The following is a 144,179-nucleotide window of genomic DNA, read 5'->3' on the forward strand; positions in this document are numbered from 1 at the left end:
TAGCACACTAGCAGCTGGGCAAGCGAGCTTCTGTAATGCATATTCTGCCAATTCAGGCAAGGTGTCTATTTTAGATGCCCAGTAATCAAAGGAGAATGATGTGTGAGGGAGAACATCGATAAGGGAGGAAAAATAGTTCGTAACCATACTGGACAATTGCTGTCTCCTGTCACTTTGAATCGATGCAGCAGTACCTGTCGTGTCTGCGGTCATTGCGAAATCACTCCACAACCTGGTTATAAAACCCCTCTGTCCAAAGCCACTTCTGATTTGTGCACCTCTAACACCTCTGCCATGTCGCCCCCTACAGCTCGTGTGAGAACCATCACCGCCGCTGTGTGCTGGGAATGCCTGAACCAAACGGTCTACAAGAGTTGCTTGTTTGGTAGCCAATATTTGCTCAAGGTTCTCATGTGGCATGATATTTTGTAATTTCCCTTTATATCGTGGATCCAGGAGGCAGGCCAACCAGTAATCGTCATCGATCATCATTTTTATAATGCGGGGGTGCCTTTTTAGGATACGCAAGGCATAATCAGCCATGTGGGCCAATGTTCCAGGTGTCAATTCACTGCTTGTGCTGGGTTGAGGAGCACTTTCTTGCAAATCAACATCACTTGTCTCCCGCAAAAATCTTGTACCTGACCTTGCAACGCCACCAGTTTCTATTGCCCCCTGAGAAGCATCCTCCTCCCATAAATATTCATCCCCATCATCCTCCTCCTCCTCTTCGTCTGCCACCTCGTCCAGGAGATTTCCCTGAGCAGACAATGGCTGACTGTCATCAAGGCTTCCCTCCTCCTCGGCCGCAGACGCCTGCTCCTTAATGTCAAACTTTGCATCAGCAGACGCATAAGTGGGATGCTCATGCTTATGATGGCGTCGAATGCACTTACCAGCCATGTGCATTCCTCAAAACACTGAAGGACTTGACAGAGGTCTTGTAGCTTCGACCACTGCACACCAGACAACTCCATGTCTGCCATCCAACTGCCTGCCCGTGTATGTGTATCCTCCCACAAATACATTACAGCACGCCTCTGTTTGTACAGCCTCTCAAGCATGTGCAGTGTGGAGTTCCACCTTGTTGCAACGTCGATTATTAGGCGGTGCTGGGGAAGCTTCAGTGATCGCTGATGGTTCAGCATACGGCTGGAGTGTACGGGCGACCGGCGGATGTGCGAGCAAAGTCTTCGCACCTTCAGGAGCAGGGCTGGTAACCCCGGATAATTTTTCAGGAAGCACTGCACCACCAGGTTCAAGGTGTGAGCCAGGCAAGGTATGTGTTTCAGTTCTGAAATGGCTATGGCAGCCATAAAATTCCTTCCATTATCACTGACTACCTTGCCTGCCTCAAGATGTACACTGCCCAGCCATGACTGAGTTTCTTGCTGCAAGTACTTGGACAGTACTTCCGCGGTGTGTCTGTTACATAGTTACATAGTTATTAAGGTTGAAGGAAGACTGTAAGTCCATCTAGTTCAACCCATAGCCTAACCTAACATGCCCTAACATGTTGATCCAGGGGAAGGCAAAAAAACCCCATGTGGCAAAGAGTAACTCCACCATGGGGAAAAAAATTCCTTCCCGACTCCACATACGGCAATCAGACTAGTTCCCTGGATCAACGCCTTATCAAGGAATCTAGTGTATATACCCTGTAACATTATACTTTTCCAGAAAGGTATCCAGTCCCCTCTTAAATTTAAGTAATGAATCACTCATTACAACATCATACGGCAGAGAGTTCCATAGTCTCACTGCTCTTACAGTAAAGAATCCGCGTCTGTTATTATGCTTAAACCTTCTTTCCTCCAGACGTAGAGGATGCCCCCTTGTCCCTGTCTCAGGTCTATGATTAAAAAGATCATCAGAAAGGTCTTTGTACTGTCCCCTCATATATTTATACATTAACATAAGATCACCCCTTAGTCTTCGTTTTTCCAAACTAAATAGCCCCAAGTGTAATAACCTATCTTGGTATTGCAGACCCCTCAGTCCTCTAATAACCTTGGTCGCTCTTCTCTGCACCCGCTCCAGTTCAGCTATGTCTTTCTTATACACCGGAGACCAGAACTGTGCACAGTATTCTAAGTGTGGTCGAACTAGTGACTTGTATAGAGGTAAAATTATGTTCTCCTCATGAGCATCTATGCCTCTTTTAATACATCCCATTATTTTATTTGCCTTTGTAGCAGCTGCCTGACACTGGCCACTGAACATGAGTTTGTCATCCACCCATACACCCAGGTCTTTTTCATTGACGGTTTTGCCCAGAGTTTTAGAATTAAGCACATAGTTATACATCTTATTACTTCTACCCAAGTGCATGACCTTACATTTATCCCCATTAAAGCTCATTTGCCATTTATCAGCCCAAGCTTCTAGTTTACATAAATCATCCTGTAATATAAAATTGTCCTCCCCTGTATTGATTACCCTGCAGAGTTTAGTGTCATCTGCAAATATTGAAATTCTACTCTGAATGCCCCCTACAAGGTCATTAATAAATATGTTAAAAAGAAGAGGGCCCAATACTGACCCCTGTGGTACCCCACTGCTAACCGTGACCCAGTCCGAGTGTGCTCCATTAATAACCACCCTTTGTTTCCTATCCCTGAGCCAGCTCTCAACCCACTTACACATATTTTCCCCTATCCCCATTACTCTCATTTTATGTAACAACCTTTTGTGTGGCACCGTATCAAAAGCTTTGGAAAAGTCCATATATACTACGTCCACTGGGTTCCCTTGGTCCAGTCCGGAACTTACCTCTTCATAGAAGCTGATCAAATTAGTCTGACATGAACGGTCCCTAGTAAACCCGTGCTGATACTGGGTCATGAGGTTATTCCTCTTCAGATACTCCAGCATAGCATCCCTTGTAATGCCCTCCAGGATTTTACCCACAGTAGAGGTTAAACTTACTGGCCTATAATTACCGAGTTCAGTTTTTGCCCCTTTTTTGAATATTGGCACCACATTTGCTATACGCCAGTCCTGTGGTACAGACCCTGTTATTATGGAGTCTTTAAAGATTAAAAATAATGGTCTATCAATGACTGTACTTAGTTCCTGCAGTACTCGGGGGTGTATCCCATCCGGGCCCGGAGATTTGTCAATTTTAGTTATTTTTAGACGCCGCTGTACTTCCTACTGGGTTAAGCAGGTGACATTTAATGGGGAATTTTTATCACTAGTCATTTTGTCTGCCATGGGATTTTCTTTTGTAAATACTGATGAAAAAAAGTCATTTAGCATATTGGCTTTTTCCTCATCCTCATCCACCATTTCACCCAGACTATTTTTAAGGGGGCCAACACTGTCATTTTTTAGTTTCTTACTATTTATATAGTTAAAGAATATTTTGGGATTATTTTTACTCTCTCTGGCAATGAGTCTCTCTGTCTCAATCTTTGCTGCCTTGATTTGCTTTTTACAGAATGTATTTAATTTTCTGTATTTATTTAATGCCTCCTCACTACCTACTTCCTTTAATTCTCTAAATGCTTTCTTTTTGTCCCTTATTGCGCCCCTTACAGCTCTATTTAGCCATATTGGTTTCCTCTTATTTCTAGTATGTTTATTCCCATACGGTATATACTGTGCACAGGTCCTATCCAGGATGCTAATAAATGTCTCCCATTTTCTTTGTGTATTTTTGTGTCTCAGGATATCGTCCCAGTTAATTGCACCAAGATCCTCTCTCATCCGTTGGAAATTTGCCCTCCTGAAGTTTAGTGTCCTTGTCACCCCCCTACTACCCATCTTATTAAAGGTTACATGAAAACTTATTATTTTGTGATCACTATTCCCCAAGTGACCCCCAACCCATATATTTGATATGCGGTCTGGCCTGTTGGTTAATATTAGGTCTAGCAGTGCCCCCCTCCTTGTTGGGTCCTGAACCAGTTGTGAAAGGTAATTGTCTCTCATAGTTGTCAAAAACCGATTACCTTTGCTGGAACTGCAGGTTTCTGTTCCCCAATCTATTTCAGGGTAGTTGAAGTCCCCCATAATAATGACTTCTCCTTGAGTCGCAGCTTCATCTATTTGCTTTACGAGGATATTCTCCATTGCTTCCATTAGTTTTGGAGATTTATAACAAACCCCTATCAGTAATTTATTATTTTTTCCCCCTCCCCTTATCTCCACCCACAGAGACTCTACATTTTCATTAGATTCACCTATATTATCACGCAGGATGGGTTTTAAGGTCGATTTTACATACAGACACACCCCACCCCCTCGCTTATCTGTACGGTCATTTCTGAAAAGGCTATAGCCCTGCAAGTTAACAGCCCAGTCATGGCTCTCATCCAGCCACGTCTCAGATATCCCCGCCATGTCATAATTATGCTCCAACAACATTAGTTCTAATTCATCCATTTTGTTGGCGAGGCTTCTGGCATTAGTATACATGCACTTGATGTTACTCTCTGTACCTCTATTCTTTCTTAAATTACTAACTGTTCTAACCCCACCCCCCATGCCACCGCCACCCCCAACTTCCTTATTTGTGCCCAGGTCTCTATCTGCACTATCTTCCCCTCCTATAAAATGAATACCCTCCCCCCCAATCCCTAGTTTAAACACTCCTCCAACCTTCTAACCATTTTCTCCCCCAGCACAGCTGCACCTTCCCCATTGAGGTGCAGCCCGTCCCTAGCGTAGAGCCTGTAGCCAACTGAGAAGTCGGCCCAGTTCTGCAGGAACCCAAACCCCTCCTTCCTACACCAATTCTTGAGCCACTTATTAACCTCCCTAATCTCCCGTTGCCTCTCTGGCGTGGCACGTGGTACAGGCAGTATTTCGGAAAATACCACGTTGGAGGTCCTTGCTTTCAGCTTGCAGCCTAATTCCCTGAAATCATCTTTAAGGACCTTCCACCTACCTCTAACTTTGTCATTTGTGCCAATGTGCACCATGACCGCTGGGTCCTCACCAGCCCCTCCCAGTAATCTGTCCACCCGATCAGCGATGTGTCGGACTCGAGCGCCAGGTAGGCAGCACACCGTCCGACGATCCCTGTTGTCGCCCCAAACACTTCAGTTCCAATACAGCCTGCTGACACTTACCACTAGCTGTTCCATAATGTGACACCTCGTGTGCAACACTGGCAGCTGCGGATGGAGTGGTAGGGCGACTGTGCTATGTGGACGAGCTTTTGCTTCTGGAGGAGGAGGAGAAGGGGTGTCGAACGCCTACTGCCAACTGTTTCCTAGACCGTGGGCTAGGCAGAACTGTCCCACTATGGCTGTCCCCTGTGGACCCTGCATCCACCACATTAACCCAGTGCGCCGTGATGGACACGTAATGTCCCTGGCCATGCCTACTGGTCCATGCATCTGTTGTGAGGTGCACCTTTCTACTGACTGATTGCCTGAGTGCATGGACAATGCAGTCTTTGACATGCTGGTGGAGGGCTGGGATGGCTTTTCTCGCAAAGAAGTGTCGACTGGGTAGGTCATAGCGTGGTACTGCGTAGGCCATAAGGGCTTTGAAAGCTTCGCTTTCAACCAACCGGTAGGGCATCATCTCTAACGAGATTAGTCTAGCAATGTGGGCAAACCCTGTGTACGCGGATGAGAGGATGAGTACTTCCTTTTCCTAACGAGAGTCTCTTGTAGGGTGAGCTGGACTGGAGAGCTGCATATGGTGGAACTAGCGGGGGTGGTGGTGGACATGGCAGATTGAGAGAGGGTTGGTGATGGTATTCTTGATGTTGGCCTACATACAGTGTTTCCTACCAAGAACCTTGTAATTCCCTGACTGCTTTGGCCTTGCGATGATACCTCCACATTTGCTGCTGGTGGTGTCCTAATCGGTGGGCTTACAGTGAGGAAAGCAATGTAGCGTTGCTGACTACCTTGACTTGAGCGGGTGCACCAACGGTACGAGACATTTGGTAGTTAGTCCAGGCTTGCAAGTGCATTCTGGTTAAATGTCTACGCATGCACTTCGTATTTAAATTTTGGACATTCTTCCCTCTGCTAAAGGTCTTTGAGCATTTCTTACAGATAACTTTGTACTGATCATTCGGATCTTGGTTAAAAAATTCCCACACTGCACTCTTCCTACTATCGAATACCTTTTCAGGCATTGCACGCTGTGCTACTTTCACTGGATGGCCATGCTGTCCTATAAGTGTTTTTGGTTTTGTCAAACGTTTTTGGCCAGATATGGGCCTGCCAGATGAAAGCTGTTGTGATGTAGATGCCTGCTGTGGATCATCCTCCTCCGCTTCAGAGCTACTGCCAGCGGCACCCTGTTCCCCCAATGGCTGCCAATCTGGGTCAACAACTGGGTCATCTATCACCTCCTCTTCAATGTCATGTGCACCTTCCTCTGTGTCACCGTGTAAGGTGCTATAGCATTCGGAACGGGGCACCATAGTGTCATCAGGGTCAGATTCTGGCTCAGTACACTGCGAGGGCAATGTAGTGATCTGAGTCAATGGAACAGCATAATAATCTAGCTGTGGCTGTGCATCTGTGCACTCCATGTCCGATTCATCTTGTAATGGGCTGTTAACTATTTCCCTTTCTAACCCTGGCACGGTATGTGTAAAGAGCTCCATGGAGTAAACTGTAGTGTCGCCTGCCGCATCCTTCACTTTTGCTTGGGTGAAGGACACAAGGAAGCGACTTGTTCCTGACCGGGAGCATCCACTGACGACTCGCTGCTTTTATATTTCGAACTTTCTGAAGAAGAGGCGAAAGAGCTAGAGGCTGAGTCAGCAATGAAAGCCAAAACTTTTTCCTGCTGCTCCGGCTTTAAAAGCGGTTTTCCTACTCCCAGATAAGGGAGCCTTCGAGGCCTTGTGTAGCCAGACGATGACGCTGGCTCAACAACTCGAGCCTTAGGTGCTATTTTGCTTTTCCCACTACCACCAGGTGCTCCACCACCACCACCACCACCATCATTACCAGCTGGCAACGACCGCCCACTGCCTCTTCCACCAGACTTCCTCATTTTTGGGAAAATGTAACCAAACTAACAACCGTTATATGGTACTGTAAAACAAGGTAGAGGGTGTATATAAACTTGTTGAGAATTTAAATCTCCCTTTTTTGAGGGGGGAGACTGCAACAAAAAACAGGCCCAGTGTATTACACTACACAATGTAAGTGGCAGAACGTGGCTGGCAGATATACGACAAACAAAACTGACGTATATAAACTTGTTGGCAATTTAAATCTCCCTTTTTTGTTGGGGAGACTGCAGCAAAAAACAGGCCCTGGGTATTACACTATACAATGTAAAAGGCAGAACGTGGCTGGCAGATATACGACAAACAGAACTGACGTATATAAACTTAGTGGCAATTTAAATCTCCTTTTTTGGGGGGGAGACTGCAGCAAAAAACAGGCCCTGTGTATTACACTATACAATGTAAAAGGCAGAACGTGGCTGGCAGATATACAACAAACAGAACTGACGTATATAAACTTGTTGGCAATTTAAATCTCCCTTTTTTTGGGGGGGGAGACTGCAGCAAAAAACAGGCCCTGGGTATTACACTATACAATGTAAGCGGCAGAACGTGGCTGGAAGATATATAAAAAAATACAAGGACTGTACTACAATTTCAATCTCCCTACAATGATCTCAGGACAAGTATGGCAGCCAGCAATAAAAAGGACTGCTGCACACAAAAGTGTGGACAAATAAACAAGATAACTGTGCAGAAAGCAGCAACAGGATTTTTGCTTTTAAAAAGCAGTTGGTTTGCACAGTGGCGTACAAACAGCAATGCAGCTATCAGGGAGCCTTATAAGGCAGCCTAATAGGCTACAGAGCTGATGCACAAAAATCTAGCCTCCACTGTCCCTGCAAAACAAAGGTGGTGTTGGACAGTGGAAATCGCTACAGCACAAGCGGTTTGGGGGTTAATCTTCCCTCCCTAACGATATCCCTGCTTCTGATGAAGCTGCAGCAACCTCTCCCTATGCTGAGATCGGCAGAAGTAAGATGGCGGTCGGCGTGCATGCCCCTTTATAGCCCCTGTGACGCTGCAGAAAGCAAGCCAATCACTGTCATGCCCTTCTCTAAGATGGTGGGGACCGAGACCTATGTCATCACACTGCCCACACTCTGCGTCCTCCTTCATTGGCTGAAAAATGGCACTGAAAGCGTCATACGAAACGCGACTTTGGCGCGAAGATCGCCGACCTCATGGCCGATCCCACACTGGGATCGGGTCTGGTTTCATGAAACCTGACTTTGCCGAAAGTCGGCGATTTTGGAATTTGACCGATCCGTTTTGCTCAACCCTAGAGGGGAACCATTGGGTGATTCCCAGGCAGAGGCATTTTGCATTCCTCCAGATGTGAAATTCAATTGTTCTCCAAACTGGCTTCCTGCATTCAGTTATACTAGTGTCTTTCAGTGTCAGGGAACATTATGAGGCAGTATAGTGTGAAGCAACAGTATGGGGGGGCAAAGTGTGGGGGACAGTATGAGGCAGAAGTGTGAGAAAACAGTTTTTGAGGAAAAGTCTTAGGGGGCAAAATGGTGGTGATTGTGAAGGGACAGTATAAAGTAAAAAGTGTGAGGGGACAGTATGGGGAGAATAGCATGAGGTGACAGTTTGGTGGGGGAAGTGTGAAGGGACAGTATGAGGCTAGAAAAATGTGAAGGAACAGTATGGGGTAAAAGTGTGAGGGGACAACTGTGTACCAATAACAGGATCTCTTTAATATTGTTAAGGACATACTGGCAGTTGTAGGTTCATATGATACAATTGTATATGGGGCTGCAACTGGTTGCAGTACCAAGTTTGGTGATGTATTCATGTATTAATTAAAGTTGTGGTGATGAATTTACTGCACTGGTGGTAGTTCTAGTGATGCATTTATGTACTTTTGGTGGTTCTTGTTATGTATTCCTGTACAGATGGTGCTTATGGTGTTATATTTATGTACTCTTGTAGTTATGTACTGACAGTAGTTGTGATGTTGTATTTCTGTGCTGGTGGTGGTTCTGGTGTTGTATTTATGTATTGATAATGCTGTATTACTGTACTGTTGATGTTTCTGGTAATGCATTCAACTATTGTTATTGGTTCTGTACAGATGAAGCAATATATAACTTGTCAGATAATGGTTACATTGGCATGAAACTGTTTGGGCACCTGAGGTCCAAACTACTGTTATTGTAAACAGTTAAGCATGTTGAAGATTAAATGATCTCTAAAAAGGCCTAAAGATAAAGAGAATACATTTCCTTTGTATTTTAAAAATTGCAAAAATGAAAATGGACAGGTGCAAGAGTTTGGGCACTCTTAGGTATTTGTGTGTTCAGATAACTTTGACCAAGGTTTCAGACCTTAATTAGCCTGTTAGTGTTATGGTCACTATTATCGTTAGGAAAGGCCAGGTGATGCAAATTTCCTAGTTATTGTCAGTTTTTTTCATTTTAAAAATTACAAAAAGGAAAATGGGCTGATGCAAATGTTTTGGCACCCCTGGAAAAGTGTGCGCTCAGATAACTTTGACCAAGGTTTCAGACCTTAAATAGGGTTATAGCTTGTTTACTAACTTTCCAAAACCATAAAAAACTTGGCACTCTGAAGGAAATTTTGGCGTGCAATGAAAATGTTTAATGTTTATTGATGTGCATCCATAAAGGCAAGTTGTTGAACGTTTTCAGTCCACATCCGGACCTTCATCAGAAGAAATATACTGGTATTGAGAGAAACATGTATCCTGTCTCTATCAGTTCCAAATGACGTATTGGGATAGCCTGGATGCAGCCGGGAATTCTTTATGAGTCAGCACATGGGGAGAGCGACGGAAGTCGCTTTAGGAGTCGCGCTGTCAAAATTTCCTTCAGAGTGCCAAGTTTTTATGGTTTCGGACTGTTTTGGGTTGGATACCCTACTTGATCATCTATCTCACACATTACGAGTGCCGTAGTGCTCCATTTCAACATTGTTTACTAGCTTTGTTAGGAAAGGCCAGGTGAAGCAAATTTACCAGCTTTATAGAAACACAGCTTCCTCTAACCTTGTGCCAAAAAACAGCAGCAATATGTTGTTCAAAGTAGCTGCCTAACGCTCTGAAAATGAAAATGACCAGAAAGCAGGAGAAGGCTATAAGAAAATAGGAAAGCGTTTTCAAGTTGCCCTTTTCTCAGTTCGAAATGTAATTAAGAAATGGCATTTAAGGGGAACAGTGGCGCTCGAGATAAGGTCTGGAAAACCAAGCAACATTTCAGTGAGAGCTGCGCATAGAATTGCTAGAGAGGCAAATCAGAAACCCAACTGCTAGGTGTCAAGTTCCCGCCACTGCGGTCTCTTCTCCAGCCGCAGTGGAGCCTGCTGAGCAGAGACGTCGGTCCCAGCGTCTGGCTCAGGCAGATACTGTGCGCTTGGTTACTGTTGCCCTTCCAGGCTCAGCCATTGTAGCCAGCAATGTTCAGCGGCGAGCAGACGCTCCTGGGACTAAGTCCTGCATTTCCTCTACTGAGCATGCCCAAGGGAAGACCTCTCATCGGAGGTCAGGGCTCACATGCTCAGGTCCTGTAGCAGCTCCTATTGGACCACTAAGAAGGTCCCGGAGAGCTTCCTCTATAAAAGGTTCGCATGGCCGCACGGCCATGCGCTAGTATAAACTTGATAACGTGTGTGTGTAGATGAATGACTGTCGATGGATGAAAGCTCCTTAATCATTCCCATTCCTAGTGTTGGCTGCTTGCGAATGGTGGAAGCTATCTAGCGCCTGACAGTGCTACCTGCACACCTAGCACACGTTACAGTGCCATTTGCAGTGCCCGCTTATATGGCACCGTGCGCAATCAGTGCTCTGCTCTTTCCTGACAGTCCGTCAGTGTAGGGTGGGAATTCCCGCTTGGACTCTGCATCTGACTCAGGGCGTCCTCGGGCGCGGGCTCAAAAGCCACCAAGGGTCAGAGCGAGTCCAATCACCAGATTAGTGGGGGTGATTCATAGAGATCCCACTAGTGTCTTGCAACTGCACCCTGTGTCTGTTAACAGGGTGCATCATAATTTGGCGGCTCTGTGAAGCAACAGAGTTCGCTACTATTCACACGAGGTGAAGTCTAACCCACATGTGAACGAGTGTACATCCGCCATTACTCAGCAGCAGGTACCATCTCTGCACGGTGGACCCCAGGCAGCGAACGCACCTCATATCTACCTCTTTTATTATCTGGTGCATTCTGCTAGCCCTAACACTAGCTTGACTGCAAAAGACTTTCAGACTGGAGTTGTTGTACATTGTTCTACTGTTCAGAGACACCTGCACAAATATGGCCTTCATGGAAGAGTCATCAGAAATAAACCTGTCCTGTATCCTCACCATAAAATTCAGCATCAGAAGTATGCAAAAGTACATATAAACAAGTCTGATGTACTTTGCAAACAAGCCCTGTTGACCGATGAGATTAAAATAGAACTCTTTGGTCACAATGATCAAAGATATGTTTGGAGAAAAAAGGGCACAGAATTTTAGGAAAATAACATATTGTCAGCCATTAAGCATGGTGGATCAATCATACTTTGGGGTTGTGCTGCAGCCCATGGCACAGGGAACATTTCATGGGTAGAGGGAAGAATGGATTCAATGAAATCTCAACAAAATCTTGATGCAAACATAACACCATCTGAAAAAAAAAGCTGAAGTTGAAAAGAGGATGGCTTCTACAAATGGACAATGATCCTAAACACACATCAAAATCCACAATAGCCTACCTCAAAAGGTGCTAGCTGAAGGTTTTACAATGGCCCTCACTGTCGCCTGATCTAAACATCATTGAAAATCTGTGGCTAGACCTCAAATTAGCAGTGCATGCAAGACGACTCAGGAATCTCACAGAACTGGAAGAATTTTCCAAGGAAGAATGGATGAAAATCCCTCAAAAAGAATTTAAAGACTCTTGTCTGGTTTCAAAAAGCATTTACAAGCTGTGATACTTTCAAATGGGGGTGCTACTAGGTACTAACCATGCAGAGACCTGAAACTTTTGCATTGGACCATTTTCTTTTTTGGAATTTTTAAAACGTAAAAGATGAAAATATTTATATATATTTTTTGCCTAAAGTACAAAGAAAATGTCACCTTTAACTTTAGGCCTTTTAGAGATCATTTCATCTATAATTTGCCTAAATGTTCACAATAACAGTAATTTTAACTGGGTGTGCCCAAACTTTTACATGCCACTGCAATAAATATATTGTTTGTTGTCATTTTATCAACAAACGAACATTTAGTTGCTCTATATCAGGAAGATTATGTGCACATACATGATGATTGTTGCCCCACTCTGCCATCTAGTGATCTTATATCAGCCTTCAGAAATTCTATGCATTTCAAGAGATGCCCTTGAACAGAGCTGGAGTAGACTGCTGTATTTTCTTGTGCATTTTAGGACCTTACCCTGCATTGTGTGTGAGAATGTAATATACTTTTTAAGTATGTTAATAACTATGCACTTTCATTGCAAGTCAAGCTAAAAATCTCTACAACCTACATAACAAACTGTATACATGTTTATATAAAATGTTGCATTACATGTTATGTTCCATTTAGTAAACAATGTTTTTGCATTGTAGGGGTTCACTCTCTCTGGCAGGCATTATTAGATAGCGTTCACAAAGGCCTTGCAGTTTGAGACCAAAATTTAAATTTGTACTACTTTCCACATGTTGCACAGCACCAAAAAAACAAACATAAACCTCTAGTCTCATCCAAGGGGTAAGGTTTCTCTTTGCCGAGAGTGACATGTCGAGCCTGACATGCCAAGGTGAGGAGACTTTTAAGCCTTGCAATGCTCCTCTGTGAAATATGCAAATTGTCTTGCTACTTCCTATAGGTAACTATTGCAAAACAATGGGGAGACAAAGAGCGCAATAGGGTCTTATCCACGTTACACAGAGGAGAATATACACCAAATTTGCTCACCTGGTTAGGATGAGATTAGAGCATATAGATAGTGGCTGCTGCAGATCCACAGGTCTTCACTGACCAGAGAAAATAATGTCTTCAAAGGGAGATTTGTAGTTAAAATTCTGTGCTGCTGCTAAGATGAATTTCAGGAGAGTATAGTTGATTCACAGTGGTTTTATTCAACGCGTTTCAGGGGTCTCATGTCCCCTTCATCAGGAAATACCACACCTGTGATGCCTGTATATTCTGTGTGGTATTTCTTGATGAAGGGGGCATGAGACCCTGAAACGCGTTGAATAAAACCACTGTGAATCAACTATACTCTCCTGAAATTCATCTTAGCGGCAGCGCAGAATTTTAACTACAAATCTCCCTTTGAAGACATTACTTCCTATAGGTGGCACTAGAGTTGTAGTTCTTTTCCTCTCTGAAGAAATAATTTGCCTAGTCTTGTGCTACAGCATGTAAGGATCCAGAGATTTCTATTTTATAGAGATGATATAAGTACAACTAACATGATAAGTTTAGGTAAATCCTATTCCTTAGACTGGGGTCACACAAGTGTAGATTCTCTTATGTAAGAGAATCATCTTGATTACGCAAATGACACTTGGCTCAAACTCAGAGTTTGAGGCAAGTGTGAATTTACTATGATCTAGATTCGGATGAGAGAATTGTATCACAGGTACGGAGAAGACAGAATACTTAATTTCTCCATTGTCTGTGTCAGTGACATTTTACACGCACCCATAGACTTGAATGGGTGTATGTGGTCCGATTAGCACATCCACTCGCAGAAAGCTGTGATGCCGAATCAGCATGAGAAAAAAATCGCTGATATGCAGTGCCCCATATTATAACACTGGTCCGAGTGCTATGCGATTAAATATCAGATAGCACTCGTTTGATTTATACTTTCGTGTGAGTAAATCCTTAATCCCATGAGTCAGATTCCTAAAGTGGTTGTGCCATCGCTGAAGTTCTTTCTACTGGTTTCTGTTTATTTCCCTGCAGCTGATCATGTGCCGTATATGTACGTGACCAATGTATACAGTTATAGATCTCAGAAGCAGATGGCAAAAAGGAGACTGTCCGACTAGTCTCCTGGGCGGCTTAGCGATTAAAACAATGCAGCATTTCAAAGTCAAACATATGGTATATGGCTTAAATTATGACTAGTGTTGAGCGATACCTTCCGATATCGGAAAGTATCGGTATCGGAAAGTATCGGCCGATACCGTCAAAGTATCGGATCTAATCCGATACCGATACCCGATCCCAATGCAAGTCAATGGGACGAAAATATCGGAATTAAAATAAACCCTTTATACACTTGTAGGTTCATTCTACATGAAGGAAAACAACTAAGAATAATGTAGGATGTATTGGGGGACGTGGCGGAGATATTAAAGGCACAGAGGTTTAGCCCAATGTAATAGAATAGCAGGATTTTGCGTTTTTTTTTATGACGTTCGGCGTTAGAAAGAATTTGACTATGTTAATTTTTTTTTTAATGTCAGATATTGATGTTTCACTGCTTCCACGCCCTTCACCTTTTTTTTTACTTCTCCCACGCTTTCTTCTTAATTATCCTCATCATCAGCTTCTTTGACATCAACTTCTTCACCTTATTCATCTTCTTCTTCATCTTCTACCTATTATTTTTTGGGTTACATTGTTCATATTGTTTTTAGTTTACTATTATCTTCATCATATTCTACTTCTTCATCATATTCTTATTTGTGACAGGCATTCCCGTAGTTGTTATCTATAAAAGTTTGAAGATTACACCTTCCGTTCTGCCTGTCACAAAACAGTTACATTTGTCCGCGTTCAGTTTGGCCTGCAGCATCAGGCTTTATCCAGGGGCACCACGAGGAGGAACGGACTCACCCCCATACACTGCTTAGTCTTCTTCTGCTTATAATTTACATAATATTTTTTGCTCTGATATTTTGTGTTATGCTTAATGTCCTTCTGCTCTTTGTTCTGCAGCCTCTTGTTCTTCTGCTTCTCGGTCTTCCAGGTCGTCGTCGTCTCCAGGGTCGTCGTCTCCGGGGTCGTCGTCATCGGGGTGGTCTCCGGGGTCGTCGTCATCGGGGTGGTCTTCAGGGTCATCGTCTCCAGGGTCGTCGTCATCACGGTGGTTGTCGTCTCTGGTGTCGTCGTCATCTTAGGGGTGGTCTTCCGGGTCATCGTGTTTAGTCTCTTGAACTTGGAAATGTAGCAGAAGGTACAAGAAGGCTGAGAAAATGCCGAGAACCAGCTGATGGAACTGGAACTCGGATGGCTACCCGAAGGTCCAAGAGCCAATGGAACGACCGAGGACCAGCTGACGTTACTGGAACCCGGTTACTAAGCAGGAGGTACCTGTGCTGAAAGCACTACCAAGGACCACCTGACGTTGGTGGAACTCAGATACCCAGAGGGAGGCCCCTAAGCCAAAGGCTCTGCCCGGAACCAGCTGACGGTACTGGAACCAGGATGGGGAGCAGAAGGTACAAGAGCAAAAGACACTGCCGAGAACCAGCTGACGGTGCTGGAACCCGGATGGGTAGCCGAAGGTCCAAGAGCCAATGGAACTACCGAGGACCAGCTGACGTTACTGGAACCCGGTTACTAAGCAGGAGGTACCCGTGCCTGAAAGCACTACCAAGGACCACCTGACGTTGGTGGAACTCGGATACCAAAGGGAGGCACCTAAGCCAAAGGCTCTGCCCGGAACCAGCTGACAGTACTGGAACCAGGATGGGGAGCAGAAGGTCCAAGAGCAAGTGTCTGCGTGGCTTTTGCAGGACACGTTGCCGGCTGCACAGCAGGGGAACAGCTGGCGGTGCTGGACCCCACTGACACATTGGCGAGGTGTTTGGCTCTGTGCAGCCAGCACTTCCGGACAGCAACTAGCGGTGTTGGAGCCCGGGCTCTGCAGGGGGAGCAGAGTGTAGGCCGAAGCCTACTTGAACCAATTTCAAAGGTAACCTTTAACCCCCCCTCAGGGGTTAGAAAGTAGAAGAGCCACAGCTTATGCAGCAGTAGTGCTGCACAAGTCAAAGGTTGCTCTTTTAATTTCGCTCCTTGCACACGCTGAATGAAACACGTATAACATTTAGCCCTTTATACAGTCAAACTGTGTTGGAGGCGCGAGTTCCCTTTGTAATGAGACGCAGCACAGATGTCAAGAATCCCACCTTGGTGCTGGGTGCAGCCTCCTGAGCGTTGTTATTTGCTGTACAGGAGTCTGCGCTGTCGTGTTATCCCCTGGCCTAGCGCTGTTAGCGCTGCCCATCTTCTGACCTCATTTAATGTTGGCTGGTGCGGTTCGCGATGCCCATGAATCACAGCCCCGCAGTGTATTGACATAGTTAAAACACTGCGGGGCTGGGATTCATGGCCTGGCGCAGTACATATGTTCGCCTCTCGCTTGGGTTCTTACACCTGCTTCAGACTATGTGGCGTCAGCTGATCCCTTATCGCATGCCACGGCCATGAAGCCGCACAGTCTGAAGAAGGCGGAAGGAGATGAGGGACAGGCGAACTGATGCACTGCTCATGCCCATCAAACACACCCTCGCAGTCCCAATAAATAAGACACCGAGGGGCGTTGTGTGGGTCAGGGCGGCCGCAGAGGCGCAGGCAGCCAAACAATGATGCCAGAAGACGGGCAGCGCTACCAAGGGGGTTGCAGCGTGTCATTACAAAGGAAAGTCACACCACCGGGACGGTTAAATGGTCACACAGAGGACACATTGCAGACGTGTTTTCAGTTCCACATGTGCGAGGAGAATACGTTTCTGAGCCACCTTGCACACATGCAGCATTACCGCTGTACAAGGTGGCTGGATAACGTAAAAACGCCTGGGGGAGGGAGGACAGGTTCCCTTCAATTTCAGTTCTTGTGTCTGCGTGGCTTTTGCAGGACACGTTGCCGGCTGCACAGCAGGGGAACAGCTGGCGGTGCTGGACCCCACTGACACATTGGCTGGTGTTTTTCTCTGTGCAGCTAGCACATCTGGGCCCCAACTGGCGGTTTGTTAGAGCCCAGGGTCAGCAGGAGGAGGAGGAGCAGGAGCAGGGGGAGGGGAGTGTAGGCCGAAGCCTGCACTGGCGGCAGCTTTGGGTCTGTTGTGTCTGCGTGGCGGTCGCAGGACACGATGCCGGCTGCACAGCAGGGGAACAGCTGGCGGTGCTGAACCCCACTGACACATTGGCGAGGTGTTTTTCTCTGTGCAGCTAGCAGTACCGGGCCCCAACTGGCGGTGTTGGAGCCCAGGGCTCTGCAGGGGGAGCAGAGTGTAGGCCGAAGCCTAATTGAACCAATTTCAAAGGTAACCTTTAACCCCCCCTCAGGGGTTACAAAGTAGAAGAGCCACAGCTTATGCAGCAGTAGTGCTGCACAAGTCAAAGGTTGCTCTTTTAATTTCGCTCCTTGCACACGCTGAATGAAACACGTATAACATTTAGCCCTTTAAACAGTCAAACTGTGTTGGAGGCGCGAGTTCCCTTTGTAATGAGACGCAGCACAGATGTCAAGAATCCCACCTTGGTGCTGGGTGCAGCCTCCTGAGCGTTGTTATTTGCTGTACAGGAGTCTGCGCTGTCGTGTTATCCCCTGGCCTAGCGCTGTTAGCGCTGCCCATCTTCTGACCTCATTTAATGTTGGCTGGTGCGGTTCGCGATGCCCATGAATCACAGCCCCGCAGTGTATTGACATAGTTAAAACACTGCGGGGCTGGGATTCATGGCCTGGCGCAGTACATATGTTCGCCTCTCGCTTGGGTTCTTACACCTGCTTCAGACTATGTGGCGTCAGCTGATCCCTTATCGCATGCCACGGCCATGAAGCCGCACAGTCTGAAGAAGGCGGAAGGAGATGAGGGACAGGCGAACTGATGCACTGCTCATGCCCATCAAACACACCCTCGCAGTCCCAATAAATAAGACACCGAGGGGCGTTGTGTGGGTCAGGGCGGCCGCAGAGGCGCAGGCAGCCAAACAATGATGCCAGAAGACGGGCAGCGCTACCAAGGGGGTTGCAGCGTGTCATTACAAAGGAAAGTCACACCACCGGGACGGTTAAATGGTCACACAGAGGACACATTGCAGACGTGTTTTCAGTTCCACATGTGCGAGGAGAATACGTTTCTGAGCCACCTTGCACACATGCAGCATTACCGCTGTACAAGGTGGCTGGATAACGTAAAAACGCCTGGGGGAGGGGGGACAGGTTCCCTTCAATTTCAGTTCTTGTGTCTGCGTGGCTTTTGCAGGACACGTTGCCGGCTGCACAGCAGGGGAACAGCTGGCGGTGCTGGACCCCACTGACACATTGGCTGGTGTTTTTCTCTGTGCAGCTAGCACATCTGGGCCCCAACTGGCGGTTTGTTAGAGCCCAGGGTCAGCAGGAGGAGGAGGAGCAGGAGCAGGGGGAGGGGAGTGTAGGCCGAAGCCTGCACTGGCGGCAGCTTTGGGTCTGTTGTGTCTGCGTGGCGGTCGCAGGACACGATGCCGGCTGCACAGCAGGGGAACAGCTGGCGGTGCTGAACCCCACTGACACATTGGCGAGGTGTTTTTCTCTGTGCAGCTAGCAGTACCGGGCCCCAACTGGCGGTGTTGGAGCCCAGGGCTCTGCAGGGGGAGCAGAGTGTAGGCCGAAGCCTAATTGAACCAATTTCAAAGGTAACCTTTAACCCCCCCTCAGGGGTTACAAAGTAGAAGAGCCACAGCTTATGCAGCAGTAGTGCTGCACAAGTCAAAGGTTGCTCTTTTAATTTCGCTTCTTGCACACGCTGAATGAAACACGTATAACATTTAGCCCTTTAAACAGTCAAACTGTGTTGGAGGCGCGAGTTCCCTTTGTAATGAGACGCAGCACAGATGTCAAGAATCCCACCTTGGTGCTGGGTGCAGCCTCCTGAGCGTTGTTATTTGCTGTACAGGAGTCTGCGCTGTCGTGTTATCCCCTGGCCTAGCGCTGTTAGCGCTGCCCATCTTCTGACCTCATTTAATGTTGGCTGGTGCGGTTCGCGATGCCCATGAATCACAGCCCCGCAGTGTATTGACATAGTTAAAACACTGCGGGGCTGGGATTCATGGCCTGGCGCAGTACATATGTTCGCCTCTCGCTTGGGTTCTTACACCTGCTTCAGACTATGTGGCGTCAGCTGATCCCTTATCGCATGCCACGGCCATGAAGCCGCACAGTCTGAAGAAGGCGGAAGGAGATGAGGGACAGGCGAACTGATGCACTGCTCATGCCCATCAAACACACCCTCGCAGTCCCAATAAATAAGACACCGAGGGGCGTTGTGTGGGTCAGGGCGGCCGCAGAGGCGCAGGCAGCCAAACAATGATGCCAGAAGACGGGCAGCGCTACCAAGGGGGTTGCAGCGTGTCATTACAAAGGAAAGTCACACCACCGGGACGGTTAAATGGTCACACAGAGGACACATTGCAGACGTGTTTTCAGTTCCACATGTGCGAGGAGAATACGTTTCTGAGCCACCTTGCACACATGCAGCATTACCGCTGTACAAGGTGGCTGGATAACGTAAAAACGCCTGGGGGAGGGGGGACAGGTTCCCTTCAATTTCAGTTCTTGTGTCTGCGTGGCTTTTGCAGGACACGTTGCCGGCTGCACAGCAGGGGAACAGCTGGCGGTGCTGGACCCCACTGACACATTGGCTGGTGTTTTTCTCTGTGCAGCTAGCACATCTGGGCCCCAACTGGCGGTTTGTTAGAGCCCAGGGTCAGCAGGAGGAGGAGGAGCAGGAGCAGGGGGAGGGGAGTGTAGGCCGAAGCCTGCACTGGCGGCAGCTTTGGGTCTGTTGTGTCTGCGTGGCGGTCGCAGGACACGATGCCGGCTGCACAGCAGGGGAACAGCTGGCGGTGCTGAACCCCACTGACACATTGGCGAGGTGTTTTTCTCTGTGCAGCTAGCAGTACCGGGCCCCAACTGGCGGTGTTAGAGCCCAGGGTCAGCAGGAGGAGCAGGGGGAGCGGAGTGTAGGCCGAAGCCTGCACTCGAGCAAGTTGAAAGGAAACCTTTAACCCCCCCCCCCCCCAGGCGTTTGTAGCTGAAAGAGCCATTGTGTACAGCACTAATGCTGGAAAAGGTAAACTTAGCTCTTTTAATTATGGTCCTTGCACATGCGGAACCTAACAGTTATGAAATGTGTCCCCTCACAGCGTTAAACCGTCCGGTAGGTGGAACTTTCCTTTGTCGTGTGACGCAGCACAGCCATCATTTTTACCCCCTTGGCGCCGTGCGCCGCCTCCTCAGCGTTGTTTGAATCTGTCCCGGAGCCTGCGCTGTTAGGTTAGCCCTTGGCCATGCACACATTTTGCGCTGCCCGTCTTCTGACATCATTTGGTGTCAGGCTGGCTGCGCCTGTGCGGGTGCGCTGGCCGAGATCCCGCCTCGCAGTGTCGTCTAATGTAATCCCACCGCGGGCCTGTGATCCGTGCCCGTGCGCAGTGCATATCCTCGCCTCTCACTCCCCTCCCTACGGCTTTTTCAGACTGTGCGGTGTCACGGCCGTGGCATGCTATTAGGGACCAGCTGACATTGCACAGTCTGAAGAAGCCGTAGGGAGGGGAGTGAGAGGCGAGGATATGCACTGCGCACGGGCACGGATCACAGGCCCGCGGTGGGATTACATTAGACGACACTGCGAGGCGGGATCTCGGCCAGCGCACCCGCACAGGCGCAGCCAGCCTGACACCAAATGATGTCAGAAGACGGGCAGCGCAAAATGTGTGCATGGCCAAGGGCTAACCTAACAGCGCAGGCTCCGGGACAGATTCAAACAACGCTGAGGAGGCGGCGCACGGCGCCAAGGGGGTAAAAATGATGGCTGTGCTGCGTCACACGACAAAGGAAAGTTCCACCTACCGGACGGTTTAACGCTGTGAGGGGACACATTTCATAACTGTTAGGTTCCGCATGTGCAAGGAGCACCACGAAAAGAGGCACTTTTTCCCTTTGCATCATTACTGCTGCACAAGGTGGCTCCTTCAGTAACAAACGCCTGGGGGGGGGGGGGACAGGTTCCCTTAAAGTAAACTTGTTGTGACTGCGTGGCGGTCGCAGTACACGTTGCCGTATACACAGCAGGGGAACAGCTGGCGGTGCTGAACCCCACTAACACATTGGCGAGGTGTTTGGCTCTGTGCGTACAGCACTTCTGGACGGCAACTGGCGGTGTTGGAGCCCAGGGACAGGTGGAGGAGGAGGAGGTTGGAGGAGGTTGGAGGAGGTAGGAGGGATTGCCACACACACAGCAGGGGAACAGCTGACGTTACTGAACCCCAATAACAGAGGAGGGACTGTTGACTGTGCGTACAGCACTTCTGGACGGCAACTGGCGGTGTTGGAGCCCAGGGACAGGTGGAGGAGGAGGAGGTTGGAGGAGGTAGGAGGGATTGCCACACACACAGCAGGGGAACAGCTGATGTTACTGAACCCCAATAACAGAGGAGCGACTGTTGACTGTGCGTACAGCACTTCTGGACGGCAACTGGCGGTGTTGGAGCCCAGGGACAGGTGGAGGAGGAGGAGGTAGGAGGGATTGCCACACACACAGCAGGGGAACAGCTGACGTTACTGAACCCCAATAACAGAGGAGGGACTGTTGACTGTGCGTACAGCACTTCTGGACGGCAACTGGCGGTGTTGGAGCCCAGGGACAGGTGGAGGAGGAGGAGGTAGGAGGGATTGCCACACACACAGCAGGGGAACAGCTGACGTTACTGAACCCCAATAACAGAGGAGGGACTGTTGACTGTGCGTACAGCACTTCTGGACGGCAACTGGCGGTGTTGGAGCCCAGGGACAGGTGGAGGAGGAGGAGGTTGGAGGAGGTAGGAGGGATTGCCACACACACAGCAGGGGAACAGCTGACGTTACTGAACCCCAATAACAGAGGAGGGACTGTTGACTGTGCGTACAGCACTTCTGGACGGCAACTGGCGGTGTTGGAGCCCAGGGACAGGTGGAGGAGGAGGAGGTTGGAGGAGGTAGGAGGGATTGCCACACACACAGCAGGGGAACAGCTGACGTTACTGAACCCCAATAACAGAGGAGGGACTGTTGACTGTGCGTACAGCACTTCTGGACGGCAACTGGCGGTGTTGGAGCCCAGGGACAGGTGGAGGAGGAGGAGGTTGGAGGAGGTTGGAGGAGGTAGGAGGGATTGCCACACACACAGCAGGGGAACAGCTGACGTTACTGAACCCCAATAACAGAGGAGGGACTGTTGACTGTGCGTACAGCACTTCTGGACGGCAACTGGCGGTGTTGGAGCCCAGGGACAGGTGGAGGAGGAGGAGGAGGTTGGAGGAGGTAGGAGGGATTGCCACACACACAGCAGGGGAACAGCTGACGTTACTGAACCCCAATAACAGAGGAGGGACTGTTGACTGTGCGTACAGCACTTCTGGACGGCAACTGGCGGTGTTGGAGCCCAGGGACAGGTGGAGGAGGAGGAGGAGGTTGGAGGAGGTTGGAGGAGGTAGGAGGGATTGCCACACACACAGCAGGGGAACAGCTGACGTTACTGAACCCCAATAACAGAGGAGGGACTGTTGACTGTGCGTACAGCACTTCTGGACGGCAACTGGCGGTGTTGGAGCCCAGGGACAGGTGGAGGAGGAGGAGGTTGGAGGAGGTTGGAGGAGGTAGGAGGGATTGCCACACACACAGCAGGGGAACAGCTGACGTTACTGAACCCCAATAACAGAGGAGGGACTGTTGACTGTGCGTACAGCACTTCTGGACGGCAACTGGCGGTGTTGGAGCCCAGGGACAGGTGGAGGAGGAGGAGGAGGTTGGAGGAGGTAGGAGGGATTGCCACACACACAGCAGGGGAACAGCTGACGTTACTGAACCCCAATAACAGAGGAGGGACTGTTGACTGTGCGTACAGCACTTCTGGACGGCAACTGGCGGTGTTGGAGCCCAGGGACAGGTGGAGGAGGAGGAGGAGGTTGGAGGAGGTTGGAGGAGGTAGGAGGGATTGCCACACACACAGCAGGGGAACAGCTGACGTTACTGAACCCCAATAACAGAGGAGGGACTGTTGACTGTGCGTACAGCACTTCTGGACGGCAACTGGCGGTGTTGGAGCCCAGGGACAGGTGGAGGAGGAGGAGGTTGGAGGAGGTAGGAGGGATTGCCACACACACAGCAGGGGAACAGCTGACGTTACTGAACCCCAATAACAGAGGAGGGACTGTTGACTGTGCGTACAGCACTTCTGGACGGCAACTGGCGGTGTTGGAGCCCAGGGACAGGTGGAAAAGCAGAGGAACACAATGTAGGCCGAAGCCTGAGAAAGTCGAAAGGGAACCTTTAACCCCCCCCCAAGGCGTTTGTAGCTGAAAGAGCCAGCTTGTGCAGCACAAAAGATGCAAAAGGAAAAGGTGGCTCTTTTCATCATGCTCCTTGCACACGCAGAACTAAACACTTATAAAATGTGTCCCCTGAAACCGTGAAACCGTCCCGGAGGTGGGACTTTCCTTCGTAATATGACGCAGCACAACCGTCATTCCTACCCCCCCGGCGCCGCGCCCCGGCTCCTCAGCGTTGTTTGATTCCGTCCCGGAGCCTGCGCTGTTATGTTATCCCGTGGCCAGGCACACTTAGCGCTGCCCATCTTCTGACATCATTTGGTGTCAGGCTGGCTGCGCCTGTGCGGCCGCGCTGGCAGAGAGCCCGCCTCGCAGTGTCTTCTGATTTAATCCCACTGGGGGCCTGGGATCCATGGACATGCGCAGTGCATATCCTCGCCTCTCACTCCCCTCCCTACGGCTTCTTAAGACTGTGCGGTGTCACGGCCGTGGCATGCTATTAGGGACCAGCTGACACCGAACAGTCTGAAGAAGCCATAGGGAAATGAGTGAGAGGTGGAGGTTCAGATATGCACTGCGCATGTCCATGGATCCCAGGCCCCCAGTGGGATTAAATCAGAAGACACTGCGAGGCGGGCTCTCTGCCAGCGCGGCCGCACAGGCGCAGCCATCCTGACACCAAATGATGCCAGAAGACGGGCAGCGCTAAGTGTGCCTGGCCACGGGATAACATAACAGCGCAGGCTCCGGGACGGAATAAAACAACGCTGAGGAGCCGGTGCGCGGCGCCGGGGGGGTAGGAATGACGGCTGTGCTGCGTCACATTACGAAGGAAAGTCCCACCTCCGGGACGGTTTTACGGTTGCAGGGGACACATTTTATAAGTGTTAAGTTCTGCGTGTGCAAGGAGCTAAACAAAAATAGCTACCTTTTCCTTGTGCAGCATTACTGCTGCACAAGGTGGCTCTTTCAGTAACAAACGCCTTGGGGGGGGGGACAGATTCCCTTACATTTCAGTTGTTGTGTCAGCGTGGCGGTCGCATGACACATTGCCGGCTACACAGCTGGGGATCAGCTGACGTTACTGAAACCCAATAACACTGGGTCGTATGTTTTGACTGTGCAGACGGCACTTCTGAGCCTCAACTGGCGGTGTTGGAGCCCAGGAATTAAAGTTCAGGTGGTAGAAAGATGAACACAACAGGAGACCTGGATAACGTATACAGTGACCTAATTATTTAATCAGGAGGAGGAGTGGCAAATTCCTGCGAGATCCAGGCCTTGTTCATTTTCAGGAAAGTAAGCCGGTCAACGTTATCGGAGGATAGTCGCATGCGACGGTCAGTTAGTACACCACCTGCAGCACTAAAGACACGTTCCGATAATACACTGGCCGCAGGGCAAGACAGCACCTCCAATGCATACTGGCTTAGCTCTGGCCATGTATCCAGCTTTGAGACCCAAAACTTGAAAGGGGAAGAGCCGTCTGGGAGTACAGCAAGAGGGCAAGACATGTAGTCTGTCACCATCTGACGGAACCGTTGCCTCCTGCTGACTGGAGCCGTCTGTGATGGTGTAGACTTTTGTGGGGGGCACAGAATACTGTGCCACAGTTGGGCCATACTGGTCTTGCCTTGGGCAGAGGCACTGCTTCTGCTCCCTCTTTGTGCAGAGCCTCCACCACTGCCTGGACGCACTGAGCTGCTTTGGAATGCACTAGCAGCACTTCTCTCAGTTGGAATGGAGAAGATGATGGAATTGACCAGTGTGTCTTGGTACTCCCGCATTTTTCGCTCACGGTTCAACGGTGTGATGAGGCTTTCTACGTTGTCCCGGTAGCGAGGATCGAGGAGGGTGAACACCCAATAATCAGACATGTTGAGAATGTGGGCGATGCGGCGGTCGTTTCTCAGGCACTGCAGCATGTAATCCACCATGTGCTGCAGACTGCCAACTGCCCAAGAAACGCTGTCCCCTGCTGGAGGCGTGATCTCTGCCCGCTCGTCATCACCCCACCCTCGCTGTACACACTGAGTACTGGACAATTCGGTAACTCCCTCCTCTGGACGGACGTCTTCCTCCTCCATTGACTCCTCCTCATCCTCCTCACAAACTGTCCCCTGCCTACGCGTTTGTGAGGAACCACGTGGCGCTGACTGTCCAGAAGATGATGGAAATGGTGAATCCTCATCCTCCACCTCTTCCACAACATCATCCCTTAGCGCTTGCAGTGATTTTTCAAGCAGGCAGATAAGGGGGACAGTCATGCTGACTAGTGCATCATCTGCACTCGCCATCCGCGTGGAATAATCAAAGGGACGCAAAACCTGGCAGACGTCATTCATAGTGGCCCACTCTGTGGTTGTGAAGTCTGTACGGCGCTGAGTGCGACTTCTTTGCGCCTGAAGCAGCTGGTACTCCATTACAGCTTGCTGCTGCTCACACAACCGCTCCAACATATGTAACGTGGAATTCCACCTGGTAGGTAGGTCACATATGATGCGATGTTCCGGCAGGCGGTGTCGGCGCTGCAGAGCCGCAATGCGCGCTTTTGCCGTGCTGGAACGCCGCAAGTGAGCACACTCTAGGCGGACCTTGTGCAGCAGTGCATCAAGATCCGGATAGTCCCTCAAAAAGCTCTGCACGACCAAATTGAGCACATGTGCCAGACATGGGATGTGAGTGAGGTTGCCGAGGCCCAGAGCTGCCACCAGATTTCGGCCATTATCACACACTACCATGCCTGGCTGGAGATTCGCTGGCACAAACCACACATCGCTCTCCTGCTTGATGGCATTCCAGAGCTCCTGCGCTGTGTGGCTACGATTCCCCAAAAAAATTAATTTCAACACGGCCTGTTGACGTTTGGCCACGGCTGTGCTCATGTCGGTCGTAACAGGTACACGTTCATCACGGGTCCATGTGGAGGTGGACTGTGACGGCTCCTGCAGCGATGATTCTGAGGAACTGGTGTAAGAGGAGGAGTCAATGCGTACAGAATGGATTCCTGCAATCCTTGGAGTGGGCAGGACACGTCCTGCGCCACTCGCACGGTCTGTACCCGGCTCAATGACATTAACCCAATGGGCAGTGAGGGAAAGGTATCGCCCCTGTCCATGTTGACTGGTCCACGCATCGGTGGTGAGGTGGACCTTGCTACTGACGGCGTTCAGTAGCGCGTGTTTTATGTGTCCCTCCACATGCTTGTGCAGGGCAGGGACGGCTTGCCTGCTGAAGTAAAAGCGGCTGGGCACATTGTACTGTGGGACTGCCAATGACATCAAGTCACGGAAGCTGTCAGTCTCCACCAGCCTGAATGACAGCATTTCCAGTGACAGAAGTTTGGCAATGCCTGCAGTCAGAGCCTGTGCTCGTGGGTGGTTTGACGAGAAAGGCCGCCTTTTCTCCCATGCCTGTACTACCGATGGCTGTAGACTGGGCTGGGAGTGTGTGGATGACTGGGAAAGTGGTGCTGCGGGTGGAATTACAGCGGGTCTCTGGACAACAGGGCCAGAGGTTCTTCCACGGCGATCCTGGGAGGAAGCCGAACCAGCTGCGTGTGAGCTAGAGGAAGAGGCAACACGAGCTGAAGAGGTGGTAGCTGCCGCTGTTGGTTGGCCTACCTCTTCAGTGTGTTTTTCTAACAACGCCGGGTGCCTGGTGCGCACATGTTTCCACATGTTGGAGGTATTGAGGCTGCTGACATTTCGACCTCTTTTGACTTTGTGATGACACACGTTGCATCTGACATAGCAAATGTCATCTGCAACTGTGTCAAAAAAGGACCAGGCACTGCAAGTCTTGGGAGCGCCCTTTTTGGCTTTTGGAAGAGACATGCTCCTAACGGGTGCCAAAGCGGAGGCTGCAGGATCCGCAGTCTTCCCCCTCCCTCTCCCTCTTTGGGCCGTACGGGGAATCTCTTCCTCAGAGCTGCTCCCACCACCTTCCTGTCCCTCACGCCAAGATGGGTCGAGGACCTCATCATCTACACTACCCTCTGCCCCCAACTGCTCCTCCTGGGTAGTCTCAGCAGCAGAGCACGCACCAGTAAGTGGCACCTGAGTGTCATCATCAGCTGATGCGGCCTGCGATGTGGTGACCGGAGCCACTGGCCCACCCGCCTCTTCAGAGGAAGACAGAAAAAGCTGTTGGGCATCACTGCACCCTGCCTCTTCTTCCATTTCTCCAATGCTGCTTGGCTGGCCCCCTGTTTCCAAGCCAAGAGATTCAGAGAACAGAAGTAGAGACGGCTCCTGTCCTGGGCTCTCTGTCTGCCTGGGCAATTTGGCAGGTGGTGAAGAGACAGATGGCTGCTCTCCAGTGCTCTGTGTCTGAGAGGATGTGGCACTAATGGAAGTTGATGCATTAGCTGCCATCCATCCGACAACGGCTTCAATTTGGTCTTCACGCAGCAGCGGTGTACGGCGCTCTGACACAAAGCTGCGCATGAACGACTGTTGCCTGGTGAAAGTGGGTGCTGATGAGTCACCGGTGCCCGCAGCAGGCACAGAATCCCCACGTCCCCTCCCTGCTCCGCGCCCACGCCCACGTGCCTTACTCACTGCCTTCTTCATCTTGGTTGACTGATAAAGATAAGCAGAAAAGTACTAACGGATTTGTGTGCTTATTCCTGAGCAACTCCTCCTAACAGGTATAAGAAACACTAATTTTCTAAAGTGTGGACTAGACTTTAATATGAGCTAATGTGGCCTACACAAATGTAAAGTGGTGTAACTGGTGTGTTTGGTGAACTTTATTATTTATTTCTTTTTTGGGGGCTGAACTGACAACAGATAGAGCTGCAGTCACACAGAGACCGTGCAGACAGACGTAAACGGCGCTGCAAGGCCCAAAAATCCTCCTCTACTTTATCCTATGTAGTGTTTTTCAACAAATTAGCTGGAGACGGGTGGAAAGACACTAATAGGAATTTTTTAAATTAATTAGCAGCAGACTACACTACTTGAAAAAAAATTAAAATTGATTTGGCGGTATGACGCAGTGAACAACCCTGAGCTGGAGACAACCAGGCTACGGCTGCTCACAGACTACAGGGCGAGCTGCAGTCACACGGAGACCGTGCAGACAGCCGTAAACGGCGCTGCAAGGCCCAAAAACCCTCCTCTACTTTATCCTATGTAGTGTTTTTCCACAAATTAGCTGGAGACGGGTGGAAAGACACTAATAGGATTTTTTAAAATTAATTAGCAGCAGACTACACTACTTGAAAAAAAATTAAAATTGATTTGGCGGTATGACGCAGTGAACAACCCTGAGCTGCAGACAACCAGGCTACGGCTGCTCACAGACTACAGGGCGAGCTGCAGTCACACGGAGACCGTGCAGACAGCCGTAAACGGCGCTGCAAGGCCCAAAAACCCTCCTCTACTTTATCCTATGTAGTGTTTTTCCACAAATTAGCTGGAGACGGGTGGAAAGACACTAATAGGATTTTTTAAAATTAATTAGCAGCAGACTACACTACTTGAAAAAAAATAAAAATTGATTTGGCGGTATGACGCAGTGAACAACCCTGAGCTGCAGACAACCAGGCTACGGCTGCTCACAGACTACAGGGCGAGCTGCAGTCACACGGAGACCGTGCAGACAGCCGTAAACGGCGCTGCAAGGCCCAAAAACCCTCCTCTACTTTATCCTATGTAGTGTTTTTCCACAAATTAGCTGGAGACGGGTGGAAAGACACTAATAGGATTTTTTTGAATAAATTAGCAGCAGACTACACTACTTGAAAAAAAAAAAAAAAAAAAAAGAACAGTATGAGGCAATGAACCACCCTCCCTGAACTGAATACAACCAGCTATGGATGGCCTATGTGGCTGCACTCAGACTAGAGAGTGGGCTGCACTCACACACACACACACACACACAGACCTTGCAGATCGCTGTGAAAACAGCGCTACAAGGCAAAAGCAAGGTGAATAGTAGGTGAACACAGCGGTTGCTAAATTAGCCTTTGGAAAGCACAAAGAAGCAAATCGCTATCTCTAAACTGTCCCTCAGTCAGCAAACAGCGTCCTGTCACTAACTGAATTCACAGCAGAGTGATCGGAAAATGGCGCCAGCGACTTTTAAACTGCATCATGACATCATTTCAGCAGCCAATCACAGCCTTGCCAGTAGTTTCATGCCCTCCATGCTAAACAGGATGTGCCCACACTTGGAATCATTCTCATTGGCTGAATTTCTGAATTTTGAATCTTGGAACTTCCGATTCCGGTATCCGATACGCGGCAAGTATCGGAATACCGGTATCGGAATTCCGATACCGCAAGTATCGGCCGATACCCGATACTTGCGGTATCGGAATGCTCAACACTAATTATGACGTCTTGCACTCTTGAATATTGGTAGAGGTAAATAGTAGCTGCCCAACTTAAAGGGACTCTGTCATCACAGAATGACTGTTCAAACCAAGTACAGGTGCTCAGTGGTTCATGGTGATGCCAATCCTTTAACTACACCTTTCCACGTACTTGGTTTCTATCTATCTCCAACCTTCTCTGGCTCTATGAAGCCAGAACTGTAAATCAAATTAGAGAGGGGGTGAAGATAGAGGGAAACAAGTAGGTGGGAAAGTGTATTTGAATGATTGTCCCCGTCATGATGCACCGAGTGCCCGTACTTGGTTTAAACAGTCATTCTGTGGTGACAGTCCCATTAAGGTGGCTTCTCAAAAGCCCAGTGGGTGTCTTGGAGATGAACAGTACATTATGGTTAATCAGTCATTTATCAACATAAGTGTAATATAAAGGTTAATTAAAAGATATGTAAAAACACCAGGAAAAAGACAGAGACGCTTACCTGCCCAGGCCTCAAAACAAATGCACTAACAGGGCGCAGTGGACCCATTTAAAGATGGCGGCTACACAGGTGCAGTAAACTGTGGCCTCTGTTCACACAGGATGCATTTTAGTTAGCACTGGGCAGCCCGCCTGACCTAAGGGCATCATTAATAGGCTGTGAGCCAGATGCTCTGCATTTTCTGTGTGAACATTGCCACATACAGACTATGTTTTTTGTGCACTGGTGTTCCAAACGGCCAATCCCCTTATTGTAGGCTGGCTGTCTTATCGGTATTACTGCACCTGTGTAGCCGCCATCTTTAAATGGGTCCACTGTGCCCTGTTAGTGCATTTGTTTTGAGGCCTGGGCAGGTAAGCGTCTCTGCCTTTTTCCTGGTGTTTTTTTTTACAGATTTTTGGAGGATTCTCACGTCCTCTTTTTGTGGTTTTGATGTTAGAGTAGAACTCACAAGCGTGAGGACCCGTGACGTGGGTTCTGAGCTTCCGCATTTTGGCCAGAATATCAACTAATACCTCACATATATTGCTATGTGTTTTTTGCACTTCTTATCTTTTCAGGGTGCAGTTGGGCACAGATGGCTCTGTAAACTGGGGCCTCTGTTCACACAGGAAGCATTTTAGTTAGCACTGGGCAGCTCGCCTCACCTAAGGCGTCATTAATAGGCTGTGAGCCAGATGCTCTTCATTTTCTGTGTGAACATTGCCACATACAGACTGTATTTTTTGTGCACTGGTGTTCCAAACGGCCAATCCCGATTGTAGGCTGGCTGTCTTATCGGTATTACTGCACCTATGTAGCTGCCATCTTTAAATGGGTCCACTGTACCCTGTTAGTGCATTTGTTTTGAGGCCTGGGCAGGTAAGCGTCTCTGCCTTTTTCCTGGTGTTTTTTTTTACAGATTTTTGGAGGATTCTCACGTCCTCTTTTTGTGGTTTTGATGTTAGAGTAGGACTCACAAGCGTGAGAACCCATGACGTGGGTTGTGAGCTTCCGCATTTTGGCCAGAATATCAACTAATACCTCACATATATTGCTATGTGTTTTTTGCACTTCTTATCTTTTCAGGGTGCAGTTGGGCCCAGATGGCTCTGTAAACTGTGGCCTCTGTTCACACAGGAAGCATTTTAGTTAGCACTGGGCAGCTCGCCTCACCTAAGGCGTCATTAATAGGCTGTGAGCCAGATGCTCTACATTTTCTGTGTGAACATTGCCACATACAGACTGTATTTTTTGTGCACTGGTGTTCCAAACGGCCAATCCCCTGATTGTAGGCTGGCTGTCTTATCGGTATTACTGCACCTGTGTAGCCGCCATCTTTAAATGGGTCCACTGCACCCTGTTAGTGCATTTGTTTTGAGGCCTGGGCAGGTAAGCGTCTCTGCCTTTTTCCTGGTGTTTTTTACAGATTTTTGGAGGATTCTCACGTCCGCTTTTTATGGTTTTGAGATTAATTAAAAGATAATAGCCAATATGGCCCCAATTCTTGTTTCCGCTTGTTCAAGAACTTTTCTTTTAGATTTTTTTTTCAGAATACGTCAACAATTCAGGGCACATAAAAATTACAGAGCTACATCGCTGGAAAAAAATAAAATAAATGCTATTCTAACAAATTGTCAGTACTTCCAGACACTAACATTCAATTCATTATAGACAAGATATATTATTTTTATAAATTAACGATAGCACAGTATGGCTGGTTGGGACAAGAAGAAAAGTAGAAAATACTATACTACACCCTGTAATTCCTTCATCATCTTCATTAGAGTCACTGACTTGGTCAATTATCATTTCCCTCTGGTTTGTACTGATATGATGATATTATCATCTATCTTTATTATGTACATACTCTATTGTCTTATCTCAAATACACTAATTAATCATCACTTATGTGCTTTCAGGAAGGCATAGTTCCAATGAGAATATTAGTTGGATGGCTTTCTACAATGCTGTGTTTTTTTATTACAAAAACATTTTAATAAAACTCTGAGTAAATAAAAAAAATCTTTATAAAAAAAGTTTATTTTAACCCCTTCATGACCTTGGGATTTTTTGTTTTTCCGTGTTCGTTTTTCGCTCCCCTCCTTCCCAGAGCCATAACTTTTTTATTTTTCCGTCAATTTGGCCATGTGAGGGCTTATTTCTTGCGGGACGAGTTGTACTTTTGAACGACATCATTGGTTTTAGTATTTCGTGTACTAGAAAGCGGGAAAAAAATTCCAAGTGCGGTGAAATTGCAAAAAAGGTGCAGTCCCACACTTGTTTTTTGTTTGGCTTTTTTGCAAGGTTCACTAAATGCTAAAACTGACCTGCTATTATGATTCTCCAGGTCAGTACGAGTTCATAGACACCTAACATGACTAGGTTATTTTTTACCTAAGTGGTGAAAAAAAATTCCAAACTTTGCTAAAAAAAAAAAACATTTGCCATTTTCCGATACTCGTAGCGTCTCCATTGTTCATGATCCGGGGTTGGTTGAGGGCTTATTTTTTGCGTGCCGAGCTGACGTTTTTAGTGATAGCATTTTGGTGCAGATACGTTCTTTTGATCGCCCGTTATTGCATTTTAATGCAATGTCGCAGCGACCAAAAAACGTAATTCTGGCGTTTCTAATTTTTTTCTCGCTACGCCGTTTAGCGATCAGGTTAATGCTTTTTTTTATTGATAGATTGGGCAATTCTGAACGCGGCGATACCAAATATGTGTAGGTTTGATTTTTTTATTGATTTATTTTGATTGGGTCAAAAGGGGGGTGATTTAAACTTTTATGTTTTTTTTTATTTTTTTTCACATTTTTTTTTACTTTTTTTTTTTACTTTTGCCATGCTTCAATAGCCTCCATGGGAGGCTAGAAGCAGGCACAGCACGATCGCCTCTGCTACATAGCAGCGATCTGCTGTTCGCTGCTATGTAGCAGAAAATGAGGTGTGCTGTGAGCGCCGACCACAGGGTGGCGCTCACAGCTACCGTGGATCAGTAACCATAGAGGTCTCAAGGACCTCTATGGTTACAATACTGAAGCATCGCCGACCTCCGATCATATGACGGGGGTCGGCGATGCCATCATTTCCGGCCGCCCGGACGGATGCGGTAGTTAAATGCCGCTGTCTGCGTTTGACAGCGGCATTTAACTAGTTAATAGGCGCGGGCAGATCGCGATTCTGCCTGCGCCTATTACGGGCACATGTCAGCTGTTCAAAACAGCTGACATGTCCCGGCTTTGATGCGGGCTCACCGCCGGAGCCCGCATCAAAGCGGGGCTTCTGACCTCGGACGGGATAGTACGTCCGAGGTCAGAATGGGGTTAAGAGTGATTGGTAAAGATGTTACCAAGTATTGATATTTCTTTGTGCTAGCATACAAATTACTGTTAGTGATGAGCGAATAGTGAAATATTCGGATTTGGGAAAATAATTTCTAATATCCGTGTATTCATACCGAATAAAGAATCCAATGCAAGTCAATGGGAAAGCTGAATATTTTTCTGCTGAACCCAATAAACAGGTCTGGGGGCATGGGAAAAAAGCTAAAATGGATTGGAAAGAGCTAAAACTAAATGAGAACAGCAGGGAGAAGATGGCTACATGCCTTTCTGACTCACATAAGGTATCTGGGATTAATGTTGTCAGACTATTGCGCCGGTTTTACAAATATTTTAAAAGACCTACCAAACTAAAAAAAAATGTTAAAGGGAAAAATGCTAAGAAACCTTATTTCCTTTTGTATATAATGCAAAACAAAAATATAAAAAAAATTATACCTCTCCTTTAGCATATGTTCACACGGAGCGTTTTGGCTTTATTTTGTACTTTAAAATTTGTGAGGGCTCTCTCTTACTCTTAGATTTGGGAGGACCCTCACTCATACCAAATAGTTAGCCAGATAGTGGAATACATATTCCCATCCCTTTACAATGCCATTTCAAACATGCCCATTTGAATTTTGGGCTTTGCCCGCAACCACCACCATGTCCACCACCATGGGTGTTGCGAAATCTGACTTTTGTGAGCTCCACAGTTCATTTTTGCCACCAGATCTGAATGGAACAACTGTCATTGTGGGTGAAGCCGCTGTAAGGTGAAAACACCATAAACATTAGAATTAAATTCTTACTACAGTATATGCAAGCGAGGGCCTGTATTGTGGTCAGTCTGTGAGGTCTGAAACCCATGTCAGGAACATGTACAAGCCTCATTTTACTTGCAAGCAGCCTCCTCAAGGGAAAGAGACAGGAGTGCCATTGACCAATCTGCACATGCCTACACATTTTCTATTGGTTTAATAAATAGCGTATCTTTAGCAGTTGTGCGACTGGTGCAAAGCCTGCAGAGATACACAAACATGACTATTTATCTCTAATTTTTGTGAGTCTGCTGTTGCCATGTATAATAAAGCTGATATCTTTTAAAAAAAAATTGCCACACATTGCTAGATATATTGAATTTGTGTGCTTGTCAAAAATAAAGCCAGGAATTTTTTATTCAGAAGAATAAAGCATTCAATTTGAGAAAGGGTGACGTTAAGGGATGTGGTGGTGCATGCCAAGGCCGTGTTACAGATCAGAAGGTGACTGGATCTCGTTCTAGCTTCCTGTCAAAATGTGGTCAGCGCGGTACACCACTGATGAACCCAGACAATTGCCAGGATGTTGTGGGTTGGATAACAGCTAAAGACTTCAATATGTTGACAAGCAGCACCACGAAGTCTTCCACATGGTCCAGTCTCAGTAGCCAAGAGTTTGGGCCTCTAAATCCTCAACCTTGTGCCATGTCGGACGCTGTTCAGACTAGGTCGTCCGACAGACAGCGGTAATTCTGCTGTTGACCACTATTTGCTCATTGGCGTCTGCTAGATTTTGTCTAGCTGTTCTGGGGTTAATTTACCTGATCCTCGGATTGGAAGCTGGGCCATTCCCATGGCCTTTAAATAGTTCTCCTGTTCATTGGGCGTCGCCGATTATAGATTCTCTCTTGTGCGTTGTTATCTCGGTCTGGAGTGGAGAGCTGGTTTGGAGATTCGTTGCTGGTGGTGTATTTTCCTCTGTCTTATTTACTCCTTCCTATATTTGTATTTATTTTGCCCTGCACATTTATAGTATATTCCTGAGTGACTGCGGCGTGGTGTATATTTTCCTTTATCCTTGTCTGTTCTTTCTGTGGGTATTGGAATATTACCTCTTCACTGGGTGGAGGGCGGAGGTATCAGCCTAGGGTTATTACAGGAGTTAGGGTGAGGTTCGAGGCCTGGACATGCACACCATCAGTGTAAACTCCAGGTAGAAGGTCAGTCAGGATTTCCCTAGTCTGAGGGAAACTGCAGGGGCCCGGGTATTTAGCTCTCGCTCACCGAGTTTTCCCCTGACATTATAATCGGCCCAACAACAACAAAAAAAAGGGGGTTTCTTTTTTTTTGTCTTGTCATGGATCCCATGACTTCCATAACCCGCCAGTTGGAGGCGCTGTCCCTACAGGTCACTGAGTTGAGGGGGGCAGTGCAGCAACAGGGACTAGCAGTAGCTAATGTGCAGGCTGGAGCGACAGGAAGAGTTGCTGAGCCTAAATTTCCTTTGCCTGAAAGATTTACTGGGGAATGCAGTAAATTTGTTTCTTTTCTTGAAGCTTGCAAACTATATTTCCGCATGCGCCCGATCTCCTCGGGTAATGAGGCTCAGCAGGTGGGTCTGGTGTTGTCTTTGTTAAGCGGGGATCCCCAAGCGTGGGCGTTTTCTTTGCCATCTGATTCTGTTGCATTTGACTCTGTGGAGAGTTTTTTTTCTTCTCTTGGGACAGTCTACGATGAACCTGACAGAATGGCTCTAGCAGAATCTAAGATACGCACTATTCGCCAGGTGGAGCGAGTTGCAGAGGATTACTGTTCTGAATTTCGTCGCTGGGCGATCGATACACAGTGGAATGATCCAGCATTGCGGAGTCAGTTTATACATGGGATTTCTGGAAGGGTTAAAAAAGCCCTTCTGATGTACGAGACTCCTGCATCTCTAGATTCTTCCATGAGTCTGGTTGTCCGCATAGATCGTCGTTTGCGGCAGGGGGAGCATGAGATGCCGCCTGTGGGAGAAGGTTTAGGTTCACGTGAGGTTGCTGCAGGTGAGCCCACGGAACCTATGCAAATCGCAGGGGTGTCACATGTCAAGCGTCAAGCTCCTGAGCTCAGGAAGCTTGGAGCCTGTTTTTACTGTGGTAAAACTGGTCATTTTATTAACATCTGTCCTCTGCTGTCTAAGAAAAACGCAACGGCGGAAAACTGCTAGGCTCAGAGGGTGTGGAGGAGTCCAATCTGAGCTTATGTATATCCTCCATGGTGGTTTCTCAATGCATGCTCCCTGCTAAGGTTTTTATTGCTGGCAGTGAGCTGCCAATTACTGTTTTTGTGGATAGTGGTTCAGCCACAAATCTCATTGATGAGGAGTTTGCGCGCACAGCAGGTTTTAGGATTGAAAGACTGTCTCATCCTATCTGCGTGGTCACCATCAATGCTGCTCCTTTCTCTCAGGGGGAGATAACTGAATTTGTGGCTGAGGTGAAACTCCACATAGGAGTTATACATTCCGAGCGGGTTACGTGTAAGGTGCTCAGGAATCTTCCTGCTCAGGTGGTTTTGGGTTTTCCTTGGTTGTCTATGCACAACCCGGTAATTGACTGGAAAACTCAGGACATAATTCGGTGGAGTGAGTTCTGCCAGGAGAATTGCCTGGCCACACGTGTGGCTGTGGTGACTTCAAGCGTTCCGGAGTCACTTCTGGATTTTGTGGATGTGTTCTCGGAGAAGGGTTGTTCAGAGTTGCCGCCACATCGTCCTTATGACTGTTCTATCAGGTTTACACCAGGGGCCAAATTGCCTAAAGCAAGGATGTTTAACATCTCCGGTCCGGAGAGACAAGCGTTAAAAGATTACATTGCTGAAAGCTTGAGCAAAGGGCACATCAGGCCGTCATCCTCGCCGGTGGCAGCAGGGTTCTTCTTCGTGAAGAAGAAAGATGGCGGATTACGCCCGTGTTTGGATTTCAGGGAGTTGAACCAGATTACGGTTCGTGATCCATACCCTATGCCTCTGATACCAGATTTGTTCAACCAGGTGGCAGGTGCTAAGTAGTTTACCAAGCTTGACCTCAGGGGGGCGTACAACTTCATAAGAGTCTGTCAAGGTGATGAGTGGAAGACGGCTTTTAATACCCCTGAGGGTCATTTTGAAAATTTGGTGATGCCGTTTGGGTTGACTAACGCACCTGCAGTGTTCCAACATTTCATCAATGATGTGTTCTCGCATGTTTTGGGGAAATTTGTTATCGTGTATCTAGATGACATTCTCATATATTCTTGCGACCGTGATGCTCATTTAGATCATGTCAGGCAGGTGTTACAGCTTCTCAGAGAGAATAAGCTGTATGCTAAACTTGAGAAATGTGTGTTTTCTGTTCAAGAGTTGCCTTTCTTGGGTTATATTGTGTCTGCTTCTGGGTTTAAAATGGACGCCGCTAAGGTGCAGGCGGTGTTGCATTGGGAACGTCCTGATAACCTGAAAGCACTTCAGCGGTTCCTTGGGTTTTCTAATTACTATAGGAAATTTATCAAGGATTTTTCCATCATTGCTAAACCGCTAACTGACATGACTAAAAAGGGTACCAATTTCTCCGTTTGGCCTGAGGCTGCTGTACGCGCATTTGAATTTCTTAAGAACAGTTTTGTTTCAGCCCCCATTCTTGTGCAGCCAGACGTATCTAAACCCTTTGTTGTGGAAGTCGATGCGTCTGAGGTTGGTGTGGGGGCAGTACTATCTCAAGGCTCATCTTTGAGTGGTTTACGTCCGTGCGCCTATTTCTCCAAGAAACTGTCCACGGTTTATTGGTCCATTTAGGGTCACCGCCGTCATTAACCCAGTAGCGTACCGATTGGAGCTCCCTACGGTGTATAAGATACACAACTTGCTCCACAGGTCTCTTCTAAAGAAGGTGGTGGGTTCTGTGGACGCGGCGCCTATGCCACCTCCAGTCTTGGTGGATGGTAATTTGGAGTTTGAAGTCTCCAAGGTGGTTGACTCTCGTGTAGTGCGTCGCACTTTACAGTACTTGGTACACTGGCGTGGTTATGGGCCTGAGGAGAGGTCCTGGGTACCAGCCTCGGACATTCATGCGGATCGGCTGGTCAGGTTTTTTCATCGTCGGCATCCAGACAAGCCAGGTCCTATAAGCCGTGAGGGCCCTGGGTCCCTCATAGAAGGCGGGGTACTGTCATGTCGGACGCTGTTCAGACTAGGTCGTCCGACAGACAGCGGTAATTCCGCTGTTGACCACTATTTGCTCATTGGCGTCTGCTAGATTTTGTCTAGCTGTTCCGGGGTTAATTTACCTGATCCTCGGATTGGAAGCTGGGCCATTCCCATGGCCTTTAAATAGTTCTCCTGTTCATTGGGCGTCGCCGATTATAGCTTCTCTCTTGTGCGTTGTTATCTCGGTCTGGAGTGGAGAGCTGGTTTGGAGATTCGTTGCTGGTGGTGTATTTTCCTCTGTCTTATTTACTCCTTCCTATATTTGTATTTATTTTGCCCTTCACATTTATAGTGTATTCCTGAGTGACTGCGGCGTGGTGTATATTTTCCTTTATCCTTGTCTGTTCTTTCTGTGGGTATTGGAATATTACCTCTTCACTGGGTGGAGGGCGGAGGTATCAGCCTAGGGTTATTACAGGAGTTAGGGTGAGGTTCGAGGCCTGGACATGCACACCATCAGTGTAAACTCCAGGTAGAGGGTCAGTCAGGATTTCCCTAGTCTGAGGGAAACTGCAGGGGCCCGGGTATTTAGCTCTCGCTCACCTAGTTTTCCCCTGACACCTTGTCCTCCTCCCTCCCACCATCAAGAGTCCAAGGAGACATATGACCCTAAAGCTGGCCACTGTGAGGAACTGTTTCCCTTGTAATTTGTCAGGCCTCTCAACGTGCACCATTAAAGAGGGTCATGAGGAGGTGGTGTGCAGTGATGACCTAATATTTGATCGCCCACGACCAAGAGAAAGCCATGTTGGGGAAGGTCAATTCATGTCTGAAGAGGTGGAGGATAATCATGATGCAGAGTTGCTATGAGGTCAGCCTAAAATTGCAACTCATAGGGAGAATCAGATTAAGGAATTGGAAGATAATGTGGTCAATGATGAGGCCACAGATCCAACCTGGCACGGAGGCATGCCTAGCAAGCATAGCAGTGCAAAAAGGGATGGATCCATAGCACAAAAATAGGCAAGAAGAGGTAGTGGTTTGACCAGAGGGAGAACTTGGTCAACTGTTCCACAGAGCCTTCTCCCGGCACTCGGCTAGATAACAGGCCAAGGGTAAGTTGTTCCCCTTATGGCAGTTTTTTATTGAAATTCCTTCAGACAAAACAACTGTAATTTGCATCATCTGCCAAACCAAACTAAGAAGAGGCAAGAACACTGCTAACCTGAGCACCACCAGCATGCAAAAGCACATGGCAGCCAAGCACCCCAGTAGGTGGGCGAAACGCCTGGGTACAAAATCTTTGTCTAATGGTGAAACCACTGACCCCCCTTCCCCTGTGTTATGGCCTTCCAAATCTGCTGTCCATGAAGCAGGCACTGATGCCTCCTGCCCACAACCTGCAGTTGCACAGACACAACTATCAGCAAGCACATACAGTTCGCTGTCCCAGCACAACGTTCACTTGTCCCTGCCCCAGATGTTTAACAGAAAGCAGAACTATAAACCCACCCACCGGCAAAAAATATAAATACCTACATTGGCAGATTGGTAGCCCTGGAAATGTTGCCATTTCTGTGACCTTTTGGAGGTGGCAGCACCACAGTACTAAATTCCCATCCAACACTATTTTTAACGGTGTGCCTTCAACGCGTTACATAAACAAGCACGTGTTACACAATATCAGCCGTTCTGTGTTCAATGTAGTCACAGGGAAGGTCTACTTTACCACAGACACATGGACAAGTTCTTGTGGACAGGGATGCTACATTTCCCTTATGGCACACTGGCTGAACCTGGTGGAGTTTGGGACAGAGTCAGAGGCTGGAACATCACACATCTTACCCACACCAAGAATAGCGGTCCCAACTTCTATCAGGGTTTCTCCTCGCATTACAGTTCCTGTCTCTCCTACTCACTGAAAGTAGCCTCCCCATCACTCCCCAGTTGGGAGGTCTGCAGCACTGCCTTGGCGAAGCAGCAGCACGCTCTGCTGAAGCTCATCTGTCTAGGTAATAAAGCTCATAACGCAGCAGGGTTGTTGAAGGTGATAAAAGAACAGACCGATCAGCAGCTCTCCCCGCTTAACCTCCAACCAGGTCTGGTTGTGTGTGATATTGGGTGTAAATTGGTGCTCTGTCTATTAAAATGTTTGCAGCAGAATCTCAAAGAGGAAACTTTGAATGCTGAGCAGGTGGCTATAGAGCAACATTTTACAGTGGCTGATACCACACAACCCAGCCTCACACAATATTCTCAAGCCACATTGGGTGATGAGGAGGAGAAGGAAGAGGGTGAGGACAGGAGTTTTTGGTCTGCGCTACAGAGGGGACTCCCAGTCCCAGCTTCATGCCTGTCCAGCATGGATGGTCTGAGAAGGAGGAGGAGGCTATGCATCATGAGGATGAGAGGATGGTTAGTGTTCTTCCTGGCAAGGACACTGAACATTTTACTCTTTGTAGTCTGCCACACATGGCAGAGTTCATATCCAGATGCCTTTCCTGAGACCCTTGCGTGAAAGACATTTTGTCCACCATGAAATACTGGCTTCTCTCATGTCAGAGGCAGACGTCACATTTTCAGTGCATGCATGCCAGAGGACAGTTGTGGAAGACTTGCTAAAAAGATTACCCTCAGACCATGCTGTTGGCAGAGGTATTGGCTCTTTTCACCCACAAGGATTACAGGGGAAGGCAACACTCACCAGGTGCATCTGGGGGGGGATGTTGTCATGAATCCCCAATGGCTAGGGATAGCACAGGATAAGCAAAGTATAATAAATATCGGACGAGCTCTAGGGTGATGGAACCTGGGCTGACCGCTGCCCTACGCCTGACAAACGCAACTAGAGATAGCCAGGGAGCGTGCCTACGTTGGTTCTAGACGCCACGCACCAGCCTAAGAGCTAACTAGTACTGCAGAGAAAACAAAGACCTCACTTGCCTCCAGAGGAATTAACCCCAAAGGTATAGTTGCCCCCCACATGTATTGACGGTGAAATGAGAGGAAGGCACACACATAGAGATGATGTATATAGCTTTAGCAAATAGAGGCCCGCTGAAAACTAGAAAGCAGAATGACACAAAAGGGGACTGAGCGGTCAGCAAAAAACCCTAATCAAAAAAACCATCCTGAGATTACAAGAACCCATGTGCCAACTCATGGCACATGGGGAGAACCTCAGTCCACTAGAGCAACCAGCTAACAAAGAGACATTCTAAGCAAGCTGGACAAAAAACCAAACAACTGAAAATCAGCACTTAGCTTATCCTGAAAGATCTGGGAGCAGGTAGGCAGGAACCAAACAGAGCACATCTGAACACATTGATAGCCGGCAAGGGAAATGACAGAAAGGCCAGGTAAAATAGGAAACACCCAGCCTCTGATGGACAGATGGAAACCAAAGGCCGCAACCCACCAAAGTCACCCAGTACCAGCAGTAACCACCAGAGGGAGCCCGCAAACAGAATCCACAACAGTACCCCCCCCCCTTGAGGAGGGGTCACCGAACCCTCACGAGAACCCCCAGGGCGATCAGGGTGAGCTCTATGGAAGGCGCGAACCAAATCAGTCGCATGAACATCGGAGGCGACCACCCAGGAATTGTCCTCCTGACCATAACCCTTCCACTTAACCAAATACTGGAGTTTGCGTCTGGAAACACGAGAATCCAAGATCTTTTCAACAACATACTCCAACTCTCCCTCCACCAGCACCGGAGCAGGAGGCTCGACCGAAGGAACAACAGGCACCTCATACCTCCGCAACAACGACCGATGGAACACATTATGAATAGCGAACGATGCTGGGAGATCCAAACGGAAAGATACAGGGTTAAGAATTTCCGAGATCCTATAAGGACCGATGAACCGAGGCTTGAACTTAGGAGAAGAGACCTTCATAGGGACAAAACGAGAAGACAACCACACCAAGTCCCCAACAAGAAGTCGGGGACCCACGCGGCGACGGCGATTAGCAAACTGCTGAGTCTTCTCCTGAGATAACTTCAAATTGTCCACCACCTGATTCCAAATGTGATGTAGCCTGTCCACCACCACGTCCACTCCAGGACAATCTGAAGACTCCACCTGACCAGAGGAAAAACGAGGATGAAACCCCGAATTACAAAAAAAAGGAGAGACCAACGTGGCCGAACTAGCCCGATTATTAAGAGCAAACTCGGCCAGTGGCAAAAAAGCAACCCAGTCATCCTGATCAGCAGAAACAAAACACCTCAAATAAGTTTCCAAGGTCTGATTAGTTCGCTCCGTCTGGCCATTCGTCTGAGGGTGGAATGCAGACGAGAAAGACAAATCAATGCCCATCTTGGCACAAAACGTCCGCCAAAATCTAGACACAAACTGGGATCCCCTGTCAGAAACGATATTCTCCGGAATCCCATGCAAACGAACCACGTTCTGAAAAAACAAAGGAACCAACTCAGAGGAGGAGGGCAACTTAGGCAAGGGCACCAAATGAACCATCTTAGAAAAGCGGTCACACACAACCCAGATAACGGACATTTTCTGTGAAACCGGGAGATCAGAAATAAAATCCATGGAAATGTGCGTCCAAGGCCTCTTCGGGATGGGCAAGGACAACAACAACCCACTAGCCCGTAAACAGCAAGGCTTAGCTCGAGCACACACTTCACAAGACTGCACAAAGGTACGCACATCCCTAGACAAGGAAGGCCACCAAAAAGACCTGGCCACCAAGTCTCTTGTACCAAATATTCCAGGATGACCAGCCAACACAGAAGAATGGACCTCGGAGATGACTCTACTGGTCCAATCATCCGGAACAAACAGTCTTTCTGGTGGACATCGATCCGGTTTATCCACCTGAAACTCCTGCAATGCGCGTCGCAAGTCTGGGGATACGGCGGACAATATTACCCCATCCCTAAGGATACCAGCAGGCCCAGTGTCTCCAGGAGAGTCAGGCACAAAACTCCTGGAAAGAGCATCTGCCTTCACATTCTTTGAACCTGGCAGGTATGAAACCACGAAATTGAAACGAGAAAAAAATAACGACCAACGAGCCTGTCTAGGATTCAAACGCCTGGCAGACTCAAGGTAAATGAGATTCTTGTGATCAGTCAAGACCACCACGCGATGTTTAGCACCCTCAAGCCAATGACGCCACTCCTCAAATGCCCACTTCATGGCCAAAAGCTCCCGATTACCCACATCATAATTGCGCTCGGCGGGCGAGAATTTTCTAGAGAAGAAAGCACATGGCTTCATCACCGAGCCATTAGAACTTCTCTGTGACAAAACCGCCCCCGCTCCAATCTCGGAAGCATCAACCTCCACCTGAAAAGGAAGTGAAACATCTGGTTGACACAACACAGGAGCAGAAGAAAACCGGCACTTAAGTTCCCGAAAGGCCTCCACGGCCGCAGGAGACCAATCAGCAACATCAGCACCCTTTTTAGTCAAATCAGTCAAAGGTTTAACAATACTGGAAAAATTGGCAATGAACCGACGATAAAAATTAGCAAACCCCAAGAACTTCTGAAGGCTCTTAACAGATGTAGGTTGTGTCCAGTCACAAATAGCCTGAACCTTAACGGGATCCATCTCAATAGTAGAAGGAGAAAAAATGTACCCCAAAAAAGAAATCTTCTGGACTCCGAAGAGACACTTTGAGCCCTTCACAAACAGAGAATTGGCCCGCAAAACCTGAAACACCTTCCTGACCTGTAGAACATGAGACTCCCAGTCATCAGAAAACACCAAAATATCATCCAAATACACAATCATAAACTTATCCAGATATTCACGGAAAATATTGTGCATAAAGGACTGAAAGACTGACGGAGCATTGGAGAGTCCAAAAGGCATTACCAAATACTCAAAATGGCCCTCAGGCGTATTAAATGCGGTTTTCCACTCATCACCCTGTTTTATCCGCACCAGATTATACGCACCACGAAGATCTATTTTAGTGAACCACCTAGCCCCCTTAATGCGAGCAAACAAATCAGTAAATAATGGCAATGGATACTGGTATTTGACTGTAATCTTATTCAGAAGGCGATAATCTATACAAGGCCTCAGGGAACCATCTTTCTTTGCCACGAAAAAAAAACCTGCTCCCAGAGGGGACGAAGATGGACGAATATGTCCCTTTTCCAAGGACTCCTTAATATAATTCCGCATAGCAGTATGCTCTGGCAGTGACAGATTAAATAAACGACCCTTAGGGAACTTACTGCCAGGGATCAATTCTATAGCACAGTCACACTCTCTATGAGGAGGGAGCGAATTGAGCTTAGGCTCCTCAAAAACATCTCTATAATCCGACAAAAACGCAGGGATCTCCGAAGGAGTAGATGAAGCAATAGAAATCGGAGGTGCATCATCATGAACCCCCTGACATCCCCAGCTTAGCACAGACATTGTTTTCCAGTCCAGGACAGGATTATGAGTTTGTAACCATGGCAGACCAAGCACTAGTACATCATGTAAATTATACAGTACAAGGAAGCGAATCACCTCCTGATGAACGGGAGTCATGCGCATGGTCACTTGTGTCCAATACTGCGGTTTATTCATAGCCAATGGTGTAGAATCAATTCCCTTCAGAGGAATAGGAACTTCCAGAGGCTCTAGACTAAAACCGCAGCGTTTAGCAAATGACCAATCCATAAGACTCAGGGCAGCGCCTGAATCCACATAGGCATCGACGGAAATGGAAGACAGTGAAAAAATCAGAGTCACAGACAAAATGAACTTAGACTGCAGAGTATCAATGGCAAAGGATTTATCAACCCTTTTTGTGCGTTTAGAGCATGCTGATATAACATGAGCTGAATCACCACAATAAAAACACAAACCATTTTTCCGCCTATAATTTTGCCGTTCACTTCTGGACTGAATTCTATCACATTGCATAGTCTCAGGTGCCTGTTCAGAAGACACCGCCAACTGGTGCACGGGTTTGCGCTCCCGTAAACGCCGATCAATCTGAATGGCCATAGCCATAGACTCATTCAGACCTGTAGGCGCAGGGAACCCCACCATAATATCCTTAATGGCCTCAGAAAGACCATTTCTGAAGTTTGCAGCCAGGGCGCACTCATTCCACTGAGTAAGCACCGACCATTTCCGAAATTTCTGACAATATATTTCCGCTTCAGCCCAAACAATTAACACTTTGTGGGCCGGCTATACTGTCATGAATCCCCAATGGCTAGGGATAGCACAGGATAAGCAAAGTATAATAAATATCGGACGAACTCTAGGGTGATGGAACCTGGGCTGACCGCTGCCCTACGCCTGACAAACGCAACTAGAGATAGCCAGGGAGCGTGCCTACGTTGGTTCTAGACGCCACGCACCAGCCTAAGAGCTAACTAGTACTGCAGAGAAAACAAAGACCTCACTTGCCTCCAGAGGAATTAACCCCAAAGGTATAGTTGCCCCCCACATGTATTGACGGTGAAATGAGAGGAAGGCACACACATAGAGATGATGTATATAGCTTTAGCAAATAGAGGCCCGCTGAAAACTAGAAAGCAGAATGACACAAAAGGGGACTGAGCGGTCAGCAAAAAACCCTAATCAAAAAAAACATCCTGAGATTACAAGAACCCATGTGCCAACTCATGGCACATGGGGAGAACCTCAGTCCACTAGAGCAACCAGCTAACAAAGAGACATTCTAAGCAAGCTGGACAAAAAACCAAACAACTGAAAATCAGCACTTAGCTTATCCTGAAAGATCTGGGAGCAGGTAGGCAGGAACCAAACAGAGCACATCTGAACACATTGATAGCCGGCAAGGGAAATGACAGAAAGGCCAGGTAAAATAGGAAACACCCAGCCTCTGATGGACAGATGGAAACCAAAGGCCGCAACCCACCAAAGTCACCCAGTACCAGCAGTAACCACCAGAGGGAGCCCGCAAACAGAATCCACAACAGGATGTCCACCAACTGGGCCATTTTCATGAGACCATCACATCAGCAAGGTTTATCTGTGGGTGTAACTATGACGAGGAGGGAGAAGTTGACAAAGATGGTGAAGGACTACTTAAGTTACCATATCAGTGTCCTTCCTTATCCTTCAGTGCCCTTTAACTATTGGCTGTCCAAGCTCCACATTTGGCCCAACCTCTCCTTCTGCACCTTGGAGGTGCTGCCATGCCCTGCTGCAAGTGTATTGTCTGAGCGGGTTTTTAGTTCAGCAGTTGCAATCATAATGGATAGGCGCACACGCCTGTCAACAGAAAATGCAGACAGGCTGACTCTTCTAAAATTGTACAAGGACTGGATTTACTGCGACTTTGTAAGCCCTTTGGATGACAGCAACGCAATGTAAAAGCAGACGAAATTTTTTGGGGGGAAGTTGTCTTAACATCCATCCCTTACCATCCAAACCCATTTTGTTCATGAAATCACCTCCTCTTCCTCCTGTCTCTGCAACAAGTTCTTAGTGGTCATATATGTACACCCCACGTGACTAATGTTTTGTACTTTGTGAAAACTTGGCACATTGTGCAATGGTGAAACTTGTACTCCCTATTGATTGCCTTGCTGACACACTCCAACAGCGGAGTAATGAAGATTATTGCCCCCTCTGAATTGTCCCGTAAAATTATCTCTACCCAGACTGCGCCAGTCGCACAACCGCTAGATAAAGAAATGCAGTTTTTTTAAAACAATAGAAATTATGAAGTTTTTTGCAATCGCCTCGCTGATACTCTCCAAATGTTGTGTAATGAAGATTATTTCCCCGCTAAATTGTCACATAAGATTATCTCTACCCAGATTGCGCCAGTCACACAACTGTTGGAAAAAGAAACAAAGAAACGCTATTTTTTAAACAAATATGTTTTTTCAGGGAATTTTTTAAAGAAGACTCAGGGGAATTATTGGGAAATAGTGATGTTTCCATAGCTGAAGAGGTGTTGCACCAGTCGTACAACTGCTAGACAAATATTACGTATTTAAGCAATAGTCAAGGAATACTATTTAGCAATTAGATCAAAGAATGGATGTTACTATATGCTGGCAATGAAGAGTATTATTTTGCTTAAAAAAAGAAAATATAGGCTGCTAGACTGGCATATTATGTAGCTCACAAAAAATTGCTTTGTATATGCTGTTACTACCTAATATTTATTTCCCTCTACAAATAGCTGATTTGTATATTATGGTAGTGGATGAAACCCTCCCTATTTCACCCTAATCCCACAGTCTGTTCCTAATAATGACTACTATATAACACAGTGGAAAATAGCAGAGATCTGCAGCATGTACTTGCAATGATGAGAACACCCCCTCAAATGCTTGCCTTTCACCCACCCTCCCTCCCATTAAATCTCTCAGTACTACTGAAATCCCCACCTAACAAGCAAGTAATCTAATCTCTTCACAATCTTCAGCTCTTAAAAGAGCTTTTTGAAATGAATAAACACTCAGTATAAACTCCTATCACTCTCCCTACACTATTTTTACTGTCCCTATGCTCAAACTATGCTCTCCCTATGCTGTTTCCGGCTGCAATGCACGCAAAATGGCACTGTCAGTCTTTAAATATTCCCTATGACGCTATAAGGCCAGACAATCACAGTAATGCCACACCAAAGATGGAGCCGGCATTACTGTGATTGGCAAGCCAGCCCAGCATGTTCATTGGCTGCAAATAAAGCGCCAAACATGCTGGGCAGGTCACTGGGCATACCAAGGCGAATACCTAATTACTTACTGAGTAACGAATAGCCCAAATACCGTACTATTCATGCGAGTAACGAATAGTGCCGACAGTATTCACTCATCAATAATTACTGTCTTTTTTGTCCTTTGTCAACATACAGTAAATCAGCACTATTAGGTCTTTTACTATGTGCTTCAGTTATTTTATCCAAATATTTCCATCATATGATTGTAATATATTATCAACAATAACATTCATACTGAGTTTGGACACAAGCATGAGCCCCAATGTGTCACTATGCTACATTGTAAAACAGGTACATACCAGGCCTGGAAGCAAACCAAAAACAAACTCAACAAACAGTCCAATGCATTTCCATGTGTAATTCTTGGAAATAATGAGCATTCTTTTTATTTACTTAGGTGATATTTTCAGTCCGCAGACAAAAATCTATGCTTTTCCAGAAAGGGAAGAAAGAGTCTAAGGGAGTCCATATATATTAGATTAAAGTTTAATTGAATTTCCACTTTCAATCATAACAAATGATTCTTCAGCTTGACCCATGACCAACCAACAAATGTTCATAGTAATAGGGCGTGTTAGTGAGAGCGATCTAAATAAATAATTTTTTTTAAAAATGGGTTCCCCTATATTTTTGATAACCAGCCAATGCGGGCTGCATTTTTTTAAAATTACGTAAATAAATATGTAAATATATAAATAAAAAAAAAGTGTGAGGTTGACCCCATTTTTGTCAAAATTCATTGCTAAAGCAGACAGCTGGGGGCTGGTATTCTCAGGCTGGTAAGAGGCCATGCTGAACATAGCAGCCCGCAGCGGCCCAGAAAAGGTGCATCTATTGGCGCTTTATTGGCACTTTTCCCGGCTCTTCCCACTTGCCCTGCTGCGCTGGCAAGTGGGGTTCATATTTGTGGGGCTTATGTCACCTTTGTATAGTCCAGTGACATCAAGCCCACAGCTTAGTAATGGAGGGGCGGCCTATCAATTACTACTCCTATAGTTGTATTGTAAATAAACACACAGTCAGAATAAAGACTTTTATTTGAAATCACAAAAACACACTTTTACTTTTTAATTTAAAAATAACAAACAAACACAGTTATACTCTCACCTAACACCCATTCCACTGAAGCAATGGTCTTCTGTAAAAAAAAACAAAAAAAAAAAAACACAAAACAACCATATCCCTTTATCTTGGCACCATCCAGGTTGGGACAGAAAGACAGACAGGTGAGGGATATGGTTGTTTTTTTTATTGTTTTTTTTTTTACAGGAGGCATTGGTTTTAGTGGAATTGGGTGTTAGATGATTATTTTCGTTGTTTATTATTTTATGATTTTTACAGGAGACGAGGGCTTCAGAGGAATGTGTGTTAGGTGAGTATAACTGTGTTTGTTATTTTTAAATCAAAAAGTAAAAGTGTGTTTTTTTGTTTTATTCAAATAAGTGACTTTATTCTGCATGTGTTTATTGTTTACAGACTCCTCTCCATTACTAAGCCATGAGCTTGATGTCACCAGACAATACAAAGGTAACATCACCCTCATAAATATGAACCCCACTTGCCACCACCAGAGAGCAAGTGGGAATAACCGGCAAAGCACCAGAATTAGTGCATATAATACATGCGCATTTTCTGGTCAGCTGCAGGATGCTATTTTTAGGCTGGGGGGAAAATCCATGGCTCCTTACCAGCCTTAGAATACCAGCCTCCAGCTGTTTGCTTTAGCTTGGCTGGTTGTCAAAAATAGGGTAGACCCTACACCATTTTTTAAACTATTTAAATAATTTCAAAGAAACAGCATGGGGACCCCTATATTCTTGTTAACCAGCCTTGCTAATACTGACAGATGAGGGTTGCAGCCTGCAGATGCCAGTTTTGTCAGGCTGGTTATAAAAAATAAAGGGGAACACACTCCATTTTTTAAAAAAATTATTATATATTTAGAGCGACCCACAAAGCATGAGAAAGCATTTTAAAGTTGACAGTGTGAGCCTGCAGCTGCGATCAAAGGTAAAAAGTTTTCCTCCAGTCACAGGCATTGGCTGATGAAACTACTACTCCCATCAGCCGCACCTGCGCTCGTTATTAGTGACAGCAGGCATAGGCTGATGGGAGTAGTAGTCCCATCAGCCAATGCCAGTGACCAGAGGTAAACTTTTTACCTTTGATTGCAGCTGCGGGCTCATACTGTCAACTTGAAAATGCTTTGCTATCTTCTTATAGCTTTCTCGTGCTTTGTGGGTCGCCACAATTTTCAGAGTGCTATGCAGCTGCTTAGAAGAAACCATGGTTGCTGTCTTTTGGCACAAGATTGTTTCTATAAAGCAGGTAAAGCTGGTAAATTTGCATGACCTGGCCTTTCCTAACAAAGATAGAGAACAAGCCATAACCCTATTTTAGGTCTGAAACCTTGCTCAAAGTTACCTGAGCACACACATTTCCAGGGGTGCCCAAACTTTTGCATCAGCCCATTTTCCTTTTTGTAATTTTTAAAATGAAAAACCTGACTATATATATATATATATATATATATATATATATATATATATATATATATATATATATATATATACAGTATACAGTCATGGCCAAAAGTATTCACACCCCTGCAATTCTGTCAGATAATACTTAGTTTCTTCCTGAAAATGATTGCAAACACAAATTCTTTGGTATTATTATCTTCATTTAATTTGTCTTAAATGAAAAAAACACAAAAAGAATTGTTCTAAAGCCAAATTGGATATAGTTCCACACCAAACATAAAAAGGGGGTGGACAAAAGTATTGGCATTGTTCGAAAAATCATGTGATGCTTCTCTAATTTGTGTAATTAACAGCACCTGTAACTTACCTGTGGCACCTAACAGGTGTTGGCAATAACTAAATCACACTTGCAGCCAGTTGACTCAACCTCTGTCCTGTGTCCTTGTGTGTACCACATTGAGCATGGAGAAAAGAAAGAAAACCAAAGAATTGTCTGAGGACTTGAGAAACCAAATTGTGAGGAAGCATGAGCAATCTCAAGGCTACAAGTCCATCTCCAAAGACCTGAATGTTCCTGTGTCTACCGTGCGCAGTGTCATCAAGAAGTTTAAAGCCCATGGCACTGTGGCTAACCTCCCTAGATGTGGACGGAAAAGAAAAATTGACAAGAGATTTCCACGCAAGATTGTGCGTATGTTGGATAAAGAACCTCGACTAACATCCAAACAAGTTCAAGCTGCCCTGCAGTCCGAGGGTACAACAGTGTCAACCCTTACTATCCGTCGGCATCTGAATGAAAAGGGACTGTATGGTAGGAGACCCAGGAAGACCCCACTTCTTACCACGAGACATAAAAAAAGCCAGGCTGGAGTTTGCCAAAACTTACCTGAAAAAGCCTAAAACGTTTTGGAAGAATGTTCTCTGGTCAGATGAGACAAAAGTAGAGCTTTTTGGGCAAAGGCATCAACATAGAGTTTACAGGAGAAAAAAAGAGGCTGTCAAAGAAAAGAACACGGTCCCTACAGTCAAACATGGCGGAGGTTCCCTGATGTTTTGGGGTTGCTTTGCTGCCTCTGGCACTGGACTGCTTGACCGTGTGCATGGCATTATGAAGTCTGAAGACTACCAACAAATTTTGCAGCATAATGTAGGGCCTAGTGTGAGAAAGCTGGGTCTCCCTCAGAGGTCATGGGTCTTCCAGCAGGACAATGACCCAAAACACACTTCAAAAAGCACTAGAAAATGGTTTGAGAGAAAGCACTGGAGACTTCTAAGGTGGCCAGCAATGAATCCAGACCTGAATCCCATAGAACACCTGTGGAGAGATCTAAAAATGGCAGTTTGGAGAAGGCACCCTTCAAATATCAGGGACCTGGAGCAGTTTGCCAAAGAAGAATGGTCTAAAATTCCAGCAGAGCATTGTAAGAAACTCATTGATGGTTACCTGTCATGTCGGACGCTGTTCACACTAGGGCGTCCGACAGACAGCGGTAATTCCTCATTCGTCCACTATATGCTCAGTGGCGCCGGCTAGATTGATTCAGATTGTCCGAGGTTAATCTGGCTGGTATTCGGGTTGGAGGCTTAGTCACGCCCATTGCCTTTAAATAGTTTTGCTGGGCTTTAGGCGTTGCCGATTATAGCTTGTGTCTTGTGCCTGGTGATCTCGGTCTGGAGTGGTGGTCTAGGAGAGGAAATATCGTATCTGGTGGTGTATTATCCTTCGTTATATTTCTCCTTCCTATATTTGTATTGTTTTGCCCTGTGCATATTATAGTGTTTTCCTGTGTGTCTGCGGCATGGTGCGTTTTTTAGTTTTCCCTGTCTGTGCTTTCTGTAGGGGTTGGTGAGAGGTCTTATCACTGGGTGGCGGGTGCAGGTTTCAGCTTAGTACTGAAACAGGACTCAGGGTCAGGCCTGGCAGCCCAGACATGCGCACCTTCAGTGTAAACTCTGGGAGAGGGACAGACAGGGTTTCCCTAGTTTGAGGGATATTGCAGGGGCCCGGGTAATCAGCTGTAGTCTACCCAGTACCCCCGTGACATTATAATCGGCCATATTTTTTGTATTCCATGGATCCCATGACTTCCATAACTCGCCAGTTGGAGGCGCTGTCCCTGCAGGTCACTGAGCTGAAGGGGACAGTTCAGCAACAGGGTCTAGTAGTATCTAATGTGCAAGCTGAATCTGCAGGCATAGTTGCTGAGCCAAAGTTTCCTTTACCTGAAAGGTTTGCTGGGGAACGCAGTAAATTTGTTACTTTTCGTGAATCTTGTAAACTATATTTTCGTATGCGCCCGATCTCCTCAGGTAATGAGGCTCAGCGTGTGGGCCTGGTGTTGTCATTACTGAACGGGGATCCTCAAGCATGGGCGTTTTCTTTACAATCTGAGTCTGCTGCATATAACTCAGTGGAGAATTTTTTTTCTGCTCTTGGACTCATTTATGAGGATCCTGACAGAATGGGTCTAGCAGAATCTAAAATTCACGCTATCCGCCAGGGGGAGCATATGGCGGAGGATTACTGTTCTGAATTTCACCGCTGGGCGGTAGATACACAGTGGAATGATCCCGCGCTGTGGAGTCAGTTTGTTCATGGGGTTTTAGGAAAGGTTAAAAAAGCCCTTCTGATATACGAGACTCCTGCTTCTCTAGAATCCGCTATGAGTCTTGTTATCCGCATTGATCGCCGTCTGCGTCAGAGGGTGCAAGAGACGCCGCCTATGGGAGAGAGCGTAGGTACACGTGAGGTTGCTGCAGGTGAGCCCACGGAGCCTATGCAAATCGCAGGGGTGTCACATGTGAAGCATCGTGCCCCTTTGCTCAGGAAGCAGAGAGCCTGTTTTTGCTGTGGTAAAACTGGTCATTATGTTAATACTTGTCCTCTGCTATCTAAGAAAAGCGCAACGGCGGAAAAACTACTAAGCTCAGAGGGTGTGGAGGAGGCCAATCTGAACTTATGCATATCCTCCATTGTGGTTTCTCAATGCATGCTCCCTGCCAAAGTTATGGTTGCTGGCAGAGAACTGCCAATCACTGTGTTTGTGGATAGTGGTTCTGCCACTAATCTTATTGATGAGGAGTTTGCGCGCACAGCCGGTTTCAGGATCAAAAAACTGCCTCATCCTATCCGGGTGGTCACCATCAATGCCGCTCCTCTCCCACAGGGAGAGATTACTGAGTTTGTGGCTGAGGTTAAACTCCACATTAGGGTCCTACATTTGGAGCAAGTTACATGTAGGGTGCTCAGTAATCTGCCTGCACAAATGGTTCTGGGTTTTCCATGGTTGGCTATGCACAACCCGGTGATTGACTGGAAAACCCAGGACATCATCCAGTGGAGCGGATTCTGCCAGGAGAATTGCCTGGCCACGTGTGTGTCCGCTGTGACTCCTAGTATTCCTGAGTCTCTCCTGGATTTCGCAGATGTGTTTTCTGAGAAGGGTTGTTCAGAATTGCCACCACATCGTCCCTATGACTGCACTATTAGGTTAAAACCAGGGGCCAAATTGCCGAAAGCTAGGATGTTTAACATCTCTGGTCCTGAGAGGCAAGCCTTAAAAGACTACATCGCTGAGAGTCTGAGCAAAGGGCACATCAAGCCTTCGTCCTCGCCTGTGGCAGCAGGGTTATTCTTCGTTAAGAAAGATGGCGGTTTACACCCGTGTCTGGATTTCAGGGAGTTAAATCAGATTACGGTTCGTGACCCATACCCTATGCCGCTGATACCCGATCTGTTCAATCAGGTGGCTGGTGCTAGGTGGTTCTCTAAGCTTGACCTCAGGGGGCGTACAACCTCATAAGAGTCCGTCAAGGGGATGAGTGGAAAACGGCTTTTAATACTCCTGAGGGTCATTTTGAAAATCTGGTGATGCCATTTGGTTTGACAAACGCACCTGCTGTATTTCAATATTTCATAAACGATGTGTTCTCTCATGTCCTGGGAAAATAAGTTATTGTGTACCTTGATGACATTCTCATCTATTCATGCGACCGTGATACTCATTTAGAGCATGTTAGGCAGGTGTTAGAGCTACTCAGAGAGAATAAGCTCTATGCTAAATTGGAGAAATGTGTATTTTCGGTTCAGGAGTTGCCTTTCTTGGGTTATATTGTGTCCGCTTCTGCGTTTAAAATGGACGCCGCTAAGGTGCAAGCAGTGCTGCGTTGGGAACGGCCTGATAACCTGAAAGCGCTCCAGCGGTTCCTTGGGTTTTCTAACTATTATAGAAAGTTTATCAAAAACGTTTCTACCATTGCTAAACCGCTCACTGACATGACAAAAAAAGGTACAGATTTCTCCGCCTGGTCTGAGCCTGCTGTGCGCGCATTCGAGTTTCTGAAGAACAGTTTTGCTTCAGCTCCCATTCTGGTGCAACGGGATGTATCGAAACCATTTACCGTGGAAGTCAATGCGTCTGAGGTTGGAGTGGGGGCAGTGCTGTCTCAAGGCTCATCCTTGAGCGAGTTGCGTCCAAGCGCCTATTTCTCCAAGAAACTGTCGCCCGCCGAACGTAACTACGATATCGGCAACAGGGAGTTGTTGGCTATCAAGTTGGCTTTTGAGGAATGGCGACACTTTTTGGAGGGGTCAGTTCACCAGGTTACTGTTATTACTGACCATAAGAATTTGCTTTATTTGGAGTCAGCCAAGCGTCTGTCCCCCAGGCAGGCTCGCTGGGCATTGTTTTTTACGCGGTTCAACCTTTTTGTTACTTACTGACCTGGGTCTAAAAACACTAAGGCGGATGCTTTGTCCAGGTGTTTTCCAGGGGGAGAACCTCGGGAAGAAACGGTACCCATCCTCCAAAAAGGTGTAGTGGTCTCGGCTCTCACGACAGAGGTTGAGGCTGAGATTGCCGAGGCTCAGGAGGAAGTACCACCAGAACTTCCCGTTAACAAATCATTTGTACCGCTCCATCTTCGCCTACAGATATTGGCAGAGCATCATGATGCTGTCCTAGCTGGTCACCCAGGGGTTAGAGGTACTTTGGAGTTGGTGTCGCGTCGGTTTTGGTGGCCCAAAATCCAACAGGATGTGGTCTCATACGTGTCAGCATACACCACGTGCGCTAGGGCTAAGACGCCCCGCTCCCGTCCTGCTGGCACACTACTTCCTCTCGAGGTACCCAGTAGGTCATGGACAGAGATCTCCATGGATTTTATCACGGACTTGCCCTCCTCAGCTGGGAACACGGTCATCTTGGTGACTGTTGATCGGTTCTCAAAAATGTCGCACTTTGTGTCTTTGCCTTCGTTGCCTAACGCTAAGACTCTGGCTCAGGTATTTGAGGTCCCGTCTGACATCGTGTCTGATAGGGGTACTCAGTTTGTGGCAAAATTTTGGAAAGCATTTTGCTCACGGCTGGGGATCAAGTTGTCGCATTCTTCGGCATTTCATCCTCAGTCAAATAGTCAGACCGAGTGTATGAACCAAAATTTGGAGCAGTACTTACGCTATTTTGTTTCTGACAACCAGGAGGAGTGGTCGACGTTCCTTCCTTTGGCTGAGTTTGCCATAAATAATCACCGCCAGGAATCTTCTGGTGAGTCTCCGTTCTTTTGTGTTTACGGGCACCATCCTCAATTTTGTACTTTGAGTCAGGGGGGCTCTTCCGGCATCCCGGAGGAGGACCTGTTAGGAGCACAACTGTCTTCCATCTGGAGGAAAGTGAAACAGCGCCTGTTGAGCATGGGTGCAAGGTACAAACGTGTGGCTGACAGTAGACGTATGCCAGGTCCGGACCTGAGTGTGGGTGACTGGGTGTGGTTGTCCACAAAAAACATAAGACTCAAAATACCATCCCTTAAATTGGGTCCTAGGTTTATTGGTCCGTTTAGGGTCGCCGCCATCATTAACCCGGTTGCCTACCGATTGGAGCTCCCTACGGTATATAAGATTCAGAATGTGTTCCACAGATCGTTATTAAAAAAGGTGGTGGGTTCTGTGGACGCTGCGCCGATGCCTCCTCCAGTCTTGGTGGATGGCAGTTTAGAGTTTGAATTCTCCAAGGTGGTTGACTCTCGAGTGGTGCGCTGCACGTTACAGTACCTGGTACACTGGCGTGGTTATGGGCTTGAGGAGAGGTCTTGGGTACCAGCCTCGGATATACATGTGGACCGGCTGGTCAGTATGTTTCACCGCCGCCATCCGGACAAGCCGGGTCCTATAAGTCGTGAGGGCCCTGGGGTCCCTCGGAGAAGGCGGGGTACTGTCATGTCGGACGCTGTTCACACTAGGGCGTCTGACAGACAGCGGTAATTCCTCATTCGTCCACTATATGCTCAGTGGTGCCGGCTAGATTGATCCAGATTGTCCGGGGTTAATCTGGCTGGTACTCGGGTTGGAGGCTTAGTCACGTCCATTGCCTTTAAATAGTTTTGCTGGGCTTTGGGCGTCGCCGATTATAGCTTGTGTCTTGTGCCTGGTGATCTCGGTCTGGAGTGGTGGTCTAGGAGAGGAAATATCGTATCTGGTGGTGTATTATCCTTCGTTATAGTTCTCCTTCCTATATTTGTATTGTTTTGCCCTGTGCACATTATAGTGTTTTCCTGTGTGTCTGCGGCATGGTGCGTTTTTTAGTTTTCCCTGTCTGTGCTTTCTGTAGGGGTTGGTGAGAGGTCTTATCACTGGGTGGAGGGTGGAGGTTTCAGCTTAGTACTGAAACAGGACTCAGGGTCAGGCCTGGCGGCCCAGACATGCACACCTTCAGTGTAAACTCTGGGAGAGGGACAGACAGGGTTTCCCTAGTTTGAGGGATATTGCAGGGGCCCGGGTAATCAGCTGTAGTCTACCCAGTACCCCCGTGACATTACCGGAAGCAGTTGGTCGCAGTTATTTTGGCTAAAGGTTGTGCAACCAAGTATTAGGCTGAGGGTGCCAATACTTTTGTCTGGCCCATTTTTTTAAGTTTTGTGTGAAATGATCAATGTTTTGCTTTTTGCTTCATTCTCTTTTGTGGTTTTTCATTTAAGACAAAGTAAATGAAGATAATAATACCAAAGAATTTGTGTTTGCAATCATTTTCAGGAAGAAACTGAGTATTTTCTGACAGAATTGCAGGGGTGTGAATACTTTTGGCCATGGCCCAGGAAGAAGCTACGTTGCGAAACGCGCGTCGGGGTTTCCCTGTCCATAGCAATCCATCTCCCAGCAGGTATTTATGCGCTAGAAGTCTTGCTGCTATGCCATACCCTTATAGGTCCTTGCACTGGTTTATTTGACTCTTTAATCTGCACATGCACAGACACTTTACTTTCTCTAGGAGCCTGACTGATTAATTCTTTATCTAATCCCAGTCCTATATATGCAGTGACACTTTACATTTATTTATTGTAGCGATTATTGCACTGACACTTTTTTCATAAATCATACTTTTGTGACTCATCTACTTTGATATTACTATGTAAACTGTAGCGACACCTGCTGGTGTGCACAATGTATTTACTTTGAAATATAACCTTTGTTCAAGTGTTGGATTGCTTTGGTTTACTTTGCCTTGCCCTCTTGTTTATGAGTATCATACATTTTATTATTATTTTTGTTCTCTCTTTTAAACAATATACTAATAAAGTATTTAACATTTTATGCATTTGAGTAGTACTTCCCTTTTTTCGGATATATATATATATATATATATATATATATATATATATATATACATATATATATATATATATATATATATATATATATATATATACAGTACAGACCAAAAGTTTGGACACACCTTCTCATTTAAAGATTTTTCTGCATTTTCATGGCTATGAAAATTGTACATTCACACTGAAGGCATCAAAACTATGAATTAACACATGTGGAATTATATACTTAAAAAAAAAGTGTGAAACAACTGAAATTATGTCTTATATTCTAGGTTCTTCAAAGTAGCCACCTTTGCACACTCTTGGCATTCTCTTGATGAGCTTCAAGAGGTAGTCATCGGGAATGGTCTTCCAACAATCTTGAAGGAGTTCCCAGAGATGCTTAGCACTTGTTGGCCCTTTTGCCTTTAATCTGCAGTCCAGCTCACCCCAAACCATCTCGATTGGGTTCAGGTCTGGTAACTGTGGAGGCCAGGTCATCTGGCGTAGCACCCATCACTCTTCTTCTTGGTCAAATAGCCCTTACACAGCCTGGAGGTGTCATTGTCCTGTTGAAAAATAAATGATGGTCCAACTAAACACAAACCGGATGGAATAGCATGCCGCTGCAAGATGCTGTGGTAGCCATGCTTTTTCAGTATGCCTTCAATTTTGAATAAATCCCCAACAGTGTCACCAGCAAAGCACCCCCACACCATCACACCTCCTCCTCCGTGCTTCACGGTGAGAACCAGGCATGTAGAGTCCATCCTTTCACCTTTTCTGCGTCGCACAAAGACACGGTGGTTGGAACCAAAGATCTCAAATTTGGACTCATCAGACCAAAGCACAGATTTCCACTGGTCTAATGTCCATTCCTTGTGTTCTTTAGCCCAAACAAGTTTCTTCTGCTTGTTGCCTGTCCTTAGCAGTGGTTTCCTAGCAGTGGTTTCTAGTCTGCTGCTAGAACTCAGTGTGGCATTGACCTGGTCTCTAATCTAAGCTGCTGTTAACCTGCGATTTCTGAGGCTGGTGACTCGGATAAACTTATCCTCAGAAACAGAGGTGACTCTTGGTCTTCCTTTCCTGGGGCGGTCCTCATGTGAGCCAGTTTCTTTGTAGCGCTTTTGATGGTTTTTGCCACTGCACTTGGGGACACTTTCAAAGTTTTCCCAATTTTTCAGACTGACTGACCTTCATTTCTTAACCCCTTCGCGACATGCGCCGTACTAGTACTGCGCTGCCGGCACTGCATTTGTGCCAGCAGCAGTACTAGTACGGCGCATCGATCACCGCGGTCTCTCGCTGAGCGCCGCGGTGATCGGGTGCGGGTGTCAGCTGTATATGACAGCTGACACCCCGCAGCAATGCCCACGATCGGCGCTATCACCGATTGCGGGCATTTAACCCCTCTGATGCCGCTGTCAATAGTGACAGCGGCATAGAGGGGGATCGCGCAGGGACGGGGGCTCCCTACGCTCTCCCACCGGAGCAACGCGATGAGATCGCGCTGCTCCGGTGACCTGGAAGGAGTCCCCAGATCCAAGATGGCCGCGGGACTCCTTCCGGGTCATGAGATAACCTAGCTTGCCGGCACCTGCTGAGAGTTCCTAATAGCAGGCGCCGGCAAGCCTCTGCCCTTGCCTGTCACATCGGTGATCTGACAGAGTGCTGTGCACACTGTCAGATCACCGAACTATGATGTCCCCCCCTGGGACAAAGTAAAAAAGTAAAAAAAAAAATGTCCACATGTGTAAAAAAAAATAAAATAAAAATTCCTATATAAAGAAAAAAAAAAAATATTCCCATAAATACATTTCTTTATCTAAATAAAAAAAAATCACACAATAAAAGTACACATATTTAGTATCGCCGCGTCCGGAACGACCCCACCTATATCACTAGTTAACCCCTTCAGTGAACACCGTAAAAAAAAAAAAAAAAAACGAGGCAAAAAACAACGCTTTATTCTCATACCGCCAAACAAAAAGTGGAATAACACGCGATCAAAAAGACGGATATAAATAACCATAGTACCGCTGAAAACGTCATCTTGTCCCGCAAAAAAAAAGCTGCCATACAGCATCATCAGCAGAAAAATAAAAAAAGTTATAGCTCTCAGAATAAAGCGATGCAAAAACAATTATTTTTTTATATAAAATAGTTTTTATTGTGTAAAAGCGCCAAAACATAAAAAAATTACATAAATGAGGTATCGCTGTAATCGTACGGACCTGAAGAATAAAACTGCTTTATCAATTTTACCACACGTGGAATGGTATAAACACCCCCCCTAAAAGAATTTCAGGAATTGCTGGTTTTTGTTCATTCCGCCTCCCAAAAATCGGAATAAAAAGCGATCAAAAAATCTCATGTGCCCGAAAATGGTACCATTAAAAACGTCAACTCGTCCCGCAAAAAACAAGATCTCTCATGACTCTGTGGGCCAAAATATGGATAAATTATAGCTCTCAAAATGTGGTGATGCAAAAACTATTTTTTGCAATAAAAAGCGTCTTTTAGTGTGTGATGGCTGCCAACCATAAAAATCCGCCCAAAAAACGCTATAAAAGTAAATCAAATCCCCCTTCATCACCCCCTTAGTTAGAGAAAAATAATAAAATTTTAAAAAATATATTTATTTCCATTTTCCGGTTAGGCTACTTTCACACTAGCGTCGGTACGGGGCCGTCGCGCTGCGTCGGCCCGACGTACCGACGCATACTGTGCAAGCGCCCCACAACGGGGGCAGCGGATGCTGTTTTTCCATGCATCCGCTGCCCCATTGTGAGGTGCGGGGAGGTGGGGGCGGAGTTCCAGACGCGCATGCGCGGTCGGAAATGGTGGACCGTCGGCACAAAAAAAGTTACATGTAATGTTTTTTGCTGCCGGCGGTCCGCCACAACACGACAGAACCGTCGCACGACGGTTGCGACGTGTGTCAATACGTCGCAATGCGTCACTAATGTTAGTCTATGGGGAAAAAACGCATCCAGCAGATGACTTTGCAGGATGCGTTTTTTCGCCAAAACGACGCATTGCGACGCATGCAAAAAAATGCTAGTGTGAAAGTAGCGCTAGGGTTAGGGTTGGGGTTAGGGCTAGGGTTAGGGCTGGGGTTAGGGTTGGGGTTAGGGTTTCAGTTAGAATTGGGGAGTTTTCACTGTTTAGGCACATCAGGGGCTCTCCAAACGCGACATGGCATCCGATCTCAATTCCAGCCAATTCTGCTTTGAAAAACTAAAACAGTGCTCCTTCCCTTCCGAGTTCTCCTGTGCGCCCAAACAGTGGTTTCCCCCAACATATGGGGTATCAGCGTTCTCAGGACAAGTTGGACAACAACTTTTGGGGTCCAATTTGTCCTGTTACCCTTGGGAAAATAAAAACGTGGGGGCTAAAATATCATTTTTGTGGAAAAAAATATATTTTTTATTTTCACGGCTCTGCGTGATAAACTGTAGTGAAACACTTGTTGGTTCAAAGTTCTCACAACACATCTAGATAAGTTCCTTGGGGGGTCTAGTTTCCAATATGGGGTCACTTGTGGGGGTTTTCTACTGTTTAGGTACATCAGGGGCTCTGCAAATGCAACATGACACCTGCAGACCAATCCATCTAAGTCTGCAATTCAAACGGCGCTCCTTCCCTTCCGAGCTCTGCTGTGCGCCCAAACAGTGGTTCCCCCCCATATATGGGGTATCAGCATACTCAGGACAAATTGGACAATAACTTTTGTGGTCCAATTTCTCCTGTTACCCTTGGGAAAAAAAATTGCGGGCTAAAACATCATTTTGTGGAAAGAAAAAAATGATTTTTTAATTTTCACAGCGCTACATTCTAAACTTTAGTGAAACAATTGGGGGTTAAAAGTGCTCACCACACATCTAGATTAGTTCCTTAGGGGGTCTTCTTTCCAAAATGGTGTCACTTGTGGGGGTTTCCACTGTTTAGGCATGTCAGGGGCTCTCCAAACACGACATGGGTTCCGATCTCAATTCCAGCCAATTTTGCATTGAAAAGTCAAATGGCGCTCCTTCCCTTCCGCGCTCTGCCATGCACTCAAACAGTGGTTTATCCCCATATATGAAGTATCAGCGTACTCAGGACAAATTGCACAACAACTTTTGGGGTCCAATTTATCCTGTTACCCTTGGGAAAATAAAAAATTTGGGGCAAAAAGATCATTTTTTGTGAAAATTAATATGAATTTTTTTTTACGGCTCTACATTATAAACTTCTGTGAAGCACTTGGAGGTTCAAAGTGCTCACCACACATCTAGATTAGTTCCTTAGAGGGTCTACTTTCCAAAATGGTGTCACTTGTGGGGGTTTCCACTGTTTAGGCACGTCAGGGGCTCTCCAAACACGACATGGGTTCCGATCTCAATTCCAGCCAATTTTGCATTGAAAAGTCAAATGGCGCTCCTTCCCTTCCGAGCTCTGCCATGTGCCCAATCAATGGTTTACCCCAACATGTGGGGTATCGGCGTACTCAGGACAAATTGTACAATGACTTTTTTGGTCCAATTTCTCCTGTTACCCTTGGTAAAATAAAACAAATTGGATCTGAAGTAAAAATTTTGTGAAAAAAAAAGTTAAATGTTCAATTTTTTTTAAACATTCCAAAAATTCCTGTGAAGCACCTGAAGGGTTAATAAACTTTTTGAATGTGGTTTTGAGTACCTTGAGGGGTGCAGTTTTTAGAATGGTGTCACTTTTGGGCATTTTCTGTCATATAGACCCCTCAAAGTCACTTCAAGTGTGAGGTTTTGCAAATTTTGTTGCAAAAATGAGAAATCGCTGGTCAACTTTTAACCCTTATAACTCTCTAACAAAAAAAAATTATGTTTACAAAATTGTGCTGATGTAAAGCAGACATGTGGGAAATGTTGTTTATTAACTATATTATGAGATATAACTCTAATTTAAGGGCATAAAAGCTAAAAGTTTGAAAATTGCTAAATTTTCATAATTTTCAACAAATTTTTGTTTTTTTCACAAATAAATGCAAGTCATATCGAAGAAGTTTTACCACTATCAACTATCAACAATGTCAGAATCGCCAGGATCCGTTGAAGCGTTTTAGAGTTATGACCTCATAAAGTGACAGTGGTCAGAAATTGGCCCTGTCACTTAGGTGAAAACAGGCTTCGGGGTGAAGGGGTTAAAGTAATGATGGCCACTCGTTTTTTCTTTACTTAGCTGCTTTTTTCTTGCCATAATACAAATTCTAACAGTCTATTCAAAAGGACTATCAGGTGTGTATCCATCAGACTTCTGCACAACACAGCTGATGGTCCCAACCCCATTTATAAGGCAAGAAATCCCACTTATTAAACCTGAGAGGGCACGCCTGTAAAGTGAAAACCATTCCTGGTGACTACCACTTGAAGCTCATCAAGAGAATGCCAAGAGTGTGCAAAGCAGTCATCAAAGCAAAAGGTGGCTACTTTGAAGAACCTAGAATATAATTTCAGTTGTTTCACACTTTTTTGTTAAGTATATAATTCCACATGTGTTAATTCATAGTTTTGATGCCTTCAGTGTGAATGTACAATTTTCATAGTCATGAAAATACAGAAAAATCTTTAAATGAGAAGATGTGTCCAAACTTTTGGTCTATACTGTATGTATATATACCTAAAACATAAAGGAATTGTGTCATTTTTAACTTTAGGCCTTTTAGAGATCATTTCACCTTTAACTTGCTTAACTGTTCACAATAACCGTAATTTTGACCATTAACATTTACATGCCACTGTAGACTTTTTCGGCCCTTGATCTGCATTGGCTGCAACATTAGCCAAAAAAATTCAATGTAGACAGAAATGTATTTGAGTCCATAAGTTCAGCCCATTTTCATCTAATGCATATCATGGTCTTTCATTTTCCCTTCAGGAAAATGAATTGTATACCCCTGATATACACCATTCAGTCACATCATTAACTCTTTCATGACCTTGGGTTTTTCCATTTTTTGCTCCCCTTCTTCTCAGAGCCATAACTTTTTTATTTCTCCATCAATATAGCCGTGTGCGTGTCATGGTTGTGTCAGATGCTAAAGATAGTCACTCTGCATCGGGCTGCAGAAGGTCTCTGCATTTAGCATTGAAGACGCCTTCTTAATCCTTCTGACTTTTGGACCCAGTGGCAACCACCCTCTGTCTCTAATTGACACACCTGGACCTGGGTGTTTATAGACTCTCAATCTGCTTTAATGAGTCGCCGGTGATATTCACATTTTCCCTTGTGAAGGCTTGGAACTATAGCACTAGGCTTAGTGCTGTTGGAGGACGTTTGGTGTAACCTCTCTGAACCTGCTCAAGCTAAGTTGCTTCCCCCTTGTTTGTCTCCCTTCTTCTTCTTAGTGTACAGTGGGGACTGACCAGGTCTCATCCCCCTAACCTATTCAGGGCCTAGCTGTAGGTATATAGAGGGCTTAGCTTCCTGCTTGGCAATTGATGAGGAATAAAACAGGGATGGTAGGGGAGGCAGGATGCTATTAGATCTGCCTAGGGGTCTCCACTCCCCCTTTTCCTAGCATTTGGGCTTCCCTCCCCTAGTGTCTCACTTTGTCTCCCACACTGTGTGTGACAGTGAGGGCTTGTTTTTTTGCAGGACAAGTTGTACTTTTGAACAACACCATTTGTTTTACGCAGGTGTGGGGATTTGAACATATTATTCAAGCACTCCTAAGTTACTCGGTTAGCAACCAAGCATGCTCAGATAACATCTTATCCAAGCCTCACTAATAATAAAACACACACTGATTACTTTAGTAATTCTCTAATAATATTTTCCATTCACTGACTATCGGCTTCCACTGTTACAGTACATATCTATATGATGCAAAAATTATAGTATGAAAAAGTAATAAACCAGAGCAAATTCTGAACTGAGTAGGCCAAAATTGGCATATCTCTTTCTCTCTGATAATGACAGCGTACAATTATCCTGGAAATTGCTTTACTGATGCTTATATTCACAAACCAATCCCACCGATTGGTACAAGACAGCACTCCAGTGTATGATCTTAATAATTAATTTCAAGTGCAAGAAAGTCAGAATTGGCCAGCTTGAGAAAGGACTGGACTACAACCCAAAATGTCACTAATCTGGTGTATGTATCTCTTGAAATATCAAGAACTATTAAGATCACACACTTGTTTGATGTCCTCTAATTGTTTGTATTGGATAGAAAATATAACACTTGGCTGAAGAAGGGTCTGGACGTCTGGCATTAACTTCTGCAACATTAGATAAATGTCAAGAAACAGGCATAAAATAACTGCCTGAGATGGCAGTTTTTAGTTTAAAGCCTTTATTTCTTCTGTATAAATGTTCCATCATGTAAAATGTGTTTAGTAGCTTAGCAGAGTTAAATGTCTCACTTTGAAGAAAAAAAATAAAAAAACACCATAACAATTATCATTGAGGAGATGCTTCTAACAGCCTTTATTAGGATCTAATCAGAAGCTCAAGGCATGCTGCAGTTGTGTCAAAATTGCCATGATTAGGCCTTAGCTGTCTGTGAAGCCGTTTCTACAAAGTCACAATTTAGCAAGGCCTATAAGAAGTCCTTGTACATCAATATTTCTCAACTGTTAGACTTTGTAATGAGCTATGTAATCAGGCTGAGAAAGACAGAGCGGGAATGTTTGTGGAGGAAAAACATTATTGTAGGTTTCAGATGATTGGTTGTTCCTCTAAATTTCATTTCAATCTGCTCTAAAGTTCGGAAGAAAACATTTATTTTTTGTAAATACTTTCAAAATTGACATAGCTGTTGTCTAGCATTAGGTTGAGATTACGGTATATGGGCACTGTGCAGCTCCATTTTATAAGTGCTGGTGTTTTACATACGTAGAGAGGTATTTGACTTGACTCATGAATTTTGTCCTTGCTTTTTTAGTAAGGTTGAAAACAGACATATGTTCTTATGGTTCCATGCACAACCCGGTAGCAGTAATCCAAAAGGAAGGCAAAGCGTTTCACTTTAGGGAAAGGATCAGAACTGTACCCTAACAGAGCATGCAATACAGGCTTTGGGGCCGATTCATCATTTGTGTGGGGAGTTTAAGTCACTTTTAAGTTTTGAGGTATTCATTGACATTTTTGTAGTCAAATTCTTCACAATGGTGCACGACGTTCATGAATTTTGTGCAAAATAAAAAAATGTTTTGTCTTTAAAAGGGTTATCTGGGACTTTTATTATTTTGGCGTATGGAACTAAGTATTAGCAGTTTATTTTTATGAAGTAACAAAATGCAAAGTGAGTGAAGAAAATTTAAATCTAACGCAAATCAATATTTGTTGTAACCACCCTTTGCCATCAAAACAGCATCAATTTTTCTTGGTACACTTGCACACGGGTTTTGGATGAACTGAGATGGGAGGTTGTTCCAAACATCTTGGAGAACTAACAAGATCTTCTGTGGATATAGGCTTGTACAAATCTTTCTGTATCTTCATGTAATCTCAGACCGATTTGATGATCTTGAGATCAGGGCTTTGTGGAGGGCCATGTAATCACTTACAATGCTCTTAGTTCTTCACAGTGAAGATAGTTCTTAATGATATTGGCTGTATATTTGGGGTCATTGTCCTGATACAGAATAAATTTGGAGCCAATTAGATGCACCTAGATGGTATTGGATGATGGATAAATATCTGCCTGTATTTCTCAGCATCAAGGACATCATTAATCCTGACCAAATCCCAAATTCCATTTGCTGAAATGCAGCCCCTAACATTCAAGGATTCTCCACCATGCTTCACTATTGCCCACAGACACTTATTATTGTACCATTCTCAATCCCCTCCATGAACAAAGTTCCTGCTATTTTTCTGTGCCCAATTTCCTATGTTTTCATGCATAGCTGAGTTGCTTGGCCTTATTTCCATGTCAAAGATGAGTCTTTTCAGGTGCAATTTTTAAATGAAGACCACTTCTGTCCAGACTTCTCTGAATAGTACATGAGTATAGCTGGGTCCAATTGGTTGACAGTTCTGAGTTGATGGCACTGCTCGATATCTTCCGATTTTGCACTAAGTTTCCTCGGCCAACTACTATGTCTTTTGTCCTCATCTTAGTCCATTTCTTGGTGCTTCTTCAAAAGAGTTTGAACAGCACATCTTGAAACCCCAGTCTGCTTTGAAATCTTTGCTTGGGAGAGACTTTGCTGATGCAGCATAAGTAATGTGCATTGTTGTGCACAGTCTTTGTGCACAGTCTTGCCGTGGTGAAATGAAACGGTCTTCTGTAACCTTACCATTGAGGTTGTCGGTTTCTCATCCTGTTTGAAACCTCCCACACATCTGTTACTGTATAAGCTATTAACAGCATTTTCTTGGTTTTTGTATGGCGAAATGTACTTTTTATAGATACTGTTTTGCGGTACATACAACTTTTTGATCATTTTGTGATGCAATTTTTGTGGGAGGTGTGTGACCAAAAAACTGCAGTTTTTTCCTTTTTTTTTTTATAAACATAAATTTTAGTTTATTTCGCTCTGTTATGGGACTTGAACCTTTAATCATATGATTACTTTTCCTGTGTAGTGGAATATCACTGTATTGTAGCATATAATTAAAATCACAGTCTTCTATAAAGCAGGAATACTAACTATGAAACGGGAATACTGGCGATCATCTCTCAGAGATTGACAGCAGCGTATAACTCCTCAGGCAGATGTTGACTATTTAACACAGCTTCTGTAGCCACTCCCGACATACATTTATGGCAGATGTCAGGAAAGGGTTAATAAAATAAATGCCGTTTACAAGATTTATGATATTTATAGAATTTATGCATAGACATTATACAATGTACAGTATTACAAAGAGCAGTATCTCTACTAATATAACTAGGTATTATACTTTATAAAGTAACATGCCGATTAACTGCATATTAGTACTGTTAGGACTATAAGGGTATGTGCACACAATCAGTAAACACTGCAGGTTGGACGCTGCATACTTGCAGCAGCCAGATGTTACATCATAGGGGATGAGATTTCAAAAAATCCCATGCCCACTATGCGTCCAAAGACAATGGCGGCTCACCAGCGGAGACGGAAATACGGCGCGGCTTTCCAGACCGCAGATATTTTATCCGCAAGATAAATTTCACTTATACAATGTATTGGATGTGGTGAATCCACAAGGTTCTATGAACACATGCGGATTTACCTGCTTTCAGTAGCCGGCAGCGGTTTGGACGCAGCGGACATGTGCTGCTTCCAAAGCTCTGCCAATTCCTGAGTGTGATGAGTGTGTGCACATACCCTTACAATAATAGGTAAATTATGTATACTATATTATTTTACAGCTTTTGACTTCACCTGTTGTGAACTACAAATCTCACTATGCTTGGGAAAATTATCCTTTTGTTTGGGACCCCAATCTCCCAGATCCCCTAACTGTCGAATTGCCTCCAATGTATTAGCGATTGTTTTCCCAGTCTGATTTACCATTACCGTCATCATGACATGTTTATAAGCTGGAGGGGCATAATACGATTTCTAACAGATACACTTACAACAACTTGCATATAATCATCAAAGGTATTTGCTGAAATAGCATTTTTCATGACCTCCTCCTTCAACCTCTGGGCACAATCTTTCAATGTAAACCATGGTTTTTCATTGGGTGGCCAGTCCACCTCTGATGAGTATTTATGCTGCAATGCCATAGCCACAACCTCAAGCATACTACACACATGTGGTTGCCGAATTATCAAGGTACAGAATGCCTCCTTCACTACAGGCTCATGACTGAGTTGGACAAAGTTTGGGCCATCCACAGCATCCACCTGTACTCCATGAGCCCCCGTCTCCCATAATCTGACTGCCCAAGCTACCAGAGGTTCATTTGGCTTTTGAGAAAAAATGATCATGAAGGTCATTAAGCTCCTTCTGACTGTAATCCCCTACCGCATTCTCATTCTGTTTACCTGTAGCTGTCTCTACAATCCGTCTCTGATATATAGAATGAACTTTCACTGGGTCAAGAGAAGGAGAAATGTCCCTCTTACTATGGAAATGTTCATCCTCAGACTCGGGATCAGTGATGTTTTCGGAGTCAGTTGAATTCCAAACATCACCATCCCACTGATCAGGGTTCCACTTTATCCCTGCTTTGGCTATGGCCAAAGCTACTTTTGTTTTATTCACCTTCACTCGCCTCCTTCTGTACTTTTACTCTGGTACAGGTACAGCAGCCTTTTCTGCAACATGCTGATATCCATTACATCTGTCCATTAATAACTTATTCTGACATTTGCTATAATCAATGCATTCTGGACCTCACACAACTGTTTTTCCAACTTCTTTACTTTTGTTAATATAAGTATTCTTTCCTCATGCTGTTTTCCATATGCAGACAACAATATCCATCCGTGCCTACCAACAGTACCCAACTCTTTACCTTTCTCCACTTTCACTTTCTGTAAGCATGCAACCACATGAGCAGGTTCAGCATCCTTCAAACATTTGTCCCGTGCTTCACCCAAACCAGCACCGTATGACCAGTTGGTTGCCAAAATATGATAGGGAGCCTGTTCTCAACCTGGAATCTCAATAGACTCACAGCCACCTTTTCTTAAAGAGAGGCATGTTTTACGAAATATCACACTATCACATAGAGTCCTGTTAATATTAATAAAAAAAACTTCTGCGCCTTCTGCGTATCCTGTTGACTATGCCAAATCATGTATTGCCAAGTTTTAACACTATGGTTTAGATATGGCTTTAAAGAAGGCTACTACTTGCGATATAGCACAATTTTATTTTAAAGTGCAAAATTAAAGGAATAGTATTATTGAATAGTATGATTGTGTACACTTTTGTATATTTTAACATACAAAGGTTAAGTACATATAAAGATTAAATACATATAAAGATTAACTACATACACTCACATCATCATCAAGATGCTTTTAAACATCATCTGTCTGGAATATCAGAGAAGCAACACCAAGACAGGGTGTCCCCACTTATGCAGGTATCACAACACTGTACACATGTACAGGTACCCAAGTTTCTGCTTCTATCTCAGTCATGTTTCTCTGGCCTTATATAGTGATTTACACTCTGTAACTCTGGTTTCATCCTACCTGTCCAGTGGCCAGCTTTCAAGATAAGATGAAACAGAGACACGAAGCAAACATCAAATGATGAGAAAAACCCACAAGGATTAGATATAACCACCACAGACAGAGGTTAAATAAACCTTCATGTTTTACAATAACAACCAACAAATATAGAGAAATATAGAACTGTTTGTGAAGTGAAAGCTTTCAGACAATAAGTAAACAGTTCTCAAGATTGTGTCACTGTGAACATTGTCTGTCTGTAAATGTTTGACCAGCAATGCTGCTCTGTCATGGTCTGCACGCATTCTGTATATTTCAATACGGACTCAAAATATCCATTTTTATACTCACACTACACCCACTCCATTCAGGGAAGCCAGCATACCCATCGGCCCGGCCTGATCCCCAGTATGCTCCTTGCTTCTATGTGTTGAACTTTTCGGTAGGGCGCCTAGTACTCCCAAAGAGGCTCTTAAAGGGGCAACATGGGCACATAGCAAAATGCACCCAGCCAATGGGTAGGAGGCGTTTAGTATAAAAGGCACCCTTTCAAATAGGGAGGTGCCTAAGCAATAAGTATCATTTGTATAATTTGTACGTTAGTAGTGCAACTACTGAGTTTTTAGGCCCCAGTCCAGGTGTGGTCAGTGTACTGAAACTGTGTCCTTGATCCTTGCATAGCTAGTCCTAAACTCGTAGTCTCTAGTCCTCATGTGGCTAGTCCTGAACCCATAGTCCCTGGCCCTAGTGCGGCCAGCACTTGAACCTCGTCCCCTGGTCCGTGTGCAGCTAGTGTGTGAAACCTGATCCTTGTGAAGCCAGTGCCTGAACCTTGCCCCTCGGTTCATGGGTGGCCAGTACGAAAATGAGTATCAGAGACCCGTGTGTCTGAACATTTGCCTATCTGAGTATTCCTTGTATCCAGATTGTCCTATCAGTCTCCGAATCAGCCCTGAACCTAGTAGTCTGAAAGGAGCCCAAGCCTGTGTCTGTAACCGTACTGCAGGGGATCCAAAACCTAGTAGTGTGAATAAAGCCTGAGTCTTATCCGTGTCTGCATACTTGACCCCTGGGGACTCCACCTCCAGGAGCTCCAGTAAACACAAGACACCAACTTAGCTATGCCCTTCCTAGGTAAGCCTGGCCCCGTGGCACAGTGAGTCCACAAACCACATGCGCCACCTGCATGCGTAACAAGTTCAATATAATTCTAAACAATAAATGCCTGAATGCTTTTTTCCCAGTGTGTATACACTGGGCACATAATTAGGCCAACTAAAACTGTTTGCATATAGACGATTTAATAAGTGCACAAAACTACAGCTCTGGCAAAAATCAAGAGACCACCACATCAAAATTCTGTCATGGGCTGTCCAATCTCCAGACCTGAACCCCATTGAAAACCCGTGGAATGTAATCAAGAGGCTGATGGATAGTCACAAGCCATCAAACAAAGAAGAACTGCTTAAATTTTTGCGCCAGAAGCAGTGTGAAAGACTGGTGGAAAGCATGCCAAGATGCAGGAAAGCTGTGATTAAAAATCATGATTATTCCACAAAATATTTTTGAACTCTTCCTGAGTTAAAACATTAGTATTGTTGTTTCTAAATGATTATGAACTTGTTTTCTTTGCAATATTTGAGGTCTGAAAGCACTGCTTTTTTTAAATTTTGAACATTTCTCCTTTTCAGAAAAAAAATATAACATTTATTGCTTGGAAATTCGGAGACATGTTGTCAGAAGTTTATAGACTAAAAAAACAATTTACATTTTACTCAAAAATATACCTATAAAGAGAAAATCTGACAAACTGAAAATGTTGCAGTGGTCTCTTAATTTTTGCCAGCGCTGTATAATAATGACGCCATAACCCAAATAATAGACACCAATAGTTATACCAGATACAGGTGCTTCTCACGAAATTAGAATATCATCAAAAAGTTAATTTATTTCAGTTCTTCAATACAAAAAGTGAAATTCATATATTATATAGAGTTATTACAAACAGAGTGATTTATTTCAATTGTTTATTTCTGTTAATGTTGATGATTATGGCTTACAGCCAATGAAAACCCAAAAGTCATTATTTTAGTAAATTAGAATTATTAACAGAAAACATCTGCAAAGGCTTCCTAAGCATTTAAAAAGGTCACTTATTCTGTTTTAGTAGGCTCAACAATCATGGGGAAGACTGCTGACTTGAAAGATGTCCAGAAGGTAGTCATTGACACACTCCACAAGGAGGGTAAACTGTTGTGAACTATACTTCTTGGCTCCCTCTTGTGGTCACTAGTGATTTGGCACTTGGATTGTCTTTTACCAGGTTTGTACTCACCTGCTTCGTTAGGCCTGGGGTGTTGCTATTTAAACTTCCTGGATTCTCAGTCCAGTGCCTGGCATCGTTGTAATCAGTTCATTTCTGTTTGCTCCTGTCTTCAGGTCCTGGTTCTTTGCAAGATAAGCTAAGTCCTGCTTTCTTACTTTTGTTTATTTGCATTGTTCTTATTTTTGTCCAGCTTGTACAAAATGTGATTCCTGATTTCGCTGGAAGCTCTAGGGGGCTGATATTCTCCCCTCTCACCGTTAGTCGGTTTGGGGGTTCTTGGATATTCGGCGTGGATATTTTGCAGGGTTTTTTGCTGACCATATAAGTCATCTTACTATCTTCTGCTATTTAGTCAGTGGGCCTCTCTTTGCTAAAATCTAGTTCATTCTTACGTTTGTCTTTTCTTCTTGCCTCACCGTTATTATTTGTTGGGGGCTTGTATTTCTTTGGGGTCTTTTCTCTGGAGGCAAGAGAGGTCTTATTTTCCCTGATAGGGTTAGTTAGTTCTCCGGCTGGCGCGAGACGTCTAGGATCAACGTAGGCACGTTCCCCGGCTACTGTTAGTGTTTGTGCTAGGATCAGCTATATGGTCAGCCTAGTTACCACTTCGCTATGAGCTGGTATTTATGTTTGCAGACTTTGCTTAATCTCTGTGATCCCTTGCCATTGAGATCATAACAGTATGCCAGGCCTAAATAGTTAATGCATTGCAGAAGTGGGATTAAAAGAAAAGGAGTTCTGAGTTTTTTTTTTTTTTTCTCCTCTTTCTTCCTTCCCCTTTTTCTCAGAGTGGCTGTGAGCTTGCTGCAGACATGAATGTTCAGACCTTGATTACTAGTGTGGATCAGCTTGCTGCACGAGTGCAGAGCATTCAGGATTTTGTTGTTAGCAGTCCTATGTCTGAGCCTAAGATACCTATTCCTGAGCTGTTCTCTGGAGATCGATTTAAATTTGGGAATTTTAGGAATAATTGTAAATTGTTTCTATCTTTGAAACCTCGTTCGTCTGGAGATTCAGCTCAGCAAGTTAAAATTGTTATCTCCTTTTTGCGTGGCGACCCTCAGGATTGGGCTTTCTCGTTGGCGCCAGGAGATCCGGCATTGGCGGATGTTGATGCGTTTTTTCTGGCGCTCGGATTGCTTTATGAGGAGCCTAATCTTGAAATTCAGGCAGAAAAAGCTCTACTGGCTATCTCTCAGGGCCAGGATGAAGCTGAGGTGTACTGCCAAAAATTTCGGAAATGGTCCGTGCTTACTCAATGGAATGAATGTGCTCTGGCCGCAAATTTCAGAAATGGCCTTTCTGAAGCCATTAAGAATGTGATGGTGGGTTTTCCAATTCCTACAAGTCTGAATGATTCTATGGCGCTGGCTATTCAGATTGATCGGCATTTGCGGGAGCACAAATCCGCTAATCCTCTCGCGGTGTTGTCTGAACGGACACCTGTCTCAATGCAATGCGACAGAATCCTGACTAGAACCGAACGACAAAATCATAGACGTCAGAATGGGTTGTGTTTTTACTGTGGTGATTCTACACATGTTATATCAGCATGCTCTAAACGCCTAACCAAGGTTATCAGTCCTGTCACCATTGGTAATTTGCAGCCTAAATTTATTTTGTCTGTGACTTTAATTTGTTCATTGTCTTCCTACCCTGTTATGGCATTTGTGGATTCAGGTGCTGCCCTGAGTCTTATGGACTTGTCGTTTGCCAAGCGCTGCAGTTTTGTCCTGGAGCCTTTAAAAATTCCTATTCCTCTCAGAGGAATTGATGCTACGCCACTGGCGGAAAATAAACCGCAGTTTTGGACACAAGTGACCATGTGCATGACTCCTGAACATCGGGAGGTGATTCGTTTTCTTTTTCTGCATAAAATGAATGATTTGGTCGTGTTAGGTCTGCCATGGTTACAGACCCATAATCCTGTTTTGGATTGGAAGGCTATGTCTGTGTCGAGTTGGGGCTGTCAGGGAATTCATTACGATTCTCCGCCGGTGTCTATTGCTACTTCTACTCCTTCAGAGGTTCCTGAGTATTTGTGTGACTATCAGGATGTATTCAGTGAGTCCAGGTCCAGTGATCTTCCTCCTCATAGGGACTGTGACTGCGCTATAGATTAGATTCCTGGCAGTAAATTTCCTAAGGGACGATTATTTAATTTGTCTGTACCCGAGCATGCCGCGATGCGTTCTTATGTCAAGGAGTCTTTGGAGAAGGGGCATATTCGCCCATCCTCTTCCCCTCTTGGTGCGGGATTCTTTTTTGTGGCCAAGAAAGACGGGTCTTTGAGACCTTGTATAGACTATCGGCTTCTGAATAAAATCACTGTTAAGTTTCAGTATCCTTTGCCACTATTGTCAGACTTGTTTGCTCGGATTAAGGGTGCCAAGTGGTTCACCAAGATAGATCTTCGTGGTGCGTACAACCTTGTGCGCATTAGGCAGGGAGATGAATGGAAAACTGCATTCAATACGCCCGAAGGTCATTTTGAATACTTGGTGATGCCCTTTGGGCTCTCTAATGCTCCTTCAGTGTTTCAGTCCTTTATGCATGATATCTTCCGGAAGTATCTGGATAAATTTATGATTGTTTATCTGGATGATATTCTGGTTTTCTCAGATGATTGGGATTCTCATGTAAAGCAGGTCAGGATGGTGTTTCAGGTTTTGCGTGATAATGCTTTGTTTGTGAAGGGCTCAAAGTGTCTCTTTGGAGTGCAGAAGGTTTCCTTTTTGGGTTTTATTTTCTCCCCTTCTGCTGTGGAGATGGACCCAGTCAAGGTCCGAGCTATTCATGATTGGACTCAGCCCACGTCTGTTAAGAGTCTTCAGAAGTTCTTGGGGTTTGCTAATTTCTACCGTCGCTTTATCGCTAATTTTTCTAGCGTTGTTAAACCTTTGACGGATATGACCAAGAAAGGTTCTGATGTGGCTAATTGGGCCCCTGCAGCCGTGGAGGCCTTCCAGGAGCTGAAGCGTCGGTTTACTTCGGCGCCTGTTTTGTGCCAGCCTGATGTCTCACTTCCCTTTCAGGTTGAAGTGGATGCTTCTGAGATCGGTGCTGGGGCTGTTTTGTCGCAGAGAGGCTCTGGTTGCTCTGTGATGAGACCATGTGCCTTTTTCTCTAGGAAGTTTTCGCCTGCTGAGCGGAACTATGATGTTGGTAATCGGGAGTTGTTGGCCATGAAGTGGGCGTTTGAGGAGTGGCGTCATTGGCTCGAGGGTGCTAAGCATCGTGTGGTGGTCTTGACTGATCACAAAAATCTGATGTATCTCGAGTCTGCTAAGCGCCTGAATCCTAGACAGGCTCGTTGGTCATTGTTTTTCTCTCGTTTTGACTTTGTGGTCTCGTACCTGCCTGGTTCGAAGAATGTTAAGGCTGATGCTCTTTCTAGGAGCTTTGTGCCTGACTCTCCTGGAGTCTCGGAGCCAGCTGGTATTCTTAAAGAGGGAGTAATCGTGTCGGCCATATCTCCTGATTTGCGACGTGTGTTGCAGAGATTTCAGGCTGGTAGACCTGACTCTTGTCCACCCGACAGACTGTTTGTTCCTGATAAATGGACCAGCAAAGTCATTTCCGAGGTTCATTCCTCGGTGTTGGCAGGGCATCCGGGAATTTTTGGTACCCGAGATTTGGTGGCTAGGTCCTTTTGGTGGCCTTCCTTGTCACGGGATGTGCGGTCATTTGTGCAGTCCTGTGGGACTTGTGCTCGGGCTGCCTTGTTGTTCTCGTGCTAGCGGGTTGCTTCTGCCCTTGCCCGTCCCGAAGAGGCCTTGGACACACATTTCCATGGATTTAATTTCTGATCTTCCGGTGTCTCAAGGAATGTCTGTCATCTGGGTGGTGTGTGATCGTTTTTCCAAGATGGTCCATTTGGTACCCTTGCCTAAGTTGCCTTCCTCTTCCGATCTGGTTCCTTTGTTTTTTCAGAATGTGGTTCGTTTACACGGCATTCCGGAGAATATCGTGTCCGACAGAGGATCCCAGTTTGTGTCCAGATTCTGGCGATCTTTTTGTGCTAAAATGGGCATTGATTTGTCGTTTTCATCTGCCTTCCATCCTCAGACTAATGGTCAAACGGAGCGAACTAATCAGACACTGGAGGCTTATTTGAGATGTTTTGTTTCTGCGGACCAGGATGATTGGGTGACCTTCTTGCCATTGGCGGAGTTTGCCCTTAATAATCGGGCTAGTTCCGCTACTTTGGTTTCGCCATTCTTCTGCAACTCTGGTTTTCATCCTCGTTTCTCCTTGGGTCATGTTGAGTCTTCTGACTGTCCTGGGGTGGATTCCGTGGTGGATAGGTTGCAGCGGATTTGGAATCATGTGGTGGACAACTTGAAGTTGTCACAGGAGAAGGCTCAGCGTTTTGCCAACCGCCGCCGCGGTGTGGGCCCCCGACTTCGTGTTGGGGATTTGGTTTGGTTGTCTTCTCGGTATGTCCCTCTGAAGGTTTCCTCTCCTAAGTTTAAGCCTCGCTTTATTGGTCCTTATAAAATTTTGGAAGTTCTTAACCCGGTTTCTTTTCGTTTGGATCTTCCGGTGTCGTTTGCCATTCACAACGTGTTCCATAGGTCTTTGTTGCGGCGGTACGTTGTGCCTGTGGTTCCTGCTGTTGAGCCTCCTGCTCCGGTGTTGGTTGAGGGCGAGTTGGAGTACGCGGTAGAGAAGATCTTGGATTCTCGTCTCTCTAGATGGAGGCTTCAGTATTTGGTCAAATGGAAGGGCTATGGTCAGGAGGATAATTCCTGGGTGGCCGCCTCTGATGTTCATGCGGCCGATTTGGTTCGTGCCTTCCACGCTGCTCATCCTGGTCGCCCTGGTGGTCTTGGTGAGGGTTCGGTGACCCCTCCTTAAAGGGGGGGTACTGTTGTGAACTATACTTCTTGGCTCCCTCTTGTGGTCACTAGTGATTTGGCACTTGGATTGTCTTTTACCAGGTTTGTACTCACCTGCTTCGTTAGGCCTGGGGTGTTGCAATTTAAACTTCCTGGATTCTCAGTCCAGTGCCTGGCATCGTTGTAATCAGTTCATTTCTGTTTGCTCCTGTCTTCAGGTCCTGGTTCTTTGCAAGATAAGCTAAGTCCTGCTTTCTTACTTTTGTTTATTTGCATTGTTCTTATTTTTGTCCAGCTTGTACAAAATGTGATTCCTGATTTCGCTGGAAGCTCTAGGGGGCTGATATTCTCCCCCCTCACCGTTAGTCAGTTTGGGGGTTCTTGGATATTCGGCGTGGATATTTTGCAGGGTTTTTTGCTGACCATATAAGTCATCTTACTATCTTCTGCTATTTAGTCAGTGGGCCTCTCTTTGCTAAAATCTAGTTCATTCTTACGTTTGTCTTTTCTTCTTGCCTCACCGTTATTATTTGTTGGGGACTTGTATTTCTTTGGGGTCTTTTCTCTGGAGGCAAGAGAGGTCTTATTTTCCCTGATAGGGTTAGTTAGTTCTCCGGCTGGTGCGAGACGTCTAGGATCAACGTAGGCACGTTCCCCGGCTACTGTTAGTGTTTGTGCTAGGATCAGCTATATGGTCAGCCTAGTTACCACTTCCCCATGAGCTGGTATTTATGTTTGCAGACTTTGCTTAATCTCTGTGATCCCTTGCCATTGAGATCATAACAGTAAACCACAAAAGGTCATTACTAAAGAAACTGGCTGTACACAGAGTGCTGTATCCAAGCATAATAATTGAAAGTTAACCCCTTCCCGACCCATGACGCCTATGTGGCGTCATGGAATGATCGCATCCCTGCAGATCGGGTGAAAGGGTTAATTCCTATTTTACCCGATCTGCAGGGAGAGGGGGAGTTGTACTTCAGCCTAGGGGGGGTGGCTTTGCCCCCACGTGGCTACGATCGCTCTGATTGGCTGTTGAAAGTGCAACAGCCAATCAGAGCAATTTGCAATATTTCACCTATGAAAATGGTGAAATATTGCAATCCAGCCATGGCCGATGCTGCAATAGCATCTGCCATGGCTGGAAATCATGTTCTGGTCCCCCCCACCGCCCCCGATCTCCTCCCCAGTCCTCCGTTCTGTCCGGTACCCCCCTCCGTCCCCCTGTCCGCTCCCCCCCTGCTCCTGTCCGCTCCCCCCCTGCTCCTGTCCGCTCCCCCCCCTGTCCTCCGATCCCCCCCCTGTGCTCCGATCCACCCCCCCACCACCCCCTCATACTTACCGATCCTCCCGAAGTCGGTCCGTCTTCTCCCTGGGCGCCGCCATCTTCCAAGATGGCGGGCGCATGCTCAGTGCGCCCGCCGAATCTGCCGGCTTGCAGATTCGTTACAAGTACATTTTGATCGCTGTGGTAGGTTCTACCACAGCGATCAAAATAAAAAAATAATAAATAAACCCCCCTGTCATGATTCTCAATGGCGAGAGAACATAGCCCAGCATATATGAGAACTAGCTCTTGGAAGATGGAAACTATACTGACCATGAACTAAACCTGCCGCACAACTAGAAGTGGCCGGGTAGCATGCCTACGTTTTTTTATCCCTAGATGCCCAGCGCCAGCCGGAGAACTACCTAATCCTAGCAGAGGAAAAGACAGTCCTGGCTCACCTCTAGAGAAATTTTCCCAAAAGGCAGACAGAGGCCCCCACATATATTGGCGGTGATTTTAGATGAAATGACAAACGTAGTATGAAAATAGGTTTAGCAAAAATCGAGGTCCGCTTACTAGATAGCAAGAAGACAGAAAGGGCACTTTCATGGTCAGCAGAAAACCCTATCAAAACACCATCCAGAAATTACTTTAAGACTCTAGCATTAACTCATAACACCAGAGTGGCAATTTCCGCTCACAAGAGCTTTCCAGACACAGTAACGAAACAGCAGCTGTGAACAGGAACAAAATGCAAAAACACACAAGGACAAAAGTCCAACTTAGCTGGGAGTTGTCTAGTAGCAGGAACATGCACAGAAAGGCTTCTGATTACATTGTTGACCGGCATGAAACTGACAGAGGAGCAAGGTTATATAGCGACTCCCACATCCTGATAGGAGCAGGTGAACAGAGGGGATGATGCACACAAGTACAATTCCACAAGTGGCCACCGGGGGAGCCCAGAATCCAATTTCACAACAGTACCCCCCCCTCAAGGAGGGGGCACCGAACCCTCACCAGAACCACCAGGGCGATCAGGACGAGCCCTATGAAAGGCACGGACAAGATCGGAGGCATGAACATCAGAGGCAGTGACCCAAGAATTATCCTCCTGACCGTATCCCTTCCATTTGACCAGATACTGGAGTTTCCGTCTGGAAACACGAGAGTCCAAGATCTTTTCCACAACGTACTCCAACTCACCCTCAACCAACACCGGAGCAGGAGGCTCAACGGAAGGCACAGCCGGTACCTCATACCTGCGCAACAATGACCGATGAAAAACATTATGAATCGAAAAGGATGCAGGGAGGTCCAAACGGAAGGACACAGGGTTAAGAATCTCCAATATCTTGTACGGGCCGATGAACCGAGGCTTAAACTTAGGAGAAGAAACCCTCATAGGGACAAAACGAGAAGACAACCACACCAAGTCCCCAACACAAAGCCGAGGACCAACACGACGACGGCGGTTGGCAAAAAGCTGAGTCTTCTCCTGGGACAACTTCAAATTGTCCACCACCTGCCCCCAAATCTGATGCAACCTCTCCACCACAGCATCCACTCCAGGACAATCCGAAGATTCCACTTGACCGGAGGAAAATCGAGGATGAAACCCCGAATTACAGAAAAACGGGGACACCAAGGTGGCAGAGCTGGCCCGATTATTGAGGGCGAACTCCGCCAAAGGCAAAAAAGCAACCCAATCATCCTGATCCGCAGACACAAAACACCTCAAATATGTCTCCAAGGTCTGATTAGTCCGCTCGGTCTGGCCATTAGTCTGAGGATGGAAAGCAGACGAAAAAGACAAATCTATGCCCATCCTAGCACAGAATGCCCGCCAAAATCTAGACACGAATTGGGTCCCTCTGTCAGAAACGATATTCTCCGGAATACCATGCAAACGAACAACATTTTGAAAAAACAGAGGAACCAACTCGGAAGAAGAAGGCAACTTAGGCAAGGGAACCAGATGGACCATCTTAGAGAAACGGTCACACACCACCCAGATGACAGACATCTTATGAGAAACAGGCAGATCCGAAATAAAATCCATCGAGATGTGCGTCCAAGGCCTCTTCGGGATAGGCAAGGGTAACAACAATCCACTAGCCCGAGAACAACAAGGCTTGGCCCGAGCACAAACGTCACAAGACTGCACAAAGCCTCGCACATCTCGTGACAGGGAAGGCCACCAGAAGGACCTTGCCACCAAATCCCTGGTACCAAAGATTCCAGGATGACCTGCCAACGCAGAAGAATGAACCTCAGAGATGACTCTACTGGTCCAATCATCAGGAACAAACAGTCTACCAGGTGGGCAACGATCAGGTCTATCCGCCTGAAACTCCTGCAAGGCCCGCCGCAGGTCTGGAGAAACGGCAGACAATATCACTCCATCTTTAAGGATACCTGTGGGCCCAGAATTACCAGGGGAGTCAGGCTCAAAACTCCTAGAAAGGGCATCCGCCTTAACATTCTTAGAACCCGGTAGGTAAGACACCACAAAATTAAACCGAGAGAAAAACAACGACCAGCGCGCCTGTCTAGGATTCAGGCGCCTGGCAGACTCAAGGTAAATTAAATTTTTGTGGTCAGTCAATACCACCACCTGATGTCTGGCCCCCTCAAGCCAGTGACGCCACTCCTCAAAAGCCCACTTCATGGCCAAAAGCTCCCGATTCCCAATATCATAATTCCGCTCGGCGGGCGAAAATTTACGGGAAAAAAAAGCACAAGGTCTCATCACGGAGCAGTCGGAACTTCTCTGCGACAACACCGCCCCAGCTCCGATTTCAGAAGCGTCGACCTCAACCTGAAAAGGAAGAGCAACATCAGGCTGACGCAACACTGGGGCGGAAGAAAAGCGGCGCTTGAGCTCCCGAAAGGCCTCCACAGCATCAGGGGACCAATCAGCAACATCAGCACCCTTCTTAGTCAAATCAGTCAATGGTTTTACAACATCAGAAAAACCAGCAATAAATCGACGATAAAAGTTAGCAAAGCCCAAAAATTTCTGAAGACTCTTAAGAGAAGAGGGTTGCGTCCAATCACCAATAGCCTGAACCTTGACAGGATCCATCTCGATGGAAGAGGGGGAAAAAATGTATCCCAAGAAGGAAATCTTTTGAACCCCAAAAACACACTTAGAACCCTTCACACACAAGGAATTAGACCGCAAAACCTGAAAAACCCTCCTGACCTGCTGGACATGAGAGTCCCAGTCATCCGAAAAAATCAGAATATCATCCAGATACACAATCATAAATTTGTCCAAATAATCGCGGAAAATGTCATGCATAAAGGACTGGAAGACTGAAGGGGCATTTGAAAGACCAAAAGGCATCACCAAATACTCAAAATGGCCCTCGGGCGTATTAAATGCGGTTTTCCACTCATCCCCCTGCTTGATTCGCACCAAATTATACGCCCCACGGAGATCAATCTTAGAGAACCACTTGGCCCCCTTTATACGAGCAAACAAATCAGTAAGCAGTGGTAACGGATATTGATATTTAACCGTGATTTTATTCAAAAGTCGATAATCAATACACGGCCTCAAAGAGCCGTCTTTCTTAGACACAAAGAAAAAACCGGCTCCTAAGGGAGATGACGAAGGACGAATATGTCCCTTTTCCAAGGACTCCTTTATATATTCTCGCATAGCCGCGTGTTCAGGCACAGACAGATTAAATAAACGACCCTTAGGGTATTTACTACCCGGGATCAAGTCTATGGCACAATCGCACTCCCGGTGCGGAGGTAGTGAACCAACCTTGGGTTCTTCAAAAACGTCACGAAAGTCAGACAAGAATTCAGGAATCTCAGAGGGAATAGATGATGAAATGGAAACCAAAGGTACGTCCCCATGAGTTCCTTTACATCCCCAGCTTAACACAGACATAGCTCTCCAGTCGAGGACTGGGTTATGAGATTGCAGCCATGGCAATCCCAGCACCAAAACATCATGTAGATTATACAGCACCAGAAAGCGAATAACCTCCTGGTGATCCGGATTAACACGCATAGTCACTTGTGTCCAGTATTGTGGTTTATTACTAGCCAATGGGGTGGAGTCAATCCCTTTCAGAGGTATCGGAGCCTCCAATGGCTCCAAATCATACCCACAGCGTTTGGCAAAGGACCAATCCATAAGACTCAAAGCAGCGCCAGAGTCGACATAGGCGTCCGCGGTAATAGATGACAAAGAACAAATCAGGGTCACAGATAGAATAAACTTAGACTGTAAAGTGCTAATTGAAACAGACTTGTCAGGCTTCTTAGTACGCTTAAAGCATGCTGATATAACATGAGTTGAATCACCACAATAGAAACACAACCCATTTTTTCGTCTAAAATTCTGCCGCTCGCTTCTGGACAGAATTCTATCACATTGCATATTTTCTGGCGTTTTCTCAGTAGACACCGCCAAATGGTGCACAGGTTTGCGCTCCCGCAGACGCCTATCGATCTGAATAGCCATCGTCATGGACTCATTCAGACTCGCAGGCACAGGGAACCCCACCATAACATCCTTAATGGCATCAGAGAGACCTTCTCTGAAAATCGCCGCCAGGGCGCACTCATTCCACTGAGTAAGCACAGACCATTTGCGGAATTTCTGGCAGTATATTTCAGCTTCATCTTGCCCCTGAGACAAGGACATCAAGGCCTTTTCCGCCTGAAGCTCTAAATGAGGTTCCTCATAAAGCAACCCCAAGGCCAGAAAAAACGCATCCACATTGAGCAACGCAGGATCCCCTGGTGCCAATGCAAAAGCCCAGTCTTGAGGGTCGCCCCGGAGCAAGGAAATTACAATCCTGACCTGCTGTGCAGGGTCTCCGGCAGAGCGAGACTTCAGGGACAAAAACAATTTGCAATTATTTTTAAAATTTTGAAAGTGAGATCTATTCCCCGAGAAGAATTCAGGCAAAGGAATTCTAGGCTCAGACATAGGTGCATGAACAACAAAATCTTGCAAATTTTGTACCTTTGTGGCGAGATTATTCAAACCTGTAGCTACACTCTGAAGATCCATTTGAAACAGGTGAACACAGAGCCATTCAAGGATAAGAAGGAGAGAAAGAGAGGAAGGCTGCAGTATAGGCAGACTAGCAAGTGATTAATTAAGAGCACACTCAGAACTAGAGGGAAAAAAAAAAAAAATTGTAGCAGACTTCTTTTTTCTCTCCTTTCTCAGCCAGTAATTTAACCCTTTTTTTTGGGCCGGTCAAACTGTCATGATTCTCAATGGCGAGAGAACATAGCCCAGCATATATGAGAACTAGCTCTTGGAAGATGGAAACTATACTGACCATGAACTAAACCTGCCGCACAACTAGAAGTGGCCGGGTAGCATGCCTACGTTTTTTTATCCCTAGATGCCCAGCGCCAGCCGGAGAACTACCTAATCCTAGCAGAGGAAAAGACAGTCCTGGCTCACCTCTAGAGAAATTTTCCCAAAAGGCAGACAGAGGCCCCCACATATATTGGCGGTGATTTTAGATGAAATGACAAACGTAGTATGAAAATAGGTTTAGCAAAAATCGAGGTCCGCTTACTAGATAGCAAGAAGACAGAAAGGGCACTTTCATGGTCAGCAGAAAACCCTATCAAAACACCATCCAGAAATTACTTTAAGACTCTAGCATTAACTCATAACACCAGAGTGGCAATTTCCGCTCACAAGAGCTTTCCAGACACAGTAACGAAACAGCAGCTGTGAACAGGAACAAAATGCAAAAACACACAAGGACAAAAGTCCAACTTAGCTGGGAGTTGTCTAGTAGCAGGAACATGCACAGAAAGGCTTCTGATTACATTGTTGACCGGCATGAAACTGACAGAGGAGCAAGGTTATATAGCGACTCCCACATCCTGATAGGAGCAGGTGAACAGAGGGGATGATGCACACAAGTACAATTCCACAAGTGGCCACCGGGGGAGCCCAGAATCCAATTTCACAACACCCCCCCCCCTTTATCACCCCCATAGGTAGGGACAATAATAAAATAAAGAAAATATTTTTTTTTCTTTTTCCACTAGGGTTAGGGTTAGAACTAGGGTTAGAACTAGGGGTAGGGTTAGGGGTAGGGTTAGGGTTACGGGTAGGGTTAGGGTTAGGGGTAGGGTTATGGCATGTGCACACAAAGCGGATCGGCCGCGGATCCGCAGCGGATCGGCAGCGGATCCGCAGCGGATCGGCAGCGGATCGGCCGCGGATCCGCAGCGGATCGGCCGCGGATCCGCAGCGGATTGGCCGCGGATCCGCAGCGGATTGGCCGCTGCGAATTCGAAGCAGTTTTCCATCAGGTTTACAGTACCATGTACACCTAAGGAAAACCAAATCCGCTGTGCCCATGGTGCGGAAAATTCCGTGCAGAAACGCTGCATTGTATTTTCCGCAGCATGTCAATTCTTTGTGCGGATTCCGCAGCGTTTTACACCTGTTCCTCAATAGGAATCCGCAGGTGAAATCCGCACAAAAAAACACTGGAAATCTGCTGTAAATCCGCAGGCAAAACGCAGTGCCTTTTACCTGCAGATTTTTCAAAAATCGTGCGGAAAAATCTCACACGAATCCGCAACGTGGGCACATAGCCTTAGGGTTAGGGTTGGAATTAGAGTTAGGGTTGGAATTAGGGCTAGGGTTTGAAATAGGGTTAAGATTAGGCTTGTGGTTAGGGTTACGGATAGGGTTAGGGGTGTGTTGGGGTTACAGTTGTGGTTAGGGTTGGGATTAGGGTTACGGTTGGGATTAGGGTTAGGATTAGGGTTGGAATTAGGGTTACGGTTGTGTTGCGGTTAGGGTTGTGGTTAGGGGTGTGTTGGGGTTAGGGTTGTGATTAGGGTTATGGCTACAGTTGGGATTAGGATTAGGGGTGTGTTGGGGTTAGTGTTGAAGTTAGAATTGAGGGGTTTCCACTGTTTAGGCACATCAGGGGTCTCCAAACGCAACATGGCGCCACCATTGATTCCAGCCAATCTTGCGTTCAAAAAGTCAAATGGTGTTCCCGCCCTTCCAAGCCCCGACGTGCGCCCAAACAGTGGTTTACCCCCACATTTGGGGTACCAGCGTACTCAGGACAAACTGGGCAACAACTGTTGGGGTCCAATTTCTCCTGTTACCCTTGCAAAAATAAAAAATTACTTGCTAAAACATAATTTTTGAGGAAAGAACAATAATTTTTTATTTTCACGGCTCTGCGTTATAAACTTCTGTGAAGCACTTGGGGGTTGAAAGTGCTCACCACACATCTAGATAAGTTCCTTCGGGGGTCTAGTTTCCAAAATGGGGTCACTTGTGGGGTGTTTCTACTGTTTAGGCACATCAGGGGCTCTGCAAATGCAATGTGACGCCCGCAGACCATTCCATCAAAGTCTGCATTTCAAATGTCACTACTTCCCTTCCGAGCCCTGACGTGTGCCCAAACAGTGGTTTACCCCACATATGGGGTATCAGCATACTCACAACAAACTGGGCAACAAATATTGCGGTCCAAATTCTCCTGTTACCCTTGTGAAAATAAAAAATTGCTTGCTAAAACATCTTTTTTGAGGAAAGAAAAATGATTTTTTATTTTCACGGCTCTGCGTTGTAAACTTCTGTGAAGCACTTGGGGGTTGAACGTGCTCACCACACATCTAGATAAGTTCCCTTGGGGGTCTAGTTTCAAAAATGGAGTCACTTGTGGGGAGTTCCTACTGTTTAGGCACATCAGGGACTCTGCAAACGCAACCTGATGCCCGCAGAGCATTCCATCAAAGTCTGCATTTCAAAACGTCACTACTTCCCTTCCGAACCCCGACGTGTGCCAAAACAGTGGTTTACTCCCACATATGGGGTATCAGCGTACTCAGGAGAAACTGGACAACAACTTTTGGGGTCCAATTTCTCCTGTTACCCTTGGGAAAATAAAAAATTGTGGGCTAAAAAATCATTTTTGAGAAAAGAAAAATTATTTTTTATTTTCATGGCTCTGCGTTATAAACTTCTGTGAAGCACTTGGGGGTTCAAAGTGCTCACCACACATCTAGATTAGTTCCTTGGGAGGTCTAGTTTCCAAAATGGGGTCACTTGTAGGGGAGCTCCAATGTTTAGGCACACAGGGGCTCTCCAAACGCGACATGGTGTCCGCTAACGATTGGAGCTAATTTTCCATTCAAAAAGTCAAATGGCACGCCTCCCCTTCCGAGCCTTGCCGTGCACCCAAACAGTGGTTTACCCCCACATATGAGGTATCGGCATACTCAGGAGAAATTGCCCAACAAATTTTAGGATCCATTTTATCCTGTTGCCCATGTGAAAATGAAAGAATTGAGGCTAAAAGAAATTTTGTGTGAAAAAAAAGTACTTTTTCATTTTTGCGGATCAATTTGTGAAGCACCTGGGGGTTTAAAGTGCTCACTATGCCTCTAGATGAGTTCCTTGGGGGGTCTAGTTTCCAAAATGGGGTCACTTGTGGAGGAGCTCCAATGTTTAGGCACACAGGGGCTTTCCAAACGCGACATGGTGTCCACTAACGAGGGAGATAATTTTTCATTCAAAAAGTCAAATGGCGCTCCTTCCCTTCCGAGCCTTACCATGTGCCCAAACAGTGGTTTACCCCCACATGTGAGGTATTGGTGTACTCAGGAGAAATTGCCCAACAAAATTTAGGATCCATTTTATCCTGTTGCCCATGTGAAAATGAAAAAATTGAGGCTAAAATAATTTTTTTGTGAAAAAAAAGTACTTTTTCATTTTTACGGATCAATTTGTGAAGCACCTGGGGGTTTAAAGTGCTCACTATGCTTCTAGATAAGTTCCTTGGGGGGTCTAGTTTCCAAAATGTGGTCACTTGTGGGGGAGCTCCAATGTTTAGGCACACGGGGGCTCTCCAAACGCGACATGGTGTCCGCTAAAGATTGGAGCCTGTCATGGTTCCCAATGGCAAGGGAACGTAAGAAACATAAATAACGAACGAGCTCTCGGGTGATGGAAACTCGAGTTGACCGTGAGCTAAATCTACCACACAACTAATAGTAGCCAGGGAGCATACCTACGGCTTCCTAAATGCCACGCGCCAGCCGGAGGACTAACTAAGCCTGGTAGAGGAAGAAACAGACCTGGCTTACCTCTAGGGAAATACCCCAAAAGATGATAGCAGCCCCCCACATGTAATAACGGTGAAATAAGAGGAAAAGACATACACAGTATGAAAGTAGATTTAGCAAAGAGAGGTCCACTTACTAGATAGCAGAAGGATACAAAAGAGGACTTCACGGTCAACTGAAAACCCTTTCAAAAAACCATCCTGAAATTACTTTAAGACTCCTGTGTCAACTCATGACACAGGAGTGGCAATTTCAGCCCGCAAGAGCTTCCAGCTACAGAGAATTACAAAAACTGCAAACTGGACTAAAGATACAAAACAAAAGGACAAAGTCCACTTAGCTGATCAGCAGACTAGTAGCAGGAACATGCAACCGAAGGCTCTGGTTACAATGATGACCGGCAAGGAAATGACTGGAGAGCAAAGCTAAATAGGAAACTCCCAAACGCTGATGGAAGCAGGTGAACAGAAGCAGCAAAGTGCAAACAAGTCACCAGTACCACCAGCAACCACCAGGGGAGCCCAAAAAGCGGATACACAACAGTACCCTCCCTGTTGTGAAATTGGATTCTGGGCTCCCCCGGTGGCCACTTGTGGAATTGTACTTGTGTGCATCATCCCCTCTGTTCACCTGCTCCTATCAGGATGTGGGAGTCGCTATATAACCTTGCTCCTCTGTCAGTTTCATGCCGGTCAACAATGTAATCAGAAGCCTTTCTGTGCATGTTCCTGCTACTAGACAACTCCCAGCTAAGTTGGACTTTTGTCCTTGTGTGTTTTTGCATTTTGTTCCTGTTCACAGCTGCTGTTTCGTTACTGTGTCTGGAAAGCTCTTGTGAGCGGAAATTGCCACTCTGGTGTTATGAGTTAATGCTAGAGTCTTAAAGTAATTTCTGGATGGTGTTTTGATAGGGTTTTCTGCTGACCATGAAAGTGCCCTTTCTGTCTTCTTGCTATCTAGTAAGCGGACCTCGATTTTTGCTAAACCTATTTTCATACTACGTTTGTCATTTCATCTAAAATCACCGCCAATATATGTGGGGGCCTCTGTCTGCCTTTTGGGAAAATTTCTCTAGAGGTGAGCCAGGACTGTCTTTTCCTCTGCTAGGATTAGGTAGTTCTCCGGCTGGCGCTGGGCATCTAGGGATAAAAAAACGTAGGCATGCTACCCGGCCACTTCTAGTTGTGCGGCAGGTTTAGTTCATGGTCAGTATAGTTTCCATCTTCCAAGAGCTAGTTCTCATATATGCTGGGCTATGTTCTCTCGCCATTGAGAATCATGACACCTCCCCTTAAGGAGGGGGCACCGAACCCTCACAAGAACCGCCAGGGCGATCTGGATGAGCCCTATGAAAGGCACGAACCAAATCTGAGGCATGAACATCAGAGGCAGTTACCCAAGAATTATCTTCCTGACCATAGCCCTTCCATTTAACCAGATATTGAAGTCTCCGTCTGGAAATACGGGAGTCCAAGATCTTTTCTACCACGTACTCCAATTCACCCTCCACCAGCACAGGAGCAGGAGGTTCAGTAGAAGGAACCACCGGTACCTCATATCTCCGCAACAGCGACCGATGGAACACATTATGGATAGCGAAAGATGCCGGGAGGTCCAAACGAAAGGAGACAGGGTTAAGAATCTCCAAAATCCTATAAGGACCGATGAACCGAGGCTTAAATTTAGGAGAAGAAACCCTCATAGGGACAAAACGGGAAGACAACCACACCAAGTCCCCAACACGAAGGTGGGGGCCAACACGACGACGGCGGTTAGCAAACTGCTGAGTCCTCTCCTGGGACAATTCCAAATTATCCACCACTTGTCCCCAAATCTGATGCAACCGATCCACTACCGCATCCACTCCAGGACAATCCGAAGATTCAACCTGACCAGATGAAAAACGCGGATGAAACCCTGAATTGCAAAAGAAAGGAGAAACCAAAGTGGCAGAACTAGCCCGATTATTAAGAGCAAACTCCGCCAACGGCAGAAAGGCAACCCAATCATCCTGATCCGCAGACACAAAACACCTCAAATAAGTCTCCAAAGTTTGATTAGTTCGTTCCGTCTGGCCATTGGTCTGAGGATGGAATGCAGACGAAAAAGACAAATCAATGCCCAACCTGGCACAGACTGCCCGCCAAAATCTAGACACGAACTGGGTACCCCTGTCAGAAACGATGTTTTCCGGAATACCATGCAGGCGAACCACATTTTGAAAAAACAGAGGGACCAACTCAGATGAGGAAGGCAACTTAGGCAATGGCACCAAATGAACCATTTTAGAAAAACGGTCACACACCACCCAGATGACAGACATCTTCTGAGAAACAGGGAGGTCCGAGATAAAGTCCATAGAGATGTGCGTCCAAGGCCTCTTCGGAATAGGCAAGGGCAACAACAACCCACTAGCCCTAGAACAACAAGGCTTGGCCCGAGCACACACATCGCAAGACTGCACAAAAACACGCACATCTCGAGACAGGGAAGGCCACCAGAAGGATCTAGCCACCAAATCTCTGGTGCGAAAAATTCCCGGATGACCTGCCAGAGTAGAAGAATGAACTTCCGAGATGACTCTAGTGGTCCACTCGTCAGGAACAAACAGTCTACCAGACGGACAACGATCAGGTCTATCCGCCTGAAATTCTTGCAAAGCACGTCGCAAATCAGGAGAGACAGCAGACAAAACCACTCCATCCTTAAGGACACCAGCAGGTTCAGAATTCCCAGGAGAGTCAGGCTCAAAACTCCTAGAAAGAGCATCTGCCTTCACATTCCTAGAACCCGGTAAGTACGAGACCACAAAATTAAACCGGGAAAAGAACAATGACCAACGTGCCTGTCTAGGATTCAGGCGCCTGGCAGACTCCAAATAAATTAAATTCTTGTGATCAGTCAAAACTACCACCTGATGTTTGGCACCCTCAAGCCAATGACGCCACTCCTCAAATGCCCACTTCATGGCCAAAAGCTCCCGATTACCAACATCATAGTTTCGCTCGGCGGCCGAAAATTTTCGCGAAAAGAACGCACAAGGTCTCATCACTGAGCAGTCGGGACTTTTCTGCGACAAAACCGCCCCCGCTCCAATCTCGGAAGCATCGACCTCAACCTGAAAGGGAAGGGAAACATCAGGCTGGCGCAACACAGGGGCAGACAAAAAGCGGCGCTTAAGCTCCCGAAAGGCCTCCACGGCAGCAGGGGACCAATTGGCAACATCAGCACCCTTTTTAGTCAAATCCGTCAGAGGTTTAGCAACGCCAGAAAAACCAGCTATAAATCGACAATAAAAATTAGCAAAGCCCAAGAATTTCTGGAGACTCTTCAGAGAAGTAGGCTGCGTCCAGTCGTAAATAGCCCGAACCTTGACAGGGTCCATCTCAATAGAAGAAGGGGAAAAAATGTACCCCAAAAAGGAAATTTTTTGAACCCCAAAAACACACTTTGAACCCTTTACACACAAAGAATTCTCCCGCAAAACCTGAAAAACCCTCCTGACCTGCTGAACATGAGACTCCCAGTCATCAGAAAAAATCAAAATATCATCCAAGTACACTATCATAAATTTATCCAAATATTCACGGAAAATATCATGCATTAAGGACTGAAAGACAGAAGGTGCATTAGAAAGGCCGAAAGGCATTACCAAATACTCAAAATGGCCCTCAGGCGTATTAAATGCGGTTTTCCACTCATCCCCCTGCTTAATTCGCACCAAATTATACGCCCCACGAAGATCAATCTTAGAGAACCACTTAGCCCCCCTTATGCGAGCAAACAAATCAGTCAGCAAAGGCAACGGATACTGATATTTGACTGTAATTTTATTCAGGAGTCGATAATCAATACAAGGCCTCAGAGAGCCATCCTTTTTAGAGACAAAGAAAAAACCGGCTCCTAAAGGTGATGAAGAAGGACGAATATGTCCCTTTTCCAGGGACTCCTTAATATACTCGCGCATAGCAGCATGTTGAGGTACAGATAGGTTAAACAAACGACCCTTTGGAAATTTACTGCCAGGAATCAGATCTATGGCGCAATCACAATCCCTGTGAGGAGGGAGTGAACCAATCTTAGGCTCTTCAAAAATATCACGATAATCAGACAAAAATGCCGGAATCTCAGATGGAATAGATGACGAAATGGGCACCATAGGAGTGTCCCCATGAGCCCCCCGACATCCCCAGCTTAACACAGACATAGCTTTCCAGTCAAGGACTGGGTTATGAGACTGTAACCATGGTAATCCAAGCACCAAAACATCATGTAAATTGTACAACACAAGGAAGCGAATCACCTCCTGATGGTCTGGAGTCATACGCATAGTCACTTGCGTCCAGAACTGTGGTTTATTACAAGCCAAAGGTGTAGAATCAATACCCTTCAGAGGTATAGGGACTTCCAGAGGCTCTAAATCAAACCCACAGCGCCTGGCAAAGGACCAGTCCATAAGACTCAGAGCGGCGCCAGAGTCCACATAGGCATCCACGGTAATAACTGATAATGAACAAATCAAGGTTACAGACAAAATAAATTTGGACTGTAAAGTGCCAATTGAAATAGACTTGTCAACCTTCCTAGTACATTTAGAGCATGCCGATATAACATGAGCAGAATCACCACAATAGAAGCATAACCCATTTTTACGCCTATAATTCTGCCGCTCGCTTCTGGACATAATTCTGTCACATTGCATTTTCTCTGGCGTCTCTTCAGAAGATACCGCCAAATGGTGCACGGGTTTGCGCTCCCGCAAACGCCGATCAATCTGAATTGCCATTGTCATGGACTCATTCAGACCTGTAGGCGCAGGGAACCCAACCATAACATCTTTAACGGCATCAGAAAGGCCCTCTCTGAAATTTGCCGCTAAGGCGCACTCATTCCACTGAGTAAGCACAGACCATTTACGAAATTTTTGGCAGTATATCTCAGCTTCATCTTGCCCTTGAGATAGGGCTATCAAAGCTTTTTCAGCTTGAATCTCCAAATTAGGTTCCTCATAAAGCAACCCTAAAGCCAGGAAAAACGCATCCACATTGAGCAACGCAGGATCCCCTGGTGCCAATGAAAATGCCCAATTTTGAGGGTCACCTCGCAGCAAAGAAATTACAATCTTAACCTGCTGGACAGGATCTCCTGAGGAGTGAGGTCTGAGAGAAAGGAATAATTTACAATTATATTTGAAATTCAGAAACCGAGATCTATCTCCGGAAAACACCTCTGGTGTAGGGATTTTAGGTTCAGAAATAGGAGTATGCATAACAAAATCTTGTAAATTTTGAACCTTCGTAGCAAGATTATTTAAACCTGCAGCCAAACTCTGAGGATCCATCTTTAAACAGGTGAGCTCAGAGCCATTCAAGGATTATAAGGAGAGAAAGGCAAAGGCAGTAATTAGAGCTGAAATACAACTGATCCAACTATGGAGCAAGCATAGGGAAAAAGAAAAAAAAAATTTTTTACAGACTTCCTTTTTCTCTCCTTTCTTCTGCCAATAAGTTTAACACATGGCCGGTCATACTGTCATGGTTCCCAATGGCAAGGGAACGTAAGAAACAAATAACGAACGAGCTCTCGGGTGATGGAAACTCGAGTTGACCGTGAGCTAAATCTACCACACAACTAATAGTAGCCAGGGAGCATACCTACGGCTTCCTAAATGCCACGCGCCAGCCGGAGGACTAACTAAGCCTGGTAGAGGAAGAAACAGACCTGGCTTACCTCTAGGGAAATACCCCAAAAGATGATAGCAGCCCCCCACATGTAATAACGGTGAAATAAGAGGAAAAGACATACACAGTATGAAAGTAGATTTAGCAAAGAGAGGTCCACTTACTAGATAGCAGAAGGATACAAAAGAGGACTTCACGGTCAACTGAAAACCCTTTCAAAAAACCATCCTGAAATTACTTTAAGACTCCTGTGTCAACTCATGACACAGGAGTGGCAATTTCAGCCCGCAAGAGCTTCCAGCTACAGAGAATTACAAAAACTGCAAACTGGACTAAAGATACAAAACAAAAGGACAAAGTCCACTTAGCTGATCAGCAGACTAGTAGCAGGAACATGCAACCGAAGGCTCTGGTTACAATGATGACTGGCAAGGAAATGACTGGAGAGCAAAGCTAAATAGGAAACTCCCAAACGCTGATGGAAGCAGGTGAACAGAAGCAGCAAAGTGCAAACAAGTCACCAGTACCACCAGCAACCACCAGGGGAGCCCAAAAAGCGGATACACAACAGGAGCCAATTTTTCATTCAAAAAGTCAAATGGCGCTCCTTCCCTTCCGAGCCCTGCCGTGCGCCCAAACAGTGGTTTACCCCCACATATGAGGTATCAGCGTACTCAGGACAAATTGGACAACAACGTTCGTGGTCCAGTTTCTCCTTTTACCCTTGGGAAAATAAAAAATTGTTGCTAAAAGATCATTTTTGTGACTAAAAAGTTAAATGTTCATTTTTTCCTTCCATGTTGCTTCTGCTGCTGTGAAACACCTGAAGGGTTAATAAACTTCTTGAATGTGGTTTTGAGCACCTTGAGGGGTGCAGTTTTTAGAATGGTGTCACTTTGGGGTATTTTCAGCCATATAGAACCCTCAAACTGACTTCAAATGTGAGGTGGTCCCTAAAAAAAATGGTTTTGTAAATTTTGTTGTAAAAATGAGAAATCACTGGTCAAATTTTAACCCTTATAACTTCCTAGCAAAAAAAAAATTTGTTTCCAAAATTGTGCTGATGTAAAGTAGACATGTGGGAAATGTTATTTATTAACTATTTTGTGTCACATAACTCTCTGGTTTAACAGAATAAAAATTCAAAATGTGAAAATTGCGAAATTTTCAAAATTTTTGCCAAATTTCCGTTTTTTTCACAAATAAACTCAGAAATTATCGACCTAAATTTACCACTAACATGAAGCCCAATATGTCACGAAAAAACAATCTCAGAATCGCTAGGATCCGTTGAAGAGTTCCTGAGTTATTACCTCATAAAGGGACACTGGTCAGAATTGCAAAAAACGGCAAGGTCATGAAGGGGTTAAGTGGAAGGAAAAAGTGTGGTGGAAAAATGTGCACAAACAATTGGGCTAACTGCAGTCTTGAAAGGTTTGTTACAAAAAGGCCATTCAAAAATTTGGGGGAGATTCACAAGGAGTGCACTGCTGCTGGAGTCATTGCTTCAAGAACCACCACACTCAGACATATCCAGGACATGTTATTCAAAGAAACTAAGAAAATAAAAATTATAACGCTTTATTAATAATTATAAAAACATGATTCCACAAAAAAAAGAAAAAAAAATATTCTAAAATAATATACACGTACAGGAAAAAATTTGTCACGCCATTCTGTCTGTATTTGGTTTTCGGCGTGACAATGCATGTCTTTGCTTTAACCCTTTGCTCCTTTCCCCCTAATTGAGCTGGGATACTGTTGGCTGTTACCTGTGTCAGGATCACACTCAGTCGAAGCAGCCTTTGGAAGTGGGGAATCACCAGAAATAATACACAAGACACGTCTCGTATAGTGTATCACTGGGAAGTCTCTGAAGCACGCCTGCCTTCAAGGTGCTATCCCTTCTTTATATAGTTGTATCGGTAGGTTCAGTGGTTATACAAGTTTTGCATGTTTAAACAAAGAGACAAAACAGGAAAGAAAGAAAAAAACAGTTTCGTGGGCGGCAGTTTCACAACAAACAGTACAAAGGCAATTCCACAGACAAGAAAAACAGGATTTCATACTATAGCTAAAATGTCCTTGAATGGACAGGTCAATATTTATCACAAATTCTTTTTAAAATGGTTCATTGAGGTAACCATTTTTGTTCTGCTCTTCACAATCCCCCCTTTGACATATTCCATTCAAAACCTTGTCATATAGACGATCATTTTAGTCATTCTTTTTGTGATATTACAAAAAAAAACAAAAAACTTTATATTCTCGCATCCATTACACAAAATTTATTTGTGCATACCGAGATACCCTTGAGTACAACCTTGAATAATACATATATAATTACAATAACCATAACTGTATGTATTAGGCTTTGCATAATCCCGGTAACCCACCCACCGATCCCTCTGAACCAATTGGCCGGGTTAAGAAAAGAAAAGGTATCTGACCACCAGCTATCCTTATTTTGGTCATTGTCTTTGTCATACTGATCCCTGAGTCGTTGTACGTCTTCTAATTTAAATCTCATACTCATAGTACTATTTGGGTCTATATAATGACAGCAGGTGGGTCCGATGATTTGACACATACCCCCTTGTGAGGCAGTTAGGTAATCCAATACCAGGGTATGTTGGTTAGTGATTATTATAAGCTGATTCTGTACAGCTATACTAGTATTTAATATGTCCTATATATCCCAAATCTGATCATCTAGATAATCCGTGGCTCTAACTAATTTATCCCACATCTGTGTTAACATAGGATAAATAAAAATGGTACTAGCAATTTTGTTGGGAATTCCCATTTGTACTATATGTGGCCTCCCCGAGGGACGTGGTGAGTTATCTGCAGCTCTTTTATACAATGTGTGCTTGGGCACGGCTTGCATATTCACTTGTTTATTTGAAATTATGAAAGTAGCCGGGGTTAGGCGTCCTAATGTACAAGTACCCTTTATACCTACGGGAAGCCATTTATATGCTCCTTCTCCGCATATCCAAAATGTACCCTCAGGCAGATCCCACAAAGCTGAGTGCTGCAATACCAATCTGTGAGCCAAATCCACAAAACTAGATACATTCTGAAGCATACACCAAGAGGGTTTTTGTCCCAAGGGGCTACAGTACCCGGCTGCGGGATTCCCACATACATGCATTCCGTTGACATACTCATTGGATTCATTACAAACCAGGTTCCCCGGCTTACTTGTACAACTGTTTGCATCACCTTGGGGGAACAACTCAGAATGTTCCCATTTTCTATTATGTATGTATCTTTCCAATACTGTAGGTTTGAAAGCATCAGAGGAAGGGGTGGTTGTACTGAAACTGAGCTGTAGATTTTCAGTGGGGACCTGTCCTAAATCAGTTAATCCAGTCTTATTCCTAGGTACCCATTTTCCTCCCTTGAATGCTAAATATTGTAAGTTGCCTATTTTTCCTGTAAGATTGCTCTGCCACCAAGGAAATTCTACCCATCCCACAACTGGTATGGCGATTGTAGTATTCCATAGTCTAGTATTGCCAGGTTGGTTGTTGGCCAGGTTGTCTGAACAATTAGGCCAAGCGAATATTTCTTCAGCTGACACGGGAACTGCTAGAAAAGGTATACTTGTGGCTGATACTGGTGAATGGGTACAGATCCAACAATCTGCCAGGGGTTGCGTATTATTTAACAAGTCATGCACTAATTTTCTATGATGTTGTACGAATCTATTGTTCAAAGGGGCTAGAGAATTCAGTCTTTCCCATGCCTCCGTTGAGGTTAACATTATTAACATCAATATCATGAGTCTTATACTGCTTTTTTGCAATGGCTTGCATGTATCCATGATGCCTTTCCTTCAAGCTTGACTGCTGTCGGAGTTGTTAACAGGACTTGGAAAGGTCCGTCAAACCTCGGTTCCAGAGTCTTTCTGGTGTGTCTTTTCACGTAGACTTGATCACCAGGTTCCAACTTGTGGCCTCCTTCGAGATTTTCTGGATCTGGAAGGGAAGCAAAAACTTGCGAATGCACTTTAGTTAAACGTTTTTGTAATTCTTGTACATAAGCAGTTAAAGTCTCAGTATTCAACATCAGTTGTTGTGGAAAATAACAACCCAAATTTGCTGCTCTACCAAAAAGAATCTCATGTGGTGACAGCTTAGCCTTCCCCCTTGGGGCGTTTCGGATGGAGTACAGGGCAAGTGGTAGACACTCGGTCCAAGGCTTTCCTGTTTCTGCCATGGCCTTCTGGATTTTTAATTTTATTGTTCCATTTAATCTTTCCACTTTACCTGAACTCTGTGGGTGATACGGAGTGTGAAACTGGTTTTCTACTCCCAACATTTTCATAACATTCTGGAATATTTCCCCAGTAAAATGGGTACCCCTATCTGACTCGATCACCTCAGGCATGCCGTAACGGGGTATCAGTTCATGTGCTATTTTAATGGCAGTAGTTTTTGCTGAGGCTTTATGAACTGGATAAGCCTCTGGCCACCCTGAGAACATGTCCACACACACAAGCACATATTCGTATCCATTGTACCTAGGAAGTTGGATGTAGTCGATCTGGAGTCTTTGAAAGGGATACAGTGGTCTTACATGATGCTTGGTTGGGGTTTTAATGGTCTCACCTGGATTGTGTGCCAGGCATATAGCGCATGCAGCACACATGTTCCGAGCAAAATTACCAAAGCCTGGAGCCAACCACCTTTCTTTTACCTTGAGCGTCATACCATTTGCCGACACATGCGTGGGTAGGTGGAGGTCACTTGCCACTGCGGGGTACCAGGCTCTGGGTAAACACAACAAAGTTCCTTTTTTCCATAATCCTTGCTGATCTTCTGCCCCTTTTTTCTGCCACTGCCCTCGTTCTTCGTCGTCTACCTGTTTCTGAGCTTCCTTCAATCTCTCCTCATCATCTTCAGAGCTATCTAGTGTGTGGGCATGATGTAAGGGTTTACGTGCTGCCTGTTTTGCTGCCTTGTCGGCTTTATCGTTACCCCTGGCTTCCTCGGTGTCGAGTCTCACATGTGCAGCTACCTTTATCACCGCTATTTCTTTAGTTTCTTGTGCTGCCTCCAGAATCTGTCTAATGAGGGAGGCATGTTTAACAGGTTGGCCTGAAGCAGTCATATAACCTCTGGCTCTCCATATTACGCCAAAATCGAAAATAATGCCATGTGCATATCTAGAATCAGTGTATATGTTTGCTGTCTGATCTTTGGCTATTTTTAGAGCTTCAACCAATGCCGTAAGTGCTGCTTCTTGTGCAGACTGATTAGCAGGGAGAGGTTCTGCTTTCAGCACTTCATGCTGAGTTACTACCGCATAACCTGTATGAAATTGTCCATTCATATCTGCATATCTACTGCCATCTATGAAAAGTTCAAATGTAGCATTACAGAGTGGCTTGTCACGTACATTACATAAGCCCTGAGTCTCTTGTTCCATTAATTGTACACAATCATGCATTGACTTTGATGGGTCAAAGGAGTTGGAGAGTGCAGTTTCCTCAGGTATGGTACCCCCCTCAGACTCTAAAGGGAGCAAAGACGCGAGATTAAGAGTCTGAATCCTGGCAAAGGAAATGTTGGGCGGCAGTAGTAGGGAACATTGGAGACGGAGGTGTCTGGCCATTGAAATATGTTTAGGTTGGACCTGGTTAAGAATGCCATGTACATCATGAGTGGTCTGAACTAGAAGTGGGTGATCAAGAACAATCTCAGAAGCTTTATCTAATAACAGTGAAATTGCGGCTACTACTCTTACACAAGAAGGTGCGGCTCTAGCTACAGGGTCCAGATGAGCTGATATGTATGCCACCGGTCTCTGTTTGTTTCCATGTTTTTGTGTGAGCACCCCTGTAGCATGTGAGGATATCTCAGCTGCCATCAATTGAAAAGGTTTAGTGTAGTCTGGGAGTCCCAAAGCCGGAGCTGATACCAGTGCTGTTTTCAAAGAGGAAAATGACTGTTTAGCCTCTTCACTGAGTGAATATGGTGTGTTGGCAATACAGTCATATAAAGGCTGCATGAGTTGACTTGCATGTATGATCCACTGTCTACAGTGTGAAACAATACCTAGGAAAGCACGCAGCTGTTTGTGATTCCTGGGTTCAAGCATGTTACGTATGGCTTCCGTACGTTGAGGTGTGAGGTGTCTGATGCCCTGTGATATGCAGTGACCTAAGAACACGACTGTTTGTTGACAAGCCTGGAGTTTCTGTCTATTTACTTTACAGCCTTCTTGCGCTAGGAAAATTAAGAAATTAACAGTTGAGGTAACTGCCGTCTGCTCATCAGGGCAACAAATAAGTAAATCATCTACATACTGTAGAATGACTACTCCTGGTTCTGGGATGAAATTTTTTAGCACGGTCTGCATTGCTTCAGAGTACAAAGTTGGTGAGTGTACCATACCTTGTGGCAATCTTGTCCATGCTAATTGTTTACCCTTGAATGTAAAGGCAAACAAATGCCAACAGTTCTTATGTAGTGGCACAGAAAAAAATGCGTTTGATAAGTCAATTACCGTAAAATATGCAGCAGTGCTGGGAATTTGAGACAGTAAGGTATGAGGATTCGGTACCACAGGGGTGACCGGTGCCAAAACCTTATTGATTTCCCGTAAGTCGTGCACCATGCGATATTTCACCATAGTTTCTTTGGAGGACACTTTCTTTTTAACAGGATATAAGGGTGTATTGGCGGGTGACCTGATTTCTACCAAAACACCTTGTAACACATAATCCTGAATTTGTTGAGAAATCGCCTGTTCTTGCTGGGCGCTGATGGGGTATTGCCTGAGCTGAGGTAAAATGGTTCCCGGGGCAGTTTCTAACAGTATAGGAGCTACTGATAAAAATCCTACATCAGTGTCTCCTTTTGCCCATAGGCTGTCAGGAACCCGAGACAAGTCAATTTTTGCTTGTTGAGTCTAAATTTCGGGAAAATCCTCCATTGCCTGTATTCTAACATATGGTTCCAGAGTTTCTGCATCTTCAGGGATGGTCAGCATAACTGTGCCATCTTCTCTAAAATGGATGTTTGCATGCATTTTACTTAAGACATCAGTACCCAACAAGCAGGTAGGTGCACCTTTAGCAAATAAAAATTTGGATACAAAAGTTTTAGGGCCAAAGCTCACATTTAAAGGTTTTGTAAAGGGCAACGCCGGAATTTTACCATCATACCCTTCTGCATATGTAACCTTTGAGGATATATTGTCAGGATATGGTAAAAAGTCCTGATTTAAAATGGAGGATGTTGCTCCCGTATCTATCAGAAAAGGTACATTTTTACCCTCAACCTCAACTTGTATTATTGGTCTTCTAGAAGGAAGAGGGACCTGCATAACTTTCAGTCATTCTGAGCTGTCTGTTTGATCAGGCACTGGGTTATTTATCCTATTTTTGGGTACAAAGGTTCCTGAATCTATATCTGCTTTTCTCTTCCTACATTCCCTTTGGAAATGTCCTGGCTTCTTACAGTAATGACAAGTAAACTTTTGATTAGCAGAGCCAGTATTAGCCTGTGCAATTCTTACTGGCTTAGAATTTTCTCTTAAGTCCATTTCTATCCCTACAGCTTTCTGTCTAGCCAGGTGTGGGTCTTCCAAGGTTCTCCAATCAGGGGTTGCGGCCTTAAGCTTTTCCTTCACTTTTGGAGACAATCCATCTATAAAGGTTTTTGTAACTAACCTCATCATTCCTGAAGCGGTTAGATCCATGCCTTCATCTCTGAAATTATTTTCTACACTTAGATAATATTCGTCTACTGATTGTCCAGATTTCTGAGCCACCACTCCCGTTGTTCCTCTCTGCCTCTGTCTCTCCCTCATGAAAACCATTAAGTGATCTACAAATTGCGTACCTGATTCTATCGTTTGTAAGGCACCATCTCCTGCTTGGGGCCTATGTACCTGTAGATTTGCTAATAGCTCCTGGAAGAGTCCAGGAGTCATTTTCATTCTACATAATTCTTCTCCATCTGCCCAAACTCCTGCGTGAGTCTGCATAATTTGCTGTATATATTGTGCAAATCTAACTGGACACTGGGTGGGATCTGGTGCGTTATGCAAGAGAGACATGCCTTCAGCGGGGGACCAAGGGAAATATTGTCGAGTTTGGTGGTATCTAGTTCCCATTACTCCGTCAGCACCAGGTTCCCTAAAGGGTCTTGGTACTACCCTAACAGGGGCAAGTACAGCGCCATGTCTAGGTGTACCACAGGCTAGGCAATCATTTCTCCAGTCTGGATTTTGTTGTCCACAGTGCGGACATACCCATCCTCCTGGTCCGGCTAAACTTTGAGGTGGTGTTTGGAGAAAAGATGGGGCATGTGGGTTAAGGTATGGGGGTGGGGTATTTTTAGATTCCACATTTTGTTTTTCTCCACAGCCTGCGGGTCTAATACACCACTTTTTACTCTGTTGATTATATGTCCATCCCTCATTTTCTGCTACCCTAGAGACATCAATCAATGCTTGGATCTGATCTATCCATTTCTTGTCTCTGATTATGCCTTTTTTTCTTTCCTGAATTCCTTCCCATAGTTTTCTACTAAAAGCTTCTGCCCTAGTAACTCCAAACTTACTAAAAATCTTTCTCAGCCCCTTAGTGGCATCTTCACCACTTCTCTCCTTTATGATAGTATAGATATCTAATTCTTCTGGTTCCGACTTTGTTTGCTTATTCCCCATTTTCTTATCCTGAGCTTTCTTGCCCTAGGTGGCGTTTGGGTATGAGAATACCTCCTTACCTTCTTCCTAAGGAGCTAGGATGTCTTTTCTTGCCCTAGGTGGCGTTTGGGTATGAGAATACCTCGTTACCTTCTTCCTAAGGAGCTAGGATGTTTAAACTGTGTTGATGTAAGAAAATCCTGATTCCTACACCTATAGCAAACAACACAAATGCAACCAGACAGAAAAAGAAAAAGAACATACAACGTATCTTGTCCCAGGCTAATTTATCTGTCCTGGGCTCATACTATCATACACAACGTATTCTTGTCCCAGGCTAATTTATCTGTCCTGGGCTCATACTATCATAAACTTATCCGTCACCAGGTTTTTGTCAAAGACAAGGTCAGAGATTGAACCATAGGCGTGGAGGTCTCCCCGAAAGGACGCAACCACGTTGCCCAGTGGGACAGTCACTTCTTCTGTTTCAACACCCTGGGCGGCTTATAGGGCTATTCCCAACTTCCACACACCTTTTATTCACATTCACTCTCATTCAATGCCATACTCCGTGAGGTGATCAATTCCTAAATAGTTCAAGAACCCGAGCTATAGGTATCCTCCTCTACTAGAACTACCCGCTAAAGAACACGACACAGAAAATCTTACGGACAGTGCAGGGCAGATATAAGAGATCTAACAGTGTCTCTTACCTGGCCAGGTTTTTGTTCATCTGCCGTCCATTATCCCAGATTCTCTTTTCGTTCGTATTCTGCCGGTGTTCTTGAAGGAATACACAGACCTCGGGTCCCTGTTCAGGCGCCAGGAAATGTCAGGATCACACTCAGTCGAAGCAGCCTTTGGAAGTGGGGAATCACCAGAAATAATACACAAGACACGTCTTGTATAGTGTATCACTGGGAAGTCTCTGAAGCACGCCTGCCTTCAAGGTGCTATCCCTTCTTTATATAGTTGTATCGGTAGGTTCAGTGGTTATACAAGTTTTGCATGTTTAAACAAAGAGACAAAACAGGAAAGAAAGAAAAAAACAGTTTCGTGGGCGGCAGTTTCACAACAAACAGTACAAAGGCAATTCCACAGACAAGAAAAACAGGATTTCATACTATAGCTAAAATGTCCTTGAATGGACAGGTCAATATTTATCACAAATTCTTTTTAAAATGGTTCATTGAGGTAACCATTTTTGTTCTGCTCTTCACACCTGTATGGAGTCTTCTCAGTTCCCTGCTTTGCTGCGTAGCCATACATGGGTGGTTAGGTCTTTGCTCTGTTGCATGACCATCCACTTGTGCGGTCCCTGGTTGCCGCTGTGGAAGCTGTCCGCGGGTTGTGAGGTCATTTTCAGCTGGTGCATGACTTTCCACAAGTGTCAGTGCGTGCAGTCACAGCCATGTGCCCTGAGCCTCAGTTCCTGCACTGATTGTGCTGCAATGGTTACTGTTTGTGCTTAGGGCGTGCGCGGCCACACCTCCCCTGCTTTTATCAGGGTTAGTGTGTGTACTTGAAATGCTGTCACCAGCCAATTGCTGAGGGGCAGCTCCTATATAAAGTTCCCCTGCCCTATGGGCGGGGCCTGAGCTACTCACAAAGCGCCTGAACTTTGCTATGTGTGTTTGTGTTCCTGGCACCTCTCCTGTCTATGTTTTGGTACCAAAGTCCTTGCCTTGATTCCTGTTTTGTCCTGTTCTGGTGCCTGTCCTGGAGGTGGTATGTCCAGGCTCGAATCCTTGATCCTGTACCTGTCCTGTACCTGAACCTGTCTGAACTGTGTCTGCTGTGATTATGTTGAGCCTCTTGTAACCGGTGTTTCTGCTGAGCATCTACTACTCTGTGCTCTGACTACCATGCGGTGTTAACCCCGTCTGGCCCACGTCCAGTACGGCGGTGCTTGCACCATCACGCTTGAGTTCCTTCCTAGGTCCAATGCCCGGAGCCTGACGACTGCAGTCTGGAACCTGATGACCGCTGCCTGGAGCTTGGAGCCTGATGACTGGTGGTGCCTGTAGGTTGTGTCGGATGTCCGGAACTGAACGACTCTTGTCTGATGTCTGCCGGTGACCCTGGGTCCAGATGTCCTTCCTATGTCCGATGTCCTGATGTAACTGATGCCCTGGGCTGCCACGCCAGTGTCCCAGCCGACTACCTGGGCTGCCACGTCAGTGTCCCAGATGTCTATCCGGTATTCCTGATGTTCTGATGCCTTGCCTATGTGCTGATGTCTTTCCAGTATCCGATGTCCTGATGTAACTGATGCCCTGGGCTGCCATTCCAGTGTCCCAGCCGACGACCTGGGCTGCCACGTCAGTGTCCCAGATGTCTATCCAGTATTCCTGATGTCCTGATGCCCTGCCTGTATCCTGATGTCCTTCCTGTGTCCAGATGTCCTGATGTCCTGTCTGTACCCTGATGTCTTGCCTGCGTCCTGATGACCTCGTGTACCCTGATGTCCTGCCTGTGTCCTGAATTCCCGCCTATGTGTGCCTCGGTGATCCGCTGGTGCCTTGAGGTCCACTGGGTGGTACCCTTCTGGAGGTGTGGAATCAGGAGCCTGGCATAGTCATGTTTGGTTTATGTACTGTGTGACTTTACTTTAGTAAACTTTACTTTCTCTATACCTGAAGTTGTGCGGTGTAATCAAGTCCTATGTGTCTCTTTCCTTGCCCACATGCTCAGCTGCCACAGAACCCCGGTCTCTGCCCTCCCCTAGTTCGGGTAGGCCCGGGTCCCCCTCTGCGGTATAAAGGGTCCGTATTGCGTCCTCAGTGGATGCGCGCCCCACGCCTTCTGAGGTCAGTCGGCTTGGGGGCGTCTATGGGCTAGGCTGCATCAACGGCTGCAGCTGACTGTGACAAAATTGACGTCACAAGAAGAATTTATTATTAAAAAATAGTAACATAAAACACTATTAAAAAATATATAAGAATAAATGTGTAGCAGGGGACAAGGAATACCAGACTGTGCGGTAAAAAATAGACAAATGCATCTTAAAAATATATAAATATAAATAAATTCAAAATAGCGCACCAATAGAACCCCTATAACTATGCCATGTGGGACATAAAAATGTGCAAAAAATCTAATATATAATTGCCTAGAATACTACTTCCTGCAATTTGTGCCAACTTCCGTGGCTTTGTCCGGAGCTATTGTCCGGAGCTATTGTCCGGAGCTATTGTCCGGAGCTAATGTCCGGAGCTAATGTCCGGAGCTAATGTCCGGAGCTAATGTCTGGAGATAAGTGACGTCACCAGTGTCCTACACCCAGGCAGAGCACAGTGGCACCAGGCAGAGCACAGGGGCCCCAGGCAGAACATGGGGCCACAGGCAGAGCACAGGGGCCCCAGGCAGAGCACAGGGGCCCCAGGCAGCATATGGGGCCCCAGGCAGAGCACAGGGGCCCCAGGCAGCATATGGGGCCCCAGGCAGAGCACAGTGGCCCCAGGCAGAGCACACACCAAAGCAGAGGCCGAGGGGCCCGGCCCCGCCCACCAAAGCGGAGGCCGAGGGGCCCCGACCACCACATCGGAGGCCGAGGGTCCCCGCCCACCAAATCGGAGGCCGAGGGTCCCCGCCCACCAAATCGGAGGCCGAGGGTCCCCGCCCACCAAATCGGAGGCCGAGGGTCCCCGCCCACCAAATCGGAGGCCGAGGGGCCCCGCCCACCAAATTGGAGGCCGAGGGTCCCCGCCCACCAAATCGGAGGCCGAGGGGCCCCGCCCACCAAATCGGAGGCCGAGGGGCCCCGCCCACCAAATCGGAGGCCGAGGGTCCCCGCCCACCAAATCGGAGGATAAGGGGCCCCGCCAACCAAATCGGAGGCCGAGGGTCCCCGCCCACCAAATCGGAGGCCGAGAGTCACCGCCCACCAAATCGGAGGATAAGGGGCCCCGCCAACCAAATCGGAGGCCGAGGGTCCCCGCCAACCAAATCGAAGGCCGAGGAGCCCCGCCCAACAAATCAAAAGCCGAGCAGCCCCGCCCACCAAAGCGGAGGCCGAGGGGCCCGGCCCTGCCCACCAAAGCGGAGTCCGAGGGGCCCCGACCACCGCATCGGAGGCCGAGGGTCCCCGCCCACCAAATCGGAGGCCGAGGGTCCCCGCCCACCAAATCGGAGGCCGAGGGTCCCCGCCCACCAAATCGGAGGCCGAGGGTCCCCGCCCACCAAATCGGAGGCCGAGGGTCCCCGCCCACCAAATCGGAGGCCGAGGGGCCCCGCCCACCAAATCGGAGGCCGAGAGTCCCCGCCCACCAAATCGGAGGATAAGGGGCCCCACCAACCAAATCGGAGGCCAAGGGGCCCCGCCAACCAAATCGAAGGCCGAGGAGCACCGCCCAACAAATCAAAGGCCGAGCGGCCCCGCCCACCAAATCGGAGGCCGAGGGGCCCCGCCCACCAAATCGGAGGGCGAGAGTCCCCGCCCACCAAATCGGAGGACAAGGGGCCCCGCCAACCAAATCGGAGGACAAGGGGCCCCGCCAACCAAATCAAAGGCCGAGGAGCACCGCCCAACAAATCGAAGGCCGAGCGGCCCCGCCCTCCAAAGCGGAGGCCGAGGGGCCCCGACCACCACACCGGAGGCCGAGGGGCCCCGCCCACCAAATTGGAGGCCGAGGGGCCCCACCAACCAAATCGAAGGCCGAGGAGCACCGCCCAACAAATCGAAGGCCGAGCGGCCCCGCCCACCAAAGCGGAGGCCGAGGGGCCCCGACCACCACATCGGAGGCCGAGGGGCCCCGCCCACCAAATCGGAGGCCGAGGGTCCCCGCCCACCAAATCGGAGGCCGAGGGTCCCCGCCCACCAAATCGGAGGCCGAGGGTCCCCGCCCACCAAATCGGAGGCCGAGGGTCCCCGCCCACCAAATCGGAGGCCGAGGGTCCCTGCCCACCAAATCGGAGGCCGAGGGGCCCCGCCAACCAAATCGGAGGCAGAGGGGCCCCGCCCACCAAATCGGAGGCCGAGGGGCCCCGCCCACCAAATCGGAGGCCGAGGGGCCCCGCCCACCAAATCGGAGGCCGAGGGGCCCCGCCAACCAAATCGGAGGCCGAGGGGCCCCGCCCACCAAATCGGAGGCCGAGGGTCCCCGCCCACCAAATCGGAGGCCGAGGGGCCCCGCCAACCAAATCGGAGGCCAAGGGGCCCCGCCCACCAAATCGGAGGCCGAGAGTCCCCGCCCACCAAATCGGAGGATAAAGGGCCCCACCAACCAAATCGGAGGCCGAGGGGCCCCGCCAACCAAATCGAAGGCCGAGAAGCACCGCCCAACAAATCGAAGGCCGAGCGGCCCCGCCCACCAAAGCGGAGGCCGAGGGGCCCGGCCCCGCCCACCAAAGCGGAGGCCGAGGGTCCCCGCCCACCAAATCGGAGGCCGAGGGTCCCCGCCCACCAAATCGGAGGGCGAGGGTCCCCGCCCACCAAATCGGAGGCCGAGGGTCCCCGCCCACCAAATTGGAGGCCGAAGGTCCCCGCCCACCAAATCGGAGGCCGAGGGTCCCCGCCCACCAAATCGGAGGCCGAGGGGCCCCACCAACCAAATCGGAGGCCGAGGGGCCCCGCCCACCAAATCGGAGGCTGAGGGGCCCTGCCCACCAAATCGGAGGCCGAGGGGCCCCGCCAACCAAATCGGAGGCAGAGGGTCCCCGCCCACCAAATCAGAGGCCGAGAGTCCCCGCCCACCAAATCAGGGGATAAGGGGCCCCGCCAACCAAATCGGAGGCCGAGGGGCCCCGCCAACCAAATCGGAGGATAAGGGGCCCCGCCCACCAAATCGGAGGCCGAGGGGCCCCACCAACCAAATCGGAGGCCGAGGAGCCCCGCCCACCAAATCGAAGGCCGAGCGGCCCCGCCCACCAAAGCGGAGGCAGAGGGACCCCGCCCACCAAATCGGAGGCCGTGGGGCCCCGCCAACCAAAGCGGAGGCCGAGGGTCCCCGCCCACCAAATCGGAGGCAGAGGGACCCCGCCCACCAAATCGGAGGCCGAGGGGCCCCGCCCACCAAAGCGGAGGCCGAGGGTCCCCGCCCACCAAATCGGAGGTCGAGGGTCCCCGCCCACCAAATCGGAGGCCGAGGGTCCCCGCCCACCAAATCGGAGGCCGGTCCCCGCCCACCAAATCGGAGGCCGAGGGTCCCCACCCACCAAATCGGAGGACGAGGGGCCCCACCAACCAAATCGGAGGCCGAGGAGCCCCTCCCACCAAAAGTAAGTGCGGCCCCAAAAGTAAGTGCGCCCCCCAGGTGCAAAAGTAAGTGCGCCCCCGGGTGCAAAAGTAAGTGCGCCCCCGGGTGCAAAAGTAAGTGCGCCCCCGGGTGCAAAAGTAAGTGCGCCCCCGGGTGCAAAAGTAAGTGCGCCCCCGGGTGCAAAAGTAAGTGCGCCTCCGGGTGCAAAAGTAAGTGCGCCCCCGGGTGCAAAAGTAAGCGCGCCCCCGGCCCCGGGTGCAAAAGTAAGCACGCCCCCCAGTCCCGTGTGTGAAAAGTGCTGCTGTAAAGCTGGTAGCGCTGTTCAAGCACCATGCATTTCCTTCAGGAAATGCCCATCTAATATATAATTGCCTAGAATACTACTTCCTGCAATTTGTGCCAACTTCCGTGGCTTTGTCCGGAGCTAATGTCCGGAGATAATGTCCGGAGCTAATGTCCGGAGATAATGTCCGGAGCTAATGTCCGGAGCTAATGTCCGGAGATAAGTGACGTCACCAGTGTCCTACACCCAGGCAGAGCACAGGGGCCCCAGGCAGCATATGGGGCCCCAGGCAGAGCACAGTGGCCCCAGGCAGAGCACAGGGGCCCCAGGCAGCATATGGGGCCCCAGGCAGAGCACAGTGGTCCCAGGTAGAGCACAGGGGCCCCAGGCAGCCTATGGGGCCCCAGGCAGAGCACAGGGGCCCCAGGCAGCATATGGGGCCCCAGGCAGAGCACAGGGGCCCCAGGCATCATATGGGGCCCCAGGCAGAGCACAGTGGCCCCAGGCAGAGCACAGGGGCCTCAGGCAGAACATGGGGCCCCAGGCAGAGCACAGGGGCCCCAGGCAGCATATGGGGCCCCAGGCAGAGCACAGGGGCCCCAGGCAGCATATGGGGCCCCAGGCAGAGCACAGCGATATTTTGGACCACTGTGCGGTGTTTCAGACCCCCTGTGTGATGTCTGGGGCCCTGTTCTTAAGTATATTAAAGATTAAAGTAACGTATATTAAAGTATATTATAGATCAAATTTGACACGTTTATGAGCACCATTGAGTGATATACTCAAGAATGACATAATTTTTCAACATTTTATGGTTTCAAACTGTAAACACTCAGAGTTTTTTTTACTTCAACCAGAAAACCTTAACGGTTCATAAAAAACTTGACTGTTCAGGATATGATAAAAGTCATAGTATTCTGAATCTTTAACTTATAAAGATACCTTTACATGGGGTGATTATTGGTTCCAGAGAGGCTTTCGGCCGATAATCGTACACATGGCTGGTGACAGGACAATACAATATAAACGTTCAAAGGTAAACACTGATAACATTAAAATCTAATATATAATTGCCTAGAATACTACTTCCGGCAATTTGTGCCAACTTCCGTGGCTTTGTCCGGAGATAATGTCCGGAGATAAGTGACGTCACCAGCGTCCTACACCCGCTCAGGGTGGACAAAGATATATGCCTTCGTGGTGCGCGGCACTTTTCTGATTGGTTGCCGCCTGCCGCGAGCGACCAATCAGAAATGTGCCGTACTGTCAAGAATTGTCAAGAGCTGGTGAGTGCAGCCATTTTTTGTTCTTTCTTACTATTATTTATTAATTGTATTATTCTTACATTTGAATAAATAAAGTATATATGGATTCTAGACTCCCGATTCTTTAGAATCGGGCTGCCATCTAGTAATAAATAAATAAGTGATAAATATCCAGTGGTAAAAAAATAAATGTGTACACAACCATTAAAAAATGAATCAATCAATCAAAAAATACATAATCCATGAATATAAATTAATGCCTATACAAAATAGTTATAGTGCACATATTTTAGCCAGCATAAATATAATAATAATAGGACCATGCCTTAAGGTGATAGAAATTAATAAACAAACGTAATAGCTATAGTGTACAATTAAATAACCATGTGATCAACCAGCACAAATCCAAAGGTGCAGTTAATACAAGTGTATGACATAAATAATACCAACCAGTCTGCAATTCCACTTTCCCCGACACACGTCGAAGCAGTAGCGAAACACGCGATGGAAATAAAGACAAACCATAGTCCTGATGGTGGACCCTATCTGATTATAAGGTGCATTTAAATGTGTTGAACAGTAAAAAAGTTATGTTTCAGCTCACCCCCATCAGCAAATCCATGAGAGTCCACAGGAACATCCGAGCAAGGAAAACGCCACCGCCCAACGTCCTCTGCTGAGTAAGTAAGAGAAAAAAAAAAATCCAGCTCCGGAGTAAAAGTCATCAATTTTATTTCCACATATTTAAAATTCGGAAAAAGCTGCTTGCAAGTAACTGCACAACTATTTCAGAAAAGAAGCCATAAGTTAGCTGAACGTGTTTCGAGCAGGCATGGTGCTCTTTGTCCACAGCATTTAAATGTGCACTCGACAAGGTTCTGATGATAGACACCAGCCACTGTACACAATGTCTGGAGTGTAGTTAGCTATTAAAGCACCTAGAGCCATAGTGGTGGACTCTGGCAAGCATGGGTGAAAGCCCTGATACTGCAGAATAGTTGCTAATCTCCACTACAATAACATCTCAATGTATTGGTTCCAATTATTGAATTAAGATCTCAGAGTAGTGAGGCGGTTAGTAGCAGTACCTAGTAATATAGTGCAGACATCAGGTCATTAGCAGTGTCCTTAGCTATAAAGGCTATTGACAAGAGCCAGAAGACAGCATTGTTTGTGTTCTCCTACTCCTGCACTGAAAAGAATCATGTCACCTTCTTTTAAACTGAGTAAATTTCTTTTGGCAGTACAGGGGTTAATTGGCCATGTTGGGAACTCTGGGAGTCTGGGCTCTCAGCTATATATTCTGGGTCCTGACTAACACACATCGTCAGAGCCAGTTTATGCTGTATGGCTGGGAGAATAGGAGTTAATGGTTACACGAGAAGGCGTTTGGTGGGGTTATCAGTTACTGTTGCTTGGGTTAGTAAAAGTGATAATTCCCTTTCCTTCTCCTACTTTGATTTTTCCCCATCCTCCACTCCCCTCTGTTATATGTGAGTGAATATTTGTATGCTAGGTATTTTCAGTTGCCCTTGCTCGTGTTGCCTTGTTCATCTGGTTGGTGTAATGCGGTGTACGGCTGCTCCCCTCTTCCCTGGGTGGGGGAAACGTACAGACAGAGAGCGGATACAGGAGATAAGGCAAGGTATGTGGCCCCAGCATCTTCACCTTCAGAAGTAACCTGGGGAATAGGGCTAGCTAGAGCGCCCCCTAGCATTAGGGACAGGGAAGGAGCCCCTGGTCCCGGGTCACCCGAAAACTGACAACCGAGTTGTGACAGTTATATCTCCTTATTCCAGCAATATTGATGGTTAGGTAACAAAGAAGAGGTTTTTTTATATCTGTGTAGAGTTCCACTGTCTAATTATTCCTTTTCTATTTGATCCTACCGCTTAGGCTGATTACAGACCATTAAGCGCAAACTAGTTTCCTATTTATACAATGGAATACAGTGTTGAATGAATTAAGTGTATGAATAAACATTATAATTTTAAGATTTTTCTTTCCACTTTTATCAGTGTTAGTATGAAATAGATGGAGACAGCCATGGAGAGTGTTTGGCTGCCTACAGCAGACCTATAGACTGTGAATGGAGTGGCTCTGCGCATACTCACATTCCACACCATTCAAGCTCCTCCTCCCAGCGGCTGTCAAATGAGGAGAAAAGATGGGCTCTGAGCTTTCTTTTGAGTGATTAGTGGGGATCCCAGCAGTGGTATCCTGAATGATCAGAAATTTACCTAACTTGTGTAGTGCTGATAAATGTCTACTATGGGGAAATCCCCTTTAATCAGGCCAAATTTTCTACTTATGGATGTTCAATTCATTAACAGCAAAGAGATCATAGTGAGAAATTAAAAATACATTAGAAAGTAAATAAGCTTTTCAATATACTACAAATAGCCCTTTAATTAAACAAAAATTATTATCGCCTCCTGGTAGCAGTTACCAAGTGCAAACAAACTTGTTTCAGCTATGCTCTACTCCAGGTAGTAAAGTGTTAATATGAATGTTGCAAAAAATGATATTCCAAGGTTTAAGCAAAACAATACGGATTTACACAACTATAGGGGGCATGAATGTAAAATTATGTAATGACTGGAGTTTACCTTGTTAAATCTGGGGCACATTGGGGGATTTATAAAAATATTATGTTGGCACAATACTACACTCTTACTGCAGATGTAGACAGAAAGAAAAACCTTTAGGAATAGAGGATAATGTAAAGATAGGTAATTAGAGCACCGGTAATGTACAGCACTCAATAGACTTGTATAAAAGCACAGCATACGTCTCTCAGCCACTGCTGTCTGCGCATTGTATTCTGTACTAGTTCTGAGCACAGAGCTGTCTCCTCTGAATATGGCCCACATGTTGATGCAAGTCTACACAGGAGCTGGGAAGTCATTATTACACCATTTTGACAGCCACATAACTCTTTTTCAGATGGATACATCTCCTAATTTATGAGCTCAGATTTTAAAAAATTGAGCTATTTCCGCATGAACACTGCATTCCTTCTGAGAAAAGGGAAGTGTCTCTGTGTCACCTGCCATGCCATGATTCATTATGTCCTTTTGTCATCTGTTCCCTCCCCACACCGTATATCATGCAGGAAACTGATGGATGGGCAACTGTGCAAAGGGAGTTGTTTTCTGCTTCCAATCATCACAAATACTATTCGAAGTCTTACATGATGAAAAAAATCTGCAAAATTAATTTTGCTTAATTAAAATGTAATACATTCATAATTACACTAGCCTGGAAGAAAATATTGCCATTCTAATTGATGAGCAATTCCGAAAGCTAAATATGATGAATATGACATTACCATCACAAAAACAATCATGTAATCATGTACATATCAGAGTACAAAATGAAGGGTTGTAATGTAATATAAAAATGATAAATCAATACATAGTGATTGTGTCACTCACCAAGTAAACACCATAAAAGATCATTATGACACTTAATCTTACAGTACACCACTGCATTTAATGTAATCATAGTCAGAAAAATAAGAACACACTTACCGGATTTCCTACTGAAAATTTCTGGAGAAATTCTGAATAAATTTACAACTACTACATTCACTTTATAGCCTTGAGCAAAACAATTCGCAGGACCCATGTCAAGTGGCTATGCTATTACTCCTCTGGAGCCAGACCAGAACTCTGCTTACTTCCTGCCCTCATTTTTGGGGCTTCTGATTTGTATGCCCTATACATCAGTGTGACAGAACACACATTATAACAGTCATGATATTGCCAGGGTTTACTAATCAGAAAAAGTACTCAGGCTCCCAGCAAGTAGTAGGAAATTTGAAGCCTTGCCTGGTTCCCTGCCTGTCTCTGTATCATGGCCTCCAACAATCATGTCTATTTATTTAACCACTGAAGACGTCAACTATCAACATAATACATCATTAGTTGTGGTCAACTTCCAGAGACCGTAGTTATGGGAGCACTAAGGTGATGTCAACGTGTGTACTCTACTTAATATTATAAAAAAACACCTCTCTTCAACGTTAAAAGAGCTGTCCCTTTTCAGATAATATTTGTCCATGAGCACAGAAAAAAGAAAAGGGTCTATCAGCGAGTCTTCGTCACCGCTCCCAGGTTCTGGCATTGGCTGTGGTGCTGAAGTTATGTTGACAGGACAGAAGCCAATCAATAAGCTCAGTGGTTCTGCCAACGTTGACAGAATGCACCACTCAAACCACTGAGCTCACTGATTGGCTGCCATGCATATTAAACCACCACCAGGTATAGTTATTTCTAAGCTAATGAGGTCAATAGGCCCAAGTATAGATATACAGTGGGTACGGAAAGTGTTCAGACCCCTTTTAATTTTTCACTCTTTGTTTCATTGCAGCCATTTGGTAAATTCAAAAAAGTAATTTTTTTTTCTCATTAATGTACACTCTGCACCTAGTGATGAGCGAATATACTCGTTACTCAAGATTTCCCGAGCACGCTTGGGTGTCCTCCGAGTATTTTTTAGTGCTCGGAGATTTAGTTTTCATTGTCTCAGCTGAATGATTTACAGCTATTAGCCAGGCTAAGTACATATGTGGGTTGCCTGGTTGCTAGGGAATCCCCACATGTAATCAAGCAGGCTAGTAGCTGTAAATCATCCAGCTGCGGCGAAAAAAACTAAATCTCTGAGCACTAAAAAATACTCGGAGGACACCTGAGCGTGCTCGGGAAATCTCGAGTAACAAGTATATTTGCTCATCACTATCTGCACCCATCTTGACTGAAAAAAACAGAAATGTAGAAATGCTTGCAAATTTATTAATAAAGAAAAACTGAAATATCACATGGTCATAAGTATTCAGACCCTTTGCTCAGTATTGAGTAGAAGCACCCTTTTGAGCTAGTACAGCCATGAGTCTTCTTGGGAATGATGCAACAAGTTTTTCACACCTGGATTTGGGAATCCTCTGCCATTCTTCCTGGCAGATCCTCTCCAGTTCCGTCAGGTTGGATGGTGAACGTTGGTGGACAGCCATTTTCAGGTCTCTCTAGAGATGCTCAATTGGGTTTAGGTCAGGGCCATGGCTGGGCCAATCAAGAATGGTCACAGTGTTGTTCGGAAGCCACTCCTTTGTTAGTTAAGCTGTGTGCTTAGGGTAATTTTCTTGTTGGAAGGTGAACCTTTGGCCAAGTCTGAGGTCCAGAGCACTCTGGAAGAGGTTTTCATCTAGGATATCTCTGTACTTGGTCGCATTCATGTTTCCTTCAATGGCAACCAGTCGTCCTGTCCCTGCAGCTGAAAAACACCCCCATAGCATGATGCTGCCACCATTATGTTTCACTATTGGGATTGTATTGGGCAGGTGATGAGCAGTGCCTGGTTTTCTCCACACATACCGCTTATCACCAAAAAGGTCTATCTTCGTCTCATCAGACCAGACAATCTTATTTCTCATAGTCTGTGAGTCCTTCATGTGTATTTTAGTAAACTCTATGCGGGCTTTCATATGTCTTGCACTGAAGAGAAGCTTCTATCAGGCCACACTGCCATAAAGGCCCGACTGCTGGAGGGCTGCAGTGATAGTTGACTTTTGTGGAACTTTCTCCCATCTTCCTACTGCATCTCTGGAGCTCAGTCACAGTGATCTTGGGGTTCTTCATTACCTCTCTCACCAAGGCTCTTCTCCCACGATTGCTCAGTTTGGCTGGATGGCCAGGTCTTGGAAGACTTCAGGTGGTCCCAAACTTCTTCCATTTAAGGATTATGGAGGCCAATGTGCTCTTAGGAACCTTGAGTAAATTTATACATTTCTGATTTTTTTTTCAGTGAAGATGGGGTGCAGAGTGTACATTAATGAGAAAAAATGAACTTTTTTGAATTTACCAAATGGCTGCAATGAAACAAAGAGTGAAAAATTTAAAGGGGTCTGAATACTTTCTGAACCCACTGTACATATCTGCATAGTGTATATTAACATACCAGAACTGATTACACGTAATGACCATATTCATAAGGAATACTCTAAAGGAGCCATATAATATACATAAGACCAAGAAAAAAAGAGCTTTGAATTCCCAAACGTAACTTACGGTAATCATAATAAATAACTATTGCCAAGAACAAAATATATGAATATATATATATATATATATATATATATATATATATATATATATATATATATATATATATCTTTATTATTGATTCAATACAAAAAAGGCAACAAGTGCACACAATAAAATCCAAAGATACTGAACAGGTCTGATAAGCATTAATGCAAACTGGCAGAGGCAGGCAATCCGTAAAATGGGAACACTCAAAGTAAACAGAAGTACACCCAATCAAAATTTTGAGTTAAATAAACACACGTGTGAATATAGAAAAGAGTGACCTCATCAAATCCATATATATATATGGGTAAGATCTATAGTACTTATCAAAAAGGCATGCTCCTCAGTAAATGTATAGTGTGGCGAAATCACCACACTCCTTAGGAGCCAAAGGTAAGGGGCCAAAAGTGCATATATATGAGAGACTAACGTTTCTTACCCATGAGATGCCAGAAGCCACTGCACAGATACCCCGACGTGCATTTCACTACCAAATGGCTGCAATGAAACAAAGAGTGAAAAATTTAAAGGGGTCTGAATACTTTCTGAACCCACTGTACATATCTGTATAGTGACAATCATATAAAAAAATTGCGTATACTGAACAAATATAGATATAATTTTATTGGTAATATTCAAACATGAGGAGAGCCAACTCCTTCAAAAACAACAAAACATACATAAAAAGAAACACCTAGTAACCACATGTGTGTTCTTGATGGTGAGCCAACAGAAAAACACGTGGCACCACTCTGAGTATACATCTATAACATGAAAGTGTACTAATTATGCTGCAGTGCCATATAATTAGATGCATGATCGATAATCTAACACATCACATTTGAGGTGAAAACAACACCTTATAAGCCAACTATCAAAGTGATTAGAATCAGGATGACTTAGTCCATATACAAACACATACAAATTAAGTTATCACAGCTGCAGCGGACAAATATATCAAATGATAAGAGAGTACATTACCAGAGATGCTCAGAGAATGGTGCCACTACCCCAACGCGCGTTTCGGCGGCGTGCCTTCGTCAGGGGAAGTGGCATCATGTTACAAGGTGGTACCTTATATACCGGGGGAGACCAATGGTAAGCAACAACCGCGCGGTGATTAGTCACATGATGTTAATACAGAGGGATGACGGGACATGTAGTCCTAGAACATAGAGTATAACCTCCGTCACGCCGCACGCGACGCTGACGCTGCAGGGAGGAGAGAGAGGAGGCGCATACGTCACCGGCAGTAGGCGGCACGCCGGACCAGAGCAGCCAACCGCGCGGCCGTTCGCGGAAGGAAGCCCCGCCCAACGCACCGCCCACAGCCGGCACATCGCATCGCCACCAACAAACCATTTTTTCAGGTATGAAAACAAAGAAACATCAAAATGTATGGGGATGCAGACCCTGTGGTAAATGTATAGCATGCCCGAATATAGAGGAAGCTGGAGACTTCCTGTCATCTGATGGTAGGAACTTTACAATTACCCACAGCATTAACTGCCAGACACAAGCCGTAGTGTATTATGCCTGTTGCCCTTGTAAATTAGTGTATGTGGGACTTACGACACGTGCATTCAAAGTTAGAGTCAGGGAACACGTCCGTGATATTATTGCGGCAGCCAAAGAAGATGATCTGGAACAACTTAAGACCATTCCAAGACATTTTAAAAAATACCATGGCTGTGATCCATCTGGCCTAAAGGTAAGAGGAATAGATCATATTAGAACAAATCTCCGAGGGGGAAACGTTAGCCGGAGTCTGGCGCAAAAGGAGGCCAGATGGATCTGGACGTTACGTACTCTTCAGCCAGATGGACTTAATGAGACGTTGAGTTTTGTGCCTTTTATTTAGAATTCTACCCCGTGCAACATGCTATTTTGTGTTGTGGTTTCGTGTTTTTATTATGTGTTTTTATTATGTATTTTATATGGTTTTTAATTGTCTTGATTCTGGTATTAATATCTGCCATTTTTTATGCCTTATAGAATATTGTGGGAGTCTTATGTTACTCTTTACCTTCCCTATGGTGTCCGGTCGGTGGTCCTTGTGGTCCCTGCTGTGTTCGGTGGTCCTGGTGGTCCTTGTTGGTCCATTGTCAGACTTGGGAGTGAGGGATACATCGGAAGAGGCTCTTTAAAAACACTATTAAACAAGAATAAGATATTATATCTGGACAACAATGAACGACATCAAGCCCCACTATGTTTCCTGGCTTGAGAGTACTACATGATTACCTGTATGGACACTATACAAGAGACTTTCTACCTCTCATGCAGCAGTTCATCTTGTCTCACTAAATTATGGGAATACTTATGATGAGTTCGTACTGGCTATAGTATTATATTTATCTAGTTTTAAGCATTGTAGAGACAAATATAGATATGCATATTTATTACAATATGATCCCAGTATTGCACGTTTTATGCAATTTTTTCCTTCGTTTTCCTTGCACTTTGGCACACTTGCACTTTATTTCCTGTCTATATACAATTATGTCACGTTTTTGATAATTATTAAATGTATATAATCTTTATAATATCCACCTTGATTCTGTCATCATTTTTAATGGCTATAATGGCCATACACATACGTTAATGCACTTTGTTGGAATAGTTTTATACTAAGTCACTACTTTATTGTGGCTATTACTGTTTTAACACGTCACTCTAATTAGGGGTGTTTTTTCCTTTGTTGATAATATTGCCAGTTTGTTCTGGCTGCACATATCTGCACTTTCTCATCGTTTTAGCACTTTGTCACTTTATATCGGTTGATTGGTATTCTTATTATTTTGGTAGGTGACTCTATCACTGATTTTATTGATAATGGTTTGTTACCATCCTTTTTATCTTCTTCGGAATTATTCACTTTGTATTCATTCTCATGTATTAATGTTGTGCCATGAGGATCTACTGTTTATATGTTTAGGTGTCCACTCCGATTAGAGGTCTCTTTTTACCTTTTTAATTAGAAACATTCTGCCAGCATTACCGGTTATAGAATCTCTTCCGTGTGCAGCTCTGCCTTGGTCGGTCCGCGGGCGTGCTGCCGCTGTGGGGATGGTTTGTTGGTGGCGATGCGATGTGCCGGCTGTGGGCGGTGCGTTGGGCGGGGCTTCCTTCCGCGAACGGCCGCGCGGTTGGCTGCTCTGGTCCGGCGTGCCGCCTACTGCCGGTGACGTATGCGCCTCCTCTCTCTCCTCCCTGCAGCGTCAGCGTCGCGTGCGGCGTGACGGAGGTTATACTCTATGTTCTAGGACTACATGTCCCGTCATCCCTCTGTATTAACATCATGTGACTAATCACCGCGCGGTTGTTGCTTACCATTGGTCTCCCCCGGTATATAAGGTACCACCTTGTAACATGATGCCACTTCCCCTGACGAAGGCACGCCGCCGAAACGCGCGTTGGGGTAGTGGCACCATTCTCTGAGCATCTCTGGTAATGTACTCTCTTATCATTTGATATATTTGTCCGCTGCAGCTGTGATAACTTAATTTGTATGTGTTTGTATATGGACTAAGTCATCCTGATTCTAATCACTTTGATAGTTGGCTTATAAGGTGTTGTTTTCACCTCAAATGTGATGTGTTAGATTATCGATCATGCATCTAATTATATGGCACTGCAGCATAATTAGTACACTTTCATGTTATAGATGTATACTCAGAGTGGTGCCACGTGTTTTTCTGTTGGCTCACCATCAAGAACACACATGTGGTTACTAGGTGTTTCTTTTTATGTATGTTTTGTTGTTTTTGAAGGAGTTGGCTCTCCTCATGTTTGAATATTACCAATAAAATTATATCTATATTTGTTCAGTATACGCAATTTTTTTATATGATTGTGAGTTTATAGCGTTGAACTTATACGCATTTTCCGCTAACTAATGGACATTATTGCTACTTATAGCTATATATTGTAATATTGATATGTCCAATTTGCTTAAGGTAACTTTTTTGATTATTTACATATCTGTATAGTGGTATTTCTTAGGCAGGGGTTACAGGGCAGATTGAGCAACCAAAGATCACTGTATGTTTCTACTACATAATGAAAGTGAATGGGGTCAAGATTGTGACCCACGAAGTACAAGGGTACAGCGAGTAGCAAAAGACAGGACTAGATCCTTGTGGGTTTCACTATGGCTCCTTTCACCAGTATCACACTGTAATGTAGCTGCGGCATAAAGCTATTTTTGGCAGTGCAACCTGTGTTGTGGAAAAAATCACAGTTTAGCCCCAGTAGTAATGCTGGCATCAGAATGCTAAACAGCTGGAACAAGTAGCAAAGATTTGCCAATGCCAAGGGTCCTCACATTTGGGAGTCCTAACAGTAAGCCTAATAGCAAAGCAACAAAAAGAGAACTAAAAATCCTTGCGGGTTGTGAGCTTGCATATCTTGGCCAAATATCGACCAATACCTAAAAAATTTACCGTATATACTTGAGTATAAGCTGAGATTTTCAGCCCATTTTTTTTTTAGGCCAAAAGTGCCCCTCTCGGCATATACTGGAGTCATTGTCCCAGGGGGTTGGCGGGGGAGGGGGAGCGGCAGGAGTGCCGGCTGTCACATCATACTCACCTGCTCCCGGCGCGGTCTCTGCACTTCCCTGCTTCTCCGATAGTCTCCAGCGCCCGCAGCTCTTCCTGTGTTCAGCAGTCACATGGTACCGCTCATTAAAGTAATGAATATGGATGCGACTCCACTCCCATAGGCGTGGAGCGCATATTCATTACTTTAATTAGCGGTACCAAGTGACCGCTGAACACAGGAACAAGCTGCCGGCTCAAGAGACCATCGGAGAAGCAGGGACCAGGAGGGTGAGTATGATGGGGGAGGGTGAGCCATGCGATATTCACCTGTCCCCGTTAGACCACCGGGCTCTGTCTTCCGCGTCCTCTGGCTGTCACGTTCAGATCAGAGGGCGCAATGACGTGTTTAGTGCTTGCCCTCTGCCTGAACACTCACTGCAGAGACCCGGAAGACACAGCGGCGTGTGGTGGTGGAATGGGGACAGGTGAATAAGGCAAGTGCCGGGGGCCTCAGCCAGTGGTGACTCCCGCACTTGGCTCCCACAGCATGCCGGTGTCCCAGCCTGCTCAGGACACCAGCACCAGACCCCAGTGACGAGAGGTGAGTATGTCATTTTTTTTTTCTTTTTAATCGCAGCAGCATATGGGGCATATTATTCTATGGAGCATCTTATGGGGCCATCAACCTTTGTGCAGCATTATATGGGGCATAATATTCTATGGAGCATCTTATGGGGCCATCAACATTTGTGCTGCATTATATGGGGCATAATAGTCTATGGAACATCTTATGGGGCCAGCAATCTTTGTGCAGCATTATATGGGGCATAATATTCTGTGGAGCATCTTATGGGGCCATCATTAACCTTTTGGCAGCATTATATGGGGGATATTTTAATATGGAGCATCTTTTGGGGCCCATCATGAACTTTATGGAGCATTATATGGGGCGTATTTTGTATGGAGCATCTTATGGGACCCATCATGAACTGTATGGAGCATTATGTGGGGCTTCTGATTCAATATGGATATTGAAAAACATTTAACCTACCGATGTCTCAATCAATTTTACTTTTATTAGTATCTATTTTTATTTTTTAAATTTGCCAGTAGCTGCTGTATTTCCCACCCTAGGCTTATACTCGAGTCAATAAGTTTTCCCAGTTTTTTGTGGCAAAATTAGGGGTCTTGGCTTACACTCGGGTCGACTTATACTCAAGTATATACGGTATATATATTTTATGCACTCTATTTTTCAGGGTGCAGCCAAGCCCAGCATTTTGGTCTTGTAAACTGGGGTGTCTGTTCACATGGGATGCATTTATATATTACTAGGCAGCTCACCTGATCTAATAGTATGGGCATCCCTAATAGACTGTATATCAGATACTGTGCATGTGAACAGCGCCCTATACAAGCTGCTTTTGTACAATCATATACTAAGTAATCGCCCCTCCATGACTTGGTAGGCTGTGACTGGTTGTCTTATCAGTATTTTGCACCTGTGTGGCCGCCATATTTACTACATGGGTTTTTATGCATCCTGAGAGTGCATTTGTTAGGAGACCTGGGCAGGTAAGAACTGCTGCCCCTTTTCTGCTGTATTAATTCTTGAATTTTGGGGGGGATTTTAGTCATCTTTTTGAGGCTTTGCTAATAGGTTTAGGAAAAAATTGACCCCAACATTTTTTGTGCAATTTCTTCTCAGCATGCCGATACCCCATATGTGGGGAAAAACCACTGGTTTGGGCACACGGCAGAGCTTGGAAGGGAAGGAGTGCCATTTGACTTCAATAGCAAATGCCATGTCGCGTTTGGAGAGACCCTGATGCGCCTACACAGTGGAAACTCCCCACAAGTAACACCGTTTTGGAAAATAGACCCTTCAAGGAATGTATTTAGATGTGTGGTGAGCACTTTTAACCCCCAGGTGCTTCACAGAAGTTTATAACGTTTAGCTGTGAAAATAAAAAAACAACATTTTCCCATACAAAGATGTTTTTTAGCCTCAAATTTTACATTTTTATAAGGGTAACAGGAGAAATTGCACCATACAATTTTTTGTGCAATTTCTCTAGAGTACACCGATACCCCATATGTGGGAGAAAACTATTGTTTGGGTGCACGGCAAGGCTCAGAAGTGAAGGGGCGCCATTTGACTTTTTAAATGTAAAATTTTGTGGAATCAATAGCGGACGTCGTGTCCTGTTTGGAGAGCTCCTGATGTGCCTAAACAGTGGAAACACCACACAAGTGACCCCATTTTGGAAACTAGACCCCTGAAGGTATGAATTTAGATGTGTGATGAGCACCTTGAACCCCCAGGCGCTTCACTGAAGTTTCTAACATTGAGCCGTGAAAACAAAAAAAATCAAATTTTCCCCACAAAAAATGTTATTTTAGCCACATTTTTTGTATTTTCACAAGGGTAACTGGAGAAATTGTATGATATAATTTGTTGTGAAATTTCTTCCGAGTACGCAGATACCCATATGTGAGGGAAAACTACTTTTGAGGCATGAAGCAAAGCCCAGGAGGGAAGATGCGCCATATTGGAGTTCAGATTTTGCTCCAATGGTTTGAGGATGCCATGTCACATTGGCAGAGTGCCTGAGGTGCCAAAGCAACAGAAACCCCCCCATACGTGAACTCATTTTACAAACTACACCCCCCCCATTAATTAATCTACGGGAGCAGTAATTATATTGACACCACATGTGCCTCACAGAATTTTATACCATTGAGCAGTGAAGAAAGAACTACATTTTTACCACAAAATATAGTTCTAGCCCTAAGTTTTTTAATTTTTCTAAGGGCTAATAGTACAATTTTTTCCAACAAACAGAGATCAATTTTTCCTTGAGTGTGCCAATACCCTACATGTAAGGCTACTTTCACACTAGCGTCGTACTCGGCCCGTTGCAGAGCGTCGGGCCGACGTACCGACGCTAGCGTTGTATACGCCGCACAACGGGGGCAGCAGATGCATTTTTCCAGCGCATCCGCCGCCCCATTGTGAGGTGCGGGGAGGTGGGGGTGGAGTTCCGGCCGCGCATGTGCAGTCGGAAATGGCGGTCCGTCGGCAGCAAAAAACGTTACATGTAACTTTTTTTGCATCCGACGGTCCGCCACAACACGGCGCAACCGTCGCACGACGGTTGCGACGTGTGGCAATGCGTCGCAAATGTGTCACTAATGTTAGTCAATGGTGAAAAAACGCATCCTGCAAGCACTTTTGCAGGATGCGTTTTTTCACCAAAACGACGCATTGCGACGTATTGCAAAAAACGCTAGTGTGAAAGTAGCCTAATTGGGAAATACTTTTCAGGCACAGTGCAACTCTCAGAAGGGAAAGAGTGCCATATTATAGTGCAGACTTTACTGTTACACATGTGATCAAAATTGTTAGTACCCCTCATTTAATGACAGAAAAACCCACACGGGTCACAGAAATAATTTGAATCTGACAAAAGTAATAATAAATAAAAAAAATCTTTGAAAATGAACAAATGAAAGTCAGACATTGCTTTTCAACCATGCCTACACAGAACTTAAAAAAAAATAAAACTCATTAAATAGGCCTGGACAGAAATGATGGTACCCTTAACTTAATATTTTGTTGCACAACCTTTTGAGGCAACTCTGAATCACTGAAATCAAACGATTCCTATAACTGTCAATAAGACTTCTGCACCTCTCAACAGGTATTTTGTCCCACTCTTCAAGATCAAACTGCTCCAGTTGTCTCGTGTTTGAAGGTTGCCTTTTCCAGATGGTATGTTTCAGCTCTTTCCAAAGATGCTCAACAGGATTTAAATCAGGGCTCATAGAAGGCCACTTCAGAATAGTCCAATGTTTTCCTCTTAGCTATTCTTGGGTGTTTTTAGCTGTTTGTTTTGAGTCATTATCCTGTTGCAAGACCCATGACCTGCGACAGAGACAAAGCTTTCTGACACTGGGCAGCACATTTCTCTCTAGAATCCCTTGATAGTCTTGAGATTTCTTTGTACCCTCCACAGATTCTACATAGACACCCTGTGCCAGATGCAGCAAAGCAGCCCCAGAAGATAACAGAGCCTCCTCCATGTTTCGCAGTGGGAACAGTGTTCTTCTCTTGATATGTGTAGTGCAGCAGGGTTGGTTCAGTGTGACAGACAGTGACCACAAGAAAAGTTCACAGCAAACATGTTTTTCATATCCACACTCACACAGTGTACAGCACACTGTATCCTCCGGATCGCAGCCGGGAAACCAAACCATGCGTGGGAGTCCGGTTGCCGAGGGCAACAGCACCACCGTATCATGCTGCGCAGTGCCAGCAGTTCGCTCTGCTGGCTCTGTATTAACTGACACAGACTGAGATTCTGCAGAGCTGTCTTGCTCCGCAAGTTGCAAACTCCAAACTAACACACCCAAACCCTTCCTGCAGGGTTATTCTAAACTGGAATCTATGGCCATGGGCCATTTATAAGACATGGCCTGGAGGAGATGGACTGGCCCCACTACCTTCCTGCAGTCCATTTAAAAAATAAAAGCTCATAACGGGTTTTCCTGAACAATGCCTTGGTCAAATAACTTGACCAGGTCCACAGTTACTTTTACTTTGCCTTGTGACTCACAGGCATCATGCTGTGACCACAAGGCACTCCAGCGGGTCTAATACACTTCTGAGTGCATCCTGGGGGACACATAGTGACCCTCACAAATAACACCGGTCGCTGACTCACATATCCCCCCCTCTGTTCAAACTTGTGGGGTTGAATGTTTGTCACCATACAGGGAGCCTGTGACAGGGCATCCTCATTTCCCTGTAACTTCTCCACCCGATGTTCCAAGATAATATTTAAATTTTGTAAAGACAGGAACCATCGGGTGACCTGCACATTTCTCTCCTTGGCATTCCTCATCCAGTCCAAGGGTGAATGATCTGTCACCAGGCGAAATGGTTGACCGAGCAAATAATAATAAACTCCAAGGCCCACTTAATGGCCATGCACTCCTTCTCCACAACGCTATAATTTTTCTCAGCTGTGGTGAGTTTCCTACTTAGGAAAGTGACCGGATGCTCCTCTCCATCCACCTCCTGCAACAGGACCGCTCCCAGGCCCACACTAGAGGAATCTATCTGCACAATGAAGCATTTCTGAAAGTTGGGGCTAATGAGGACGGGCTGTCCGCACAGCGCCACCTTCATGGATTGGTATGCTTCCTTCGCCTGGGGGTTCCACCGAACCATGACCGACTTCTTTACCTTGAGGGGAAGGGGTGGTGTTCTCCGCGAAAAATTAGATATAAACCTCCGGTAATACCCAATGATACTGAGAAACGCTCTCACCTGTTTGGTGGTCACAGGTCAGGGCCAGTTCTGAATGGCCTCGATTTTATTTATTACTTATAAATTATTATTTATTACAAATACTGGGCTTCCTCGAGCGATACCACACATTTCTTGGGATTCGCCATCAAGCCCGCGGCTCTGAGCGAATCTACAACCGCTTGTACCTGGGACAAGTGGGTATGCCAGTCAGTACTAAAGATGATAATGTCATCTAAGTACACTGACGCATACTACCAATGGGATTCCAGCACTATATCCATCAGCTTTTGGAACATGGCAGGAACCCAATGTAGTCTAAAGGGCAAGACTACATAGTGGTAAAGACTATCTAGTGTTAGGAAGGCGGTCTTTTCCTTTGCTGACTCTGTAAGAGGCACCTGCCAATAACCCTTGGTCAGATCGAGCATGGTAAAGTACTGGGCCTGACCCAGTCGCTCGATCAGCTCATCCACCTAGGGCATTGGGTACAGGTCAAACTTCGACACCTCATTTAATTTGCGGAAGTCATTACAGAATCATTATGATCCGTCCGGCTTTGAGATTAGCACAATTTGGCTAGCCCAGTCACTCTGGGATTCCTCGATTACTCCCAGTTGGAGCATTTGTTTTACCTCAGTCACAGTGGCTTGTCTCCTGGCTTTGGGCACACGGTACAGTTTAATTCGTACCCTTACATGCGGCTCGGTGACAATGTCATGCTGGATGACAGATTTACAATGGGGTAATCCTGAGAATATTCCGTACCTCTCATCGCTGCTGTTTTGAGAGGGTGTCTCCTATCTTTACCTCTCCCTCGGCCTCCATCCAGACCGACATTGGAGGGTCCCCAGATGACACGTTGGGAGTCACCTCAATAAGCATACACTCCCGGTTCTTCCATGCTTTTAACAAATTAAGGTTCAGGTTGCCTTTTCCCGGGCTGGTAAACTCGGTAGTTTACTTCCCCCACTTTTTCCCGAACTTTATACGGCCCTTGCCACTTGGCCATAAGCTTGCTTTTAGTGGTGGGCACCAAAACCAACACTAGATCTCCTGCTTTAAAGGAGCGGGCAGTGGCCTTTTTATTATAGACGCGGCCCTGCGCTACCTAAGCATCCACCAAATGCTCTTTTACAATAGGCATGACCACTGCAATTCGGTCCTGCATATTGGCCACGTGCTCAATGATACTCTTATGTGGCGTACTTTCCTGCTCCCACGTTTTATTTGGCTACGTCCAGCAGACCATAGGAAGTATTCCTTACAGTAGCTCAAAGGGTGAAAATCCCGTGGAATCCTGCAGTACTTCGCAAATGGCGAAGATCAAGTAGGGCAACATGTCCCAATCCCTTCCATCCTTGGAGATTGCATTCTTCAACATGGATTTGAGGGTTTTCTTGAAGCGCTCGACTAGTCCGTTGGTCTGAGGGTGGTACACCAACGTGCACAACTGTTTTATCTTGAGGAGCCTGGACAGTTCCTTCATCACCTTGGACATGAATGGAGTCCCCAGGTCAGTGAGGATCTACTTTGGTAGCCCAAGGAAACAGAACATGGCCAACAACTCCCGGGTGATAAGCTTAGCCGAGGTGTGCCAAAGCAGAATGGCCTTGGAGTACCAGGTGGCGTAGTCTATGACTGCTAATATGTGTTGGTGGCCCCTGGTGGATTTTATTATTGGCCCTACAATATGCACAATCCACTCAAAAGGTACCTCTATATAGGACAGAGGCAACAATGGACTCCAGTAGTTCACGGAGGGTGAGGTTAGTTGGCACTCTGAATACGTTTCACAGTACCTCTGGACTTCAGCGTAGACCAAAGGCCAAAAAAATGCCACAGTATGTGCTCCTGCGTCTTTTTGGCCTCCAAATGCCCTCCCAGCATTTGGATGTGAGCCATGTTGAGCACCGCCCGACAGTAGGATTGGGGCGCTACCAGTTGTTCAACCACCTCATCCCGGATTCTATCAACCCTGTATAATAACTCCTGGTTGATCGACATACGTGGGAGCACCGTCTCCACACTCAGTTGCTGAGCCACCCCATTTACTCTCTCATGCCCGGGTCAGGATCCTGGAGCTGAGCTGTCCCAAACATACCAGGGGACACTTCCAGCCTGGGGATCGGTGGGGTCCCCTCAATCTCTCATGCCAATACCTCTAGGGGAAACCTATCAGGGTTCTGTCCCTAGATTGGCGACCCCTACGGCAGGTATCCCTGACTCAGGATCTTCAGATTCCACACCCGGAATAACATTTACCCTGGGACGGTTAACCCTGGTCTCCCACAGGGACCAGAACAGGGTTAAGTCTCTTCCCAATACAGTCCCATAAGGAACAGACTTTACCACTCCCACCACATCTTATCTCTCCACATGGGGACCCATGTACCAGAGTCACTAAGCTCCCCGAGTCAAAGAGAGCATCCATCTGGTACTCATTAACGAGTACCTTGCACAGCTGGGGTTCGGTATCGGAAGTGCCTGTAGTGGCGGTGCAGACTGGCATATATGGACACTCGGTGAGCATACGCGCAGTCCATGGGTTCAGCTGTCAGGGGGCAGTTGGCAGCTACATGACCTGGCACCGCCAACACTTGATAGCTGCGGTGTGACTGGACCTCGGGACCATCTTAGGGGACACCGGTCTGCTGTCACTCTCCCTTTGGGATACCCCCTCGGTGCGGGCTTGATCCTGATGGGCCCCAGTAGAGGGACGTGGATTTTTTCCTGGCTCCTGGGTTGGTGGGGCCCAATGTGACAGCCATAATGGATCCGTGTCCCGTATAAAGTCCTGAGTGGCCGTGTACTGCTCAGTATTTCCCACCACCTGGTCCAGAGTGCCCGGGTCCCCTTGCCTCACCCAATGCTGTGTGGCTGATGGCAGAGCCCTCTCCAGCCAGTCGACCACCACCCTCTCCACCATCTGGGCCACAGTCAAAGTCTCAGGTTGGAGCCAACTTTTCACAAGCTGCAGCAAGTCATAAACCTGAGACCGGGCAGACCGGGCTTCTACAAAAATCCATGAAAACACCCATTGTGCTCTCATGTAGGTATCAACCCCCAGTCGGGCAAGGATCTCACCTTTTAGCTTGGCGTACTCCTGTGCGTCCTCCTGACTGAGGTCAAAGTAGGCCTTTAGCACGTCACCTCTCAGGAATGGAGCCACCACTTCGGTCCACTGGGACATTGGCAGGTTCTCCCGCTCTGCAGTGCGCTCATAGATGGTGAGGAAAGCTTCCCCATCGCCTTCTGGACTGTTTCCTCAAAGCGGAGTGGACCTAGTCTCAGGCCTCGCGACGTTCCGGGTCAGTGCTGGAGGTGCCTCACGCGGGGCTACAATTTGCTGCAGTAACAGGTTATTGGTCTGTTGCTGTTTGAGGACCAGCTGCCTCAGGATTTCCTCCATTTTGTCCTCAGGCCTGGGTTGCAGTGTGGCAGGCCTAATGACAGACATGAGGCTGGCGTTGTGGTATGCCTCAATTCACACTGCCCACATTCTTCACCAACTGTAGTGCAGCGGGGTTGGTTAAGTGTGACAGACAATGACCACAGGAAAAGTTTACAGCAAACATGTTTTTAATGTCCACACTCACACAGTGTACAGCACACGGTATTCTCAGGATCACAGCTGATTAAAACAAACAGTCCGTGGGAGTCCAGTTGCCGAGGGTGACGACACCACCGTATCAAGCTGTGGAGTGCCAGGAGTTCGCTCTGCTGGCTCTGTATTAACTGACACAAGCTGAGCTTCTGCAGAGCTGTCTTGCTCCGCAAGTTGCAAACTCCAAACTAACACACCCAAACCCTGCCTGCAGGGTTTTTCTAAACTGGAATCTTGTGACCATGGGCCACTTATAAGCCCCGGCCTGGAGGAAACAGACCGGCCTCAATACCTTCCTGCAGTCTGTTTCAAAAATAAAAGCCCATAATGGGTTTTCCTGAACAATTCCTTGGCCAAATAGCTTGATCAGGTTCACACTTACTTTTACTTTGCCTTAGGACTCACAGGAATCCTGCTGTGACCAAAAGGCACTCCAGCGGGTCTAATACACTTCTGAGCGCATCCTGGGGGACACATAGCGACCCTTGCAAATAACACTGGTCGCTGCCTCACCTATGTTTCATTTTTCCATCTGTGAACATAGAGCTGATGTGCCTTGCCAAAAAGTTCAATTTTTGTCTCATTTGTCCATAGGACATTCTCCAGAAGCTTTGTGGCTTGTCAACATGTAGTTTGGCAAATTCCAGTGTGACTTTTTTGTTTTTTTTTCAACAATGGTGTCCTTCTTGGTTGTCTCTGAGGTCCACTTTGACTCATACAACGACGGATGGAGCGATCTTGACAAATCAGACAAGGTGATTTTCTGGATTTGTTCTCATTTTGACTCTCATACTGTAGTTGTGGTCTACCTATGATGTCAATTACAGGCCTCTCTCATCTTTTTAAGTGGGAGAACTTGCACAATTAGTGGCTGACTAAATACTTTTTTCCCCACTGTATATGTGATTTAGGCACACTGTGGGGCTCAGAATGAAGGGGGCATTTGCATTTGGGAGCACATGATTTGCTGCATTTCATTTGGAGGGTGAGGAGCAATTTTGCTTTTCTAGAGCACCGGTTGCTAGAATGCACCAGTAATGTGGAAGCCCTTATATTTTCTGTTAACAGATGACGGACCTGAGTGGGCACTTGCTTTTTTTGTGGAGTGAGCACATTTATCCTGCGCTCTACACTGAGCACTTACTTTGGAGTTTCCATGTAAAGGTTCCACCATTATAGTGAATGGTTCCTTCTGGGGTTTCCATCTCCGAATGACATGACAGATCAAATCCCCTAGGGATCCATTCATTAAAATGAGGCAGCAGCGGTTTCATTCTTTTCAGAAGTGCACAAAACTGAGGCTGACAGCACTTTTATGCACACCCAACAAGATGAACACCGCCAGATTACAGGTCAGACAACATCCACAGTGCCTCCATCTGCCATTATTGGGAATCTTGCAACGGGGGTTCAGTCTGAATCCCGTTTTTCAGAGATTTACATGGAATCCCTGGTATAATCGCTCAGTGCAGATCGCAGCATAAATGTGAGCTGAGCCTTACTGCGATCTTTAGGAAGCTGAATGATCAAGTCAGTAACAGGTGAAGAATTGGTTTTATTTTTTATGCCGTTCCTCGTGCAGTGTAACTGTACCATTATGTACTGTGTAATGGCTGTGTCTCACCATGCAGAGCTGCTCCAGTTCATAATCAGCACATACCACAGCTCCTAGCCAGGGTTGGGGAAGCATAAGTCACTAAGTCATTTTTGATAATTGAGTAGACAGAGGAAATAGCAGATACACAATTTAAAATATTTTGTTGGACTTTTTGATCATAATAAATTTATATTTTGCCCTATATTGCTAAAATAGAAAACAGAAATATAAAATGACATAAATATTAGGCCTCAAGTTTGATGAAAAACCACAAATTTGGTTAATAACCAAACGAGAACAAATCTAGAGAAAAATTTAAATCATATATACAATAAAAACAAAAAGTGCCTGATGATGATCGGGGTTAAATGGCCTTGTCTTGAACTGGCTAAGTGACTTTACAGGGAGCAAAAAAGCAGGTGAGAATTATTCTCTTACTCCATACACAGTGGGCACAGAAAGTATTCAGACCCCTTTAAATTTGTCACTCTTTGTTTCATAGCAATAAGGCTACTTTCACACTAGCGTCGTGCACTGCACGTCGCTATGCGACGTTGCGGCGCACTGACGCTAGCTGTGAATGCGCTGCACAACGGGGGCAGCGGATGCAGTTTTCCAATGCATCCGCTGCCCCATTGTGAGGTGCGGGGAGGTGGGGGAGGAGTTCCGGCTGCGCATGCGCAGTCGTAAATGCTGCAGACGACGCACAAAACGTTACAAGCAACGTTTTTTGGTTGCGACGGTCTGACGCAACACGACGCAACCGTCGCACAACGGTTGCGACGTGTGGCAATGTGTCGCACTGCGTCGCTAATAAAAGTCTATGGAGAAAAAACGCATCCTGCAAGCACTTTTGCAGGATGCGTTTTTTTCTGCAAAACGACGCATAGCGACGTGCAGTGCACGACGCTAGTGTGAAAGTAGCCTAAAGTTCATTTTTTTCTCATTAATGTACATTCTGCACCCCATCTTGACTGAAAAAAGCAGAAACGTAGAAATTGTTGCATATGTATTAAAAATGAATTCCAATAAATTGGAAAGGCACACACCTGTCTATATAAGACCTCACAGCTCACAGTGCATGTCAGAACAAATGAGAATAATGGAGGTCAAAGGAACTGGCCAAGGAGCTCAGAAATAGGATTGTGGCAAGGCACAGATCTAGCCAAGGTTACAAAAGAATTTCTGCAGTACTCAAGGTTCCTAAGAGCACAGTGGCCTCCATAATCCTTAAATGGAAGAAGTTTGGGACCACCAGAAGTCTGCCTAGACCTGGCCGTTCAGCCAAACTGAGCAATTGTGGGAGAAGAGCCTTGGTGAGAGAGGTAAAGAAGAACCCCAAGATCACTGTAGCTGAGCTCCAGAGATGCAGTAGGGAGATAGGAGAAGATTCCACAAAGTCAACTATCACTGCAGCCCTCCAACTGTCGGGCCTTTATGGCAGAGTGGCCTGACGGAAGCCTCTCCACAGTGCAAGACATATGAAAGCCCACATAGAGTTTGCTAAACAAAAATCACATGAAGGACTCCCAGACTATGAGAAATAAGATTCTCTGGTCTGATGAGACTAAGATAGACCTTTTTGGTGATAATTCTAAGCAGTATGTGTGGAGAAAACAAGGCACTGCTCATCACCTGCCCAATACAATCCCAACAGTGAAACATGGTGGTGGCAGCATCTTGCTATGGGGGTGATTTTCAGCTGCAGGGACAGAACAACTGGTTGCCATTGAAGGAAACATGAATGCGGTCAAGTACAGAGATATCCTGGATGAAAACCTCTTCCAGAGTGCTCTGGACCTCAGACTTGGCCAAAGGTTCAACTTCCAACAAGACAATGAACCTAAGCACACAGCTAAAATAACAAGAGCGGCTGCAGAACAACACTGTGACCATTCTTGACTTGCCCAGGCAGAGCCCTGACCTAAACCCAATTGAGTGTCTCTGGAGAGACCTGAAAATGGCTGTCCATCAATGTTCACCATCCAAACTGATGGAACTGGAGAGGATCTACAAGGAAGAATGGCAGAGGATCCCTAAATCCAGGTGTGAAAAACTTGTTGCATCATTCCCAAGACTCATGGCTGTACTAGCTTAAAAGGGTGCTTCTACTCAAATACTGAGCAAAGGGACTGAATACTTATGAGCATGTGATATTTCAGTTGTTTTTTTTTTATAAATTTGCAAAAATTTCTGCATTTGTTTTTTTCAAGCAAGATAGGGTGCAGAGTGTACATTAATGAGATAAAAAAATGAACTTTTTTTGAATTTACCAAATGGCTGCAATGAAGCAAAGAGTGAAAAATTTAAAGGGGTCTGAATACTTTCCGCACCCACTGTACACTGAAGGCTCCAGTGAGCAAGTTATACTTCACACTCCTCTCATCACATGACTTTAATGTCACAATTATTACATGCAGCTTTCACTGTTGCCGTTATACAAACATCAGTTAATGTGAAAGCATTGCAAAATAGGGCAAACTAAGGCAACAACATGGCAGTATCCCCAAATAACAATAATTAGAATAAGGAGAAAAAATATAAAGATGGATAAAAGTAATACTTTGAACTTTCTTATAATATTATTAGAATGCGGTTTCCCTTTAAATTTAGCGTCGCATGCATCATCATGGCATGTGCCATAACAAACAACCAATAGGATCGCAGGATTTGAACTTGGAGCAAGAAGAAAACTGTTAGTTGGTGCAAATCATAACTCTAATAGCGATAAGACAGGCTCCTTATTGATCTCTAGAAGGGACACTTTTTTGGACATATACCCAGATTCTTACCTGCCGACTGGGAGACAGCCTCTACCTGCCTGAAAAACAGAGGCGAGTATCATTGTGGGATGAATAAAATGGCTGATTTATGTCATCCCAGTTATTGACAGTTAAACTCTATATTATCAGAAAACTGAAAGCAATTGGATATAAAATAGCAAATGATTCACCATAATAACCCAATTTCAGATAACTGGGTGATTACACTGATCTACAAAAAACAATGGACTTTAAGAACAGTTTTAGACTAATTTGAGGGTGCTGAATTCAAATCTGATCTTATAATTTCTCTATCACATCACGTTTTTGCGCTACAGGTATATAGCCCATCTTCAAGAATTCCATGATAAATATAAGTAGTGTATGAAAAGTGCCGGTTTATACGGTTCACTAAGGTAAATTTAGTTTTCATTTAGTCTCCCAATAAATGTGAGAATATCTTTGTTTTCTTTGAACATGCATAATTCCCATTTGTTATAACACCCTTGTATTCTGTGCTACTGGGACAGTAGAGCTACAGCAGAGCATTGGGTGAAAACTGAATGGCCTCAGCGACAGAGTTTGGCATCTGGCGATAAGAATGTCATCCATGATCCTCTAGTGGATAGGAAGGACATTGTCTTTCCTCCCTTACACATAAAAGTTGGATTGATGAAGCAGTTTGTCAAAGCTCTCAATCACAGTGGAGAATGCTTTAGCTATATATGTTCAACTTTTCCTGGTCTTAGTGAAGAGAAGAAAAAGGCTGGAATATTTGATGAACCTCAAATAAGAACACTTATGAGAGACCCAAATTTTATCACATCAATGAATGAGACAGAAGAAAGAGCTTGGAATGTATTTTGTAATGTGGTGCAGAATTTTCTAGGGAATAAGAAAGCAGACAACTATGAAGAGATTGTGGAAGAGCTACTAATGAGTCTGCGAAATCTTGGATGTAGAATGAGTATCAAGATTCACTATTTACACAACCATTTGGACTTTTTTCCAGAGAACCTTGGGGATGTGAGCGAGGAACAAGGCGAGCGTTTTCATCAGGACATTAAAACAATGGAAGAACGGTATCAAGGCCGGTGGGACTCACATATGATGGCTGACTATTGCTGGAGCTTGATGAGAGACAACCCAGAAGCTGTACATCACAGATCAGCCAAGAAAAGAAAGTTCAAATAACTGCCATTTGTCATTCATCTGTGTGCCATATATATGTGTTTTTATATTTTGTAGTTTAATTCTGTAAGTATATTTGATTTGCTGTACATAGACTTTGTAATCTTTGTTATTCCTTGATTAAAAATATACAATGTAGTATCGAAAATCATGTGTTTTTATCATAAAACATTAGATAGGAGTAATTTTCATCAAAAATTGAAAATATCTCGAAATCCTGATGTGATAGCCAAAAACGGAGTTCATATTCGTAATCAGCAGCCAAAATTGACTTAAAATATGTTTTAAAACCTTTTGCCAGAAAAATTGGGTTGACCAGTGTTATGGATAAATATGGTAAAATTTGGTGACTTTGAATAAATATTTAAAAAGTGGATAATGCTGTGTAAATATGAGAAAACACTGAGACACATATTTCTCCTATAAATTCCCTGATATGATATATACACGTGCATGGTCATTATTAGCCTGTATAAAAAAGTTATATCATACATATAGTGGAGAAATGAAGTATATTGTGATGGATTATCAGCTACTAAACAGGGAGGAACTGGATATATACAGATGTTTATATGGCTGATCACAGTAGTCAGTATAATGTACATATAAGTGTAATCTTTTCTTATCATATGACATAAAATCAATCTGTGTTGACACATATGACAGGGGAAATGTATTTTTAGTTTCAACAAGTTTTTATTTTCAAGATAAATCCAGAAAGCTTTACAATCAAAATCCCGCGCAGGGGAATATACTTAAATATTAACAAATTCCAGAATAGCTTTAATGGTATTTAAACAATACAAATAAACACATAGACAAAGACAGGTAAATGGAAAGAAAAACAAGAAGGAAGGGGGGGGGGGGGAAAGTAAGAGATCCATAACTGCATCATAGTGGTACCGATCAAACAATCAATGGTCAGGTACAAGGAGCAAGTCTAATAGAAACCATCGGATATTAGATTAGCCTCATAGGGATAATGCTAAAATTTGATCAAGATTACTGTTAGGATTCCTTTCAATCCATGGTCTCCACACTTTATAATATGACTCCCAGGAGTCCTCTCTTGTAGCTTGTATTCGTTCACATAGCATGATAGTGTTCATCTTGTCAATTACTGGGGAGAGAGATAGGGTAGCTGTTTTCCATTTCGCTGCAATGTGCAGCTTAGCAGCCAGAAATAGTTGATTAACTAAATTATGTAGTTTGTTGGAGAAGCCCGGATATCTGGCCCCTAGCAGGAACACTGTTATTTCCAACTGGATCGCTCCACCATACAGCTCTTCTACAATAGATTTGATTTTTGACCAAAAGGCGGACACAACCGGGCAATCCCACCACGTATGCCTCAGATCTCCCAGAGCGCCACATCCTCTAAAACACCGATCCGATATGTTTGAAAAGATAGCATGAAGCTTGCTCGGGACCAGATATGTTCTATGTAGAAGTTTGATAGACGTCTCAACTATAGAAGTCTGGAGACTGCCCTTAGTAAGGGAGCAACAACATTTTTGCCAATCTGATGGGGACATTATCTTATTGAAGTCATTTTCCCACTGTATCATATATTTAAGTTTTACATCTTCTGGTATTGCATTTAGGATCAAATAAATTAAAAAGAGATAGCTCCCCCGCCCAGTGGGTCACTTAAACATATTTGTTCATAACCCGATGGGCGGTGTGTGGTACCATGTCCCAGTATCTGTTCAGCAAAAAGAAAAATTTGGATGATACGCAATATTTCAGAGCTTGGTGGAGAGTATTTTTGGATGAACTCTTGCTTAGTGAGTAGAATGTTAAATGGAGAGGTAAGCTGTTTGAGGGTAATTAAACCCCTAGATGTCCATCAACTGAAAGGGCGAGGATCCAACCCTGGGGAGAAAGCCGGATTGTGAAAAATATGTGTCATTAAGGAGGACCCAGATTGCAGGGAGTGTTTAAATCTCTCCTTCCTCCACAGCATCAGGGAGTGTGCTGTAAATGGGGCTGACTTATGAATCCCTTTCGGGAGTCTCTGCAGTGTCCACATGAGGCCAGGAAGGGTAAATGGGGAAAGGAGGTGTGATTCGAGATTCACCCATCTGGGTGTGCTGTGTTTGTCTGCATTAGCACCTATTAGCTGGGCTAGTTGGGCTGCTCTATAATATAAGATGAAGTTGGGTAGGGACAGACCCCCCCGTCTCCTGTTGATAAACATAGTCTTAAGCCTTATTCTAGGCTTCTTCCCCTGCCAAATGAATTTAGAAATCGTGTTGTGGATATCAAGCAACGTTTTGGCGGGGAGAGGAATGGGCAAGGATCGAAAAACATACAGAAAACGTGGTAAGGAAACCATCTTGATGGCATGGAGTCTACCCAACCAGGATAAAGGCATGGATGACCATCTGGCAAGGTCCGATTTGAGGTTAGAAATTAAGGGAGCATAGTTCCATTTAGATAAAGTCGACCTATGGGAAGTTAAATTTATGCCGAGATAGGTTAAGTATTGCTCATTTCTGGTAAATTTGAATTGCGCTGTTATGTTGTTTTGTGTGTCCCTGGGAGTGTTAATAAACAGGGCTTCAGATTTATCTACGTTAATCTTGAGGCCTGAGACCAATTCAAATTCATGGAGAGCGACAAAAAGATTTGGGAGTGTAATTATGGGATTGACTAAGGACAAAAGCAGATCATCTGCAAAAAGGCTAGCCTTGTAGTGGTCACCTCTGATTGTAGGTCCATTAATGTTAGGGTTGGTTCTAATGGCTTCCGCTAATGGCTCCATGGCTAGGGCGAATAAAGCTGGGGAAAGCGGGCATCCTTGCCTGGTGCCACGTTGGATGTTAATAGGGGTAGGCTGATTTGAGGGTAACTTTAGGTAAGCCGTGGGGCGGTCGTACAGGAGTTTAAGGCAGGAGGTGAAACCGCTCGGAAAGCCAAACTTCGCAAGGACTTCGAACAAGAACGACCATGACACCGAGTCAAAGGCCTTCTCTATATCGAGTGCTAACAAGAGTAGGGGCTGTTTGGAGTGATTAGCTAAATGTATTAAATTAAGGTTCCTCCTAATATTGTCTGGACCCTGTCTTCTGGGAATGAACCCCACTTGATCTCGGTGAATTAGGGTAGGCAGTATTTTATTTATTCTGGCCGTGATTATAGATGTAAAAATTTTCAAATCTATGTTTAGTAGTGAGATAGGTCTGTAGTTTTTGGGGTAAAGGTGATCTTTCTTCGGTTTTGGAATCACAGTGACGTGGGCAACGTAAAATTCAGATGGCATTTGGGTTCCATTTAATAAAGCGTTACAGAAGCTTTGTATATGAGGTATAAGTATGCTGTCAAATTTTTTGTAATACTGCGCTGTGAGCCCGTCAGTCCCTGGAGCCTTATTTTTTTAAAATTTTTGATCGTTGTTTTTATTTCTTCAGAGTCGATTGGAGCTTGAAGATGTGCTATATCAGAATTTGGGACTTTAGGCACCGTCAGGCCTTTGAGGAAATTCTGGATGCGAGTTGGAGAAGGAGGCCGTGGGAGGGAGTAAAGATTTTGATAAAATTGGTGAAACGTTTTATATATTGCATCAGGGTGGGCAGTGATACGGCCTGAAGAATCTTTAATGTGGGGGATATTATTCAGGAGCTCTCTACTCTTAAGTTTACGGGCCAACATGCTGCTTGGTTTGTTTGCATGTTTGTGAAAAGTAGATTTAGTCCAAGCCAGGGCTCTTTCTGATCTATTTGTTAGAATGGTATTGAGTTGTAATTTAGTTTCACGGATTTTCTTAATTAGATAAAGTGAGGGGAGGTTTTGGTTTGCCTGTTCTAATTTTGAGAGTTTATTTTCTAATTGTAATTGTAGCTCGGACCTTTGCTTTTTTTTGCTAGAGGCAATTTTAATTAGGGTCCCTGTTATAAATTTTTTGTGTGCCATCCACACATTTCCCGGGGACACCTCTGCAGTATTGTTGGTTTGGAAATATAGATTCAGCTCGTCCTTTATGGTAGACAAAACCGATGGGTCCACCAGTAAGGATTCATTCAGTCTCCACCTGAAGAGTCTAGAAGAGGTAATGGCAAAGTTAAATGCAGACAGAACAGCATCGTGGTCTGACCAAGACGATACTATATGTCGGGAGAATAAAACCGAAGGGAGTGTTCTGGAGGATGTGAGATGTAGGTTAATTCTGGAATAGGATTTTTGTGCAGGTGAAAAGTACGTATATCCCCTCTGAGGGCCATTTTGCTCTCGCCAGATATCGGCCAGACAATTTACTTTCAGCATTTGTAGGATCTTTTTCCTGTCTATTTTTGATATGTCTACTCGATTCAGAGAACTGCTGTTGAGCGACGGGCTGAGTGTGAGATTAAAGTCGCCACACCAGATAAGGTGATGATATGGGAGTGAGGCTAATTTTGATAGGATTAAATGCATGACCTGAGTCTGAGCAGCCGTTGGCAGGTAACTATTAACAATGCATATATTTAGACCTTGCAGGGTTCCCATCAAAATAATGAATCTGCCCTCAAGGTCGGAATATGTGTTGGTGGGTTGGAATGGAAGGCTGTTTTTGATTAAAATAGCCACACCCCTTGTTTTACGGTCCCAAGTTGAAAGGAAAAATTTTGAATAGTGTGTGTCCAGGAATTTGGGTTGGGATGAATTGGAAAAATGGGTTTCCTGAATGCAAATTACATCCGGATTGTGCTTCTGATAATCGAGAAAGGCTTTTTTGCGTTTTACAGGTGAGTTGAAGCCCCTAACATTATGAACATTATGGGAGAGTACTCTACACATGTTTGGTTAAGGGAGCATTGCTAAAAGAAGGCAAACCATCACCCCCCTCGGCCTACAAATTCACCGTCACAGCCAAAATCTCTAAGTAGAAACAAAGGGAAAGAGACAAACAGGGGGAGGACGTCGACACAAAACATAACATAAGTTTTCCAAAGGGCATTGAGCCCACAAAATATGGCGATCTGGGGTCCCATATTAAAAGGGACGCCAAAAATCACCAGGGTTGGGCAGCATGATACAACCCTTAGAACCCCAACCCTTGAATCATATAAGGTTGACTGTATAATAAGGGGATGGAGGGAAAGAGAAGGGGAAAGGAAAAGGGATGGGAGAGGGGAGAGAGGGGAAAAAAAAAAAAAGAGAAAAGGGAGGGGGGGGGGAGGGGAGGAAGAGGATAAGAGGGGGGGAGAGGGGAGGGGGGAGAGGGGAAGGGGGAAGAGGATAAGAGGGGGGAGGAGGGAAAGGGGATAAAAGGGTGGGAAGGAAAGGGGTTAAGAGGGGGGGAAGGAGGAGGGAGTGGAGAGAAAAAAAAAAGGGGGGGGAGGGAAGGGGGATGGAGGAGGGGAGGGGGATGGAGGGGGGGTGGGGGAGGTTTGGAAGGATGGGGGAGGAGGGGGAATTACAAAAGATGGAGGGGTAGGGAAAAGGGAACTGAAGAATGCATTAGTAGGTAATACAACTGTAGATAGACCGAACATTAACTGCTTAGATGATTAATCTAAATTCAGAACAGGGCAAGTTCAACAACAGGCCCCATAGACATAACCTAGAAAATCATGAATGATTTTGGGGATAACAAATCTTGAGTTATGCAGATCAGGTAATCTGAGTGTCTTGACTTCTTGTTCTGGGATGGGTTGTCCATTCCCTTGTTGGCCTGGGTTTTCTTTGCGGAAGCGAGGGAGTCTCTGAAGATAGTGGGATACTAGCCTTGATCAAGGCCTGGGTTCCTTCTTCTAGTGACCGGCATGTATAGAGCTGAGACTTGAAAGTGAAGATAAGAGCGAATGGAAAACCCCACTTGTATTTAATCTGAGCCTCTTGTAGGGAGGTAGTAATTGGCCTGAGGGCCCTTCTTCTGGCCAATGTAGTGGGCGAAATGTCTGCATAAATGTGCACTGAGTCTGGTAGGCCAGGTAAGGCAGGTTGGTTTCTAGCCGCCAGCAAGATCTGATCACGGGTCTCCTCATAGTGCATCTTTAGTATTACATCTCTGGGCATAACATTAGATCTTGGTTTACCCAGTGCCCTGTGTATTCTTGTAATATGGAGAAGGGCCGGGTCTAGGTCAGGCAGGAGGGCTGTAAAAAGGGCTGCTGCTGTATCTTTAAGGGCAACCACATGCTCAGGGAGTCCTCTAATTCGAATGTTGCTTCTTCTGGACCTATTCTCATAGTCCTCACATCTCAATTCCAACTCAGTAATACGGTCAGTATGTCGCTTGAGGGTCTCCTGGTCCTCCTCCAGCGCGTCAGAGACAATGTCCATTTTTTCCTCCAAATTGTTTGTGCGCTGTGCCAGGTCTTGCAGCTGGGATGAGATACCCTGCATGGCGGTGGTAAGCTCCTCTCTAAAGGTTTCTTGTAAGGACCTCGTGAGGGCGGCCGTTGAAATCATTGCTTCAGAGTTTGAGGAAGTATCGACCCGCTCTGTGCCCCCGTTACCCTGAGTTGCAGAGGCAGACGGAGGATTCGTTGCGGCAGCCATTTTGGAGGGGGTGCCGTTCGTAAAGAGGTCTGAAATGGTGCGGCCCGTCGGCTGTGCTGCGCCCACCTTTTTCGGCATTACGGATTGCCCTGCTCTTTAAGACAGACCGTCCTCGAGAGGAGGGTTTTTAGAATGCTTCGGTCGTTGGAAAGGGTTGAATGGGGTACGTCGGGTAGCAGAGCTCAGCACAACATGTCTGTCATTGCCGTACTCTGCACATGCGCCCCATCAATAGAGTTTTATCTATTTGCTGATTTCACTTATTTGCAAGATGAGCCGCATGTAGAGGGAGACCGGGTGGACTGGAAGTAAATGTTACAGCTCTCAGTGTGGTCAGTCCCTGCTATAGCGCCCACTGCTTTCTGCTGAATTGAAGAGCCTCGTTCTCAGAGCAGCAGTAGGATTCTGGGGGTCTCACACTCTAATTAGTTTGTGTTTGTGACTAAGCAACAGTAATTTCAGGGGGGAGAATCGCGTCACCTCTTCCTATAGCTGTATCATCAGAGCCCACAGGGACTTATACCTCCCAGAATTGCACACCCCCGCAGAGAAGTGAGCCAAGCCCCCAAATTCAGGGATATGATATACAGAGTTCAGGGGCTCCGGTGTGCTGGACCCGGGACCTCCTATCTCCGGCACCTCTGATCTGGTCTGCAGCACTGAGGTGGCGCTTAGTGCAGTCTATGGGCCCTCGGGGACTCCCACCCCCCTCTGTTAATGTCCCCTGTGAGTAGCTGCTCCGCTGTATCAGGCCACAGAGCGGTCAGGGAGACTTTTCTTCCTCTCGTCGGTATGCTGTGTAGGAGGGGGAGGAGGGAGGGGGGATGCCCGCGGCCACGATATTCTTTACTTTTGCGCCGGGATGTTATGGAGGAGGGGGAGGGGGCGCCCCTGCTTATAATGGCAGCGTTCTGTGAGGTACGTGCGCTTTCAGGAATCTTCACCTCCCCCCGTGAATGTCTTCTATGCTCGACCGCTCTGCCGTGTCAGACCACAGTGTAGGCAGGGAGATTCTTTACTTTCGCGCCGGGGTGTTATGGAGGAGGGGGAGGGGGCGCTCCTGCTTGTAATGGCAGCGATTGGCGCCAAAATACAGTCCTAAAGGCGGGGGAGGGAGGACCAGTACCGCCGCCGCTTTGATTCCCCGCAGACCTCCTCTCCCCACCCGCGTCTGGCAGGGCTGGGGTGGAGGAGGTGAGGGTGAGGGGATGATAGGGACTGGCAGAGCGGCAGTCCTCCCCTGGGTGAGTGGACCGGACCGCTGCAGCCTCTGTGTAATGCTGGCTGCTGGAGGACGGGCGGTCTCCCCCTGCACCGCCAATGATTCCCGACTCACTGGACCTGCCGTTAAGTGCCGCAATCCCCCTCCTTGCCTCACGACTTTGTGACTCTGCGGTGTGGTGCTCTTCTGCCGATGGAGCTCCTTCGCTGCAGGGGCTGCAGAGGGAAACAATGATGGCGCCGTCTGACTGCGGCGCCGCGTGTTCCTGCCTGCGTCTTCTCTGTGAAGTGCTGTGCTTCTCTCAGCGCTGGGTTCAGGCGGCTTCTCTTCACAGACACCCTGGGCTCTCGGTTGTGGATTTTCCAGGGGCTGGAACACGGTTTTGGGGTCCCTAGGTACAAAATACCAGGGAGCTCTTGCCACACACGTCTGCTCCACTCAAGCTCCAGGCCACGCCCCGCGGGAAATGTATTTTTATGTAGAAAATAACATTGGCTTTTAGTACTAGCTACAATGCCACTTCTGTCAATGGGTCATGTTGGGTATTACAACTAAGTAATAACCAACTCAATGAACCTGAGCTGCAGTAGATACAAGTGTAGTCTTTTCTTATCATAGGACATAAAATCAAACTGTGCAGTCATACAGTGTGGGAAATAAGTATTCGATCCCGTGCTGATTTTGTAAGTTTGTCCACTGACAAAGACATGAACAGTCTATAATTTTAAGAGTTGGTTAATTTTAACAATTAGAGATTGAGTATCAAAAATAAAATCCAGAAAATCAATTTGTATAAATTATATACATTTATTTGCATTTTGCAGTGAGAAATAAGTATTTGATCTCTCTGGCAAACAATACTGGGTGGCAAAACCCTTGTTGGCAAGCGTAGTAGTTATACTTTTTTTTGTAGTTGATGATGAGGTTTGCACACGTCAGGAGGAATTTTGGTCCACTCCTCTTTGCCGATCATCTCTAAATCATTAAGATTTTGAGGCTGTTGCTTGGCAACTCAGAGATTCATCTCCCTCCATAAGTTTTCTATGGGATTAAGGTCTGGAGACTGGCTAGGCCACTCCATGACCTTAATGTGCTCCTTTTTGAGCCACTCCTTTGTTGCCTTGGCTGTGTTTTGGGTCATTGTCTTGCTGGAAGACCCATCCACGACCCATTTTTAATGTCCTGGAAGAGGAAAAGAGGTTGTCACTCAGGATTTTACAGTACATGGCTCCATCCATTCTCCCACTGATGCGGTGAAGTAGTCCTGTGCCCTTAGCAGAGAAACACCACCAAAACATAATATTTCCACCTCCATGCTTGACAGTGGTGATGGTGTTCTTTAGGTCATAGGCAGCATTTCTCTTCCTCCAAACACGGCGATTTGAGTTTATGCCAAAGAGATCAATTTTTGTCTCATCTGACCACAGCATCTTCTTCCAAACACTCACAGAATCATCCAGGTGTTTGTAGAAAGGGGGAGCCAGGGCTGTAGTCATGGCTGATAGCAATCCCTTTATCACTTTCTGGCCTTCCCCCTTCATACCAACATGTGTACCTTTCTGAGTACCTCGGTGC

This window comes from Ranitomeya variabilis, chromosome 3, assembly GCF_051348905.1.
Source record: "Ranitomeya variabilis isolate aRanVar5 chromosome 3, aRanVar5.hap1, whole genome shotgun sequence".
In the NCBI taxonomy this organism is placed as follows: Eukaryota; Metazoa; Chordata; class Amphibia; order Anura; family Dendrobatidae; genus Ranitomeya; species Ranitomeya variabilis.